The sequence below is a fragment of the Muscardinus avellanarius genome, assembly GCF_963383645.1.
Source record: "Muscardinus avellanarius genome assembly, chromosome: 1".
Taxonomy (NCBI): Eukaryota; Metazoa; Chordata; class Mammalia; order Rodentia; family Gliridae; genus Muscardinus; species Muscardinus avellanarius.
Genome location: NC_137786.1, coordinates 122,030,639 through 122,172,364, shown reverse-complemented (window position 1 = coordinate 122,172,364; position 141,726 = coordinate 122,030,639). Strand labels below are relative to the sequence as shown.

General features: G+C 46.1%; 6 protein-coding genes across 6 annotated transcripts in view; 4 read left to right on the top strand and 2 right to left on the bottom strand.

The window, feature by feature from the left end:
• The window catches only part of ABCG4 (ATP binding cassette subfamily G member 4), a gene marked incomplete at both ends in the record, with an annotated part of 20,494 nt that extends 15,376 nt beyond the window's left edge, over positions 1 to 5,118 (top strand). The window contains 6 exons of the mRNA XM_080713627.1: positions 463 to 561; positions 777 to 945; positions 1,023 to 1,123; positions 4,233 to 4,391; positions 4,568 to 4,686; positions 4,893 to 5,118. Coding sequence (XP_080569753.1) covers positions 463 to 561; positions 777 to 945; positions 1,023 to 1,123; positions 4,233 to 4,391; positions 4,568 to 4,686; positions 4,893 to 5,118 — 873 coding nt within the window. The remainder of the gene's footprint in view (positions 1 to 462; positions 562 to 776; positions 946 to 1,022; positions 1,124 to 4,232; positions 4,392 to 4,567; positions 4,687 to 4,892) is intronic.
• Positions 5,119 to 17,113: 11,995 nt separating this feature from the next.
• NLRX1 (NLR family member X1) lies at positions 17,114 to 33,644 on the top strand (the record flags this gene model as incomplete). Its single annotated transcript, XM_080716453.1, has 9 exons — positions 17,114 to 17,183; positions 17,932 to 18,001; positions 18,419 to 18,507; positions 19,981 to 20,600; positions 22,723 to 23,544; positions 30,969 to 31,564; positions 32,216 to 32,302; positions 32,692 to 32,943; positions 33,323 to 33,644. The coding sequence occupies 9 exons, from the start codon at positions 17,114 to 17,116 to the stop codon at positions 33,642 to 33,644; spliced, it is 2,928 nt and encodes a 975-aa protein (XP_080572579.1).
• A 1,949-nt stretch (positions 33,645 to 35,593) lies between these two features.
• NHERF4 (NHERF family PDZ scaffold protein 4) lies at positions 35,594 to 38,908 on the top strand (the record flags this gene model as incomplete). Its single annotated transcript, XM_080716344.1, has 10 exons — positions 35,594 to 35,658; positions 35,787 to 35,860; positions 36,137 to 36,348; positions 36,595 to 36,784; positions 37,093 to 37,229; positions 37,442 to 37,646; positions 37,859 to 38,055; positions 38,140 to 38,367; positions 38,478 to 38,696; positions 38,882 to 38,908. 10 exons carry the CDS (start codon positions 35,594 to 35,596, stop codon positions 38,906 to 38,908), a joined length of 1,554 nt encoding a protein of 517 aa, XP_080572470.1.
• Positions 38,909 to 39,657: 749 nt separating this feature from the next.
• Positions 39,658 to 44,092, bottom strand: DRC12 (dynein regulatory complex subunit 12 homolog; the record flags this gene model as incomplete). Its single annotated transcript, XM_080716217.1, has 6 exons — positions 39,658 to 39,786; positions 40,012 to 40,142; positions 42,676 to 42,768; positions 43,213 to 43,332; positions 43,812 to 43,877; positions 44,026 to 44,092. 6 exons carry the CDS (start codon positions 44,090 to 44,092, stop codon positions 39,658 to 39,660), a joined length of 606 nt encoding a protein of 201 aa, XP_080572343.1.
• Positions 44,093 to 54,460: 10,368 nt separating this feature from the next.
• CBL (Cbl proto-oncogene) lies at positions 54,461 to 128,683 on the top strand (the record flags this gene model as incomplete). The annotated part of the gene is made up of 16 exons (XM_080699923.1): positions 54,461 to 54,649; positions 72,745 to 72,992; positions 95,072 to 95,218; positions 95,628 to 95,784; positions 96,603 to 96,724; positions 97,627 to 97,764; positions 101,683 to 101,770; positions 102,452 to 102,583; positions 102,884 to 103,087; positions 109,822 to 109,953; positions 110,040 to 110,417; positions 114,200 to 114,294; positions 123,519 to 123,644; positions 124,391 to 124,488; positions 125,887 to 126,069; positions 128,406 to 128,683. The coding sequence occupies 16 exons, from the start codon at positions 54,461 to 54,463 to the stop codon at positions 128,681 to 128,683; spliced, it is 2,715 nt and encodes a 904-aa protein (XP_080556049.1).
• A 9,235-nt stretch (positions 128,684 to 137,918) lies between these two features.
• The window catches only part of MCAM (melanoma cell adhesion molecule), a gene marked incomplete at both ends in the record, with an annotated part of 7,089 nt that continues 3,281 nt past the window's right edge, over positions 137,919 to 141,726 (bottom strand). Inside the window, 11 exons of the mRNA XM_080699937.1 lie at positions 137,919 to 137,948; positions 138,343 to 138,460; positions 138,754 to 138,901; positions 139,082 to 139,177; positions 139,272 to 139,413; positions 139,496 to 139,617; positions 139,749 to 139,890; positions 139,966 to 140,084; positions 140,176 to 140,338; positions 140,434 to 140,555; positions 140,671 to 140,850. Coding sequence (XP_080556063.1) covers positions 137,919 to 137,948; positions 138,343 to 138,460; positions 138,754 to 138,901; positions 139,082 to 139,177; positions 139,272 to 139,413; positions 139,496 to 139,617; positions 139,749 to 139,890; positions 139,966 to 140,084; positions 140,176 to 140,338; positions 140,434 to 140,555; positions 140,671 to 140,850 — 1,382 coding nt within the window. The remainder of the gene's footprint in view (positions 137,949 to 138,342; positions 138,461 to 138,753; positions 138,902 to 139,081; positions 139,178 to 139,271; positions 139,414 to 139,495; positions 139,618 to 139,748; positions 139,891 to 139,965; positions 140,085 to 140,175; positions 140,339 to 140,433; positions 140,556 to 140,670; positions 140,851 to 141,726) is intronic.

Sequence of the window (141,726 nt, the reverse complement as noted above, 5' to 3'; positions counted from 1 at the left end):
CCCAAGGCTCTCAGCAACTTAGTGAGACCTTGTTGTTGTTGTGTGTATTGTGCTGGGGATTAAACTCAGGGGTATTCTACTCTGAGCTATTTTACTTTTATTTTGGAACAGGTCTTGCTACATTTTCGAGGGTTTCACTACTTGCTGAGGCTGTCCTCAAACCTCTGATCCTCCTGTCTCAGCCTCCAAAGTACTGGGTTTATAGGAATGTGTCACTATACTTGGCTTCTACCAAGTTTATCATCCTTCCTTGTCTGTCTGACTGTCTTTCTGTCTGTCTGTCTCTCTTAATCTCTTTCTCTCTCTCAATCTCTAACTTGCACCCTGAAGCCCAGCTTCCAGGTGCACGGGTTCTCCAGTAGACCTGGGCTCTTCCCTTGGGAAGGACTCAGGGATTCCTATTCCCTGAGCTGGGACAGTGGGCAGGTGCTGTAGGCTCATCTGGTCTATTCCTCTCTCCAGGAAGTGGATCCCATTGAAAGCCATACCTTTGCCACCAGCACCCTCACCCAGTTCTGCATCCTCTTCAGGAGGACCTTCTTGTCTATCCTCAGGGACACGGTGAGGCGACAAGATGGGGAACAGGAGGCATGGCCCTGGCATTTGGAGCTGGAGGACCATAGCGCCTGGGGTGGGAACTGGGGGGCGTCCTGCCCTGCAGCTCTCCGCTGCACTTTGGGTGTACGGACTGCGCAAGCAGCTCCAGGTCCCTCCCCTCCTGTGGCCTGCGCCCTGGGCTGGACACATCGCTCTCCTCTGGACGACCCCTCCCGCAGGTCCTGACCCACCTGCGGTTCGTGTCCCACGTGGTGATCGGCGTGCTCATCGGCCTTCTGTACCTGCACATCGGCGACGATGCCAGCAAGGTCTTCAACAACACCGGCTGCCTCTTCTTCTCCATGCTGTTCCTCATGTTCGCCGCCCTCATGCCCACTGTGCTCACCTGTGAGTGGAGCTGCGGGGCTGTGGGGCGCGGGGGCTGGGAGATTGGCCAGTGGTGCCTGATCTGCCTGTGTCCTCAGTCCCTTTAGAGATGGCTGTGTTCATGAGGGAGCATCTCAACTACTGGTACAGCCTCAAAGCATATTACCTGGCCAAGACCATGGCCGACGTGCCCTTTCAGGTGAGCCTCCCCCCTGCCTGCCGCCTCCCAGCCTTACCCTTCCATCCCCGCTCCCTGGCCTCCCTCAATGTCACTTTCCACCATTTCCTGTCCTTCTGTTCACTTAGCCAATCGGTGTGCACATCTGCTGAGCAACAGGCTCTCCAGCAGGCACTGGGGATGTGGCAGAGAGAGGTGGGCACTGTGCTGGCTTTAGAGGGAACAGCTGACAATCAACTGAGAATGAGGAAAATAATAACCCTCCCAATGGCTCTGTAAATCTTATTCATTTACAGGGAGTGTAGCTCAGTTGTGAAACAAACACGTGCCTAGTGCCTAGCATGTATGAGGCCTGGGTTCATCCCAGCACTGGAAAAAAAAAAAAAAAAGAAGAAGAAGAAGAGAAAAAAGAAGAAAAGAAGAACAAATTTTATTAGAGGTTATAGAGACTGGTATAGACTCAAGAGGTTTAAGCGCCCCCTGCAAGATGCAAGATGCTGGGCAAAGCTGGGCATAGTGGCACACACCTGTAATCCCAGTACTTGGGAGGCTGAGACAGGAGGGTCACAGGCTTGAGGCCAGCACACAGTAACTTTGTGAGACACTGTTTCAAATTTTAAAAATAAGCCAGGTGTGGTGGCACATGCTTGTAATCCTAGCATTTGGGAGGCTGAGACAGGAGGATCATGGTTCAAGGACAGCCTCAGCTACTCAGTGAGGCTCTTTGCAACTCAATGAGACCCTGTTTCAAAATAAAGACTAAAAAATAGGGCAGGGGGTGTAGCTCAGAGGTAGAATGCTTCTGGGTTCCATTCCTAGTACCTCAAAAAAAAAAAAAGTTAAAAAATAAAAAAGGGGCAGGGCGTGGTGGCTCACGCTTGTAATCCCCATGCTTGGGAGGTGAAGACAGGAGGATTGCGTAGGTTCGAAGCCAGCTGTGCTGGCTTAAGAGACCCTATTTCCAAATAAAAATATAAAAAATGGGTCTGGGAGTGTAGCCTGGAGGTAGAAGGGTTTCCAGGAACCCTAGTACCACCAAAATAAATAATAAATAAATAAATAAATAAGGGCTGGGATTGTAGCTCAGAGATAGAATGTCCCTAGGTTCAATACCCAGAACCACAAAATCAATCAATCAACCAATAAAATAAGCTGAGCATGGTGGCACATGCCTGTAATTCCAGCAATGTGGGAGGCAGAAACAGGAGAATCGCAAGGCCAAGGCCAACTTGAGCAACTTAATGAGACCCTGTCTCAAAATAAAAAAATAAAAAGGTGTGGATGTAGCTCAGTGCTAGAGCACTCCTGGGTTTGATGCTCTGGGTTTGATCCCTAGTGCCACAAAAAATAAAGATGATTTTTTTTTTTTTGGCAGTACTGGGGATAGAACCCAGGGGCTTTCTACCTCCATGCTATACCCCCAGCCCTATTTTAATTCTTTATTTTGAAATAGGGTCTCACTGAGTTGCAAAGGACCTCACTAAATAGCTTAGGCTGGCTGCGAACTGCAATCTTCTTTGTCTCAGCCTCCTGAATGCTGGGATTCCAAGCTTGTGCCACCACGCCCAGCTTAAAGATAAAAATTTAAAAATAATTGTCAGGGCGTGGTGGTGCATACTTGTAATCCCAGTACTTGGGAATCTGACACAGGAGAATTACAGGTTAGCTACTTAGTGAGGCTCTCTGCAACATAGTGAGACCCTGTTTCTTTCTTTCTCTCTCTCTCTCTCTCTCTCTCTCTCTCTCTCTCTCTCTCTCTCTCTCTCTCTCTCTCTCTCTCCCCTCCCTCCCTCCCCCCCTCTCTCGCTCTTTCTTTAATTTGGACACAGGGTCTCTTAAGCCAGAGGCTGGCTTCAAACCTGTGCGATCCTCCTGTCTCAGCCTCCCAAGCGCAAGGATTACAAGCATGTGCCACACGCCCGGTGAGACCCTGTTTCAAAATAAAGAATAAAAAATAGGGCTGGGGGTGTAGCTCGGAAATAGAATGCCTCTGGGTTCATCCTACAGTACTTCAAAAAATATTAGGGGGCTGAGGGTGTAGGACAGTTATAAAGTGCTTGCCTTAGCATGCATGAGACCCTGGGTTCAATCCCTAGCACTGAAAAAAAAATTCTCTTTGTGGTTTCAATGTAATGTAATGGGTTACATACACATAGTAGCACAAGACAAACTAATAGACCTTTTATAATCAGAGTAGCATTATTATTTTAGCATTTTATGCTAAAATGTATTTATTTAACAATGAAACCTGACACAAGATAATTTTATTAATAATCCCGTGTGTGTATATTAGATCTCTAGATTTGTTGATCCTACAAATCTGCTTCTTTGTGTCCACAAAGTTGATAGCCTCAAGGGGATAAAACACTCTCATGGAAAATTAATTCATTCCTAATATAAGGAATAAACCAGGTGTGGTGGTGCGCTAAACACCTGTAAACCTAGTTACCTGGGAGGCTGAGACCAGAGGATTGCAGGTTCAAGGCCAGTCTCAACAAATTAGGGAGACTCTGTTTTTCTTTTTTCTTTTTCTTTTTGGTGGTACTGGGGTTCCTGGAAGCCTTTCTACCTCCGGGCTACACTCCCAGACCTATTTTATATTTTTTATTTGGAAACAGGGTCTCTTAAGCCAGCGTGGCTGGCTTCGAACTTGCGCGAACCTCCTGTCTCAGCCTCCCAAACGTGGGGATTACAAGCGTGCGCCACCACGCCTGGCGGGAAACTCTGTTTTTAAAAATAAAAAGGCTGGGCGTGTAGCTCAGTGATAGAGCATAGAGCACCCTGGGTCCGATCGCAGCAACACACACACACATAATAATAATAATAATAATATAATAATAATAATAATGATAATAATGATATAAAATCAGCTAGTTCAGATGGGAAGGACTTCAGGTTCAGAAGAAGTCGCCAAGGCAGAGCAGGTCAGAGGTGGTGGGGAAAATGAGCGAGGTCCACACGGTCAGGGAAGAAGGGATCAGTGTGGATCATGGGCCAGTAGGCACAGGCATGGAGGCAGGCAGGCGAGGGACTCTCTGGGGATAGGTGTTCTAGGGGCTCACTCCCAGATGGGGTGAAGCCCAGGGTGGCCCTGGCTGGAAGCCCAGCCCCGCCCCATCCTGCTCCCCAGGTGGTTTGCCCGGTGGTGTACTGCAGCATCGTGTACTGGATGACAGGCCAGCCAGCTGAGACCAGCCGCTTCCTGCTTTTCTCAGCTCTGGCCACCGCCACCGCCTTAGTGGCCCAGTCTCTGGGACTGTTGATCGGAGCCGCCTCCAACTCCTTACAGGTGAGAAGAAGCTTGGCTCCTGGGATTCCCAAGGAGGCACGGGGTGTCATTGGGTCATTGGAGCTATCAGACGCTGGTCTGATTTTCTCCCCATGGCACCCACAGGACCTGGGGCCACCCTAGTTCTGGTCACCCCCTTGATGGCCTGGTTCCCTTGCTCCCATATCTCCCTCCAGGTGGCCACCTTTGTGGGCCCAGTTACGGCCATCCCCGTCCTCTTGTTCTCTGGCTTCTTCGTCAGCTTTAAGACCATCCCTACCTACCTGCAATGGAGCTCCTACCTCTCCTATGTCAGGTTGGTGCTTCTTCCCTCCTCGCAGGAGGCGCCGCCTAGTCCTTTACCTGCTTCACCATCTTGAGGGCTGGCCCCCCGGGGGCAGTGCATCATCTCCGGCTCTGGCAATGTGTGGAGGAAGCAGGGATGCGGGCGGCTCTGGCAATGTGTGGAGGAAGCAGGGATGCTGAGCTCCGTATCTCACTCTGATACCTCTGATTGTCTAGATATGGCTTTGAGGGTGTGATCCTGACCATCTATGGCATGGAGCGAGGGGACCTGACCTGCTTAGAGGAACGCTGCCCATTCCGGGAGCCGCAGAGCATCCTGCGAGCGCTGGATGTGGAGGACGCCAAGCTCTACATGGACTTCCTGGTCTTGGGCATCTTCTTCCTGGCTCTGCGGCTGCTGGCATACCTCGTCCTCCGTTACCGGGTCAAGTCCGAGAGATAGAGTCTTGCCTTGGCCTGTGCCCAGCCCCCACAACAAAGGACCCCCAGCCCTTTGGGACTGTTTTAACCTTGTAGACTTGGGTACTGGCTGCTGATACAGCTGCCCTCCCCTCCCTCGGCTGCTCCACGGGCTGGCTGTTGAACTGCACTTCCAGCCTCGGCACTGGGGCTAGGGACTCCAGCCCCCCCCCCTGTTCTGCCCAGGAGGCTCTCCAAGTTGATGACATTTGTAGCTCCCCCTCTTTCCAACCCCTGCATGCAAAGACCACTGAAAGGCTGGCGGCCTCCTTCCTGCCAACAGCATCCTTTTTTGTTGTTGGCCTGGGAGCCCCAGGCCCTCCAGGCTTCTGCTTACAACTGACCAAAGTGGCCCCCTTTGGGGGGGGTGTCCCTACCACACCAGTGTTTGTAAACCAGACTGCTGTATGGCTGGCGTCCCAGGGCTGGGCCCTGGTGGGGTACCCTGGGAGTCTCACCATGGACATTGGAATGGAGCAGCAGGGGATTCGAAGTCCCTTCTTCCTCCTCTCCTCCTCCTCACCCTTAGACCCTGGCAGATGTGGACAATCTGCTGGGACAGAAGCTGGGTTTTCTGTCTGGGTCTTCACTCCCAATCCTGGGGATTGGAGAGGCCATAGGATGTCACATCATTCCCCTCCGTGCCCACCTTTGGTGGGGAATAGGACCCTGTGGCACCTTTGCAATAATGTCTGTATTACCTCTCCACCTGCCACTGGTACTGGAGAATGCACTTTACTGGAGCAGGGGTGGGAGGAGCAGAGGAAGAGCCAGCTCTCCTTTCTTGCCGCTCCTGACGCACAGTTCACGCTCCTGGCCCTCTCCAGAGTTACAGGCATACACGGGAACAGGCAATCTCAGCCCCGCACACACACTGGCCCCTTCAGCTCGCAGGAGAGTGGCGGTGGCCTGGTGGTGATGGGCCATGGGCGGGCAGGCAGTGCCAGCCTCCTTCCTGGGATCCCACTTTGGAGACTCCTAGGTTGAGACTGGTCCTGCCCAGGATCTGCAGGTGTCTACCCAGTCTTCCTTCCCTCTCAAGCCAGGTGGCACAGGGCACTAACTTCCTGGAGTTCAGGACCCAACAAGCACAAGCCAGGCTTGAGTTGGCTTGACTGCTGCCACCCCATGGCCCTCCTTCTGTGCTCTGAGCTGGCACCCTCACTGTCCTGCCCCTTCCCCAGCAGCTTGCTGCCATCCAAACTCCTGTACACGTTTCTCCACTCCCTTCCCGCCGGCCAGTGACCACTGGTGTCAGAGCCACACGCTCAGTGCGCCAAGGTGGCAGACATGCCGGCAGCACGGCTGACTTTCTTGGGTCCAGGCTCATTCTATTTCTCATTCCCCGCCCCCACTTCTTCCCTTCTCCCTCATTCCTGTATACACACCTCTCCACCTCCCCTCCCCCGTCACAGATTCTTCTCATTACACAGAGATGCCAGTTGTATTTGTGGGATTTCACCCATTATTAATAAAACCTATATTTATACAGTAGGCAGTGTGTGAACATGGATGGGGTGCCGCCTGTGCCATGGGCTATAAGAGGTCTTCAAGGCACTTGGTGGGGCGTCAGCCTTAGGGAGCCTGTGGCAGGGAGGGGCGAGTCCTAGGTGGATGTAAGTTAGTGAATGTGTATCCTGTGAACTACTTGTATCATTTCTTAGACAAAGAAATATATATATATAATTTCTTTTGGTACTGGGGATTGAACCCAAAGGGCTACCTCTGGGCTACACCCTCAGCCCTTTTAAAAAATCATTTTATGAGCCAAGGCATGATGGCACATTCCTGTAATCCCTGTACTTGAGAAGTTGAAATGGGAGGATAATAGGTTGAGGGGTCAACCTCAGCAAGTAGTGAAACTCTTAGCCTAGCAAGACCTTATTTCAAAATAAAAATAAAAAATCATGCCGGGAGTGTAGCCTAGGCATGTAGCCTAGGTGATTTTCCCTAGTACCATACATTAAAAATTATTTTACAGAGGTTGAGTATGGGGGCACACACCTGTAATCCCAGTACTTGGGAAATTGAGATGGGAGGATCACAGGTTCAAGGACAACCTCAGCAACCTAGCAAGACTGTTTCAATACAAAACATTAAAAAAAAAAAAAAAGGTTAGGGGTATAGTTCAGAGGTAGAATGCCTCTGGGTACAATCCCCAGAAACACACACACACACACTCACTCTCTCTCTCTCTCTCTCTCTCTCTCTCTCTCTCTCCCTCCCTCCCTCCCTCCCTCCCTCCCTCCCTCCTCTCTCTCTCTCTCTCTCTCTCTCTCTCTCTCTCTCTCTCTCTCTCTGTCTCTCTCTCTCTCTCTCTGTATGTATATTTATTAATCATTTTTTTTGAGGTACTGGGGATTAAAACCAGGGGCATTCTACCTCTGAACTACACCCCCAGCCCTGTTTTTGTTTTTTATTTTGAAACAGGGTCTCGCTTAGTTGCAGAAGGCTTGTGATTCTCCTGTCTCAGCCTTTCAAGTACTGGGATTACAAGTGCGTACCACCACGCCTGGCTTATCTCTTATCTACCAGCCATCTATCTATCATCTATCCATTTATCTATCTATATGGGAACCCAGGGGTGTTCTACCTCCAAGCTACACCCCCAGCCCCTCTCTCCCTTCCTTCCTTCCTTTCTTGTTTTTCGTGTGTGTGTGTGTGTGTGTGTGTGTGTGTGTGTGTGTGTGTGTCTGTCTGTCTGGGGATGGAACCCAGAGGCATTCAACCTCCAAGCTACACCCCCTGCCCTATTTTTTATTCTTTTTTATTTATTTATTCTTATTTGTGTGTGTGTGTGTGTGTGTGTGTGTGTGTGTGTGTGTCTGGGGATGGAACCCAGGAGCATTCGACCTCCGAGCTACACTCCCAGCCCTATTTTTTATTCTTTATTTTGAAACCAGGTCTCACTGAGTTGCAGAGGGTCTCACTAAGTAGCTGAGGCTGTCCATGAACGGCGATCCTCCTGTCTCAGCCTCCTGAATACTGGGGTTATAAGCGTGCGCCACCACATCCAGCTTTTCTTTCTTGTTTTAAAACTGGGTCTTGCTAAGTTGCTGAGTTTCACTGTGTTGCTGGGGCTGGCTGGATCCTCCTATCTCAGCCTTCCAAGTACTGGGATTACAGGCATGTGTCACTGTTCCTGGCTTCATGCTTTCTATCTTACCAAACACTTCATGTTCTTTACCTCTAGGGAGGCCCAGGCCAACCTTGTACTGTCCCCTGTGACAACTCATTTTGCTGATGAGACAGCTGAGGCTTGAGTTAAGTAAACTGCCAAGGGCCCTCAGGTGGTGGAGGAGGAACCAGGCCTGGAGGTCAGATATTCTGTCTCCAGACTCCTTTTTCTTGATGGTACTGGGAATTGAAACAGGATCTTGCTAAATTGCTGAGGCTGGCTTCCAGCCTACAATCCTCCTGTCTCAGCCTCCCAAGTACTGGGATTACAGGCATGTGCCACCACACCAGGCTAGAGATTCTGTTCTCACCACAACCGTCTTCTCTGGGTCAGGTCCTGTGCAAAAGGGCCGCAGGGTGGAGCTGGTCATGTGGCTCTCAGAGCACCTGGCGTTCCATCCTGAGGTCAGATCAGACCACAGAGGACATGAATACAACATGAGTCACAGTACCTCTGTCTGCAAGAGGCCAGACAAATTATATGTTATTAATAAGACCTACATGGCTGTCATACCTTGGGGAAGGAGAACAGCTTGCTCTGAGCTACATCCATTAACGGCAGCCAGGTGACTGTCTCCTTGGGGGCTTAGCAGAGTGATACTAGAAGAGTGTCCCAGGCCCAAAAGGTCACCTGCAATACAACAGTCGCAGGGTTGCTCTACTTCCTCTCTCTCCATCCCACTCAGCTGCCTTTGAAGAATTTCTCTTAAAGAGCAAATGTAGCTGAGCGTGGTGATACGCACTTGGAACCCCAGTACTTAGGGGGCTGATATAGGAAGATCACAGGCATGAAGCCAGCCTCAGCAACTTAGCAAAGTTCTCAACAACTTAGCGAGACCCTGTTTCTAAAAGAGAAATAAAATAAAAATGGGGGAGTAGGGAGGAGGTAGAATACCCTTGGATTCAATCCCAGTACCATAAGAAAAAAAAAATAAGAGAGAGAGAGAGAGAGAGAGAGAGAGAGAGAGAGAGAGAGAGAGAATGTGTCCTTTTGTCCTGAAGTGTCTTTTTTTTTTTTTTTTTACTCCTCCCCACCTCCAGTGCTAGTATTAAACCCAGTGGCACTCTACCACTGAGCTATACTCCAACCTCTTTCTTTTCTTTTCTTTTTTTTTTTTTTTTTTTTTTTGCAATACTGGAGATGGAACCCAGGAGGATTCTAACTCTAAGCTACCCCTCTAGCCCTAGTTTTTATTCTTTATTTTATTAAAACAGGGTCTCACTGGGTTGCAGAGGGCCTCACTAAGTAGCTGAGGCTGGCCGCAAACCACAATCCTCCTGTATTAGCCTCCCAAATGCTGGAATTACAAATGTGCACCACCACGCCTGGCTCTTAAACCTTTCCTTTTTAAAAATTTTTATTCGAAGCAGGGTCTCACTGTTACCACGCATTAGTCTCAAACCTGCCATCCTCCTGTCTTGGCCTCCTAAGTGCTGGGATTATAGCACCATGCCTGGCCTTTAGTACTTATTCTATTTTATTTATTGATTGATTGTGGTACTGGGGATTGAATCCAGAGGAATTTTTCTGAGCTATACCTACAACCCTACTTTTTGATTTTTTATTTTAAAACAGGGTTTCATGCCGGGCGTGGTGGCGCACGCTTGTAATCCCCGCGCTTGGGAGGCAGAGACAGGAGGATCGCGCAGGTTCGAAGCCAGTCACGCGTGCTGGCTTAGGAGACCCTGTTTCCAAATAAAAAAATGTAAAAATAGGTCTGGGAGTGTAGCCCGGAGGTAGAAGGGCTTCCAGGAACCCCAGTACCACCAAAAAAAAAAAAAAAAAAAAAAAAAAAACAGGGTTTCACTAAGTTGCAGAGGACCTCATTCAGTAGCTGAGGCTGTCTGTGATCCTGCAGTCCTTCTGTCTCAGCCTACCAAGTACTGGAATTACAAGCATGCACCACCACACTCGGCTAGCTTGCTTATATATTTATTTATTTATTTATTTATTTATTTATTTATTTATGCTGTGGATTGAACCCAGAGGCATTCTACCTCCCAACTACACCCTCAGCCCTATTTTTATTCTTTATTTTATTTATTTATTTATTTATTTATTTTATTTGTGGTACTGCAGATTGAACCCAGGGGCATATTACCTCTGATCTATATTCCCAGCCCAATTTTATTCTTTATTTTGAAACAAGGTCTCACGAACCTATGGAGGGCCTCACTAAGTAGCTGAGACTGGCCATGAACCTGGATCCTACTGTCTCAGCCTCCCAAGTACTGGAATTACAAGTGTGTGTCACCACACCTGGGTATTCTTTATTTTTGAAGTAGGGTGTCACTAAATTGCAGCGGGCCTCACAAAGTAGCTGAAACTGGCCACAAACCTGTGATCCTCCTGTCTCAGACTCCCAAGTATTGAGATGACAAGAGTGTGCCACCACACCCGGCAGTACTTATTTTAATATGTAGATCTTTTTGGTGTGTGTGTGTGGTACTGAGGGTGGGACTCAGGGGCTTTTCTACCTCCGGGCTATACTCCCAGACCTATTTTTATACTTTGTTTGGAAACAGGGTCTCATTAAGTTGCTGAGAGCCTCACTAAGTAGTTGAGGCTGGCTTCGAACCTGCGCGATCCTTCTGTCTTAGCCTCCCAAGCACTGGGATTACAAGCGTGTGCCACCACGCCTGGTTTAATATATGTAGATCTTATTCAAATTTCACAGTTTTCTCAGCAATGTCCTTTATAACCTTTTCCTGGTCTAAGCGCCTTAAATGTCCATGTCTCCGGCTGGGCGTGATAGTGCCCACTTATCATAGTGTTACATGCTTGTAATCTGAGTATTTGGGAGGCCGAGACTGGAGGACCTTGGTTTGCAGGCAGCCTCAGCTACCTAGTGAGGCTCTTTGCAACTCAGACCCTGTTTCAAAATAAAGAATAAAAAAATAGGGCTGGGGAGCTGGGTGTGTGGCACACGCTTGTAATCCCAGTACTTGTGAGGCTGAGATTCAAAGACAGCCTTAGCTACTTAGTGATGTTCTCAGCAACATAGTGAAACCCTGTTTCCAAATAAAATATAAGTCTGGGAATGTAGCCCGGAGATAGACCCCGGATTCCATTCTCAGTACTGCAAAAATAAAAAAGGAAAGAAAGAAAAAAAAAGAAAAAAGAAAAGAATAGGGAGAATAGGGCTGCGGTGTAGCTCAATAGTAAAATGCCCCTGGGTTCTATCCCCAGTATGAAAAAAAAAAAAAAAAAAAAAGAATCCATCTGGGGGCATGGTTTGGAGGTAGAATGCCTCTAGGTTCTATCCCTAGTGCCAAAAAAAAAAAAAAATCCATGTCTCTTAGTCACCTTTCTCTCTTTTTTCTTTCATTATCTTTAATTAGAGCATTAGAGCAGTTTTCACCCTTTAACATAGTTTTTTACTTTTTTTGTGGTACTGGGAACTGAACTTAGAGGCATTCTACCTCTGAGCTACACCCACCCCCAGCCCTATTTTTTATTCTTTATTTTGAAACAGGCTCTCACTAAGTTGTGGAGAGCCTAAGTAGCCGAGGCTGGTCGTGAACCTCTGATCCTCCTGTCTCAGCCTCCCAAGTACTGGGATTACAAGTGTGCACCACCACGTTTGGCTGCAGTCTTTCATAAAATTCATTTTTTGTTTTCTTTTTGTTTTTTGTTTGTTGGGGATTGAACATGGGGCCTTGTATGTGCTCTACCACTAAGTCACATCTCTAGCCTTGTGTGTGTGTGTGTGTGTGTGTGTGTGTGTGTGTGTGTGTGTGTATTATTGGGGATTGAACGCAGGGGCATTCTACTACCTCTGAGCTACAACCCCAGCCCTATTTTTTTTTTTTTTTGGTACTGGGGGTTGAATCCAATGGCATTCTACCCCTGAACTATACCCCCAGCCCTATTTAATTTTTATTTTGAAACACAGTCTAAGTTGCAGAGGCTGTCCTTGAATCTGTGATCCTCCTGTCTCAGCCTCCTAGGTACTGAAATTACAAGCATGTGCCACCCCACCCGGCCCTATTTTTTTTTATTTTTTATTTATATATGTAATATTTATTTATTTGTTTGTTTGTTTTTGTACTACTGGGGATTAAAGCTAGGGGCATTCTACCTCTGCTCTATACCCCAACCCTATTTTTTATTCTTTATTTTGAAACAGGGTCTCACTGAGTTGCAAAGAGCCTCACTAAGTAGCTGAGGCTGTCCTTAAACTGTGATCCTCCTGTCTCAGGCTCCCAAATACTCAGATTACAAGCATGTAACACCATGCCCAGATCTTGTTTTTTATTTTGAAACAGAGCCTCACTAAGTTGTTGAGGGCCTTGCTAAGTTCCACAATCAGCATACCACCTCTTTTTTCCCCCTTTCTTTTTTGTACATTGTACTGAGGATTGAACCCAGAAGTATTTTACCTCCAAGCAACACCCCAGGCCTATTTTATTTTCATTTAGAAACAGCATCTCGCTACGTTGATGATAATCTTGCTACTTGCAGAGGCTGTTCTCAAACCTGAGATCCTCCTGCTTTAGCCTTCATGTACTGGGATTACAAATGTGCACCAACATACCCAGCTCCTATTTTATTTTCTATTTTAAAACAGGGCCAGGCCCGGCGTGGTGGCGCACACTTGTAATCCCAGCATACGGGAGGCTAAGACCGGAGGATCACGGTTCGCGGACAGCCTCAGCTACTTACTTAGTGAGGCTCTTTGCAACTCAGTGAGACCTGGTTTCAAAATAAAAAATAAAAAAATAGGATAGGGGGTGTAGCTCAGAGGTCGAATGCTTCTGGGTTCCATCCCCAAACCCACAAAATAAATAAATAAATAAATAAATAAATAAATAAATAAATAAATAAATAAATAAAAACAGGGTCTAAATTGCTAAGTTTGCTTCAAGCCTGTGATCCTCTGTATTAGCCACCCAAACACTGGTATTACAGGAGTGTGACACCATGCCTGGTTATCTATTTTTTATTTTCAGTCAGGGTATTGCTGTCCAGGTTGTTCTTAAATCTGTGATGTAATCACATCTCACAGGGCCTAATTGCACAGCTTTTTAGGAATTTACATTTTAGATAAGACTGGTTGAAAATTTAAAAAACTTTGAGCAATAACTTTAGTGCAGCCAGCAAAAGGAAAGAAGTTGGTTTCCTGGGAGGAGCTGAAATCTCCAGGTTAACTGAGAGTGGGAGAATGGAAGGTCACCCTGGATGCAGCAGGCTGAATCTTGAGTAAAGAGATGGTTCAGGGCTAGCCTGACATGCCCCCTACCCTAACTAAAGTTTTGGATCCTGGGGGGGGGGGGGAGCAACGCCTTAGTTCTCACTGTGATTGCCTAAGGCTCTTTTAGCCCTAATTCAGGTGGTGGGAGTTGGGAGGACTCACTGGGAACCTAGGTCTGGGGACCCCAGTTCCCTCCGGAACTGGGGGTGCTCAGCCATTTAATGGTCCCCCTTGGCACCGTGAGCCGGGCCTTGGAGGGCCTTTTTGGCCTCCTGGTTGAGAGCATTTACTCCAGAGATGCCCTTATTCTCCACCCCTAGAGACTTGAGCCTAGGCTTCTGTGCTCAGCCAGAATTCTTATATGGCCACTAGATCAAAACGTCCCTTGAAAATGACCGAGCACTGTCTACTGAACGCAGCTTGCGGGGTGCATTCTAATGCACCCTGCTACTAATATTACGGTGCCACTAATATTACGGTTTGAAATGGTGGGGGTTCTTTTTCTTATTCAATTAAAGTTGGTTGAATAGAAAAATTAAAACTAACAGGCAGCTTAGTGCAGCTTTAACAAATCTTTATTACAAAATTAGAAAATAGAGCAGTAAGGCCAGGTGTGGTGGCGCACGCTTGTAATCCCCGCACTTGGGAGGCTGAGACAGGAGGATTGTGCAGGTTCGAAGCCAGCCTCAGCTACTTAGTGAGGCTCTCAGCAACTTAGTGAGAGCAGGGTCTGCTCTCACTAAGTGAAACAGGGTCTCACTAAGTTGCTAAGGGCCCCACTAAGTAGCTGAGGCTATCTGTGAACCACAATCCTCCTGTCTCAGTCTCCCAAATGCTGGGATTACAAGCATGTGCTACCACACCTGGCTTCCTAATATGTGTGTGTTGTGTGTGTGTGTGTGTGTGTGTGTGTGTGTGTATATATATATATATATTTATTTATTTATTTATTTTTTTCGGCACTGGAGATTGAACCCAGGGACATTCTACTTCTGAGCTACACTGTTAGCCCCGATTTTTTATGCTTTATTTTGAAACAGGGTCTCACTAAATTGCAGAATGCCTCACTAAGTAGCTGAGGCTGTCGGCAAACCTCGATCCTCCTATCTCATCCTCCCAAATACTGGGATTACAAGCGTGAGCTACCCTGCCTGGCTCCCTCAATTATTTTTTAACATCCAGTTCAAATATTGCCCTCTCAGCCAGAAGTGGTTGGTAACTTCCTCTTTCCTAACACCTTGCCTCTGCCTCTGAAGTATGTCATAAGAGAATGACGGGGCCTAGTCCCTGCAGGCCTTCCTCTGGTTGGCAGCCCAGTGCTAGTGCTGGGCCCGGCCTCTGCAGGTGGGGTGCTCAATACTAGCCCAACACCACATTCAGTGAATGAACAACCATCTAAATGCAATGTCAACATGTCTTCTTTGGGCTCAGAGGACCACAATGCCTTCTCAGCCCTGCCCGGGAGCCTCTCCACAAGCTCCCCATTTCGCACCTCTGTTGCCCGTACATTGCACACCAAGTTTGCATCTGGGGACCTGCCCTGGCTGGGGGCGGTGGGTGGCTCCTCTGGGCTACGTAGGCCCTGGGTGTTCCTCAGTGGAAGCACGGGAATAGGGCAGGGGTTTTGAGGTTCCGGAAGCCCCAGGGCACCATGACTGCGTGTCAGACAGGAAGAGCAGGTTGGGGTGAGAACTGCCCACCTTTCTTCCTCCTTCCGGACCAAAATGACCAGAGGTGACACTTGAGGCTTGGGGCCTGAGCTTGGGGCCTGAGCGGAGCAGGTACCTAGGGGCAGAGCCGAGGCGGGCTCGGGTCTCTGCCCGAAGTAGGCTAGAGGGCGGAGAGAAGGCTGCTCGGGATTCTGGTTCCGGCCGGTCCTCTTCCCAGCCCGGCGGCTGCGAGGTCACCTCCCGCTGGCGAGCTCCTCGGGCGGCGCCCCCCCCCCCTCCGCAGGCCGGGCCGGCTCGGGGCTGAGCCCGCAGGAGGCGCCGCGCGCGATCGCGACCCCGGAGCCGCGGTAAAGGCCTGGCGGGCCCCCGGGCCGGCGGGCGAGGGCGGCGGGGAGGGCGGACGGGGCGCTGGCAGTCGGCGGCCCGGAGCGGCGGGGCAGCCTGGCCCGAGAGCCGCGAGCCTGGAGGAACTAGGACGCGGCGGGGCCGGGCAGGCGGGCCAGCTCTGCGTCCACGGGACCCCGCCCCGGCCCTTCCTGCGCGCCTCCCCTTTACTGCCTGGGGACGGCGGCCCTCTGACAACTGCCCTGGCCCCGCGCGGCCCTTCGGCCCCTGCGGCCGGGTCTGGCGCCCAGGCCGCGCTTTCCCCAGCGCCTGGGACCCCGTCCTAACCCCCCACCCCCCGGTCTGGGACCCCGTCCTAACCCCCCCTCCCCGGTCTGGGACCCCGTCCTAACACACACACACACACACACACACACACACACACACACACACACACACCGGTCTGGGACCCCGTCCTAACCCCCCCACCCCCCACCCCGCACTGGCCCAGCCAGGAAGGTCGCCCGGCAGTGTGCCCTCCCCCGCTCTGCTGTCGGGAAGGAGCCAGAGCCTGGAGGACAGAGGCTCAGGAGGACCTCCAGGAGAGGAGCCTGGGGGCACAATCTTCAGATCGGGATTCCAAGCAGAGGAAAGGATGCGAACCGAATTAAGAAAGCGGGGTCAAGAGGGAGGTGAGCCTGGAGAAGGCTGGAAGGCTGAGGCAAACCTAGAAAACTAGCTTTGTGTGGGCCAGGCTTGTTCCTGGAGGCAGAGCGCCGGTCCTTATGATGTCAGCAGGAAGTGCATCCACAGGCTCATTTATTATTTATGCAAGCCTCAAAGGAAGCTTACGTAAAGCGCAGAGGAGACAAAGTGATAAAGCTATTAAAACTCAGCCGAAAGGACCTGATGTTGAGGCAAAAAAGGCAGATGGGAGTGATCGTTATTGCTGGGAAATCTAGGCTTAGAAAAGCCACTGAAAATGAACACAGAACTTCTGTGTGAGCTTGTTGGAAGCTGAGACCACCCCCCCAAAAAATCTCAAAGCAGATGATTAGGCTAGAACCAGGGACAGAAGTGCTTGTGAAGCTGTGAAGCCTCAGGAGAGAGGCAAAAGGGTGGTAGAAGATAAAATGGGATCTCTAGACAGGTGTGGTGGCACACACCTGCAATCCCAGTACTTGGGGGGCTGAGATAAGAGGATCACAGGTTCAGGACAGCTTCAGCAAGTAGTGAGATTCTTAGCAACCTAGTGAGACCTTGTTTCCAAATAAGAAATAAAATCGGGTTTAGGGTATAGCTTGAAGGTAGAATGCCTCTGGAGTCAATCCCCAGTAAACACACACACACACACACACACACACACACACACACACACACACATATCTCAGCTGAGATTGCTGGAGAAAGGGGAGAATGACAGGGCTTCAACCAGGTGGACATCTGGGGAAGGGCTGAGCCTGTCCTGGGGGGAGGCCCCTCCTTAGTTGGCATGGGGTAGGGTGTGTGGGAGCTGTGAGGGCAGGTGGTGGTGCTACAACCCATTCACACTCTTCCTGTAGGGGAACAGGATCCAAGGTGGTACTAAAGGCCCCAAGCTCTGACGACCAGGATGAGGTGGAGCTGCCTTTGGGCCACGACCTCTTGGGGCTCTGGTTTGGGAAGAACATCTCGGCCACCAGGTGAGCAGGAAGCTGGGTTTCTGTCTGTTTCTCCCTTCCTCTTCAGCATCTGGATGGTGTCTCCAAGAGAGTGGAGACCCAGACATTAGGTGCACTGGTCCCAGCTCTATGGCCCTCCAGCGGTCGACCTTGGACATGCCACTACACCTCCCAGAGCTTCCTTGTTCTCATCCTAAAGTAAGGGAGCTTGATCAGTGACCTTCTGGGATCCCTTAGGCCACAGAAGTCCAGGAATATTTGTCTGATTTTGTTTTGCATTCAACGGATAGTGCTGGCCATGTGCTAGACACTGGGTTACGTTCTTGGTATATATAATTATGAACAAAACTAAATGTGACAGCATTTGGGAGGTTGAGACAGGAGGATCTGGGTTCGCGGGTAGCCTCAGCTACTTAGTGAGGCCCTTTGAAACTCAGTGAGACCCTGTTTCAAAATAAAGAGTAAAAAATAGGGCTGGGTTGTCACTCAGAGGTAGAATGCCCTGGGTTCCACCCCCAGTACTGCAAAAAACAAAAAACAAAAAATCTAGATGTGATTCCTGCTATCCTGGGAGTGTGTGGGGGGGCATGATGAATGTCAATCAAACCATCACATGATGCAATGTAAGGCTGCATACTAACTTCTATGAAGGGGCGGGCCATGTTGCTATGAGAGAAAATAAAGGGAGATGTAGTGTAGCTGTGGGGTCTGTGTCTTGCTGGGAAAACATGGACGGGACTTGCAGTGCATTTTTTCTTTCTTTCTGTAGATGAATATATCCCCTCTCTGATCCACTGGAGCTGGCGCCTCAAGGGAGCGTGTCCCCATGGGTCCCCTAGGTGAGGCTTGGTGCATCTGGACGCAGCCTCTGGGAAGGGGCAGGGCATGTTATTAGCTTGACCTCTTGAGAAGGGGGATTAGGTTTCTGGGAGTGGGAAGGGTACAGAGACTGCTCCCAGACCCTGGAGGAAGCTGCCTGAGGTCATCTAGGCAGGAGTCATGGGGAGGGCACCTGTGGGAAGTGGGCAGACATGGCAGTGGCCAGCCTGAGTTTCAGGCAGGCAGGCAGCAGCTGGAGGGCTGGGGGTTGAGGCTTCTGTCCCTGGGAGAAGTTTAACAAGGCCCTTAAATTGGGTGTCTGGTGTTGGGCTTGGGTCTCAGGAAGCCCAACAGTACAGACTAGCCTGGACTCAGAGCTTGTGCAGGGAATGAGCCCATTATTCAGGCCCCAACTCATCCCTTCTCCTTACTCCCAGGACACTTATACGCCACCATGGAAACTCAGCCAACAGTGCTCCCCTGTCTAGGAGGCATGGGCAGTTGTTCCGGAGCATCTCTGCCACTGGTAAAGGACTGGCTAGGATCCTGCTAGGGGGAGGGGCTTGGAAGGATTAGCAGGGTGAGGGAGGCATGGAGCATCTGCTGTCAGCATCCTTTAGTGGTCCTTCCCTCTCTGGCTCCCTCCCTCCCTCCCATCATTGTGTATCCCTTCCTGCAACAGTTGTGCAGTGCACACTTGACATGTACAAAGCACTTGGAGAGACCACTAATCCTATCTCAATCAACATTGGGTCTAGCAGGCAGGTTAAGACCCCACACAGAAGCTCGTCTGGTGGCGCATGCCTATAGTTCTAGTACTTGGGAGGCCGAGACAGGAGGATTGGTGGTTTGAGGACAGCTTCATCAAGTAGTAAGACTCTCATCAACCTAGTGAGACCACTTTTAAAAAACAGGCTGGTGCCGGGCATGGTGGCGCACGCTTGTAATCCTTGTGCTTGGGAGGCTGAGACAGGAGGATCATGCAGGTTCGAAGCCAGCCACACTGGCTTAAGAGAATAGGTCTGGGAGTGTAGCCTGGAGGTAAAAGGGCTTCCAGGAACCCCAGTACCATCACCAAAAAAAAAAAAAAAAAAAAAAAAAAAAAAAATATATATATATATATATATATATATATATATATATATATATATATGTCTGGGAGTATAGCCCAGAGGTAGAAAGCCTCTGGGTTCCACCCCAGTACCACCAAAAAAAAAAAAAAAAAAAAAAAAAAGAAAAAATAGGCTGGTGGCGTAGCTTTGAGGTATAATGCCTCTGGGTTCAATCCCCAGTACCGGTGTTGCAGGAAACTAGGTTCCCCAGAGATAAGAGACAGTGGGCAGAGTCGGCTAACAGAGTGCTTGATTTATTGGTGAAGGCTCAGTAAGCAAAGCTTCAGGTCTGAGCCCCTAACTCAGAACATTTGAGTTCTTTTAGACATGTGGTCACCTAATTTTAGAGGGGAGGAGTAATGAGAGAAATGTGGGGTTTTTTTTTTTTTGTGGTCCACTCAGAAGCAGAACAGTAATTAGTTGTTTCTCTATTAGTTCTGTGCCTTATCTCGCAGGCTGTCTATCAAGGGAGGCTCTGCTTCTTAATATCTGAGGGGCCTATGAAGTAGCTTCATTCTTCTATCTTATTTTTAGGCTTCTAGCCAAGAGTAGCTTCAAGGACCTAGCCAGCTGGGCTCCTTCCTCAAAATAGCCTCAAGTACATAGCTGGGCTCCTGCCTCACCACAAGAAAAAAATAATAATAATCACATACAGGTAAACATGAGGCCCGTCAGCCCAGGCTCTCTGCTTTCCGTCATAGGGATCCCAAACTTTCCAGACAATCTGTATTTTCTGAGGGAGTCCTGTGCACCTGGCACTAATCTGGGCCCCAGCATCGCTGGAAGCCGTGCCGCCTGCCTAGGCTGACTTACCACAACCCAGCTGGCCCTGTATTCCCACATCTCCAGCCCCTTCCTCTGGCCCACAACCCCTGTCCTTCCATCAGAAGCCATACAGCGACACCGCCAGAACCTTGTGGAGTGGTTCAGCCGGCTGCCCAGGGAAGAGCGCCAGTTTGGCCCAACCTTTGCGCTAGACACGGTCCACGTTGACCCGGTGATCCGAGAGAGCACCCCTGACCAGCTGTTTCGCCCATCTGCCGGGCTGACCCTGGAGCACCAACCGCCCCCAGCAGGGCTCCCTCCACTGGCCTTGTCTCAGCTCTTTGACCCTGATGCTTGCGGGCACCGGGTGCAGACGGTGGTGCTGTATGGGACTGTGGGCACGGGCAAGAGCACCTTGGTGCGCAAGATGGTCCTGGACTGGTGTTACGGGCGGCTGCCTGCCTTTGAGCTGCTCATCCCCTTCTCCTGTGAGGACCTGTCGTCCCTGGGCCCCACCCCAGCCTCCTTGTACCAACTCGTGGCGCAGCGGTACGCACCTCTGAAGGAGCTTCTGCCCCTGATGGCCGAGGCCGGGTCCCGGCTGCTCTTCGTGCTCCACGGCTTGGAGAGGCTCAACCTTGACTTCCGGCTGGCGGGCACAGGACTTTGTAGTGACCCCGAGGAGCCGGGGCCCTCAGCTGCCATCATGGTCAACCTGCTGCGCAAATACCTGCTCCCTGAGGTGAGTGGTCCCTGCCACTGCGGCCTTGACTTGTCCCTGAGAAGTGTCCTGGATGCACATGTTTGTTGGGAGAACATGCCCTGGGTTAGTTAAAATCCTGGTCCCCTTGTGTGACCCTGAACAAGTGTGCGTGGGGGGTGTAGAGTCTGGATTCAATCCCCACAGCCCTTTTTTTCCTGTGTGTGTGTGTGTGTGTGTGTGTGTGTGTGTGTGTGTATGTGGCATCTGGGATGGAACCCAGGGGTGTTCTACCTCTGAGCTATACCCCAGCCCTATTTTATTGTTTGTTTATTTATTTGTTTGTTTGTTTGAGGCACTGGGTATTGAACCCAGAGGCATTCTACCTCCGAGCTACACCCCCAGCCCTATTTTATTTATGTATTTATCTATTCATTTATTTGTGGTACTGGGGATGGAACCCAGGGGCATTCTACCTCTGAGCTACACCCCACCCCTATTTTTTTTTTTTATTCTTTATTTTGAAACATGGTCTCATTGAGTTGCAAAGGGCCTCACTAAGTAGCTGAGATTTCCCACTAACCACAATCCTCCTGTCTCATCCTCCCAAATGCTGGGATTATAAGTATGTGCCACCACACCTGGCTCCTATTTTATTTTTATTTGGAAACAAGGTCTTGCTAGGTTGATGAGAGTCTCACTAATTGCTGAGGCTGTCCTCGAACCTGTGACACTCCTGTCTCACCCTCCCAAGTACTAGAATTACAAGCATGCACCACCACATTTGGCTTATTTCTTATTTTGAAACAGGGTCTCATTAAATTGAAGAGAGCCTGTCTAAGTTGCTGAGGCTAGCCAAAACCTGCAATCCTCCTTTCTCAGCCCCCAAGTACTAGAATTACAAGCAAACACCATCATACCTGGCTACTATTTATTTATTTATTTTTGCAGTACTGGGGATGGAACCCAAAGGCATTCTACCTCTGAGTTATGGCCCCAGTCCTATTTTTTTTATTCTTTATTTTAAAACAGGGTCTCACTGAGTTGCAGAGGGCCTCACTAAGTAGGTGAGACTGTCTGCGAACTGCGATCCTCCTGTCTCAGCCTCCCAAATGCTGAGATTACAAGTGTGAGCCACCAGGCCTGGGTTAGTTTTTGTTTTTTTTGAAACAGGGTGTTGCTAGGTTGCTGAGAGTTTCACTAAGTTACTGAGGCTGGACTTGAATCTGTGATGCTCCTGTCTCAGCCTCCCAAGTACTGGAATTAAAGGTGTATGCCACCATGCTCGACTTTTATTGTTTATTTTGAAATAAGGTCTCACTAAATTTCTGAGGGTCTCCCTGAGTTGCTGAGGCTGGCCTGAAACTACCAATCCTCCTGTCTCAGCCTCCCAAATACTGGGAATATAGGTGTGTGCCACTATGCTGGGCTTGTCCTCAGGGGCTTGAGGTCACTGAGGGAGGACCTTGACCTTTTTTTTTTTTTTTTTTTTTTTTTTTTGCCATACTGGGGATTGAATCTAGAGGCATTCTACCTCCAAGCTACACCCTTAGTCCTATTTTTTATTTTGAAACAGGGTCTCACTAAGTTGCAAAGGGCCTCACTAAGAAGTAGCTGAGGCTAGCTGCGAACGTAGGATCCTCCTGTCTCAGCCTCCCAAGTACTGGAATTACAAGCATGTAACACCACGCCCGGCTTTTTTTTATTTTTTAACTGGGGATTGAATTTAGGGGTATCTTACCTCTAAGCTATCTCTGAGTTATACCCTAAGCCCTATATTATTTTTTATTTTATTTTTATTTTTTTATTTTTAATATTTTTGGTGGTACTGGGGATGGAACCCTTCTCCAGGCTACACTCCCAGACCTATTTTATAGTTTTATTTGGGAAAAGGGTCTCTTAATCCAGCAAGGTTGGCTTCATACCTGCGCAATCCTTCTGTCTCTGACTCCCCTGCACGGGGATTACAAGTGTGTGCCACCACGTCTGGCTATTATTTTTTATTTTAAAACAGGGTCTCCCTAAGTTGATAAGAGCCTCACTATTTGCTAAGGCTGGCCTCAAACCTTCAGTCCTTTTGTCTCGGCCTCCCAAGTACAGTGGCATGCGCCACTGTGCCTGGCTTTTTGAGGCCTTTCTTAACTCTAAATCCTGCCCTTCCCAGGCCCGCATTCTGGTGACCACCCGTCCCTCTGCGATTGGCCGCATCCCCAGCAAGTATGTGGGTCGCTATGGAGAGATCTGTGGCTTTTCTGATACCAACCTGCAGAAGCTCTACTTCCAGCTCCGCCTCAACCAGCCAGATTGTGGGCAGGGTGCTGGGGGTGCAGGTGTCTCGGCCACGATGGCTCAGCGGGACAGCCTGGTGCAGATGCTCTCTCGAAACCTGGAGGGGCACCACCAGATCGCAGCAGCCTGCTTCCTGCCCTCCTACTGCTGGCTGGTCTGTGCCACTCTGCACTTTCTGCACGCCCCCACGCCTGCTGGCCAGACTCTCACAAGCATCTATACCAGCTTCTTGCGCCTCAACTTCAGCGGGGAAACCCTAGACAGCACGGACCCCTCCAATCTGTCCCTGATGGCCTATGCAGCCCGAACCATGGGCAAGCTGGCCTATGAGGGCATGTCTTCCCGCAAGACCTACTTCTCTGAGGAGGATGTCCGTGGCTGCCTGGAGGCCGGCATCAAGACAGAAGAGGAGTTTCAGCTGCTGCACATCTTCCAGCGGGATGCCCTCCGGTTTTTCCTGGCCCCGTGCGTGGAGCCAGGGCGCCGGGGCACCTTCGTGTTCACCGTGCCCGCCATGCAGGAGTACCTGGCTGCGCTCTACATTGTGCTGGGTTTGCGCAAGACCACCCTGCAGCGGGTGGGCAAGGAAGTGGCCGAGGTCGTGGGCCGCGTCGGGGAGGACGTCAGCCTGGTGCTGGGCATCGTGGCCAAGCTGCTGCCTCTGCGAATCCTGCCTCTGCTCTTCAACTTGCTCAAGGTAACAGTCCTGGGACTCTCGCCCTTGCTGCTTTCCTGCTGGGACCCCAGGCTTTCTCCCTGATGGCTTCCTGTCAGACCCCTTACCCTTCTCCTGGTAGGAAGGCGCTGCCTCTTGCAGAGGAATCAATCCCCTCCTGGGCTCTGGTTCCAGTTTGGGCATTTTGTTTTATAGAGGGATTGAGGCCTAAGGAATGGGGAGAGAGATGTAGGCCAGGAAGGCTTGAGGCAGGGAGGGGAAATGTTTCTTTTTGCAACTCTCCTCCTTAGTCTGTCCCCTGCTTTGCAGGCCCAGAAACTCAATTGCATCCCTTCCGCAGAGGTGATTAGGCTCTCAGGAAGCAGTGACTCATCCTAACTATATCACCAGAGACAGGTTGCAAAGCAGATGCCCTGTTATTCATTTATACTGAGATGACAAATGGTGTTGGTGATTGGCTTAGGACAGTCCATCCTGGCTTCAGGCCAGGCTGCAGGCTGCAGGCTGTGCTGTGGAAAGGGTGGGTGCACACAGTGCTTGGGGGTGGAGGAGCTGCTCTGTGCTCCTGTCTACCAGGCTTTTTCCATTTATTTATTTATTTATTTATTTATATTAGTGGTATTGGGGTTCCTGGAAACCCTTCTATCTTCGGGCTACACTCCCAGACACCTATCTTTTTATATTTTTTTAATTTTGGAAACAGGGTCTCTTAAGCCAGTGAGGCTGGCATCAAACCTGCGCGGTCCTCCTGTCTCCGCCTCCCAAGCGCGGGGATTACAAGCGTGCGCCACCATGCCCGGCTCCTTGTATTTTTTATATCAGTTCCGGAGATGAAATACTATTATGAAGCTGAGCGTGGTGGTGCACGCCTGTAATCCCAGTATTGGGGAGGCTGAAACAGAAGGATTGCAGGTTCAAAACTAGCCTCATCAGCCAGGCGTGGTGGCGCACGCTTGTAATCCCTGCACTTGGGAGGCTGAGACAGGAGGATCACACAGGTTCGAAGCCAGCCTCAGCTACTTAGTGAGGCTCTCAGCAACTTAGTGAGACCCTGTTTCCAAATAAAATATAAAATAGGTCTGGCAGTGTAGCCTGGAGGTGGAAAGCCCCTGGGTTCCACCCCTAGTACCACCAAAACAAACAAAGAAACAAGCAAACAAACAAAAAACTAGCCTCACCAAGTAGAGAGACTCAGCAACCTAGCAAGACCCTGTTTCAGAAAAAGGGGCAGGGGCTGAGGGTGTAACTCAGAAGAATTTACCGAGACTGTAAGCAACCTAGCAAGACCCTGTTTCAAAATTTAAAAAATAAAAATTAAGTGGATTGGGTGTGTAGTTCAGAGGTAGACCAGCCCTATTTTAGTTTTATTTTAAAACAGGGTCTGGCTAAGTTGATGAGAGTCTCACTACTTGCTGAGGAGATCCTCAAATCTGGGATCCTCCTGTCTCAGCCTCCCAAGTATTGGTTTTCCAGATGTGTGCCACCACGCCCAGCTTTCATTTTCCTTTTATTTTGTGGGTCTTGGGATGGAACCTGGGGGCATTCTACCTCTGAGCTACACCCCCAGCCCGATTTTTTATTCTTTAATTTGAAACAGGGCCTCACTAAGTTGCAGAAGGCCTCACTAAGGAGCTGAGGCTGTCTGTGAATCGGGATCCTCCTGTCTCAGCCTCCCAAATGCTGGGATTATAAACCTGCACCACCACGCCCATTTTTCTTTTTATTAGTAACAAAGCACAGAGTTTAAGAACAGAGATCCAGGAAGCCAGCCACCTGGTTCAAATCCCACACTCTGCCATTTATCTCTTTGTGCCTCAGATCTTCAATTTTTGTCATTGACTTAACAATCAAGTAAATTAATTCTCAGGGCCTGGCACACAGTAAGTGCTACTTAGTTGCTTGTCTAACAGATTCAGGCTCACAGACACACCACTGCCTCAGGGGAGGAGGTCTCAGCCACTGCCAAGGCACCCCACCCCTTGGAGGCAATAAGGAGCTGTGGCCCACGCTTGTACTTAGGAGGCTGAGACAGGAGGACTACAGGTTCATGGCCAGCCTCAGCTACTGAGTGACAAGTTAGTGAGACTCTGTTTCAAAATAAAGAATGAAAAGAGAGGGTGTGGCTTGGAGGTAGAATGCTCTTGGGTGTAACCCCCAGTACTGCAACAAACAAACAAAAAACAAAAAAACAAAAAAAGAATTGTGGCTTCCTGAAGGGACTGAGGGCTCCTTAATTATCTTTTGTGTGTGTGTGTGTGTGTGTGTGTGTGTGTGTGTGTGTGTGTGGTCTGGGGATGGGACCCAGGGGCATTCGACCTCTGAGCTACACCCCCTGCCCTGTTTTTTATTCTTTATTTTGAAACAGGGCCTCACTAAGTAGCTGAGGCTGTCAGGTTAGGAGGATTGATCCTGTCTGTTTCTTCATGATACTAGTTTTTTTTTTTTTTAAATTTACCTTCCTTCCTTCCCTCTTTCTCTCGTTCTCTTCTTTCCTTCCTTGCTAATCAGGATTGAACCCAGGGGCATTCTATCTCTGAGCTACATCCCTAGCCCTTTTATTTTTTATTTTATTTTTTAACTTTTTTTGTAGCCGGGCGTAGTGGCACACGCTTGTAATCCCCGCGCTTGGGAGGCTGAGACAGGAGGATCGTGCAGGTTCGAAGCCAGCCTCAGCTACTTAGTGAGGCTCTCAGCAACTTAGTGAGACCCTGTTTCCAAATAAAATATAAAATGGGCCTGGGAGTATAGCCCAGAGGTAGAAAGCCTCTGGGTTCCACCCCAGTACCACCAAAAAATAAAAAATAAATAAATAAAACTTCTTTTGTGGCCGGGCATGGTGGCACACCCTTGTAAATCCCAGTACTTGGGGAGGCTGAGACAGGAGGATTTTGGGTTTGCAGCCAGCTTCGGCTACTTAGTGAGGCCTTCCTAAACTTAATAAGACCTTGTTTAAAAATAAAGAGTTAAAAATAGCTGCGGCTGGGGCTGTAGCTTGGGTAGAACGTCCCTGGGTTCAATCCCTAGACATCTTCTTTAATTTTTTTCTTTTTTTGTATTGGGGGTTGAACCCAGGGGCATTCTACTTCTGATCTACACCCCTAGCCCTTTTAATTTTTATTCTACCTTCATGCTATGCCCCCAACCCCCGAGTGTGTGTGTGTGTGTGTGTGTGTGTGTGTGTGTGTGTTTTACTGGGGATGGAACTCTGGGGCCTTCTACCTCTGGGCTATACCCCTAGACCAGTTTTATTTTTTTTATTTAGAAACAGGGTCTCACTAAGTTGCTGAGGCTGGCTTCAAACCTGCAATCCTCCTGTCTCAGCTTCCCAAGTACTAGGATTACAAGTGTCAGGCACCATGCTCTTCTCTCTATTTTTATTTTTATTTGGAAACAGGGTTTCACTATGTTGATGAGGGTCTCACTACTTGCTGAGGCTGTCCTCCAACATGCGATCCTCCTGTCTCAGCCTCCCAAGTACTGGGAGTACAAGTGTGCACCACCATGCCTGGCTTATTTTTAATTTTGAAACAGGGTCTCTCTAGCCAGGTATAGTGGTGCATGCCTGTAATATCAGTACTTGGGAGGCTGAGACAGGAGGATTGCAGCTCAAGGCCAGCCTTAGCTACTTAGTGAAGCCCTTTACAACTCAGCGAGACTCTGTTTCAAAATAAAGAATAAAAAATAGGGCTGGGGGTGTAGCTCAGAGGTAGAATGCCCCTAGGTTCCATCCCTAGTACCACACACACACACACACACACACACACACACACACACACACACACGGATCACAGGTTCAAAGCCAGACTTGGCAGAGTGTGTGTGTGTGTGTGTGTGTGTGGTTGGTACTGGGGATTGAACACAGAAGCATTCTACCTCCAAGCTACATCCCCATTATCTGGAAACAGGTTCTTATTAAGTTGCTGACAGCCTCACTAAGTTGCTGAGGCTGGCTTCGAACCTGTGATCCTCCTGTCTCAGCCTCCCAAAAACTGGGATTACAAGCATGCACTACCATGCCTGGCTACAGCCTCAGCAATTTAGTGAGGCTTTCAGCAACCTAGTGAGACCCTGTTTCAAATAAGAAATAAAATTAGGCTGGAAGTGTAGCTTGGAAGTAGAATGCCTTGGGTTCAATCCCCAGTCCTCCCCTCCAAAAAAAAAAAAAAAAAAAAAAAAAGGAACAGGGTTTCGCTACATCCCTGAGTCTGTTCTTGAATCTGTAGTGCTCAAATTCAAGGGCAGATGGGCTGAGACTCCCAAGCGCTGGAAGCACAGGCGTGCGCCACCATGACCAGCTCCTTCTTGATCCTATTGATTCAGCTTTAGAGGATGATATATATTTTCTGGTCCTCCAGATCAGTTGTTGGAGGAGTGGCATTATCACTTCCATGGCAAGAACCTCTCATATAAAAAGTGAAAAACAAAAACTCCAGACATTAGAGGAGGTGCCACAAAGCAATCTCATGGTTTATGGCCCCCCTGCCCTTCCTAACCGTCTCCAGGGGCCTGAGAAAGTGGCTCCGTGGTAGAGTGCTCGCCCAGCATGTGCAAGGTTTGATCCCCAGTGCCACAAACACACACACAAAAACAACAACTCCAGAACAGTTGTAAGGGAGGGCTGGGCGTGGTGGTGCACACTCGTAATCCCGGTACTTGGGAGGCTGAGATGGGAGGATCGCAGGTTCATAGCCAGCCTCAGCTACTTAGGCCCTCCACAACTTAGTGAGACCCTGTTTCAAAATAAAGAATAAAAAATAGGACTGGGGTTGTAACTCAGAGGTAGAATGCCCCTGGGTTCCATCCCCTGTACCACAAAGAAAGAAAAAAAAATGTAAGGGAGGGAGACAACATTATAAACCTCCTCCCCCGGCATTCATGTCTTGATCAAATCTTTGCATGCCTCTTGTACACCAGGCAATGTGTTAGATTCTGACGAAAAGTCAGTTCACAAAACTGTAGGTTTCTGCCATTTCTGACCTCACAGTCTGGACACAGCATGTCAAAATAACTATATAATGAAAAATTATGATAAATGCCTAGAAAGAAAAGTTCCAGGTGCTGTGGGAGCCTGGGATAGGGGAACCTGGTTTGGGGCAGAAGAGCATCTGTGGATGAACATTTAATGTGATCCCTGTAGGATTAGCCAAGGGAAGAATTAGCCAAGAGAAAACCCCCAGGAAGAGGCAGTGTCCTGGGATCTCTGCAGGAGTGGAAACTGGCCCTGTGGACAGGATGAGCAAAGTGGCTGGACGCAGCTCGTGGGCGGGGCCGAGGGCTTCTTTTTCGTGTGTATGGTACTGAGATTGAACCCCCACCTCTACCTTCATAACTCTACCTCTGAATTAGGGCCCCAGCCATATTTTATTTTATATTTGGAAACAGTTGCTGTTTTTGAACCTAGGCTGGCTTTGAACCTATGATTCTCCTATCTCAGCCTCCCAAGTACTGGGACTCTAGACATGCGCCACCATGCCCGGCTCAGTTGTCTTTTTTTTTTTTTTTTCAGTACTCTGGAATGAACCCAGAGTGGTGCTGTACCACTGAGTTACACTGCCAGTCCGTCCGTCCTTCCTTCCTTCTTTCCTTGCTTGCTTCCTTCCTTTCTTCCTTTTTAATTTTTTCTCTGTATTCTGAGTCAGGGTCTTGCTAAGTGGCCTAGGATGGCCTCAAACCTGTGACCCTCCTATCTCAGCCTCCCAAGTACTAGAATTCTAGGTATGCACCACCGTGCCCAGCTGGTTTTTCTCTTTTTGCAATACTCTGGATTGAACCCAGTGGTACTCTACCACTGAAATACACTCCCAGTTCTTTTTATTTTTTGTAGTCTGGGACAGGGTCTTGCTAAATTGCCCAGGATGGCCTTAAACCTGAGATCCTCCTGTCTCATCCTCCCAAATTCTGGGATTACAAGCTTGTGTCACAGCGACACTGATTGGCAGGCCATTGGCAGGGCCTTGAAGCAGTAGGGCTACATCAGTCGTAGCTGCTGTGATAATGAGGATGTTGAAGAGAGAGGCATGTTGGTGGCACACACCTGTAATCCCAGTACTTAGGAGGCTGAGACAGGGGGATTGCAGGTTTAAGGCCTTAGCAATTTAGTGCGACTCTCAGAAACCTAATGAGACCCTGTTCCCAAACAAAAAATTAAAAAAGGGACTGGCCTGGTAGAGCACACAGCTCTAATCCCAGTACTTGGGAAGTTGAGACAGAATTGCAGGTTTGAGAATAGATTCAGCAATGCAGTGAGACTCTCTGCAACCTAGTGAGACTCTGTTTCAAAACAAAAACAAAACCAAGAACAACATAGGGCTGGGAGTATAGCTCAAAGGTAGAATGCATTTGGGTTCAATCCCTAGTACTACACACAAAGAAAGAAGGAAGGAAGGAAAGAAAGAAAGACAGACAGAAGAGGGAGGGAAGGAGGAAGGAGGGAAGGAAGGAAGAAGAAAGAGGAAGAAAGGAAGAAAGAAAGACAGACAGACAGACAGACAGACAGGGTGTACCTCAGAGGTAGAATACCTCTGGGCTCAATCCCCAGAAGCACCCATGCATGGAAACGTGTGATATCCATGTATTGTTAACACCTCGCTCAGTCTCCAACTAAGTGCATAATATAGTACTCTGAATCCACTGGTTCCTCATCTGTGAACTCAGCCAACTTCAGACTGAAAATATTTGAGAAAGAATAGGGCTGGAGCTGGGCGTGGTGGCGCACGCTTGTAATCCCAGCATTTGGGAGGCTGAGACAGGAGGATTGCGGTTCGTGGCCAGCCTCGGCTACTTAGTGAGGCCCTCCACAACTCAGTGAGATCCTTTTTCAAAATAAAGAATAAAAAGCCGGGCGTAGTGGCACACGCTTGTAATCCCCGCGCTTGGGAGGCTGAGACAGGAGGATCGCACGGGTTCGAAGCCAGCCTCAGCTACTTAGTGAGGCTCTCAGCAACTAGTGAGACCCTGTTTCCAAATAAAAAAATATAAAAAAAGGTCTGGGAGTATAACCCGGAGGTAGAAAGCCTCTGGGTTCCACCCCCAGTACCACCAAAAAAATAAAAAAATAAAAAATAAAGAATAAAAAATAGGACTGGGGGTGTAGCTCGGAGGTAGAATGTCCCTGGGTTCCATCCCCAGTACTGAACAAAAAAAAAAAAAAAAAACAGTTCTGAATGTTGAGAACATATGAGAAACGTGTTTGAGAGATGGCCTGGAAAGGTCACACTGGGGCCAGGTTATGAAAAGTTCCACAGTCTCCGCTAAATGTTTGGAGTTTGCCACAACGGTAATGAGAAGCCACAGGAGAAGGGGAAGCATACAGTCAGTGCTGTGAGTTCAAGAGTGGTCACAAGGCTGGGACAGCATGTGGGTGGGGGATTGTCTCTTAAGCTGAGCCTTGAAGGATGAGCAGGCACACTGGAAGCTACAGTGACTGTCCCCGGCTACCTTTCCAGGTGGTTCCGCGAGTGTTTGGGCGCGTGATGGGTAAGAGCCGGGAGGCAGTAGCCCAGGCCATGGTGCTGGAGATGTTCCGAGAGGAGGACTACTACAACGATGACGTTCTGGACCAGATGGGCGCCAGCATCCTGGGTGTGGAGGGCCCGCGGCGCCACCCCGATGAGCCCCCTGAGGATGAAGTCTTTGAGCTCTTCCCCATGTTCATGGGGGGGCTTCTCTCTGCCCACAACCGGGCTGTATTGGCGCAGCTCGGCTGCTCCATCAAGAACCTGGATGCCTTGGAAAATGCCCAGGCCATCAAGAAGAAGCTGGGCAAGCTGGGCCGGCAGATGCTACCCCCGTCGGAGCTCCTCGACCACCTCTTCTTCCACTATGAGTTCCAGAACCAGCGCTTCTCTGCCGAGGTGCTCAGCTCCCTGCGCCAGCTCAACTTGGCGGGAGTGCGAATGACACCCCTCAAGTGCACAGTGGTGGCGGCTGTCCTGGGTAGTGGAAGACATGCCCTGGATGAGGTGAACTTAGCCTCCTGCCAGCTGGATCCCTCTGGATTGCACACACTGATGCCTGTGTTCCTGCGTGCCCGGAAGCTGGGGTGAGGACCCATCTGTGTACACTGGCACAAAGAGAGGAGAGGATTGGAGGTTAAATGGGGAAGAAAAAGTGCTAGGGAAACCAAAGAGACTGAGGAAAGACCAGGATGCGCATATTAGCCTGTTTCTGCTGTTATAACAAAATCCTGGAGGCTGGGTGAAGAAAAGCGGCTTCTTTCACATACAGTTCTGGAAGCTGAAAGTCTAAAATCAGGCAGCTGCATCAGTTTAGCCTGCAGTGCGCCCTTTTGGCCCTTATATAACATGGCAGAAGAGCAGAAAAGGAAACACCTACAAGTAGGGGAGGCCAGGTGTGTGTAGTGGCCTTGCTTTATAACAACCCAGTCTCATGAATACTCACTTTTCTAATCCAGTATTCATATTCTCCACAGGCAATACCAGCTTACACCAGACCCCATGTTTCAAAGTTTCTATTCTCCCAATTCCCCATCTTGAGAACCAAGCTTCCAGCTCCTAAACCCTTGGGGCACAACAGCCCCCCAGACCATACACAGCAGGGTGGGTGAAGAAGCCTGGTGTGGGCGGAGGTGACAGGAACAAGAGAAGGATGGAGAACAGCTGTTGAGGAAGACACTGTGCTGACCTTCCCTGTTTTCTTTTCTCCTCTCCCATCTGGCCACCTTCTCTTCCAGCTTGCAGCTCAACAGCCTGGGCCCGGAGGCCTGCAGGGACCTTCGAGACCTGCTCCTGCATGAACAGTGCCAGGTCACCACCCTGAGGTGAGTGCCAGGAAGGGCTGGAGGGAGGTTCTGGTCGCACGGTGAGAACCCTGCCTCACAGCAAACCTGGCCCAGGCTTACCTGTACCGAAAAAGGGCTGGGAGTCTAGACCATCCTGCCCCTGATCCAGGTCCATGACAAGCCGCGGAACAGGGGATGGGTACCAGCAATTACAAATGCTGAAAAATCTGCCCACGTGGCTGGTAGCCTGGGGGCCAGCAAGGAGGCTTCAGTAATCCCTGGATGGCTGCCCTGTTTCTGTCACCTCCTGGGTCTGCACTTCTGTCCAGGCTCATCTCTACTCCTTATGACCCTTGACCCAAGTCCCCCTGCCCATCACGAGGTGTCTGCAATGGGCCCCCATAACTTTGAGCTGCTTGCGGTACTAGGCTGTCCAACAATCCACTGACCGCGGAGGGTGTCGCCCTGCTGGCAGAAGGGCTAGCAGGAAACACCTCGCTGACACACCTGTCCCTGCTTCACACGGGCCTTGGGGACAAGGGACTGGAACTTTTGGCTGCCCGGCTGGACAGCAACCAACAGCTGCAGGAGCTGAACGTGGCCTACAATGGTGCTGGTGATGCGGCAGCGCTGACTCTGGCCAAGGCGGCCCAGGAGCACCCTTCCCTGGAGCTGCTGCAGTGAGTCCTGTCCCTGACCCCAGAGCTTTGATCCTCCTTCTGGGGGTGCCTGGCATCTGTTATTTTTTCCTGAGTTCTCACTCCTCCTGTAACACAGTTCCGAGCAGGCCACCTCCGCTATGACTAGCCTTTCCCCTGCCCCAGCTCTCCTCCACCATCTCTACTAGGAATCCACTGTCCCTGGTCCCACATCAGTCCCCGCCTCCTGTTGGCCACCACCCTTCATTTCTGGCTGTGACCCTTGACCTGGTCCACGGCAGACTCCTGCCCCGTAGCGCTTCGCAGGAGATGGGCCTTGAGACCTCCTCCTTGTCTCTGTGCCCTGGGAACCTCTTTTCCCTGAGCCCTGATGAGTGCTTTCCCTTCTCTTTCCTGCCAGCCTCTACTTCAATGAGCTCAGCTCAGAGGGCCGCCAGGTCCTACGGGATCTGGGAGGAACTGCTGAAGGTAGAGTCCGGGTCGTGGCCTCGCTGACAGAGGGAACGGCAGTGTCTGAGTACTGGTCGGTGATCCTCAGTGAGGTCCAGCGAAACCTTAACAGCTGGGACCGGGCCCGGGTCCGGCGCCACCTTGAGCTGCTGCTGCGGGACCTGGAGGATAGCCGTGGGGCCACCCTCAATCCTTGGCGCAAGGCCCAGCTGCTGAGGGTGGAGGGCGAGGTCAGGGCCCTGCTGGAGCAGCTGGGAGGCTCTGGAGGCTGAGCTGGCCGCAGCAGCGACCTAGCTGTGGACCACTGGCCCCAAGCCCCTTCCTTCTGTGGCTTTCTGGCTTGCACTGCTCCTTCTAGAAAGATCCCTTTGGCTCTGAAGGCAGAGCATTGGGCAGAGTTGTGCTAGTTGCCCTGGGCATGTATAATCAGGGCCCTTAGGTCTTCGGTTTCCAGGGACAGATACAGTGGACCGAAGCCAAGGTCTTGGAGCATGTCTCCTGTCCCTTTGGCTAAAAGGACTAAAGATGTGGCATTTGGTGGCCAAATTACCCTGTAGTACTGTCACCACTTTACTTCTCCCTCTGCTCAAGGAGCCTCTGATCCGGCACACATCTCACATCTGCCCTGATGGGGTGTTGCCATCCAGAGGTGCTGAAGGAGGTCCCCCCTCCTGCCATACTCGTGTCTGTGGACATCGGGGATGCCTTGTATTGGTGCTTTCCCTCGCCCTCATGTTCCTGGTACCCGTGGCTTGGTCGCTTCTCGCAACACATGCACCAACTTGCTGCTATTAAGAAGATCTGTGTCGCCAGGCGTGGTGGCACATGTTTCTAATCCCAGTACTTGGGAGGCTGAGACAGGAGGATCGCGATTCGCAGACAGCCTCAGCTACTTAGTGAGGCCCTCCACAAATTAGTGAGACCCTGTTTCAAAATAAAGAATAAAAAATAGGGCTGGGGGTGTAGCTCAGAGGTCGAATGCCCTGGGTTTGATCCCCAGTACTGAAAAATAAAAAAATAAAATAAAAAGATTTGTGTCTTTCACCTCCTGTGGCCTTCTTTTCCTAGTCTAGTGCTTTTGAGAAAGGATGCTTTGGTTAGGTAGGGTGGCTGAGACAGGAGGATTGCAGGTTTGAGGCCAGCCTCAGCAACTTGGTGAGACCTTGCTTCAAAATTAAAAAAAAAAAAAAAAAGGGGTGGGAGCTGGGAGTATAGGTCCAAGATAGAATGCCCCTGAATTCAATTCCCAGTACCTAAAAGAAAAGGAAAGAAGAAAAAGAAGACACTGTTCTTGGTCATCCCACCTTCAACAGGTTGTCCAAAAACTTGCTGACCACAGTGGGTATTGTCCTGCTGGTAGAGCTGGCAGGAAGCTCTCACTGGCTCACCCAGTGCCCATGGGCCTTGGGGATGAGGGCTGGAGGAGCTGCTGGCTGCCCAGGTGGACCACACCAGCCGCTAGGGAAGCTGAACCTGGCTGATGGTGGAGCTGGTGTCATGGCGCCTGGCTCTGCAGCCATGTGGTCTGGAGAAGCCACAAATAAGATGCGGGGCTGGTGTTGGCTGTGCTGGGTCAGGGAGCTGCTCACACCCTTTTCACACTTACCCCTCCCCCAGGCTGGGAATTCCAGCGACCAGCAATCTGCCTTTCTTTGTGCTCAAGGGCAACTGGGTCAGCTGTAGGACCTCTGAAGAAAGTTGCAGTGGGGACAGGAGGAACACCGCACATTCCGAGGCTAAGATTCGCTTGGCTGTTAACCATTACCCTGTAGAGTCCGAGAGGCGTCTTCAAGGAGGCGGGACTGGGAGGGGAGGTGGAGGGTCAGTGGTTTCTGTGGACCTTGTCCCTACTCTGGGCACTGGTTTCTGATCCAGCTATGGAAGCAGCTGCAGGTAGGAGGTTGGGAGATAGCCTCCCGAGGGGACATGGAGGCCATCGGGGGCCAGATGTGGGGCCTGTGGGATGAGGGCATGCTTGATGTTGGGGCCCGGAGCCCTGGGGCAAATAGGTGGAAGTCAGAGGTAAGAGGTGAGTCGCCAATCTGTCTTCCCAGTCCACGCCCTGTAATGATAGGCTCAGATTTAATGCCACAGGTGGGGGAGGGGCAGGGCAACAATGCTGTATGTATGACGTGAGTAAGAAGAGCTAACCGTGGAGAAGGGAGGGCATGAAGACCTGAGTGTGTCCTTTCAATCAATGACCACGATGTGCGGGGGAAGAATGTGCCTCTCCTCTTGCCCATTTCTTTGTCCAGTAGATCTTCGGGACACAGCTTCATTAGCTCTGTAAGTAGCCTGCGGGTCGGGGTGAGGGGAGGAAGAAACTAAAGGTGGGAAGCAACTAGGAGCAACTAGAGAGAGCCTGGTCCCAGGCCAGGGCTGGCTTCACCCACAGCTTCTCTGCCTCTTTGCAGGAAGTTTCAGTTTAACCCCAAACTGGGCATTGATAATCCTGTCCTCTCCCTGGCTGAAGACCACGACTGCTCCGGTAACCCCCTTGCTCCCCACCACCATTGCCTTTCCCTGGACCCCACCCCTCCTAGAGGCCTCCTGTCTCCTTGGTAACCACTCCACAGAACCATGTGGGGGTGGGAGGGGCAGGGCTTCCTCTGTCTTGGTCCCTCTGCCCATGCAGCGCTCAACCTCCCCAGGAAGAAGCCTGCTCAGTTCCCTTGTGGGAGGCAAGGGCTGCCGGTTTTGTGATGGACCTGTCCTTGGGCCATACCCCCTCTGCTCCCTGTTTTCTGATGCCCACCCCCCTCAGGTCCCTGGAGCTTGGAGCGGCCTCGCTTCTGTCTACTGAACAAAGAGGAGGGCAAGAGTTTTGGTTTTCACCTGCAGCGGCAGCTGGGCAGGGCTGGGAATGTGGTGAGCAAGGTGGAGCCCGGCTCCTCTGCCCAGCGCCAGGGTCTCCGCGTAGGGGACCGGATCCTGGCAGTGAACAAGGATGTTGTGGAACATGAGGACTCCGCAGCGGTAATGCTGGGCCCGGTCTCCTTGTGGTTTGAGAGAGCACCCCACAGCATCTCAGGGAGGAGAGCCATTGCCACAATGGTGGCGGGCCATAAATCCCTCCACTCCAGGACTTAAGGGTGCCCAGGTAGGGAGGGTTGGATGCAGCACCTAGTGAGGTGGCTCTCCAGTTAAAAACAGGTTCTTGGGAAGTGCTTGGAGTCTCCAAGAGGGACCAGCTCCCCTTTGCCCCCCATACCCTCTGTTTAGGTGGTGCGTTACATCCGGGCCAGTGGTCCCCGGGTGTTGCTGACAGTCTTGGCAAGACACGTTCATGATGCAGCCCAAGCTCAGCAGGGGAGCGATGCCCACCTCTGTCCTGTCCTAGGCTCGGGGGTCCGGCCCCGGCTGTGCCACATAGTGAAAGACAATGGTGGCTTTGGCTTCAGTGTCACCCATGGTGAGCTCAGTGGCTGGTAGGGGGTGGTCAGGAGGGCATCTTTTTTTTTTTTTTTGGTGGTGGTACTGGGGTTCCTGGAAACCCTTCTACTTCTGGGCTACACTCCCAGATCTATTTTTATATTTTTGTTTGGAAACAAGGTCTCTTAAGCCAGTGAGGCTGGCTTAGGACCTGTGCAATCCTCTTGTCTCCACCTCCCAAGCGCAGGAATTATGAGAGTGGGCCACCACGCCCAGCCAGGAGGGCATCTGTGCTCCTGTTCTGAGCAGGCAGCAAAATGGAACTTGCTTTTGTGTTTGTCCTTCCAGGGACTCAGGGTCCTTTCTGGCTGGTGTTGAGTGCAGGGGGTGCAGCTGAGCGGGCAGGGGTGCCCCCGGGGGCCCGGCTACTAGAAGTGAACGGGGTCAGTGTGGAGAAGTTCACTCATAACCAGCTCAGCAGGAAGGTATGCTGTCCGTCCCCTTGCCGTTCAGCCCTCTGGGCTGGGGTCCACCGCAAGAAGCAGGCTCCTTCCTTCATACCCAATCTCCTGGCCTGATGTGCCAGGCCCCCTAAGTGCCTTGTTCCCATGCCTGGGCGGAGGGGTTCCGATGAGGTGCCTGCCTCTTTTCCTTCTACCCAGATGGGTGATGCCAACACCCTGCTGGGTCCCCACAGCTTTGCCAGAGTGGAGAGCAGGTAACCCTGCTGGTGGCAGGGCCAGAAGTGGAGGAACAGTGTCGCCAGCTGGGAATGCCCTTAGCTGCCCCCCTGGCAGAGGGCTGGGCACTGCCTGCCAAGCCTCGCCGTCTGGACCTAAAGAAAGGGCCCCAGGGCTTCGGGTTCCTGCTCCGGGAGGAGAAGGGTCCTGAAGGTCACCCCGGTGAGTGGGAGCCCTGGGGATGGACAGGGAAGGTGGGCCTTGGTGTGGGTGCACAGGTGCACAGCTCTCTGTGAGTGAGGGCTTCCTGTCTGTGTCCCAGCCCTGTGTCTCTGCCTCCAGTGTATCCCCGGGGTTAGTCCCCCAGTGTGCATGTGGTGACCTGGGGTAGGGCTGGGGGACCTGGGGGAGCAGTGCGGGTGTCTGTGTCCCAGGGCAGTTCCTGTGGGAGGTGGACCCAGGACTACCAGCTGAGAAGGCTGGGATGCAGGCTGGAGACCGGCTGGTAGCTGTGGCTGGGGAGAGCGTGGAGGGGCTGGGCCACGAGGAGACAGTGTCTAGGATCCGGGCACAGGGCTCATTTGTGTCCCTCATCGTTGTCGACCGCGAGGCTGACCGCTTCTTCAGCATGGTGCGCACTGAGGGATGGGGCTGGGGAGGTGGCAGAGCACAGTGCAGCTCAGGTGCAACAGGCTGGCTCTGTCTGTCCGTCCAGGTCCGCCTGTCCCCGCTCCTCTTCTTGGAGAGCACAGAGACGTCAGCCTCCCCCAAGGATACCTGTTCCGCCTCTCTAGTGGAGACGGAGAACGTTCTGGTTGAAGACACAGACGTGACTTCGGGCTCGCTCAGCTCCTGCCAGTGCCTCCTGTACCCAGGGCCTGGCGGTGGCTACGGTTTCCGACTCAGCTGTGTGGCGAGTAGGCCTTGTCTATTCGTCTCCCAGGTGACCAACACCCCATCATCTGCCTCCCGATCAGCCTTCCTCTGCCTCCCTCCCAGAACCTTAGTATACCCTGCAAACTTATCCATGATCTCTGTGACCCACTCCACCAGGTGACCCCAGGAGGCTCGGCTGCCCGGGCTGGGCTGCAAATTGGAGATGTGATTCTGGAGGTCAATGGGTGTCCTGTGGGTGGAGACATTGACCCTGAAAGGCTTCAGCAACTGGCCGACGCTGAGCCACCGCTCTGCCTGAAGTTGGCGGTCAGGTCTCAGCAGAGCTTGGAAGCCTGGATTCCCCCAGGGATAGGAGAGGTGAGGAAGAAGATACAGGTGAGACCATAAGCAGCCAGAGGACAGATGGCGAGGGCCTCTGGGTGCAGCAGTGGGACTTCAGGTCATAGGAGGTGGGGACAGAAGTCCCATGGAACTAGTCCCACTCCTGGGCATTCCAGAACAGGTGGGGAAAGGAATGCTTCTGGTCCTGGATTGGCTTTCTCCCGCCTCTCCCTGTGCAGGAGACTCTGGCCTCAGATCTGCTGTAGAATACTCCACTTGCTCGGCGTGGATCTATCACATCTACCAGAGGCCCTCCTGTCTTTACTCTGCGGCCTGACGGGGCAGGAGCAGGAACAGTCTCTCTGAGCCAGAAGTGGGAGCTGGAGGACCAGGACCCCCTGACCTCAGGACTGCCCAGGACTCCCTCCTTCCTCCCTATGGGCCTCTGTCCTGGAAGAAGTTGTGGTCAGAAACCCCAGGCAGGCCCATCAGGGAGCCCGAGTTGGAGAATGTCATGAAGGAGCTTTGAAGAACTGTGTCCCAAGAATGAGGGGATGTGTGGGGCTGGTGGATTGAAGGCCATCTGGGACTTGCCCCAGGTATGATTCCAGTGTAATGCAGAGCAAGAATTTGGAGACCAATGACACCCTCCATCTGTGGGCACCGTAGGACTGTGGGGGCTGGTGCCTGGTCACCACTGGGTCCTATTATAGAAATGGCCTCTTCCTATGAATCTGGCTGCCTGTGCTTTTGTTGGTGAGGATAAGAGGAGGTGGTTTGAAGGGACCCAAAAGGCCCTGTCTCCAGGTGTGGGACCCAGGTTCTGCAGGAGAGCAGTTGAGGCCCTGTCAAATTTTTCTTCTGTCCCTTAGTCTTGGGGATAATGGGTTAACTTGGAGCCAAGATGTCCCCATGAAGGCCACTACTCTCTGCTAGAAGCCATAGCTTTCAGCTCTATTGAGTTCTACATCAAGATGCTTTATTGCTGGGCCTCAGAGAGTAGAGGCCAGCAGCCTCAAAGATCCAGGGGGTTGAGACCAAACTGGCGCAGCAGTTCCTTGTGCTTGGTGTGAAGTTTCAGCACAGCCCTGTCCCACTGGGGCTGGACATTTCTCAGCTTGGCCAGGAGCGCATCCAGGATTCCCTGCACACACCAGGCAGTCAGCTCCCAGGAAGAGAGAAGGCAGGGGCAAGGGTGGGCCCAGATCAGCATGTAAGCCCTCCCTGCTGGCCTGCACAGCTGTGTCAGCTCTATCCAGCCTCAGGATAGAGCAGAGCCCCTTGGGAGACACTCGTCCTTTCCCCTGGGCTCTCAGTTACCGCTTTAGTTGTGGGGATGGGGATGGAGCAACTGGGCTCCAGACCTTACCTGTAAGACTTCTTCATACTTGGCCTCCATGTCTGTTACATGGGTCCTAAGCTGAGCCAGGGCCCGGTCCCGCTCTTCGAGGGCCTGCTCAGCCTCTCTCCTTGCAGTCTCAGCCTCCCTCTGGCATGTGGCTGGGGACAGGCAGAAAGATGAAAGAAGCCTGGATGTTGACAATCTGCCCCTAATCAATCTTCCAAGCTACCTAAAAAAGGGCACCTTGAGAGGGGCCACTCCAAAGTACCCCCGAGCCAGTAGCTTTCCTGTGGTCCCGGTAATGAGCTTGAGACCCACTGAGGTGTGACAGAGGGAAAAGGGCTTGGCCAGAAGACAGACAGGCCCTCTGTCTGGCCATTACTACAGTGTGTGTGTGTGTGTGTGTGTGTGTGTGTGTGTGTGTGTAAGTGCTGGGAATGGAGTTCAGAGGCATTCTACCTCAGAGCTATACCCCCAGCACTATTTTATTTGAAAACAGTGTCTCCGTAAGTTGCTGAGAGCTTGCTAAGTTGCTGAGGCTGGCTTTGAACCTGCAATCCTGTCTCAGCCTTCCAAGTACTGTGATTACAGGTGTGCATCACCATGCCCAGCTAGTCATTACTACTTATATAATACAGGTCAAGTCTCTTTCCGAGTTTCAGTTTCTTCACTTATATTTATTTGTTTATTTATTTAATTTGTTATTGGGGGTTGAACACAAGGGCAGTTTATCTTTGAGCTACACCTCTTGCCTTTTATTTTATTTTATTTTTTGCTGTACTGGAGATGGAACCCAGGGGCATTCTATCTCTGAGCTATACTCCCCATTCTATTTTTTAGTCTTTCTTTTTTTTTTTTTTTGGTGGTACTGGGAGTGGAACCCAGGGGCTTTTCTACCTCCGGGCTATACTCCCAGACCTATTTTATACTTTATTTGGAAACAGGGTCTCACTACGTTGCTGAGAGCCTCACTAATTGAACCTGTGCGATCCTTCTGTCTCAGCCTCCCAAGGGCTGGGATTACAAGCGTGCGCCACCACGCCCAGCAAGTCTTTTTTATTTTTTGAAACAGGGTCTCACTGAGTTGCGAAGGGCTTTGCTAAGTAGCCGAGACTGTCCGCGAACTGCGATCCTCTGGTCTCAGCCTCCTAAATGCTGGGATTACAAGTGTGCTCCACCACGCCCAGCTACCTCCTGCCCTATTTATTTATTTATTTATCTATCTATTTATTTGTTAATTTATTTTGGTACTGGGGATTGAACCCAGAGGGCATTCTACATTTGAGCTATACCCCCAGCCATATTTTATTCTTTTATCTTACTCACTAAGTTGTGGAGGGCCTCACTAAGTTGCTGAGGCTAGTCACAAACCATAATCCACCTTGTCTCAGTTTCCCAGTTACTGGGATTACAAAACATGCGTCACCATGCCTGACTCTTATTTTTATTTTTGTGGTAGTAGAGATTGAACTCAGGGGCATTCTCCACCCCCAGCCCTATTTTATTTTTATTTTGAAACAGGGTCTTGCTAGGTTGATGAGCATCTCACAACTTGCTGAAGCTGCCTACAAACCTGTGATCCTCTTGTCTCAGCCTCCCAAGTGCTGGGATTCAGGCATGAGCCACCATGCCTGGCTCCTCACTCTTTCTTTCTTTCTTTCTTTCTTTCTTTCTTTCTTTCTTTCTCTCTCTCTCTCTCTCTCTCTCTCTCTCTCTTCTTTCTTTCTTTCTTTCTTTCTTTCTTTCTTTCTTTCTTTCTTTCTTTCTTCTGTGTGTGTTACTGGGGATCGAATACAGGGGCATTCTACCTCCGAGCCACACCCCCAGCCCTATTTTTTATTCTTTATTTTGAAACAGGGTCTCACTAAGTTGCAGAGGGCCTCACTACGAGTTGAGGCTGTCCATGAACCTGTGGTCCTCCTGTCTCTGCCTCACAAGTACTGGGATTACAAGCATGTACCACCATGCCCAGCCCTTATTTTTTGTTTTGAAACAGTCCCGGCTAAGTTGTTGAGGTTGGCCTCAAACCCGAAATCTTTCTGCCTCAGCCTCCCAAATACTGGAATTACAAGTGTGTAATTGCTTTTTTTTTCTTTTTCTTTTTTGGTACTGGTATTGAACTCAGGGCATTCTACCTCTGAGCTATAATCCCGACCCTATTTTTATTTTATTTTGAAAGGGGGTCTCCCTAGGTGGCTGAGAGTTACTTACTACTTCCTGAGGCTGTCCTTGAACCTTCCATCCTCCTGTCTCAGCCTCTCAAGTACTGGGATTACAACTGTGCACCACCACACCTAGCTTCCTATTTTATTTTTATTTTGAAATAAGGTCTCACTAGGTTTATAAGTCTCACTATTTGCTGAGGCTGCTCCTGAGCCTGAGATCCTCCTTATATCTTTTTTTTGTGTGTGTGGTACTAAGTAGTTGAGGGTATCCTCAAACTACGATCCTCTTGTCTCAGCCTCCTAAATGTTGGGGTTACAAGCATGCGCCACCACGCCTGGCTTAATGTACATTCTAGAGTTTTTTGTCATCCTGAACTCTCTGCTCAGAGGAGGAGAGTCAGGGGAGAAAGTGGCCCAAGTTCAAATTCAACCCACAGATTGCAGCCTTGTAGAGAGGGCTTTCTAAGTCCACCCTCTTTATGCTGGACCTTGTCAGTGACCCTTGGGAGAAAGGGCTGGGGGGTACCGAGCTGCTTCCGAAGGCCTCTCATTTCCTCTGCCAGCTGTGTGCTGCAGCGCTCCATCTCTTCCTGCAGGGCCTGGCGCTGGCAGCTCATCTCTGAAGTGGGCAGAGGCATGCAGAAAGGAGATGAGTTGTGCACTGGGAACTTGCTTGGTCCACAGGAGCAGGAGCACAAAGACCTTCTTTTTCTTTCTAGTGGTGATGCTGAGAAGCTGGGGGCTCTTGGGGATCTGGAGTGGGAATGGAAAACCTGGCCCCTCCCCCAAATAGCTCAGGATGGGGCCCCCACCTCCCTCCTCATTCCTCTGAGAGGGATGAGGTGATGGCTCTGACTGTGTCTCACACCCACAACGCACCAAGCACCAGGCATTTTAGAAGGCCCTGCCTGGGAGGCCAGAGATCACCCGTGGGTTCTCAGGATCCAAAGACCAGATCTGAGACCAGGCCTGGCAGTCGGATGCCCTCCTCCTTCTCTTTTCTTGCATCTCCAGCCCTCTCTAAGCCCCAGCCTCCTGCTCACCTGCTCAGCCAGCCACACACCTGCATAGACGGCCCTCCCTTCATTCCGGGCCCCTGCGAGCTCAGCTTCCAGCCCTCGCAACCTTTGCTTTAGCTGCTCCTCAGAAGCCTTGGCTCGGCGGGTCTCCTCCGTCCGCAGAGCTGCCAACGGTGCCCGACCTGCGTCAGGGCCGTGCGGGGGGAAGAGCGGGGCAGGGGAGGGCACAGGACCAGCCTCCCATGGCTCTTGAACTCTACCCACCTTTGCAAAGTGGTAGCAGGGCACCCAGCCTCTTATTCTATTTGTTTGTTTCCCTTGACTCTCACAGACTCTATTACTAAGAAGTCAAATCTCTCCTTCCCCCCATCTCCCGGGGATGATAAACAGCTCTCCTGGGCTGTGGGTGGAGCGCAGCGGTAGAGTGTTTGCCAAGAGTGCTCCGCAGTTCATCTCCAGCCAGGGTGGGTCAAAGATGCTCCCTCATCAGTTCTCATGCCCACCCCTCCCTCAGTCTCTTTACATGAGGGGATGGTTAGCATTTGGCTTAACCCAGCCCCGCAGCTCCAACCCTCCAACCCCCCAGGACGCAGAGGTGCCCATGTGTCTCCTCTGCAGCCCCCAGAGCCTTCACCCCTCTCACCCAAGTGGTCCTGGAGCAGCTCCTTCTCCAGCAGCACCCGCCTGTGCCGGGCCTCGGCCTCCACACCTGCCCTGCCAAGGTGCAGAGCTGAGCTGACCACGGCCTCAGCCGTACCGTCTAAGACTTCCTCCTGGAGGTCAGAGGACCGCCAAATGGGGGCCCTCCGAGACAGGCCACAGAGACACAGGGCGCCCCTCCACCCGCCGTGACTCACCAGCACCTGAGTTCTTTGTCTTCTGTGCTCCAGCTTTCCTCCCTTTCTGTTTGGTTTTAGGTGGCATGTTCTTACTGTCCTGGTGGGGCAGGGTGGAGGGAGAAGGACATTTTATGTTGGTTTGGACACCGGAATTCTCTCGTGACCCCTAGACTGAACTAGGGTGCTCAGAGAGTTAGTTAGCATTCTGGTCTCTAAGCCTGTCTTGAGTGTTCTCTGTGCCCTGGGCAGAGCTGGAGTCAGTGGGGAGGATGCTCTATGCACCAAGATAATTCCTCCTGCATCTGCTATCTTCTTTCCCCAGCATCCTCATCCCATTTCTCCCTACCTGTAGGATCCTCTCTTGCCTGAGTGGGGTCTTCCTGTGGAGATCAAGCCTGAGGAGGAGCCGTGTCCTGGGGACCAATCCAGGGTGGCAGGCTGCCTTGGGGGCAGGACAAAAACTGGAAGGTTGGGTTTCTAGACGCTGCTGTTGTCCGGGCAACTAGAAAACACAGGGTTGATAGGAAGGTGTGACAGGCTTAATCTGCTCACAAAGACCCAAATATAAAGGTCCCAGAGGATCAGTTCTTCCCTGATCTCCCAATCCTAAGTATAGTTTGAAGAGAAAGGGCTTTGGGGCTGATTAACTGTGCTTCATTTCCGGGCAGGCACTGCCTGCCATTTGGAGAGGAAGAAATTACAGAAGTGCACATCTGAGATAATGTTGTACTGAGAGAGGAAGGGGACGGGCAGTGCCCATCTTGACAGCTTACCTCCCCAAGGCCCGGACGTAAAGTGACTTTATTAGGCTGACAAGTGAAGCTTTTCCTTCTGAAAGGCATGTACAGTGTATGAAGGAAATAAATGCAGGAGCAGGTAGAGAGTTTCCCACTTCTGTATAATGAGAACGGAGGAGCGGTAGGCTCATGGACTCCTGAGTGCTGACCTGGGAAATGCAAATGCCAACAAAAGTCACTGGTTAGAGACAAAAGACACTCTGGGTTCTGCTCCTCTCTCTGGATACGTAAACTTGGACAAGCTAACTTTTTTCAGCCTCTTCAAATCTTTGATTTTGTAACCCCTGAAAGTCCTATTTTTTTTTTCTTGAACTGGGAATTGTTTGTTTGTGGTACTGGGGATGGAACCTTTCTACCTCCGGGCTACACTCCCAGACCTATTTTATATTCTTTTTATTTGGAAACAGGGTCTCTTAAGCCAGCTAGGCTAGCTTCGAACCTGCACGATCCTCCTGTCTCAGCCTCCCAAGCGCGGGGATTACAAGTGTGCACCACCACGCCTGGCTTGAACTGGGAATCGAACCCAGGAGTATTCTACCTTTGAACTACCTCCACCCCAGCCCAATTTTATTGTTTGGAAACAGGGTCTTGCTAGGTTGATGAGAGTCTCACTACTTGCGGATGCTGTCCTCAAACCTGTGATCCTCCTGTTTCAGCCTCCCAAATACTGAGATTACAGACATGCACCACCATGCCCAGTTTAGCTGGGTTCTTACAGGACCGTTTTCTTTCTTAGTGATTTAATCTATCTCCTTCCTTCCCCTATTGCCTTCTCTGGTGGATCTGTAGACAGGAGTCAGGAAACAACTCTCAGGACTCTGGCTGCGGAGTTGGTTGGGCGCCACCTAGTGGACATGTCTGGCCTCATATGTCTCCTCGAATTGTGCTTTTAAATGATTTATTGGACAATGTTGGGGTGAGTCTGTTTTAAGAATACTCCCTGGCATCTTGTTCCAGTCACAAGTGGTTGGAAAAATAAATGTAGGGCAGTAAGTATGGCAAGTAGCTTGCCTGAAACATCCCCCAACTTCCCTCTAGCAAGGGGCTATTGGGCAGCCTTGCCACCTGGATCTTTGGGCACCATGCTGGCTAGAATGAAATAGCAGAAATTTCAGGACTTTTGCCCATGTGGGTTAAGGGCACCTGGAATCCTTCCTTTTTTCTTTTCTTTGTGGCACTAGGGTTTGAACCCGGGGATCCTCCTGTCTCGGCCTGTTGAATGCTGGGATTACTAGCATGTGCCACCACGCCCGGCTGTATTTGTTTTTTCTTTTTGAAACAGGGTCTTGCTAGGTTTCTGGGAGTCTCCTTACATTGCTGAGGCTGTCCTCAAACCTTCGATCCTACTGTCTTAGTCTCCCAAGTACTGGGATTACAGGTGGGTACCCCCCCCCCCACGGACTCTTCCTATAGGTTCTTCTCTCCATCCTTTTCCCTCTCAGTATTTTGGACAATTGCCTATTGTCAGACACAGATCTGCAGAAACACACAAGATTTGGGAATGAAAGTCCTGCTCTGGGAGCAGGCAGATCTAAGTAGAAGCTGAGGCCTGTTTATTTGGCCACTAGGTAGCTGCAACGTACTTCTCTGACCCTTCAGACATTTTATAGAGCTAAGAGAAAAGCCAGCTTGTTCTTCCAATGCTTACAGCTCCTGTAGCTCAGGGTAATCTGTGTGCATCTCCCAAATCTGGAGAATGCTTCTCTTTCTCTCTCTGTCTCTGTCTTTGTCTTTCTCTCTGGTCTTGGGATTGAACCCAGGGGAATTCTACCTCTGAGCTATGCCCAGCCATATTTTATTTTTTTGTTTTGATACAGCATCTCACTAGGTTGATAAGTCTCACTACATGCTGGGGCTGTCCTCAAACCTGCAATCCTCCTGTCTCACCCTCCCAAGTACTAGGATTATAGGTGCACACCACCATGCCTATCTAATTTATTAAAAATTATTTAAAAAAATTTGTGGTGCTGGGGATTCAACCCTGAGCCCCACACATGTTAGGCAAGCCCTCTACCACTGAACCTTGTCCCCAGCCCACCTTTTTTTTTTAAAATTTGTAGTACTGGGGATTGAACTCAGGAACATTTTACCTCTGAGCTACACTCCCAGTCCTTTTCTTTTTTCTTCTGCAGTATTGGGGATGGAACCCAGGGGCATTCTATCTCTGAGCCACACCCTCAGCCCTATTTTTTATTCTTTATTTTGAAACAGGGTCTCACTGAGTCGCAAAGGGCCTCACTATGTTGCTGAGGCTGTCTGCAAACCCAGATCCTCCTGTGTCAGCCTCTCAAATGCTGGGATTACAAGTGTGCGCCACCACATTCGGCTTTTATTCTTCATTTTGAAACAGGGTCTCACTAAGTTGCCGAGGACCTCATTAAGTTGCTGAGGCTGGCCTCAAACCTAGATCCTCCTGTCTTGGCCTCCCAAGTACTGGGATTATAAATATGTGCCACCATGCCTGGCCAGCCCACCCTTTTTAATCTTTTATTTTTTTGGTACTGGAAAGTGAACCCAGGGGCATTCTATCTCTGAGATACATCTCCAGCCCTTTTCATGTTATTATTTTTTTTTTGAAACAGGGTGTCACTAAGTTGCTAAGTCTGTTTTTGAACCTGCAATTCTCCTGTCTTTGTTTCCCAAGCATGGGGATTACAGGCCTGTGCCACCCCATTCTCTCTCATTTGAACAAAGGATCCTTCTTTCCTCTATATCTCTTCAAAACTCCCAGATGGGTGGGATCTTATTCAAAAAAAAAGACAAAGTTCTGAAAAGATCTTTCCTCTTATCACTTCTAAAATGAAGTTAATGAAAAAAGAAAGACAGATTGACCTTTTTCTCACAATTGGCTTGTCTTTTAAAATCTGCTGGAGGTGGGACGGGCTCGCTGACTGCAGTGTGATTCCGGTTCATCTTGAATCACATCACGTGACGTGTAGCCCTTTTCTCATTCTACTTCACCTTCATCCCAAACCACATCCTCATTCTGCACCTGAAAGTCAGTCGACTGAACGTATTTGCACAGTCAATGCTCTTCAGAGGCTCGGGAGGCTGAGACGGGAGGATCACAAGTTTATGGCCAGCCTCAGCATCTTTGCAAGGCCCTTAGCAACCTAGTGAGACCCTGTTTCAAAATAAAAATAAAAGCTAGGCATGGTGGTGCATCCCTGTAATCCGAGCACTTGGGAAGGTGAGACAGGAGGATCTCAGGCTCACTGCCAGCCTCAACAATTTTGTGAGGCCCTCCACAGCTTAGTGAGACCCGGTTTCAAAACCAAAAAATAAAATAGGGCTGGGGGTATAGCTCAGAGGTAGGATGTCCCTAGGCTCGATCCTCAGTACTGAAATAAAAGTGTGCATGATATAATTCCATGTTAAGCAGACCTTACTGGAGATAATACAGACTGGAAACATTACATCGAGCTGGAGGTACACTTACAGAGCTCCACAGGCTAACGTCTTACATATATCCGTGAATTCTAGGATCCAACTATGAAAAATATCTGACTGTACCTACACTGCGCTGGGAACTGTGATGGTTCAACTATGATAAGATAGTGTGGTGCTATTTCTTCTTTTCTTCTTCTTCTTCTTTTTTTTGTGGTACTGGGAGTTAAGTCAGGGGCATCTACCTCTGTGTTATATTCCCAGCCGCCGCCGCCGCCTCCTCCTCCTCCTCCTCTCCTCCTCCTTCCTCCTCCTCCTCTCCTCCTCTTCCTCCTCCTCCTCCTCCTCCTCTCTTCCTCCTTCCTCCTCCTCTCCTCCTCCTCCTCTCCCTCCTCCTCTTCTCCTCCTCTCCTCCTCCTCTCCTCCTCCTCCTCCTCTCCTCCTCCTCCTTCTTCTCCTCCTTCCTCCTCCTTCTCCTCCTCCTCCTCCTCCTCCTCCTCATCATCATCATCATCATCATCATTATTTGCGGCACTGGGATGGAACCCAGGGGCATTGTACCTCCAAGCTACAACCCCAGCCCTATTTTTTAGTTTAGTTTTTTTTTTTTTTTTTAACAAGGTCTCACTGAGTTGCAAAGGGCCTGAGTAGCTGAGGCTGTCTGTGAACAAACCGCAATCCTCTGGTTTCCACCTCCTGAAATCTGGGATTACAAGCATGGACCACCACTCCTGGCTTTTTATATTTATTTATCTATTTACTTATTTATTTATTTGCGGTACTGAGGATGAAACCCAGAGGCATTCTACCTCCGAGCCACACCCCCACCCCTATTTTTTATTCTTTATTTTGAAACAGGGTCTCATTGAGTTGTAAAGGGCTAAATAGCTGAGGCTGTATAAGAACCTGCAACCCTCCTGTCTCAGGCTCCCAAATGCTGGGATTACAAGGGTGCGCCACCATTCCTGGCTTATTCTTTATTTTGAAACAAGGTCTCACTAAATTGCAGAGGGCCTCACTAAGTAGTTGAGGCTGGCCTCAAACCTGCGATCCTCATGTCTCAGCCTCCCAAGTGCTGGGATTACAAAAGCAAGTACCACCATCCCTGGCTACTTGTTTTTCATTTTTGAAACAGGGTCTCACTAAGCTGCAGAGGGCCTCATTAAGTAGCTGAGGATGGCTGAAAACCTGTGGTTCTCCTGTCTCAACCTCTCAAGCATTGGAATTACAAGTGTGTGCCACCATGCCTGGTTTTATGGTATAAGAAATAAATGGTAGCTGGACATGGTTCCCACTCATAATCCCAAGACTTGGGAGGCTGAGACAGGAGGCTCATAGTTTGGAGGCTACCTTAGTAATTTAATGAGACCTTCAGCAATTTAGTAAGATCCTGTTTCAAAATAAAAAATAAAAAGGAGCTAGGCATACCGGGTGTGGTGGTGCACATTTGTAATCCCAGCATTTGGGAGGCTGAGACAGGAGGATCGTGGTTTACGGACAGCCTCAGCTACTTAGCAAGGCCTTTTGCAACTTAGTGAGACCCTATTTAAAAATAAAGAATAATAGCCGGGCGTGGTGGCGCACGCTTATAATCCCTGCGCTTGGGAGGCTGAGACAGGAGGATCATGCAGGTTTGTAGCCAGCTGTGCTGGCTAAAGAGACCCTGTTTCAAAAAATATAAAATAGGTCTGGGAGTGTGGCCCGGAGGTAGAAGGGCTTCCAGGAACCCCAGTACCACCAAAAAATAAAAAAATAAAAATAATTTAAAAAAAAACCAGGGCTGGGGGTGTAGCTTGGAGATAGAATACCCCTGGATTCCATCTCTAGTACCACAAGGAAAAAAAAAAAAAAAGGTCTGGGGGTGTAGCTTGCAGGTAGAATGCCCCTGGGTTTAATCCTCAGGACCCCTCCCCCACATCCACATACATATACAGACACAGCCAGGTGTTGGTGACACACACCTGTAATCCCAGTATCTGAGGGTGGACACAGGAGGATCGCAGGTTTGAGACTAGCCTTAGCAATTTAGCCAGACTCTCAGCAACCTAGCAAGATCCTGTTTCAAAGCAAAAAATAAAATAGGGTTTAGGATGTAGCTTGGAGGTGGAACACTGCTGGGTTCAATCTTCAGTATCAAAAAATAAAAATAAAAAAGAAGGCAGGCATATGCTTGTAATCCTGGGATTACAATCCTGGGAGGCTGAGACAGGAGGATCGCAGATTTGCAACCGGCTTCAGCAATTTGTGAGGCCCCCCAAAACATAGCAAGACCCTGTTTAAAATAAAGAATAAAATAGCCAGGCATGGTGGTGCACGCTTGTAATCCCAGCATTTGGGAGGCTGAGAAAGGAGGATCGAAGTTCACAGACAAAGAATAAAAAATAGGCCTGGGGATATAGCTTGGAGGTAGAATTCCCCTGAGTTCCATCCCTAGTACTACTAAAAATAAAATAAAATAAAATAAAATAAATAAAAAATAAAGAATAAAATAGGTCTGGGGGTATAGCTCGGAGGTAGACTGCCCCTAGGTTCCATCCCCATTATCACAGAAAAAATAAAAATTTAAAAGATAAAAAGATAAAAAAAAATACATGGTTATAGAAATTTAGAGGAATGATTACTCCTAGCTAGAGGGCAATATTTGAGCTGAGTTGTGAAGAATAGATTGGATTTTATTTTATTTTTATTTATTCTATTTGTGTGTGTGTGTGTGGTATTAGGGATTGAACCCAGGGGCATTTTACCTCCAAGCTACACCCTCAGTCCTATTTTACTTTTATTTTTAAACAGGGTCTTGCTAGGTTGATGAAAGTCTCACTACTTGCTGAGGCTGTCCTTCAATCTGTGATCCACCTGTCTCAGCCTCCCAAGTCTTTTTGGCAGAGGAAATACTCTCAGTAGAGAAAGAATTGTGGTATTTTGTGACTTGGTGAGTCATTCAACAGAGGATGTATATATCAGGAAGTAGTATAAATGACAAGGTTTAGTTTGGAGTTAGAACATGACTGTTATTTTTATTCCTGAGGCAATGGAGAGTGTTTAATGTGTGTGTGTGTGTGTGTGTGTGTGTGTGATGTTGTCAGAGATGTTGTCAGAAATATATTTTAGGCCGGGTGTGTTGGTGCATGCTTATAATCCCAGTACTTGGGAGGCTGAGGCAGGAGGATCACTGGTTCTCGGCCAGCCTCAGCAACTCAGGCCCTCAGAAACTTAATAAGACCCTGTTTTAAAATAAAAAGAACAAGCCAGGCGTGGTGGCGCACGCTTGTAATCCCTGCGCTTGGGAGGCGGAGACAGGAGGATTGCACGGGTTCGAAGCCAGCCTCAGCTACTTAGTGAGGCTCTCAGCAATTTAGCAAGACCCTGTTTCCAAATAAAATATAAAAAAGGTCTGGGAGTATAGCCTGGAGGTAGAAAGCCTCTGGGTTCCACCCCTAGTACCACCAAAAATAAATAAATAAATAAATAAAAAATAAAAGGAACAAAAAATAGGGCTGGGGATGTATGTCAGAGGTAATATGTCCCTGGATTCAATAAAAAAAAATATATTTTAGGAAGTATATATAGTGGTAGGATGTATCAAAGGTGGTAGGGAAAAGAAGGGTGAAAAGATTTGAATATTCTGAGGAAAAGAAAGGACAGCCTGCCAGCAGGGTGGTGATGCTAAGGAGACACTCCTGTGTGTGGGCGCGCACAGCACTGGGTATTGAACTCAGGGGCATTCTACTTCAGAGCTACGAACTCCAGCCCTGAGTTACTTATTTATTTATTTTTAAACAGGGTCTTGCTAGGTTAATGAGAGTCCTGCCACTTGCTGAGGCTGATCTCCAACCTGGGAGCCTCCTGTCTCAGCCTGTTGGAACCTTTTGACATTTATTTAAGAGCTTTGCCTAGATTTTTTTTTTTTTTTTTTTTTTTTACAGATTGTCCTATTTCCAGGAACTGATAAAAGAACATTCTACTAATAGAAAATGATAATGAAGACTCCAAAATTGGTTTCAGATAAAAGCCATAGATTTCCAGACTCAGGATGTCTCTGGAGTTCAGTGATATTTTCCTCTCCAGCAGGAGAACCTGATAAGCTCCAGTCCAGGGTCTTCTGGAAGAGCCAGGAGGGAGATCTAGGGGGGAACTAAATACTTATGACTGGGCTTGCAAACTCGCAAAGCTGAAACTCAGAATTAGCAAATTGCTGGGCGTGGTGGTACAAATTGTAAAACCAGTGCTTGGGAGGCTGAGACAGGAGGATCACAGTTCACTGCCAGCCTCAGCTACTTAGTGAGGTCCTCCACTACTTAGCGAGAACTTGCTTCCAAATGAAAAATAAAAAAGAGGGCTGGGGGTATGCTTGGAGGTAGAATACCCTGGGTTCAATTCCCATTTCCTCAAAAAAAAAAAAAAAAAAAAAAGCTAACAAATTAGGGCAGGGCACTTCCTTCTTTGGAAAGGAAGTTCCTATTTTTATAGTCCTTCCAACTCAACTTTCAGATTAGAAAAGTGGAAGTAACTAGGAGTTGCATTTCTGTTCTCTGGGCAGAGCCAGAACCCCTTGGGCCAGCGCTCACTGCGGTCTCCTGGCTGGTGTGGGCGGGCCCTTATGCTGCGGTGCAAAGAGCGAAGCCAGAGAATCTGACCTATGCATTAAATGCCCGGAAAAGGAACCATTTTCCCGAAGCCAAAAGGAGAGCGCTTCATTTCCAAGAGGTATAAGCGCATGGGAGAAGAGCTGGAGGCCCGAGGGTCCAAGAACAATCCACAACCTTCATATTCCAGTCATTGGTCCTGGTTTTTTGTGGCATTGGGAATTGAACCTAAGGACATCCTCCCTCCGAGATATACTCCCAGCCCTCTTTAGTTTTGAAACAGAGTCTGGCTAGGTTGCTGAGAATCTCGCTACTTGTTAGGTTGCCTTTCAACCTGTGGTCCTCTTGTCTTACACTCCCAAATACTGATATTACAGGTGTGCGCCACCATGCCCAGCCTCTCAGTCGTGTTTTAATGAAGACTTCAAAGATCATTGTCTTAATGGAGGACTCTTGCAATCCCAATACTTGGGAGGCCAAGACTGGAAGATTGCGGGATTGAGGCCAGCCTCAGCAATTTAACGAGACTGTTTTAAAATAAAAATAAAACGGGCTGGGGGTGTAGCTAGGAGATAGAATGCCCCTGGTTTCAAAGACCAGCAGGTCCCCCCCACAGACGGGGGAGTGAGTGGAGGACAAAATAATTTTCTCCTATTTCCCACATCAGGAGGCAAATAACACTAAAGTCAGCGGGGCGTGGTGTCGAACGCTTGCAGTCCCAGTACTAGCGGCGAGGCTGAGACAGGAGGATCTGTTTCGTTGCCAGCCTCAGGAACTTAAAGAGGCCCTCCTCAACTTAGTGAGACCCTAAATAGAGAATAAAATAGGGCTAAGAGTGTAGCTAGGAGGCAGAAACCTCTGGGTTCAATCCCCAGTGCCGTGGAAAAAAAAAAAAACCTTGTACACTCAATTCCTACATTAGTCGCGCGCCGGGCAAGCCTGGAGGTTAAGAATCTGGGTTAGGAGTTTCTCCTTCGCAACCCGGCTCAACCACTCACCGAGCGCCGCTCCAGCCCACCAGAAGCCTGGGCGGGGCTCGGCCCAGTGCGCAGACTCCACGCTGGCCCCGCCCCCGCCCCGCCCGCGCGCCTCCAGCAGAGGGCGCAGGCGCCGCGGTTCCCGCCCGGCCCCGCCCCTGCCGGCCCCGCCCCTGCCGGCCCCGCCCCTGCCGGCCCCTGCCGGCCCCGCCCCTGCCGGCCCCGCCCCTGCCGGCCCCTGCCGGCCCCGCCCCTGCCGGCCCCTGCCGGCCCCGCCCCTGCCGGCCCCTGCCGGCCCCGCCCCTGCCGGCCCCTGCCGGCCCCGCCCCTGCCGGCCCCTGCCGGCCCCGCCCCTGCCGGCCCCGCCCCCAGGGCGGGCGCGGGAACTTGGCCGCGGCTTTCCGCGTTCGGGGGCTCGCCGGCGCTACAGAGGGCCGGCGTTGGGGGGCCGCTGCCCGGCCGGACGCCGCCGCCCGCCCCCGTGTCGCCGTCCGCCGCCCGCCCCCGGCGCGCGCCCCCGCGCTCCCGGCGCGCGCTCGCCGGAGGGGCGCGCCTCGCGTCCCCGGCGCCGCCCCCTCCGCTGCCGCGGCCGCTCCTCCCTCGGCCTCGGAGCCGGCGGCGGTGGCCGCTCGAGGCTCCTCCTTCCCGGCCTCGATCCCTCGCGGGCGGGCGGGCGAGCGGCGCAGCGCGGCGGGCCCGACCCTCCGGCATGGCCGGCAACGTGAAGAAGGGCTCGGGCGCCGGGGGCGGCGGCTCGGGGGGCTCGGGCGCGGGCGGCCTGATCGGGCTCATGAAGGACGCCTTCCAGCCGCACCACCACCACCACCACCTCAGCCCGCACCCGCCGGGCACGGTGGACAAGAAGATGGTGGAGAAGTGCTGGAAGCTCATGGACAAGGTGGGGGCGGCGGGGACGAGGCCGGGCCGGGCGCGCGCCGGCTCCGCGCGCGAACAAAGGTGGGGCGGGGGCGGGGGCGCGCGGCGGCGGAAGTGCGGCGGCCCGGGGCTCGGCGGGGCGGGCGGGGACCCGGCGGGACCGCGCGGGAGCCGCCGCCGACCCGTCTTCCTCACGATGTTTCGCCAAGATAAAGGAAAGAGGGGGTTTAAATAGGGCCAGGGGAGAACTTTCTTTCACATCCAGCGCCGGCCCAGTGTTCGGTTATAGGATGTGATCGATTGGTGGTGCGGAGATAGGCACTGATTAAACCACAAGGTCTGATTAGAATCATAATCTTCTGGAAGGTAGACGGAGCGTGCTAAGTAGCAGGTTCTGACTTCGGAACTTCCTCCCAATGCTCATCTCTTTTAACTGGGCTCTACTTTTTTTTTTTTTAAACAGGCCAAACTCCCTATTATTACAGGACCTGCCTTTGAGTTTGTTCCATAAGCCTCTTTGATTACCCTTTTTTTGGAGCAAGTGCAAAAAATTATATATTTAGCTTGCTTGCTTTCTTAACTGGGATATGAACCCAGGGGCATTCTACCTCTGAGTTAGACCCCAGCACTTTTGAAACAGGGTGACCGTAAATTGTCGAGACTAGTCTCCAATCTCCAATTCTCCTGTCTCAGCCTACCAACTACTGAAATTACAGGCCTGTGCCATGACACCCTGCTTTTATTTAGGTCTTTTACGTTTGTCATTTGGGAGAATTACTTCCTTACAGTTGTGTCTATATAGTTAGCACCACGTACCTAAAAGTGTATAAGCAGTCTGATGTTCTGTTAGAAATCAATGTTTCAAGCCGGGCCTGGTGGCGCACACTTGTAATCCCAGCATTCCGGAGGCTGAGACCAGAGGATAGCGGTTCTCCGACAGCCTCAGCTACTTAGTGAGGCTCTTTGCAACTCACTGAGACCCTGTTTCAAAATAAAAGAATAAAATAGGGCAAGGGGTGAAGCTCGAGGTCGAATGCCCCTGGGTTCCAGCCCCAGCCCTGAAAAAAAAAAAAAAAAAAAGAAAAAGAAATCAATGTTTCTTTGATATCACATTCATTACTAATTTATTTTGACAGAATTTGTATCGCAGATGAACAGTGATTAGGAGGATCTGGTGTGTTAGAGAATGGTGTTATTTCCTCTAGGGTAAATTGTTTTTTTTTGGTTCCTCTCTGGGACTAGGTTCCTCTTCTAAAGTTCTTCATGGGTTGTTTTGGACTAGGAACAGCTAATAAAGTGATTGTGAAGCACTTGGCAAGTGTAAATGAGCCATAAAAATGCTTAACAAGTCTTGTGTGAGAATTAACACTACTATAATATAGGCTAGTGGTTTCAGAGCCACTTTTTCAGGACTGATCTTTTTTCTATGTTAAATAATGAGAATTGTGCTGGGTGAGGTGGCACACACTTGTAATCCCAGCATTCTGAAGGCGGAGATCAGAGGATTGAGGTTCATGGGTGGCCTCAGCTACTTAGGGAGGGTTTTTGCAATTCAGTGAGACCCTGTTTCAGAAACATGAAAAGATTTAAAAAATAATAATGAGAATTGCATTGCAGGAGCCTCGAGGTCCCATCCAGGCACTACATACAAAAGGAAAATTGGTATTGTAATTAATGATACAAGTATTTGTTGATTATATTGGTGGTGTGGTACTGGGGATTGAATCCCGGAGGCCTCATCTGAGATACACCCTCAGTCCTTTTATTTTTTTTTCCTTTTTAAAATAGGATCTCCCTAAATTGTGGAGGGCCTCACTAAGTTGCTAAAGCTAGCTGTGAACCTGAGATTCTCCTGTCTCAGCCTCCTAAGTACTAGGATTACAAGCGTGCACCCCGACAGATGGCTTGGTAGTAATTTTAATTTTAGAAAATATTATAAGACTATTATAGAAAGTTAGACATGTAAGGGAAACTAAATATGTTGACTTATTATTTATTTTGGGGTGCTGGTTATTGAACCCAAGTGGATTCTACCTCCAGATTACATCCCTGGTCTTTCTTAATTTATTTAGTACTCGGGCATTCTATCTTGGAGCTATGCCCCCAGCCCTGTTTTGTTTTGTTTTGTTGGTGGTACTAGGGGTGGAACCCAGGAGCTTTCTACCTCTAGCTATACTCCCAGACCTATTTTATATTTTATTTGGAAACAGGGTCTAAGTTGCTGAGATCCTCACTAAGTAGCTGAGGCTGGCTTTGAACCTGTGCTATCCTCCTGTCTCACCCTCCCAAGCGGGGAGATTACAAGCATGCGCCACCATGCCTGGCATATCAGCCCTGTTTTTTATTCTTTATTTTGAAACAAGGTCTCACTAAGTTGCAGAGGGCCTCATTAAGTAGCTGAGACTGTGACCCTCCTGTCTCAGCCTCCCAAATGCTAGGATTATAAACTCTCTCCACCACGCCTGGCTTCCTGTTTGTTTGTTTGTTTGTTTGTTTATTGGAGTTACTGGGGATGGGACCCAGGGGCATTCTACCTTCAAGCTACACCCCCAGACCTATGGGGGGTGGAACTCAGGGGCTTTTCTACCACTAGGCTAATACTCCAAGACCCATTTTATACTTAATTTGGAAACAGGGTCTCATTAACTTGCTGAGGCTAGCTTTGAACTTGTGTGATCCTCCTGTCTCAGCCTCCTAAGTGCTGGGATTACAAGTGTGCACCAGCACGCCCGGCCCAGACCTATTTTTTATTACTTATTTTGAAACAGGGTCTCACTGAGTTGCAAAGTGCCTCACTAAGTAGCTGAGACTGTCTGCGAACCTTGATCCTCCTAACTCAGCCTCACGAATGCTGGAATTACAAGTGTGGGCCACCACACTGCTTATTTTTTTACTTTTGAAACAGGGTCTCACTATGTTTCTGAGAACTGTCCTCGAATTTGCTGAGAGTCCTAGAACCTGTGATCTTCCTGTTTCAGACTCTTTAAGTACTGGGATTACAAGCATGTACTACTGTGCCCAGATTATTTTTATTTTGGTGGTACTGGGGTGCCTGGAAGCCCTTCTACCTCTGGGCTACACTCTCAGACCTCTCTCCCTCCCTCCCTCCCTCTCCCTCCCTCCTCCCCTCTCTCTATATATACATATATATTTTTTTTTTAATTTTTTTTTTAATTTGGAAACAGGGTCTCTTAAACCAGTGTGGCTGGCTTCGAACCAGCACAATCCTCCTGTCTCTGTCTCCCAAGCGTGGGATTACAAACGCGTTCGCCACCACGCCCGGCAAATTATTTTTATTTTGAAACAGGGTTTTGCTAAATTGCTGAGTTGACCTCCTACCTGCAATCCTCCCAAGTACTGGTGTTACAGTTTGGGTAAGAATGCTTTTAGGTTTTGTTAGTTTCAAAGACAGCAGACTTCTTGTTTTTCTGTGTCTGGGGAGAGCGTTGTTTGATTCTTGTACTGGTTATCTTTGGAGATGACTTCCGTATTGTGTCCCATATCACATATTACTAATTGTAATGCAATGAAAATTTAGTGCTTCTTTTTCTTTTGTGGTACTGGGGATTGAACTCAGGGGTATTCTACCTACAAGGGTCTCACTAAGTTGTGAAGGGCCTCACAAGTTGCCGAGGCTGGCTGCAAACCTGAGATCCTCCTGTTTTAACCTCCCAAGTACTGGGGTTACAAATGTGTGCCACCATGCCTTTGCAAATATAGTGCTTTCTGTTGTGTTAATCCTGGAAAGTAGGTTCATACTACTTTCCAGGTTTTTTGAATACTGCTGTAATGTGGCCAGATTGTACCAACTCTTTAAGTCTTGATATTTTGAGCATGGGGGTTCTTTTGTTGTTGAAAGTCTTTAATGGGTTACTACACCTCCATGACTGCATGTGGTGTTAGAAAAGTAGTGAGAACTTGCTATCACATCTACAGATTCCTCCCTTGCTTATGGAATTTAGTTGTAAGTCACTGTTTCATACTTGTTTTGTCCTTGTTATTGAAGCTAGATGAATACTGTTATAGTCTACTAATTGTCAGTTAGCTCTGGGAACTGTTAGTCCTCTCCCCCATGGTAGATGTACACAGATGGAGAAGTTGGCTTAAGTCATGGGGTTCTTGTTAGCACAGACCCAGTTCAGTAATTTACTAACCCATTGTAGAGCCTAAACCCATTGTTGGGAAAATGCTTATGCTAGAATGCTTTTTATAAAACAAAAGGCATAGCCTCGAGGTTATTCTTTTTAAAATTTTTTTGTCTTTAAAGAGTATTATAATTATTTACATAAATATTTATATGTGAAGAAAATTCAAAATCAAAATTATAAAGATAATTTAGAGAGAGATGTAAAATTCAATTGTGAGGCGGGCGTGGTGGCGCACACTTGTAATCCCCGCGCTTGCGAAGTGGAGACAGGAGGATCGCGCAGGTTTGAAGCCAGCCTCTCTGGCTTAAAAGACCCTGTTTCCAAATAAAAGTATAAAATAGGTCTGGGAGTGTAGCCCGGAGGTAGAAGGGTTTCCAGGAACCCCAGTACCACACACACACAAAATTCAATTGTGAAATTGAGCAGAGGTTGGCAAACTATTTATTTATTTACTTTTTGCAGTACAGGGGCATTCTACCTCAGAGCTACACCTCTAGCCCTATTTTTTTATTCTTTATTTTGAAATGGTCTCACTGAGTTGCAAAGGGGCTAAGTAGCTGGGGCTGTGCAAGAACCTGGATCATCCTGTCTCACCCACCCCAAATGCTGGCGGCTATTTTGAAACAAATTCTCACTAAGTTGCAGAGGGCCTAAGTTGCTGAGGCTGGCCCCAAACCTGTGATCCTCCTGTCTCCGCCTCCCAAGCTCAGGGATAAGCATGTGCCACCACACCCGGCTACAAACTTTTTATGTAAAGGTAGGAATAGTGAATATTGTAGGCTTTTCTTGTCACATGCTTAATCTGTTGTCTTTGTTACAATTTTACAAACTGTAAGAGCCATTTTTAGCTTTCTGGTTTGTGTGTGGGGGACAGGACTTCAGCTCACAATTTGCCTACCTTTGAAATAGAGAATTATGCTGGCAGTACTTTAGATGTGTAGATAGATGTGTTTTTATTCTGTGTGTGTGTGTGTGTGTGTGGTGTGCTAGGCTTCACAAATGCTAGGCAGGCATACTATCACTGAGCTACACTCCCAACCCTCTGTTTTTCTTTGACATAAACTGGCATCCTTAAAATATTGAGGTTTTGCCAGGTGTGCTGGAGCACACTTGTAATCCCAGTATTTGGGAGGCTGAGACATGAGAATCGCAGGTTTGGGGTCAGCCTCAGCAACTTAGGCCCTCTGCAACTTAGTAAGAATTTGTTTCAAAATAAAGAATAGGTTTGTCAGGCTTGGTGGCGCACTTTGTAATCCCTGTGCTTGGGAGGCGGAGACAGGAGGATATTGCTGGTTCAGAGCCAGTCTCGTTGGCTTAAGAGACCCTGTTTCCAAATTTAAAAAAATATATAAAATAGGTCTGGGAGTGTAGCCCGGAGAAGGGTTTCCAGGAACCCCAGTACCACCACCCCCCAAAAAAAAATTAAGGTATAGATGATTGTGTATGTGTGTGTGTGTGTGTGTGTGTGTGTGTGTTTCTGGGAATTGAATCTACGAGCATTTTATTTCTGAGCTATTCCTCAGCTGTATTTTATTTTTTATTTTGAAATAGGGTCTCACCAAGTAGTAGAGGGCCTCACTAAATTGCCAGGGCTGGCTGTGGACCTGGCATCTGGTCTTAGCCTCACAAGTACTGGGATTACAAATGCATACCACTATGCCCAGCTGATGATTTTTCTTTTATTCTTTTTTCTTCTTTTGTGTTTTTGTGTTAATAGGGATTGAATGCCGGGACATTGTACCTCTGAGCTACACCCCCAGACTGCCCTTTTTATTTCATTTTATTTTTTGTGGCACTGGGGATTGAACCCAAGGGCATTTTACCTCTGAGCTACATTCTGAGTCATATTTTATTTTTATTTGGAAACAGGGTCTTGCTAGGTTGATGAGAGTTTCACTCCTAGCTGAGACTGTCATTAACCCTGAGATCCTCCTGTCTCAGCCTCCTAAGTACTAGGATTACAAAAGTGCACCTCCATGCCCAGTTTAACTTTATGTTTTGTTTTTGAAACAGGCTCTTGCTAGGTTCTTGAGATTTGAGAGTCTTGCCAAACGAGTCTCATTTCAGCCTCCTAGTACTGGGATTATAGGCATGTGCCATCACACCTTTATCTCATGACTTTTTTTGTGTGTGTGTACTGGGGATTGAACCCAGGGTATTCTACCTTCAAACTATACTGGGGATGGAACTCAGGGGCATTCTACCTTTGAGCTACACCCCAGCTGTATTTTTTATTCTTTATTTTGAAATAGGGTCTTACTGAGTTGCAAAGTGCCTCACTAAGTAGTTTCTGAGGCTGTCGGAATCCTCCTGTCTCAGCCTCCCAAATGCTGGGATTACAAGTGTTCACCAATCTCTGATTGATTTTATCTCTTATTTGGAAACAGTCTCACTAAATTGCTGAGGCTGTCCTTGTACCTACCATCCTCCAGTCTCAGCCTCCAAGTAGAATTACAAACAAGCATGCGCCACCACGCCCGGCTTTCTCATGATTTTTTAACGGGATATAATTTATTAGAAAAAATTTCTCTGCTAAGCATTGTGGTGAAAGCTTGTAATCCAAGTACTTGGGATGGTGAAACAGAGGATCACAGGTTTGCGGCCACCCTCAGTTACTTACTGAGGCCGTCTGCAACTTAGTGAGATTCTGTTTCAAAAATAAAGAATTTAGGGCTGGAGTATAGCTCAAAGGTAGAAGGCCTCTAGGTTCAACCCCCAGTATTGCTGAAAAAAAGAAAAAATGTTTCCCTTTATGCCTGGGTTAAAAAGCATTTTCAGCTAGGAATGGTGGCACACACCCCTGGTCCCAGCTCTTAGAAGGCTGAGCTAAGAGTGCTTGAGCATAGGAGTTTGAGGCCAGCCTGGGGAGCAGAGCCAGGCCGGGTGGATGGTACATACCTGTGATCCCAGTACTTGGGAGGCAGGAGGATTGCAGGTTCAAAAATAGCCTCAGCAACATAATGAGATCCTGTTTCAAAATAGAAAAATAAAGGGGGCTGGGGGGTGTAGGTTGGAGGTAGAATGTCTCTGGGTTCAATCCCCAGTACCCCCCAAAAGAGCCAAATGTAGTGGCACATGCCTATAGAGGTAGAGACAGGAGAATCATTGGTTCAAAGCCACTTGGGTGGTAACTCAGCGAGAACCTGTTTTAAACAAACAAAAAAGGGTTGGTATAACTCAGAAGTATAACACTCATGAGTTCAAACCTCAGAATCTCATACACACACACACACACACACACACACACACACACACACACACTTTCATTGTTTAAATTTGCTTATTGCTGGGCGTGATGGCGCACGCTTGTATTCCCCGTCCTTGGGAGGTGGAGACAGGAGGATCGCGCTGGTTCGGAGCCAGCCTCGCTGGCTTAAGAGACCCTGTTTCCAAATAAAAAAATATAAAATAGGTCTGGGAGTGTAGCCTGGAGGTAGAAGGGCTTCCAGGAACCCCAGTACCACCAAAATAATTAATAATAATAATAATAATAATAATAATAAAAATACAGTACGGCAAAAAAATTTTGCTTATTAATTTTTGTGTGTGTGTGGTACTGGGGGTGGAACCCAGGGGCCTTCTACCTCTGGGCTGTATCCCCAGGCCTGTTTTACTTTTTATTTAGAAACAGGATCTCACTAAGGTCCTGAGGCTGGCTTCAAACCTGCCATCCTCCTGTCTCAGCAGCCTGCTAAGTACTGGGATTTCAAACATGGGCTTATTGTTTGAATTTTAAAAACCAGAGTCTTTCTTCCTTTTTCTTTCCTCCCTACTTTCCTTTTCCTCTTCTTTTGCAGGGCTGGGGGATCAAACCCGTGGCTTTTTGCATATGGGCCAAGCACTCAACTATTGAGCTACATTCTCAATGCCTAAAAAGCATATTTTCAGAAGATGGCTCTAATCCCATTACTTGGGAAGTGGAGAGGAGGATTGGAGGATCACAGGTTCAAGACCAGTCTGCCTTGAACCTGCAACTCTAAGTAACCTAGCAAGACCCTTTTTAAAAACAAGCAATAAAATAAAATTAAAAGGGCTTTCTGGGCATGGTGGCTCACACTTGTAATCCCAGCACTTGGAAGGCTGGGACAGCCTTGGCTACTCAGTGAGACCCTGTTCCAAATTAAAGAATAAGAAAAAAGTAGGGCTGGGGATGTAGTTCTGAGGTAGAATGCCCCTGAGTTCCATCTACAGTACCGCAAAATAAATAAATAAATAAATAAATAAATAAATAAATGGACTAGGGGTGTAGCTTGGAGATAGAACAACCCTTGTTCAATTCCTAGCACGAAATTTCTTTTAACCAGCTGATTATTTTACTCTTCTACCTCTTTTGCATTTGCCCTACCTACTTCCTGCCCCAAAAAACCTTTGGTAAGCGTACTCTTGTAATCCCAGCATTTGGGAGGCTGAGACTGGATGGAGGATCGCGGCTCGCGGACAGCCTCAGCTACTTAGTGAGGCCCTCTGCAACTCAGTGAGACCCTGTTTCAAAATAAAGAATAAAAAATAGGGCAGGGTATGTAGCTTGGATGTCAAATGCCCCGGGGTTCCATCCCCAGACCCCCCAAAAAAAGAAAAAAAAAAAAAACCTTAGGTAAATCCTATATTTTGGAAGAGGTACTTAGTTGAGTTTATAAACATACATTTTATCAGAGAGTGATTCCAGTCATTCTACCTCTAAGCTATACCCCAATTTTTTATTTTATTTTATTTTATTTATTTATTTGTTTTGGTGGTACTGGGGGTTCCTGGAAGCCCTTCTACTTCTGGGCTACACTCCCAGACCTGTTTTATTTTTCGAAACAGGGTCTCTTAAGCCAGCATGGCTGGCTTCGAACCTGTGCTATCCTCCTGTCTCCGCCTCCCAAGCGCGGGGATTACAAGTGTGCGCCACCACGCTCAGCTCCCCAATTTTTTATTTTGAAATAGTGTCTCACTAGGTTAAAGAGTCTCACTTCTTCCTGAGACTGTCCTTGAAACTATGAGCCTCCTGTCTCAGCCTCTCGAGTACTGGGATTATAGGCATCACTACCATGCAGGGAGTGTCTTCACTCTGCAGTTTGTAAACCCCTTGAGGGCTGTTACTACCTTATCTTCTGTTGTATCTAATCATGGGGTCTTCCACAATACTAGGTACCTTGAAAGTATTTGTTAAATTAACTTGCTTTGTATGCTTCAAGGAAATTCACTGAAAGGAAAAGTGATAGGTGTGGGAATTAATTTTAATCTAAATGTATTTATTGCAGTTACTCATCATCGCTGTCATCCTTGTTTTATAGACGGAGATTCTTAGGCTCAGAGAGACCAAGTCATTGGGTCAGTAGTGGATCCTGAATCTGGTAGTTCCTACCTTAGAAGATTAGTAAGCTCTCCATGCTTCCTTCTGGGTGCACAATAAGGCCTGATCACAAAAGCTGTTTGCAGCTGTGTGTCCTGTAAAGGATGGTTCAGTCAGACACAGACCACACATCATGCTTGTCCTGTAAGATTATTTATTTATTTTTGAAGATTTAAAGAAGTTTATTAGAGAGAGAGAAATACAGAAAATAGAAATACAGCCCCATGCCAGAATGGCATGGGGGGTGACTCGAAATGATTACACCCCTGTAAGATTATTTAAGGAGCCAAAATAATTCCCATCACATAGTGATATCATAGCAAAGCATTCACTCCATGTTCATGGTGATGCTGGTGTAAGCAAACCTGAGCTGCCAGTTGCATAGGAGTGTACCACATATAATTACTGCAGTGCGTGATATATGATAAAGGTAATAAATGACTATGTTACTGGTTTGTGTATTTACTTTTTCTTTTTAGAGTTACTCCTTATAAAAAGTTAGCTCCAAACCGTACGTCCTGTTATGTGGGCAGTGTGCAGGCAGCAGCCTCATAGACCTTGTGTTTACAGGTCTCTTTTTATTTATTTTTATTTTTTGTGGGTCTGGGGATGGAACCCAGGGGCATTTGACTTCCAAGCTACACCCTCTGCCCTATTTTTTATTGTTTATTTTGAAACAGGATCTCACTAAGTTGCAGAGGGCCTTACTTAAGTAGCTGAGGCTGTCTGTGAACAGTAATCTTCTGGTCTCAGCCTCCTGAATGCTGGGATTACAAGCGTGCGCCACCAGGCCCGGCTACAGAGTCTCTGGATTGCATCAAGAGACCTTGAGGAGTGACTGACCTGTACCATATCGGTCTGTGCAAGTACATGCGATGTTTGTATAGCAGCGACATTGTGTGAAGTAAATGTCTTCTACCTTTGGAGAAGGTAGCCCCATTAAGTGACGCACAGTTGTACTTAGAAGGTGACCTGTGCAGGTGAACAAGAGCATTCCTCACTCTATTTATCCATTTAAGCAAAGTAGACAGTTTCTTGATATTTTAAGATGTTTAGTAATGTTCAATGAAATAATTATTATATACTTCTAAGTTAAGGATTAGTGTTTCTTCAAGTATGTGTGTTGGAGTTGGTATAATGGCCTCTAATCCCAGTCCTTGGGAGGCTGAGACAGGAAGATCGCAGGTTTGCCGCCAGCCCCAGCTACTTAGTGAGGCTCTTCAAAACTTAGTGAGACCCTATTTCAAAATAAAGAATAAGCTGGGTGTGGTGGTGCACGTTTGTAATCCCCACGCTTGGGAGGCTGAGACAGGAGGATTGCACAGGTTCAGAGCCAGCCTCAGCTACTTAGTGAAGCTCTCAGCAACTTAGTGAGAGCCTGTTTCCAAATGAAATATAAAATAGGTTGGGGATGTAGCCCGAGGTAGAGGCCCCTGGGTTCCACCCCTAGTACCACCAAAAATAAATAAATAAATAAATGAAGGAAGGAAGGAGGGAAGGAAGGAAGGAAGGAAGAAAAAAAATAGTGCTGGGTGTGTAGCTTGGAGGTGGAATGCCCCTGGGTTTAATCCCCAGTAACACACACACATACACAGACACACAGACACACACACACACACACACACACACACAACCTCCTGTAGCTGGGCGTGGTAGCTCACACTTGTATTCCCAGTACTTGGGAGGCAATACAGGAGGATCGTAGGTTCACAGCCAGCCTCAGCTACTCAGTGAGGCCCTCCACAATTTAGTGAGACCCTGTTTCAAAAATGAATACAAAATAGGACTGAGCTTGTAGCTCAGAGGTTAATGCCCATGGGTTCAATCCCCAGTACTGGAAAAAAAAAAAAAAAAAAAAAAACCTTCCCTAAAGCATATACAATTCCTGTGTGTGTGTGTGTGTGTGTGTGTGTGTGTGTGTGTGTATTTGTATGTGTGTGGTAATGGGGATAGAATCCAGGGGCATTCTACCTTAGAGCTACAACCCTAGCCCAATTTTTTTATTCTTTATTTTGAAACAGGGTCTCCCTGAGTTGCAAAGGGCCTCACTAAGTGACTGAAGCTGGACCCAAACCACGATCCTCCTGTCTCAGCCTCCCAAATGCTGAGATTACAAGCGTGTGCGACCACACCCGGCTTATTATAATTTCTTAGTGTGTATGAAACATGAGTTAGTTGAGTATTTCATATGGTTAGGGACAAAATCTGAAAGGTATGCCAAGTAAATTGTAGGGTTAGCCCAGCAAAGATGATGATCTGCTCTGTTTATTTGATGACTTAGAAGTTTTTGGTTACTTCTAAAACCTGCTTTTAATATGTTGCTAGCTATTAGTAATTATAATGAGCTGACAAATCATGATCAGATTGGCCCCTGAACTTTCCCCTCAGCAGAGTTCACTTATATTCAAACACACCATAACATTTATACTGACGTCATTTCCATGATGAGAAACTAGGGCATTAAAGGACTATCACATTAAAAATTGAAGGTGGCCATGGTGGTACTCACCTGTAATCCTTGCACTTGGGAGGCTGAGACAGGAAGATCACAGGTTCAAGGACAGCCTCAGAAAGCAGTGAGATGCTCATCAACCTGTTTCCAAATAAGGAATAAAAATTGGCTGGAGGTGTAGCTCGAAGGTAGAATGCCTTTGGGTTCAATCCCCAGTACCACACACATACAAAAATAAAAATAAATAAAAATTGAGCCTGAATTTCAGTTGTATTTTCCAATGTAGTTAATTGTGATCTGCATTAGGGTTGTTAGGAGAAAGGGATTGTAACAAGCAAGTCATTGTGAAATGTTTTCATGATTAGCACATTTTATGCTGGGAGGAAATAGGTGGGAGTAGTCACCCAGGAGCCCTGGAAGCCAGCCTCAGCTGTGTCCCACAATGCTGCTTCCTGCAGTAGCTTCCAAAAGGAGGAGAAAAGGATGCTAATGGTGACATCGGTGGCGCATATCCACTGGGGATCCGAGCACTGTTGCCACTTCATGACATAGCCATCAAGAATCAGTAATGATGCTGAGTCTTCTGCAGCTTGTGGAATTGGCAGTGAGTCCTGCTTAGCTGACTGTTGCCTGAGGACCTTCCATACCACCACTGGCTCTGCTGCCTCCCATCTGCCTTGGCTCTGGCATGGAGGAGGGAGGGCCTAAGGAGGCCAAGTGGGATGGGAATTGGGTGTGGTGTGTATTCTTATAATCCCAGCATTTGGGAGGCTGAGACAGGAGGATCTAGGTTCGTGGATAGCCTCAGCTACTTAGTGAGGCCCTTTGCAACTCCGTGAGACTCTGTTTCAAAATAAAGAATTAAAAAAAAAAATAGGGCAGGAGGTGTAGCAAGGAAGGACAGATGCCCCTGGGTTCCATCCCCAGACCCGTTTAAAAAAAAAATCTGTTATAGCTGGGCATGGTAGCACATGTTTGTAATCCCACTACTTAGAGGCTGAGACAGGAAGATTTCAGATTTGAGGACATCCTCAGTAAGTAGTGAAGCTCTCATCATCCTAGTGAGACACTGTTTCAAAATAAAAATAATGTAGGTCTGGGGGTATAGCTCACAGGTACAATGCCCCTGGGTTCAATCCCTAGTACCACACATACCCACACACACAAATATGTGTGATACAGCTAAAGTGTGTAAAGGACTCTGGGGACCTTCTGTGGGGATCATGATTCAAACCATTACTTAATCTCCGAGAAGTTAAGAAAGAGGATTAGAGAATGGGGAAGGACTTCAGACCAAGCAGGCGCCTCTGAGGCACCCAAGAATGATGCTTGCTTATTTATTTATTTATTTATTTATTTATTTATTTATTTATTTATTTTGGTATTGCCTCTGAGCTGTACCCTCAGCCCCAATTATTTTTTACTTGGAAGTAGGGTTTCACTAAATTGTGGAGGTCCTCACTAAATTGTTGAGGCTGGCAGGGAACCTGCAATCCTGTCTCAGTTTCCTGAGATTACATGCATGTGTCACCACCATGTCTGGCTGATGCTAAATAATTTCCGGTTCATGTTTCATATTGAGTTTAAAGTTGCATTGACAACTCTTGATGAAGAATTATTTTTTCCAGCCAGGTGTGGCACATGCTTGTAATCTCAGTACTTGGGAGCTGAGACAGGAGGATCACAGGTTTGCGGCCTCAGCTACTTAATTAGGTCCTCTGCAACTTAGACCCTGTTTCAAAATATAAAGAATAAAAAATAGGGCTCAGGGTGTAGCTTGGAGGTAGACTTCCCCTGGGTTACATCTCCAGTACCTCAAAAACAAAACAAAAACGAAGAATTAGTTATTTATTTTGGAAATAGAATCTGTATAAGCCAGAGGTGGAGTGGCCTATGCCTGTAATGCACTTTGGAGGCTGAAACAGGAGGATCACAGATTTATGGACAGCCTCAGCAAGTAGTGAGACGTAACCTAGCTAGACCCTGTTTCAAAATAAAATAGGGTTGAAGGTGTAGGCTGGATGTAGGAGGTCCCTCTATTTCATCCCCAGTAACACACACACACACACACACACACACACACACACACACACGAAGAAATAGAAGTAGAATTTATGTATAAAAACGATATCGTTAAGCTGTCAGAACACATTGATTTTTTAATTTCATACGTTGTATTGAATGTATTTTTTCTACAGTTGATGTGCTAAATGAAGTTATGGTATTGGTAATGAGTTATAAGTGGCATGGAGTTTTTAACAAATGCCATTGGGTGGTATTTGAGAAGTTTTATGTAGTAATTATAATTCAAAACTGAATGGAGTTTTTTTTTCTTCTTTGTTTTGTTTTGTTTTGGTGGTAATGGGGTTCCTGGAAGCCCTTCTACCTCTGGGCTACACTCCCAGACCTATTTTTTTTTTTTTTTTTTTTTTTGGAAACGGTCTCTTAAGCCAGCACGGCTGGCTTCAAACCTGTGTGATCCTCCTGTCTTTGCTTCCCAAGAACAGGGATTACAAGCGTGCGCCTGGCGCATTCTTATTACTTTTCATTATTGATTTATTAAAACTCCATTCAGGCTGGGTGTGGTGGCGCATGCTTGTAATCCCCGCGCTTGGGAGGTGGAGACAGGAGGATCGTGCTGGTTTGGAGCCAGCCGCGCTGGCTTAGGAGACCCTGTTTTCAAAATAAAAAATATAAAATAGGTCTGGGAGTGTAGCCCAGAGGTAGAAGGGTTTCCAGGAACCCCAGTACCACCAAAAACAGAACGAAACAAAAAAAAGTAATAAGAAGTAAAAGTATTCTTTTTTGAGGTCATTATCTAGTGATAATATACTTCTTTTAAAAGGTGTAGTTTTCTGATTAGTCTTTGAAAAACAGTTGAGTTTTTGCTTTAAAGGTTTCTCTAAATATTTATATTTTGAAGACTTAAATCTCTATAAATAGGTTTCTGAGATGGTGGAACTTTTAAATTTGATGCTTTAATATGTGTGCTGCCGAAGCCATCACAATTTGATTCTTTAAAAGACTTTAGAAATCAATGGATCTAATGTTTTCTTTAGCCAGATAGAAATTGAGAGCCTGGGAGGCAAATATTGTGCCTGAGGTCACGCAGCCCAGGGCTCCCTCTGGATGCTGCTCTGCTCTCCTTCCCACTGCCCTTTTTTCCTGAGCTAAGCTGATTCTTTCAGAGCCATAACAAAAATTTTGCATTTGTTTTCAGTGTAGCTCCATGTAACAATACTTGTGTTTGTAATGAAAACAAAATATATATGTATTTGTGTTTTCACACACATTTTTTATACTGGGGATTGAACTCGGGCATTCTACTTCTGAGGCCTGATTTTAGGTTGATGAGTCTCACTACTTGATGAAGCTGTCTTGGAACCTGGGATCCTCCTGTCTCAGCCTCTTAAGTACTGAGGTTACAGTTGGGTCACTACTCCTGGATTGTAATGAGTATTTGTAATGTACTACTTAGTTTATTTATTTTCAGACATAAGAAAAAGGTTTTGTTTTGTTTTTTGCTGTACTGGGGATTGAACCCAGGGACATTCTACCTCCCTGCAACATCCCCAGCCTATTTTAATTTTAATTTTAATTTAATTTTTTTGGTGTGTGTGTTACTGGGGGTGGAACCCTATTTTTTTTTTATTTTTTATTTTGCAACAAGGTCTCAGTTGCAGAAGGCCTCACTAAGTAGCTGAGGCTGTCTGCAAACCATGATCCTCCTGTCTAAAGCTCTCAAATGCTAGGATTACAAGCATGGGCCAACATGCCCAGCCCCAGCCCTATTTTAATTCTTTTATCTTGAAACAGAGTCTCATTGAGTTTCAAAGGGCCTCACTAAGTAGCTGAGGCTGTCTGCGAACCTCGATCTTTCTGTCTCAGCCTCCCAAATGCTGGGATTACAAGTGTGCACCACCATGCCCGGCTTTATTTTTATTTTGAAACCGGGTCTCATCAGGTTGCAAAGGGCCTCCACTAAGTAGCTGAGGCTGGCTGTCAATCTGCAGATCCTTGTCTCAGCCTCCCAAGGAGTGGGATTACAAGAATGTGTCACCACACCCAGCTTTATTTTTTATTTTGAAACAGGGTCTCACTAAATTGTGAAGGGCTTCACTAAGTTGCGGAGGCTGTCCTCAAACCTGTGATCCTCTTGTTGCAGCCTCCCAAGTATTGGGATTATAAAAATATGCTGCCATGCCCAGCTAAGAAAATGTTTATTTTTTCTTACAATTTTCCTCTATAAAGTAGTACAATTTAATTAATATTTTTCTTTATGGTTAGTGCTTTTTTATTTTTATTTTTTGGTGGTGGTGGTACTGGGGTTCATGAAAGCCCTTCTGCTACCTCCGGGCTACACTCCCAGACCTATTTTTATATTTTTATTATTTGGAAACAGGCTCTCTTAAGCCAGCAAGACTGGCTTTGAACCTGTGCAATCCTCCTGTCTCCGCCTCCCAAGCGCGGGGATTACAAGCATGAGCCACCACGCCTGGCTGGTTAGTGCTTTTTATTGTCCTGTTTAAGAAAAATTTTTGTCTTGAAATAATTTTGATAGTATTCTTGTGTTGTAAAGTTTCCTAGATTTGGCTTTTACATTTAAGTTTCTAATCTCCATGGAATGTGGAATGTATGTGTTATGTATAGATGTATGTACAAATGAATATATGGTATGAAGTAAATGTTTAGTCTGATCTTTGTTTTTTTCCTCTAGGGATACTCAAAGAATTTTTCTGCTGCTTTTTTTTTTTTTTTTTTTCTGTGGCACTGGGGATGGGACCCAGGGGCATTCTACTTCCTAACTACACTCCCAGCCCTACTTTTTATTCTTTATTTTGAAACAGGGTCTCAGTGAGTTGCAAAGGGCCTCACTAAGTAGTTGGGGCTAGCTGAGAACCGCCATCTGATCCTCCTGTCTCAGCCTCCTGAAAGCTGGGATTACAAGTGTGTGTCAGCACGCCTGGCTTCCTGCATTTATTTCTAAAGTAATGGTTGTGTCAGCTCAATTCCAACTGAGTTCAGGGCTTTTTTTTTTCTTTTTCTTTTTTTTTTTTTTCTTTGTGGTACTGGGGATGGAACCCAGGGGCATTTTACCTCCAAGCTACACTCCCAGCCCTGTTTTTATTCTTTATTTTGAAACAGTCTCACTGAGTTGCAAAGAACCTCACTAAGAGCTGAGGCTGTCTGCGAACTGCGATCCTCATGTCTCAGCCTCCCAAATGCTGGGATTATAAATGTGCGCCACCATGCCCAGCTCTCTCTCTCTTTTCTTTTTGTTGATCCTGGGGGTTAAACCCAGAAGTGTTCTACCTCTGAGCTACACCTTCAGCCTTTTCTTTCTTTTTTTTGAAAGAGAGCCTCACAAAATTATTGTGCTGTCTTCAAACCTGTCATCTTCCTGTCTCAGTCTCTAAAGTACTGGGGTTATAGGGTTCACCAGTATCCCTTGCTATATTTCTGTCCCTGGGAATTTTCTTTATTGTGGGGTCAGTCATATGCTTTAAAAGCAGTTTGCCCTGTTTCATTTCATCCAGCATGTTTCCTGCATGTGTGGAATGTTCCTCCCAGTTGTTTACTCAGCTCTCTGTTGTTTATACCATTAATCTTTCATTGAGTTTTGTTGTGTTTTTTTTTCTTTTTCTTTTGCCCCCAGTGCTGGGGATCAAACCCAGGGCCTTATGTATGGTAGCCAAGTGCTCTACCCGTGAGCTGTACCCTCAGTCCTCTCAGAGCTTTAAGAAACCACCCTTCTAAGGAGACAATTAGAAATGAAAATGATCTGGGCGCGGTGGCGCACGCTTGTAATCCCCGCGCTTGGGAGGCTGAGACAGGAGAATCGCGCTGGTTCGAAGCCAGCCTCAGCTACTTAGTGAGGCTCTCAGCAACTTAGTGAGACCCTGTTTCCAAATAAAATATAAAATAGGTCTGGGAGTATAGCCTGGAGGTAGAATGCCCCTGGGTTCCACCCCCAGTACCACCAAAAGAAAAAAAAAACAAAAAAACAAAGAAATGAAAATGGATTGCTGTGGGCAGTGGGTTTTGGATTGTTTCCTATATTATGCATTTTTTATATTTATCTTTAAGACCATGTACTTATAGTTTTTTTTTTTAACTTAAAATAGGAAATTATCCTTAAGATCTTCCAAGTAATAGCCCTTCTTTTCCATTTGTTGCAGGTGGTACGATTGTGTCAGAACCCAAAGCTGGCATTAAAGAATAGCCCACCTTATATCTTAGACCTGCTGCCTGACACCTACCAGCATCTCCGTACTATCTTGTCAAGATATGAGGGGAAGATGGAGACACTTGGAGAGAATGAATATTTTAGGGTGTTCATGGAGAATTTGATGAAGAAAACTAAGCAGACCATAAGCCTCTTCAAGGAGGGGAAAGAAAGAATGTATGAGGAGAATTCCCAGCCTAGGTAATGAATAACTACACAAATACTAACTAATTTAGGTCTCTGAATGCCTGAGTGGATAACACATAATAGTTGAGTTGGTTTTAACTTTATGTTAATAGGAATGGTAAGTTGTCATTTCATTTAAAGGTATGCTTTAAGCCGGGTGTGGTGGTGCACACTTGTAATCCCAGTACTTAGGAGGCTGAGACAAGAGGATCGCAGTTCTTAGTCAACCCCAGCTACTTAGTGAGATCGCTGAAACTTAGTGAGACGCTGTTTCATAATTAAGAATAAAGCCGGGCGTGGTGGCGCACGCTTGTAATCCCCACGCTAGGGAGGCTGAGACAGGAGGATCGCACAGGTTCGAAGCCAGCCTCAGCTACTTAGTGAGGCTCTCAGCAACTTAGACCCTGTTTAGACATAAAATATAAAATAGGTCTGGGAGTATAGCCCGGAGGTAGAAAGCCCCTGGATTCCAACCCCAGTACCACCAAAAAAAAAAAAAAATAATAATAATAATAATTAAGAATAAAAAAGGGGGGGCTGGGAATGTAGCTCAGGAGTAGAATGTCCCTGGGTTCCATCCCCAGTACTGCAAAAATAAATAAATAAATAAAGGTGTGTTTTATGTAAAAGGTTCTCTTGGAGGACACTGGACCATCCTTAGATCTTGATTTTTTTTTTTTTATTTTAAAACAGTGACAGTTATGAAAATGATTTTAGACAGTACATGTACTGGAGACTGTGAATCATGATAGTTGATGGGTAGGCAGGTCTGGTGGCATATGCTTGTTACCCCAGTACTTGAGAGGCTAAGACAGGAGGATCACAGGTTTGCAGCCCACCTCATCAGTTTGAGTCTCTCTGCAACTTAGTGAGATGCTATTTCAGAAAATAAAGAAAGAATATAATAGGGCTGGAGTGTAGCTTTGAGATAGAATGCCCTCGGCAGTCAATCTTTAATACCACCCAAAAAAAAGAAAAAAGAGGCCAGACGTAGGCTGGGCGTGGTGGCGCACGCTTGTAATCCCCGCGCTTGGAAGGCAGAGACAGGAGGATCGCACAGGTCCGAAGCCAGCCGTGTGTGCTGGCTTAGGAGACCCTGTTTCCAAATAAAAAATGTAAAAATAGGTCTGGGAGTGTAGCCCGGAGGTAGAAGGGCTTCCAGGAACCCTAGTACCACAAAAAAAAAAAAAAAAAAAGAGGCCAGGCGTGATGGGTGGTGCATGCTTGTTAATCCCAGCATTTAGGAGGCAGAGAGCAGAGGATCCCTGTTCACGGACAGCTTCGCTACTTAGTGAGGCCCCTTGCAACTCAGTGAGACCCTGTTTCAAAAATAAAGAATAGCCGGGCATGGTGGCACATGCTTGTAATCCCCGCGCATGGGAGGTAGAGACAGGAGGATCGCTCAGGTTCGGAGCCAGCCTCACTGTCTTAAGAGACCCTGTTTCCAAATAAAAAAGTATAAAAAAATAGGTCTGGGAGTGTAACCCGGATGTAGAGGGGTTTCTAGGAATCCCAGTACCACCAAAAAAAAAGAAAAAAAATTAGGACTGGCGGTGTTGCTCAGAGGTAGAATGTCCCTGGGTTCCATCCCCAGTACCGCCAAACAAAAAAAAAAAAAAAAAAAGAGAGAGAGAGAGAGGAAAAAAGTTAATGGGTATGTGAGAGAGTTTGAATTTGAAAGAAAGAAGATTGAAGTTAATCTGAGGTTCGGAGTAAATGATAGGTAAAATATTATCAGAAACTATAAGCTGGGTGTGGTGGCACACGCTTGTAATCCCAGCTCTTGGGAGACTGAGACAGGAGGATCGCACAGGTTCGAAGCCAGCCTCAGCTATTTAGTGAGGCTCTCAGCAACTTAGTGAAACCCTGTTTCCAAATAAAGTATAAACTAGGTCTGAGAGTATAGCCCGAAGGTAGAAAGCCCCTGGGATCTACCCCCAGTACCACCAAAAAAAAAAAAAAACCACCTATATTAGGTAAATTATAAGTAAGGGATAATAGAAGAAATAAGCCAAGCCAGGCATGGTGGCACATGCTTGTAATCCCAGCATTTGAGAGGGTGAGACAGGAGGATCATGGTTCGCAGACAGCTTCAGCTACTTAGGCTCTTTGCAACTCAGTGAGACCCTGTTAATAAAGACTAAAAAATAGTGCTGGAGGTATATCTTGAGGGAGGAGGGAGCAATAAGCCAGTAATTTAGGCAACTTATTTTTTTTAAAATAAAGCAAAATGAAATGACATTTCTTTTATAGGTAATTTTTTTGTGTGTATGGTACTGGGGGTGGATTCCAGAGGCTTTCTACCTTCAGGTTATACTCACAGACCTATTTTATACTTTATTTGAAAACAAGTTCTCACTAAGTTGCCGAGAGCCTCACTAAGTAGCCGAGGCTGGCTTCAAACCTGTGGGATCAGCCTCCCAAGCGTGGAGATTACAAGCATGCGCCACTACGCCTGGCAGTAAGAGTAATTTTTTTCACTAGAAAAAGTATAGGCAAATGCAGTCAATCCAGTAACTATTTGAGGGACCATGATTTTTTTTTTTTTTTTTTTTTTTGTGGTACTAGGAGTGGAACCTAAGGGCTTCCTAGCTCAGGGCTATACTCCCAGACCTATTTTATATTTTATTTGGAAACAGGGTCTCACTAAGTTGCTGAGAGCCTCACTAAGTAGCTGAGGCTGGTTTTAAACCTGTGCGATTCACCTGTCTCAGCCTTCCAAGTGCAGGGATTACAAGGGTGCGCCACCATGCCTGGCATGATGTATTCTTTTGTACTAATTAAGTAATAGAAATTATAGGCTTGTTGCTAGTTTGGTTGATATAAATTATATATGAGGGGAAAAAGTTTGTATATGTGGGTGTAATTGTGTTCTGGTCCTGTTGGAAATAAATATCAAATCATCTAGAACAAATAATAAAATATAATTCCCACTAGGATGTCTTAGTAATTTACTCTTGAGTGATGAATGGGAAGGAGTAGCCACTTCTGAGGCCTGAGGTTACTATGCAGGACTCTAGCATAATCTCCTAACTGGTAGCCTTGTAGTCTACTACTACTTGTGTCCATTGGCTTGGGTTTTGGCAACTCTGGTCTCAGTTTTCTGCACATCATAACTCACAGTACCTTTACTGAAGCAAATTACTCAGGTTTGAAAAGGTGTCTGGTGACTAAAATCAGACCTTTAACTTCTGGTTTACATGCAAATGAACTTTACTCCTATTAAGTATTTAAAGGGCTGATGTTATACCTCAGTGGTAAAGTGCTTGCATCGGCCTTATTTCCCACAAAACGGAAGAAAAAAATTTTTATTATATTCAACTTACTAGACATTTCATATTGCAGGGTTTTTGTTTTGTTTTTGCTTTTGCTTTTCAGTGCTAGAAGTGTTGCTGAGTTTTTTTTTTGTTTGTTTGTTTCTAAATACCAAGGAGTCAACCTAGGACATAGCACATACTAGGCAATGGCTTTACTACTCTGACCTATATCCTCAACCCTTTTTAATTTTGAGACAAGGTTGCTAAGTCTGGCCCTGAACTTGGAAACCTTTTGTCTCAGCCTCCCAAAAACTGGGATTAGAAGCCTGAACCACCATACCCAGTACTTTTGTATGTGTGTGTGTGTATGTGTGTGTGTGTGTTACTGGGGCTGGAACCCTGAAACCCCATGGCATTCTATCTCTGAGCTACACCCCTAGCCCTATTTTTTATTCTTTATTTTGAAACAAGGTCTTACTAAATTGCAGAGGGCCTCACTAAATAGCTGGGGTTGGCCAGGAACCTGTGATCCTCCTGTCTCAGCCTCCCAAGTGCAGGGATTACAAACGTGCACCACCACGCCTGGCTAAAACAGTTTTTTAAAGAACAGTTAAAAATATTTTTCAGCCAGGTGTGGTGGCACGTTCTTGTAATCCCAGTACTTGTGAGGCTGAGACAGTATCACAGGTTCGTGGTCAGCCTCAGCTGACCACTAATGAGGCCATCTGCAACTTAGTGAGACCCTGTTTCAAAAATAAAAAATACAAGATAGGGCTGGGGTGTAGCTCAGAGGTTGAATGCCCCTGGGTATAATCCCCAGTACCGCAAAACAAAACAGGAGGTAGAATGTTCCTGGGTTCAATCTCACACACACATGACACTGTCCCCAAATGACAGAATTATCAGTCACACACACACACACATCATAGATGATTATATCAGGTTGTGTATCAGTGGTTCTGCCAGAACCTAGTGAAGTATCAGTTCACATTTGATAAGTATATATTTTATATATATTTGCCCTTTTCAAATGTAAACACATAGGAAATATAAGTATAGAATTTACTCTTATTGAAATAACTTTGTTTATAACTTCTTCTGATTCTATTTAAACCTCATTGTCATTTTATCTGTCTCCATCAACTTTATTTTCCCTAATATGAGGCTGTGTGTGTGTGTGTGTGTGTGTGTGTGTGAGAGAGAGTGTGTGTGTGTGTGCCCGCGCGCACGTGTGTGTGTGTGACTAATACTTCTGTCATTTGGGGACAGTTTCTTCTAGTCTCTTAAAAAGGAGTAGCTGAGTGTGGTGTTGGATGCTTGTAATCCAGGACTTGGAAGGCTGAGACAGGAGGATCGGGGCCAGCCTCAGCTACTTTGTGAGGCCTTCTGCAACTTAGTGAGATCCTGTTTCCAAATAAAAATAAAATAGGACTGGGAATATGGCTCAGAGGTAGAATGTCCCTGGGTTTATTCTCCAGTACAACAAAAGGAAAAAGAAAAAAAAAAAGATTAGCTGTTTTGTTGTTGGGCTTGGTGGCATACACCTGTAATTCCAGTACTTGGAAGGCTGAGATAGGAAGATCTCAAGTTTGAGGCCAGCCTCAGCAGTTTAGGGAGATTTTCAGCAACTTAGTGAGACCCTTTTTCTTTTTCTTTTTCTTTTTTTTTTTGTGGAACTGGGGATGGTACTGGTAGATGGCCTTCTACCTCCGGACTACATTCCCAGACCTATTTTATATTTTTTATTTGGAAACAGGGTCTCTTAAACCAGCTGAGGCTTGCTTCGAACCTGAGCAATCCTCCTGTCTCAGCCTCCCAAGCGCAGGGATTACAAGCGTGCGCCACCATGCCCGGCTAGTGAGCCCTTTTTCTTTCTTTCTTTTTTATTTTTGGTTTTACTGGGGGTGGAACCCAGGGGCTTTTCTACCTCTGGGGTATAATCCCAGACCTATTTTATACTTTATTTGAAAACAGGGTCTCACTAAGCTGAGAGCCTCACTAAGTAGCTGAAGCTGGCTTTGAACCTGTGGAATCCTCCTGTCTCAGCCTCCCAAGCGCTGGGATTACAAGCGTGCACCACCACGCCTGGCTAGTGAGACCCTTTAAAAAAAAAAAAAGTGTTAGAGGTATACCTTAGAGGTAGCATACCCCTTAGGTATAATCCCTAGTACCTACCCATCCCTGATTTTTTTTTTTTCCCCCCTGTGGGTTTGTAAAAGAAATGAGAAGATCATAATTTATGCCCTGTCCTTCCCATCTCTCCTGCAGGAGACTGCTTACATATAGATTTGGGCTCTTGATGTTGTTCCCCTGGCCACTGATAACTCTTCTCATTTCTTCCCCAGGGTTTGTTTTGAGTAGTTTCTATTACTCTGTCTTGAAGTTATTGTTCCTTTTCTTCACTGTTTAGTCTGCTTTTAATTCTTTCCATTGAAGTTTTCATCTCTACACGTTGGATTTGGACTTTTTCATACCTGTCATGTACTTAATATCTCTAAGTATTTCTCAACCCTTTTGTACAGAAGTATAGTTATCTGTGTCCTTCATAGATTTAATTCTACTGATTTTATTTTCTTAAAAGTCATTTCCCTGCTTCCTTGAGTCTTTGGTAATTTTTTTGGATATCACACAGGTGTTAATTGTACCTTATTGTGTGCCAAATGCTTTTGTATTCTTTTTTGGGGGGGAAGGTTTATACCCACGGACTGTTTATCTTGAGCTATACCCCAAGCCCTGTTTTATTTTTTATTTTGAAACAGGGTCTCACAAAATTGCTAAGGGCCTGTTGAGTTGCTGAGGCTATCCTCTTGTCTCAGCCTTCCAAATCCTGGGATGATAAATGTGTACCACTGGGCCTGGTGTATTTTTTTTTTTTTTTTATGGTACTAGGGATTGAACCCTGGGGTACTCTACCTCTAAGCTATACTCTGTCTTTTCATCTTTTTTTCTTTTTTTTTAATTTTTTGTAGTACTGGGGATGGAACTCTCAGGGGCATTCTACCTCTGAGCTATACTGCCAGCTCTATTTTTATTTATTTTGAAACAAAATCTCACTGAGTTGCAGAGGGTCTCACTAAGTAGGTGAGGCTGACCTTGAATCTGCCTCTCACCCTCCCAAGTACTGGGATTACAAAAGTGGGCAACTGCGCCCAGCACCCCTCAGTCTATTTATGTATTTATTTATTTTATTTAAGGGTCTCACTGAGTTGCTGAAGGTCTTTGCTGGCCTCGATCCTCCTGTCTCAGCCTCCCAAGTGCTAGGATTACAGGCGTGTACCACCACGCCAAGCCTTTTGTTTTGTTTTGTTTTGGTGGTACTGGGGGTGGAACCCAGAGGCTTCTACCTCCGGGTTATACTCCCAGACCTTTTTTATATTTTATTTGGAAACAGGGTCTCAACTAAGTTGCTGGAAGCCTCACTGAGTAGCTGAGGCTGGCTTCGAACCCGAGCGATCCTCCTGTTTCAGCCTCCCAAGCGTGGGGATTACAAGCGTGTGCCACCACACCCGGCCTTGTTTTTTATCTTGAAGCAGGGACTTACTAAGTTGCAGAGCTGCTGAGGGTGGCTTTCAACCTGCAATCCTAAAGTAGAGCTGTTATCACTTAGAATACTTGGATCCCAAAGCCAGGTGTGGTGGGGCACACTTGTAATCCCAGTATAGGAGAAGATGATATAGGAGGATTATAGGTAGGCCAGCTTCAGGTACTTAGGCCCTCCACAAATTCATGAGACCCTGTTTCAAAATAAAAAGTAAAACAGGTCTGGGTGTAGCTCAGAGGTAGAATGCCCCTAGGTTCCATCCCCAGACCCACAAAAACAAACAAACAAACAAACAACAAAAAACACCTTGTTAGGCGGAACCAGAATAGTTTTTAATATAGGACAAATTATCCCCAATGCCCACTGAATTATAAAATGTTTTCTTCTTAGCCAAGGGCAGTGAGGCTGAGACAGGAAGATCCATAAGTTCAAGGCCAACCTTGTCAACTTATCCTCTCTCAAAATTAAAAGAAATGTTGGGATGCAGCTCAGTGGTAGAATGCCCCTGGGTTTAATCCCTAATACTGCTAGAGATTTATTTTATTTTTTGACACTGAGGTTTGAACCTAGGGCCATTCTACCTCTAAGCTATACCCCCAGACCTATTATTTATTTATTTATTTATTTATTTATTTATTTATTTATTTTTATTTAATTTTTGTAGTTTTGAGGATGGAACCCAGGTGCATTCAACCTCTGAGCTACACCCCCTGCCCTATTTTTTATTCTTTATTTTATTTTGTGTGGTACTGGGGGTGGAACCAAGGGGCTCTTTTACCTTTGGACTATACTCCCAGACCTATCTTATACTTTATTTGGAAACAGAGTCTCACTAAGTTGCTGAGAGCCTCACTAAGTAGCCGAGGCTGGCTTCAAACCTGTGCGATCCTCCTGTCTCAGCCTCCCAAGCGCGGGGATTACAAGCGTGTGCCACCGCGCCTGGCTTTTTTAGTCTTTATTTTGAAACAGGGTCTCACTAAGTGTGGAGGGCCTCACTAAGTAGCTGAGGCTATCTAGGAACTGCGATCCTTCAGTCTCGGCCTCCCAAATGCTGAAATTACAAGTGTGTTCCACCACACCCGGCGTTAATTTTTCTTTTTATTTGGAAACTTACTAGGTTGATGAGAGTCTCACTACTTGCTGAGACTATTTTTGAACCTATGATCCTCCTGTCTCACCTTCCAAAGTACTTGGATTATAGGCTTGTACCATCATGCCTGGCTAAACAATTTTTTTTTTTTTTTTTTGCAGTACTAGGGGTGGAACCCAGGGGCATTCTACCTCTGAGCTACATCTCCAGCCCTATTTTTTATTCTTTATTTTGAAACAGGGTCTCACTGAGTTGCAAAGGGCCTCACGAAGTAGCTGAGGCTGTCTGCGAACCACGATCCTTCTGTCCCAGCCTCCCAAATGCTGAGATTACAAGTAAACAATTTTTTTAAAGTTTCCTTTTTTCCTTATGTAGTGACACAGGCTTGCAATCTCAATACTTGGATTCTCATCTCAGCCTCCTAAGCACTGGGATTACAAGTGTGTGCCACCACACCTGGCTCATACTTAGATTTCACGTTTCTTGTGTCATTTTTATTTTTATAGTGTTCTCTAATATTTTCTCTGTGAAGTTGAATCAGGTAGTAGTGATCCTTTTCTCTTGTTCTGCTACTTTCACTTCAGTCAGCTGATTAAAAGGCACTTAGAGAAAATCTTCCATTGCCTTTTCTCTTGACATGACCTTTGGAGCCCATTATGACTAAAATATCTTTTTTTTTTTTTTTTTTTGGTGGTACTGGGGGTGGAACCCAGAGGCTTTCTACCTCCGGGCTATACTCCCAGACCTATTTTATACTTTATTTGAAAACAGGGTCTCAATAAGTTGCTGAGAGCCTCACTAAGTAGCTGAGGCTGGCTTTGAACCTGTGCAGTCCTCCTGTCTCAGCCTCCCAAGCGCAGGGATTACAAGTATGCACCACCACGCCCGGCTTCTTTTTTTTTTTTTTTTTTTTTTTTTTTTGGTGGTACTGGGGTTCCTGGAAGCCTTTCTACCTCCGGGCTACACTCCCAGACCTATTTTTACATTTTTATTTGGAAACAGGGTCTCCTAAGCCAGCGTGCGCGGCTGGCTTCGAACCTGCGCGATCCTCCTGTCTCTGCCTCCCAAGCGCGGGGATTACAAGCGTGCGCCACCAGGCCCGGCCAATTTTGTTTTTTAAATGACTTAGATAAAAGTTTTATAGATTCTCTTTCTTACAGACCCTCAATGATTAAGGTACTGCTTCATAGCAGTTTCTTATTTATTTATTTTTACTGAAAGGCACACTTAAGAATATCAGAAAATATGTAGTATGGGGCAGTTCAGTAGAGGAAGTACATGATTGTGAAACTGAATTGCCTGGATTTGACTCTTCTGCCATTTAGTATCTATTTGACCTTAAAGATTTTTGTTTTGTTTTGTTATGTGGTACTGTGGATTGAACCCAGGGACATTTAACCTCTAAGCTACACCCTTAGCCTTATTTTTATTTTTTGTTTTGAAACAAAAAATTACTAGGTTGCTCAGAGTCTCGCTACATTGTGGCTGAGCTTGTCCTTGAAATTGGGATCCTCCTGCCTGGGCCTCCCCTGTATTGAGTTTACCTAAGATTGAGGCACAGCTGGATATAGCGAGAGACAGGAAGGGACTCTTGACTCTCCTGCCCAGGCCCAAACTGCTGCTTTGATTCTATAGGGCTGAGTGTAGTAAGTGAGATCAGAGTATGAGTTTGGGTGCCAGTTGTCCGCAGGAATTGCTGAGAACCAGCTGTCTGGTACGTAGAGTCTCTGGGGACGCATGGGAAGATGCTTAGGGGATACTCCTCCCTTCCTCCTGCAACCCAGAAAGAACAAGGTCAGTTTGTCAAAAAGGGACTACAGGTGAGATAATGGTGAGTTTGGCAGTAAGGTGAGCGTATGTCCCCCTATTCTGTTATGCAGTGAATTATGTTAATAGGTTTATAAAGTTAAGCTGAGCTTGGAGGGCTGAGAGTATAGCAAAGAATAAGTTAATATTATTGGAATAGAATTTATTGTATTTTTTTAATTAAAGCACCATGTATATTTTGAGTTATGTCTCTTATGTTTTAGTTGTTTATACATTCTTTTTTTGTGTGTGTGGTACTGGGGGTGGAACCCAGAGGCTTTCTACCTCCAGGCTATACTCCCAGACCTATTTTATATTTTATTTGGAAACAGATTCTCACTAAGTTGCCGAGAGCCTCACTAAGTAGCTGAGGCTGGCTTTGAACCTGTGTGATCCTCCTGTCTCAGCTTCCCAAGTGTGGGGATTACAAGTGTGCGCCACCACGCCCGGCTGTTGTTTATACATTCTGAAGATTTTATTTTTATTTTTATTTTTTGGTGGTACTGGGGTTCCTGGAAGCCCTTCTACCTCTGGGCTACACTCCCAGACCTATTTTTTATATTTTTATTTGGAAACAGGGTCTCCTAAGCCAGCGCGGCTGGTATCGAACCTGCACAATCCTCCTGTCTCCGCCTCCCAAGCGTGGGGATTACAAGCGTGCGCCACCACGCCCAGCTACATTCTGAAGACTTTTACTTATTTATCATAATAGATTTAACTTGGCGTTCTTATTGTAGCTTTTAAATCTCTTATATTCGGTTCAAGATATATTTGTAATTTCTCCCACATATTATTCTCAAGCTCTCCCATGCATCGAATTTAGCTTGCTTCATTGACAGTATTACACTTCTGTATGTGTTTACTTCATTGAATTAGTGAGCATAGTAAATACCGTGGCTTTAATGTGCAGGTTCTATGCGTTTTCTATGTGAGAAGCATGTCACTGAGTGGTTATTAAAACTCCTAAAATTTGAGAACCTATGAAGAAGTTCTACAGTACTAAACATGTTTTCATCAGTTGTGTATAAAAGATAGCAAGAAACAAAGATTGATCTCAGAGGTGGCATTAATTTCTACCTTAGGCAAGAATAACTAAGAGAATAGATTTCTTCTTTTTAGGGGGATACTGAATTGAACCCAGGGGTGTTCTACCTCTGAGCTACATCCCCAGCCCTGTTTCATTTTTTATTTGGAAACAGGGACTCAGTACGTTTTTGAGGGCCTCACCAAGTTGCTGACTGAGGTCTCAAACCTGTGATCCTTCCATCTCACCTCCCAAGTACAGGTGTGTGATAGCACGCCTGAGTGAGTTTTCTTATAAAGCTAAGTATGGTTCATTTGGAACATTGATTGTTCAGTTCCTATTTGGAAAGTCAGTGCTTCCTTTAGCTTTATGTGTCTGGTCTGTGTAACTTGGAGGCCATAAAAGCAGGACAATGAATATAGTATCAAATACACTTAATTTGTACTTAGTTAAAAAAAAAAAAGTCATCGGTATTTTTAGATATGTTGGCTGAGAGCTGCTTTTGTAGGTGATACTTTTCATTTTTCTTTTCTTTTAACAGCTTCAGTAGATAAGATTCAAACAGTCCTACACTGACTTCCTGTGAAGCTCTGTTGAAAGAAGTTCCGTTTTATCTATTTTTAAAGCTGGTTACTATGAGCAGAGGATGCTGCTACCAGTTCTAAATGTCATTTCAGTGTGTTCTCACTCAGCATTCTTTGGATGACACTAATGTTTGTATGTCAGCTTTTGGAGTTTAACAGATAGGAAAAACAGCAGTTGTTTCTGAAATTGCCCCAGTAAATGAAGCACTTAAAAGCATTGGTCACTTGGCCTTTTGGCAGCACAGTGAACCATCAGCTACCCGGGTCTCGGCAGAGTGGTTACATCAGACCTCATCTGGGAAGTACTTCTCAACCCAAGATGGCCTACTGTTTTCCAACCTTTGTGTGTGTGTGTGTGGTACTGGGGATAGAACCCAGGGGCATCATTCTACCTCCAAGTGACACACTCAGCCGGAATTTTTTTTTTTTTTTTTTTTTTAGTCTTTTTATTTTTTGAGAGAGGGTCTCACTGAGTTGCAAAGGGCTTCACTAAGTAGCTGAGGCTGTCCTTGAACCGTGATCCTCCTGTCTCAGCCTCCCGAATGCTGGAATTATAAGCATGCGTCACCACTCCCAGCTTCAGACCTCATCTCTTAATATTCATTCTCAGTCAGTTTTTTCTTCCTGAAACTGTTACTGGGACTTTTAAGGGATGAAGCATTCTCATTGGCACAAAACAGAATGATACTATTCTCAGTACTTCCCTTAAGCATTAAATAATAAATGCATCTTTACTATAAGTTGTTAGTTTGTTTCCTAATTTTTTTCTCTTTTCTGTGCAAAGCACTTCATAGTCAAGAGTTACAAGATACCTTTTTAACTATTTTATATATAGGAGTAAGTATACTAATTGAAATAATTTGAGGATTTTGGGGGGTATTGTTTTTGTTTTTGCTTTTTTTTTTTTTTTTTTTGGTTACTGAGGATTGAACCCAGTGGCATTCTACCTCCAAGCTCTACCCTAGACCCTTTTTATTTATTTATTTTTATTTTATTTTATTTTATTTTTGGTGGTACTGGGGTTCCTGGAAGCCCTTCTACCTCTGGGCTACACTCCCAGACCTATTTTTACATTTATATTTGGAAACTGGGTCTCCTAAGGTGCGGCTGGCTTTGAACCTACCTGTGTGATCCTCCTGTCTCTGCCTCCCAAGTGCGGGGATTACAAGCTTGCGCCACCACGCCCGGCAATATTTATTTATGTTTTTAAACAGGGTCTTGCTATATTCTGGAGACTCTTGCTTTGTTGCTGAAGCTGTCCTTGAACTTGCTATCCTCCTGTCTCAGCCTCCCAGATTATAGGTGTGTACAACCATGCATGGCCATTTGGGGAGTTTTTATTATCTCATTATAATAAAAAGGCTATTATTCATATAAAGGCTATTTTTCTTTTCTTTTCTTTCTTTCTTTCTTTTTTCTTTTTTTTCTTTTTATAGTACTGGGGCTAAAACCCAGGAGCATTCTACCTCTGAGCTACACTCCCAGCCCCCCCCCCCTTTTTTTTCCAGTACTGGGGATGGAACCTAGATTCAACCTCTGAGCTACACCCCCTGTCCTATTTTGTATTCTTTATTTTTACTTATTTATTTATTTGTTTGTTTATTTATTTATTTTGGTGGTACTGGGGTTCCTGGAAGCCCTTCTACCTCCGGGATACACTCCCACGGGCTACACTTCCAGACCTATTTTTTAACTTTTTTATGTGGAAACAGGGTCTCTTAAGCCAGCGCGGCTGGCTCCAAACCAGCGCGATCCTCCTGCCTCTGCCTCCCAGGTACCAGGATGACAAATGTGCACCACCATGCCCGGCCTTCTTTATTTTTAAACCGGGTCTCACTGAGTGGGAAAGGGCCTCACTAAGTAGCTGAGGCTGTCCGCAAACCATGATCCTCTGGTCTTAGCCTCCCAAATGCTAGGATTACAAGCGTGAGCTACCACGCCTGGCTTTTTTTTTTTTTTTTTTTTTTTTTTTGAAACAGGGTCTCACTAAGACATTGAGGACCTCACTGCATTAACCTGTGATTCTGCTGTTTCAGCCTCCTGAGTACTGGCATTACAAGTGTATACCACCATGGCCAGCTTAAATCTTAGGTCCTTGATGGGCGTGTGTGTGTGTGTGTGTGTGTGTGTGTTAGTTACTAGAAATTGAATCCAGAGGCATTCTACCTCTGAGCAAACCCCAACCCCTTGAAACAGTGTCTCACTAGGTTGAAAGTCTCACTACTTGCTGAAGCTGGCCTCAAACTTGTGATCCTCCTGTCTCAGCCTCTCAAGTACTGGGATTACATGCATGTGAAACACACCCGGCTTCTATTAGCCCATATTACATGTAGAATATGTGTAACATTACTTTAGGTCTGAGTTAAAATAAAAAGGTAAAATTGCCTTGTAGAGTAGCTCTTGAAGTAGGTGGAAAAGAACGGACACCAGTCTTTACCTTTAAAAGAACCGATACTGTATACTGAATAAGCAGGTGATCGTGAGGAAGCTGTGAAAAGAGAAGAGAAAGGTGAGGGTGTATAGTAGAATTTCATTTGCTTAGCTGTGGGTGGCCAGCATTGAAGACGGCAGAATGACACTTCCTCAAGTGCTGTGCTACAGAAAAACCTGCAGTACTTGTCACTAGAACTTAGTAAAGTTCGGGCATTTGCAAAAAGAACAAGACGAAATAGTTGTGCTTCTTTGGGGCTCTTAGAAGAATTGTTACAATACTTTGTATGAATTGAAGTGACTGCTGACAGAATCTTGAAATGTATTCCTTACCTCATAACAGTAAAATATACATCATGCCAGCCAGGCGTGGTGGCGCACGCTTGTAATCCCAGCGCTTGGGAGACTGAGACAGGAGGATCACACAGGTTTGAAGTCAGCCTCAGCTACTGAGAGAGGCTCTCAGCAGCATAGACCCTGTTTCCAAATAAAGTATAAAACAGGTCTGGGAGTATAGCCTAGAGGTAGAAGGCCCCTGGGTTCTATCCTCAATACCACACACACACACACACACACACACACACACACACACAAAAAAAGTGTGTGTGTGTGTGTGATGCCTTATTGGTCTGTTTACATGTTAAGACAGATTCTACTGCTAAGTTCTGCCTTATACACTGGACATTAAACCACAACCCTAAGCCTTAAAATGTTATTAAGCCAAATTCTAACATAGGTCAGCATTATAGATGCTTTGACCTGGGACATTTATGGGTTCATTTTTTTCCTGTTAAGAAGAGTGATGTTCATGATGGACATTGCTGATGGTTTTAAGAAATGTATGTTGGCTTTGGGGTTGTGCATCATTGAGCAGGAAAATGTCTTAAATTGATTTTCAGTAGCTATTTCAGTCAGCACTTTGAACAGTTCTTAGGTACCCCATACATCCTTGTGGTCAATAACTTTCCCTTTTTTGTGGCTTACTTCACAGATTTAAAAAAGCTTTCTGTCGTTATTTTTTGGTATATATATTTGTCTCTGGTGATCTAGTGTAACACTAGAGACCTGGTAGATTTTCACTGGAAAATACTTTGAAGAACAAAAAATATGGACTTGGCCTTGTCATTCCAAGACTTACTCCCTGTGTTTACTTCAAACTCAGCTTACACATCACTCACAGAGAGGCAGCTAAGACTGCCCTTGGTGACCAGCAGCTTGAAACAGGATCTCGGAAAGTTGCTGAGGCTGGCTGCAAACCTGCAGTCCTCCCGTGTCAGCCTCCCAAATACTGGGATTACACCACGCATGGTTTGGAGTAGTTTTATTATGACTGACTAGCTTCTTAAATGACATTTAAAGCTAGATATGGTGATGCACATTCTAATCCTGGAACTGGGAAGGCTACGATTGAAGGATCTCATGATAGAAGCCAGCATGCAGTAACTTAGCATGACCCTCTTTCAAAATAAAAAACAGGGCTAGGGATATAACTCCAAAGGTAGAATGCCCCTGGGTCTAATTCCTAGTACCAACATACACACGCTAATGGCATTTAAACCTTTTTTTTTTTTTTTTTGTGGTACTGGGGATGGAACCCAGGGACATTCTATCTCCAAGTGACACACCCAGCCTTGTTTAAAAAAATAAAAATATAGGACTGGAGGTATAGATCAGAGGTAGAATGCCCCTGGGTTCCATCCCCAGTACTGTCCCCCCAAAAAAAAATTTGTGGCAGAAAAAGCTATCATAGAATTTGTATTAGAATAATACTATAATTCAGCTGGGCATGGTGGTGCATGCTTGTAATCCCCGCACTTGGGAGGTGGAGACAGGAGGATTGCACAGGTTCAAAGCCAGCTTCCCTGGCTTAAGAGACCCTTTTTCCAAATAAAATATAAAATATTTCTGGGAGTGTAGCCCGGAGGTTCCGGTTTTGAATTTGTGGGAAGTAAGACACGCTGTCTTTTTTTTTTTTTTTTTTTGTACTTTGGATGGACCTCAGGGACCTTCTACTCCTGGGGTACAACCCCAGCCCTGTTTTATTTGTGATTTGGAAACAGAGTCTCATGAAGCTTCGAACCTATAATCTCTCTGTCTCAGCCTCCCAAGTACTGAGATTATAAGTGTGTGCCACCATGCCCAGCTGACATGCTGTCATTAAATACAGAAGTAGGGAACATGGAGAAAGCAGATTGGAGAGGGAAGATGAGTTTAACTCTGAACATGTTGCTTAGAGTTGCTGGCAGTGTAATGGGCAAGTATGGTAAGCAGGTGGGAATCTGCCAAGGCCCAAGATTTGGAAGTTATTTGAAGTCCTAAGACTGCAGAGAACATATGTGAAGAAAAAACAACAGGTGTGTTGGGGCACACTTGTAATCCCTGCGCTTGGGAAGCTGAGACAGGAGATTCGCACAGGTTCGAAGCCAGCCTCAGCTACTTAGTGAGGCTCTTGGCAACTTCGTGAGACCCTGTTTCCAAATAAAATATAAAATAGGTCTGGGAGTCTAGCCGGAGGTGGAAAGCCTCTGGGTTCCACCCCCAGTACCCCCCGCCCCACACACACGAAAAAGAAAAAACAGAAAATAGCATAGAGCACATTCTTGTAAAGCACTTCCTGTGAGGAGAGGAGAAAGACCAAAGAAGCAGCCAGAGAAGACAGTGTAAAACCAAGCACTGTGGTTTTCAGGAAGAAGTCAAATTTAACCCTGTTTTTTGCAGAAAGAATCTTTTTGTAACCTTCAAGTGTGACACAGTTGTTGCTCAGTATCATAGTAGTGCTGGGAATTGGTTTCAGGACCCATAGTAATACCAAATCCACAGAAACTCAGTTCTCTTATGGAAAATGGCCTAGTATTTGCATATAACCTGTGCATGTTCTCCTATGTACTTCTTGAAGATTGCCTGTAGATTACTTGTACCTAACACAGTGTAAATAGGTGCACTGTATTGTCTAGAGCAATGACAAAAACGTGTGCATATGCTCAATACAAAATTTTCCTTTTGAATATTTTCTATCCTCTCCTGGTTGGATCTTGGTGTGTGGGACCCATAGATATGGCGGGTTGCTTATATTCTGTCATGTAATATTCACTGTTTAGCTGTTCTGTACTTATTGTGGGCTCTTAGGAATTTACTGTATATTTAGGAGTTGCAGCTCTCCCTCCCCTGTCTTTGAGTATTAACCTTGGCAGAATGTTATGTAGATATCCCAGATCCAAGCCCAGTTGTGCAGTTTATTGTCCTGCTGCAGACTTGAACGTAAGCTCACTGGGAGTAAGTGCTTTGCAGGTTTTCTATCAAGTTAGCTGTTTATTATACCATTTTTGATGCTTGTTTGCTTGCTTCTCATGCACACATACCTGCCCCTTTCTGTCTTTCTCTATTTTTTATACTTTGTTTTCGAGACCCTGCTTTGGATTGAACCCAGAGCCTCCTACATGCTAGGCAAGCACTACCACTGAGGTAGATACCAGCTTTATAATTTATTCTTTTTTTTTTTTTTGGTGGTGGTACTGGAGTTGAGCCCAGGGGCATTCTACTGCCAAGCTACACCCCAGTCCTATTTTATTTATTTATTTTTGTGACACTGGGGGTGGAACCCAGAGGCCTTCTACCTCTGGGATATACTCCCAGACCTATTTTATATTTTATTTGGAAACAGAGCCTCACTAAGTTGCTGAGTGCCTCACTAAGTAGCTGAGGCTGGCTTCGAACCTGTGCGATCCTCCTGTCTCAGCCTCCCAAGTGCTGGGATTACAAGTGTGGGCCAACATGCTCGGCTAGTTTATTTTGTAACAGGGTCTTGCTAGATTGTGAGAATCTTACTACTTACTGAGGCTGTCCTTGATTCTGTGATCCTTTCTTTCTCAGCCTCCCAAGAACTGGGATTATAGGTGTGCATTACAGGCCCAACTATGATGTATTTTTTGTCTTTTTTTTTTTCCCCCTTGGCACTGGGAATTGAACATTGAACCCAGGGACATTCTGTGTCTGAGACACATCTCCAGCCCTTTTAATTTTTTCTTTTGACACAGAGTCTTAAGTTGCTGAGACTAGCCTTAGACCTACGATCCTCCTGTCTCAGCCTCCCAAGTACAGGGATTACAGGCATGCACCATCATGCCTGGTTTTTTATTTTGAATATGGTCTTTCTAAGTTGCTGGGATTCAGCTTAACCCTACAATCCTACTGTCTCAGGCTCTCAAGTATTGGGATTGCAGGTATGCACCATTACACCTGTCTTTGATCTTGTCTATTTTGTTTTTTCTTTGGTTAATGATAGAAACCTGAGACAGAAGGATCCCAGTTTCAAGACTAGCCTTAGCAGTTTAGCCAGACTAGCAACCTAGTGAAACCTTGTTTCAAAGCAAAAAGTAAGAAGGGCTAGAGTAAAAATTTGGAGGTAAAATGCCTCTGGGTTCAACTCCCAACACCCCCCCAACAAAAAAAAAATCCTAACAATAATCAGAGTATCTCAAAGTGCAAGGAGGAAAAAACAGGTGATGGGATTTAGGGATTAGATAGTATATATGTTCTTATCTTACACTTACTGTTTGGTATATGAATAATTTTAGAATATCTTTAAACAATACTATTTTTTTTCCACTACTGGGGGTGAAGCTATACCCTCAGCCCTATTTTTTATTCATTATTTTACAAGTCTCACTAAGTTGTAGAGGACCTCACTAAGTAGCTGAGGCTGTCCAGGAACCTGCGATCTTCCAGTCTCAACCTCCCAAGTACAAGTATGCACCACCATTCCTGGCTAAACAATACTCTTTTTAACCAGTTTTGTAGGTGTTGTCAGAAATCAAACTGGAACCTAGAAAAGACATCACTTTCTATAAATGAAAAAAGACAAAGACCAAAAACATCTAGTCAGGCATGGTGGCTCACGCTTGTAATCCTAGTACTTGAGAGGCAAAAACAGGAGGTATAAAGGAGTTAGGTTTAGTTAATCTTGGGCTGCATTTTATCTAGAAAAGACAAAGATAGTAGTGGTGGTGACCCTCCAATATAGCATATAAAAAGAAAAATCCATCTTTATTTGTTTTTTTATTTTTTGTGGTACTGAGGGTGGAACCCAGGGGCTTTTCTACCTCTGGGCTATATACTCCCAGACATATTTTATACTTTATTTGGAAACAGAGTCTCACTAAGTTGCTGAGAGTCTCACTATGGTTTTATACCTGTGCAATCCTCATGTCTCAGCCTCCCAAGCGCTGGGATTATAAGCATGCGCCACCACACCTGGCTAAAATCCATCTTTATTAGAGAGGAATTTTAGGCCATCAATAATTGATAATGGGCTGGGCATGGTGATGCACGCTTGTAATCCCAGCATTCAGGAGGCTGAGATCAGAGGATCATGGTTTGCAGACAGCCTCAGCTATTTAGTGAGGCCCATTCGCAACTCAGTGAGACCTGTTTCAAAATAAAGAGACTAAAAAACAGGGCTAGGGGTGTAGCACGGAGGTACAGTGCTCCTAGGTTTCATCCCCAGTACTGCCAAAAAAAAAAAAAAAATTGATCATGATTTGGCCTGAAATTTTATAAGTTAGCCTGTTTATATGACAAGAATATTTTTTGAACACATATATTATTGGTCAAAGGGAAACTAATCAAGTCATCAGTTGCTGGTTTAGTGTATAACAGTATCTAAAGCAACTATAGCCAGTTCTGTGTCACCAAGATGATCTGACCAAAGTAGAGGCGTCATCTTTTACATTGGCATTGGGCAGCATCTTTATAATCATATCTATTAAATAGGGGTTATCAGGACAAACTCAACAAATTGTTAAAAACAAAGATAGCATTATGCACATATATGGAGTTAGCATTTGAGTGTTAGCATTTTATTTTTGGTAAAGTAAGAGGAAAGAGTTTTGATAAAGTTTGTCTTTAAAGCCGGGCGTGGTGGTGCACACTTATAATCCCAGTATTTGGGAGGCTGAGACAGGAGGATCATGATTCCCAGACAGCCTCAGCTACTTAGTGAGGCCCTTTGCAATTCAGTGAAACCCTGTTTCAAAATAAAGAATAAAAAATAAGGCTGGGTTGTAGCTTGGAGGTAGAATGTGGGTTTCATTCCCAGTACTGGAAAAAAAAAAAAGGCCTCTTTAAAGTCTGATTTAATAAATTTTACAGGTCTGCATATTTAAAGTTACTTTGATTGTCAATTTCAAATTTATCTTTAATTGGGTGAGTCAACCTGATTGAGTATATATAATTTTTTGTGGGTCTGGGTATGGAACCCAGAGGCATTCAACCTCTGAGCTACACCTCCTGCCCTATTTTTTATTCTTTATTTTGAAACAGGGTCTCACTGTGTTGCAAAGGGCCTCACTAAGTAGCTGTCCGCGAACTGCGATCCTCTGGTCTCAGCCTCCTAAATGCTGGGATTACAAGCGTGTGCCATCACACCCAGCGATTGAGTATATTTTTTAAAAATCAATTTATACCAAGAAGGAAATAATATATTTGCCTTTTTTTTTTTTTTTTTTTGAGGTATTGGGTATGGAACCCAGGGGCATTCTACCTCCAAGCTACATCACCAGCCCTATTTTTTATTCTTTATTTTGAAACAGGGCCTCACTGAGTTGCAAAGGGCCTCACTAAGTAGCTGAGGCTGGCTGTGAACCTGGATTCTCCTATCTCAGCCTCTCAAATGCTGGGATTACAAGTGTAAGCCACATATTTGCTTTTTGTGTATGTGTAGGACTGGGGATTGAACCCAGAGGCATTCTACCTCAAAGCTATACCCCCAGCCCAATTTTATTTCTTATTTGGAAATAAGATCTTGCTAGGTTGCTGAGAGCTTCACTAAGTTGCTGAGGCTGGCTTCGAACCTGTGATCTACCTTTCTCAGTCTCCCAGGTACTGAGATCACAGGCGTGCACCACTGAGGCCAGTTTATATTTGTAATTGCACAAGTTCTGACACGTCAAAGTTTTCATCTGTCATCCTAAAACATAAGTTTGTGCCGGGCGTGGTGGTGCACGCTTGTAATCCCCATGTTTGGGAGGCGGAGACAGGAGGATCGCACAGGTTCAAAGCCAGCCTCACTTACTTAAGAGACCCTGTTTCCAAATAAAAATATAAAATAGGTCTGGGAGTGTAGCCTGGAGGTAAAAGAGTTTCCAGGAACCCCAGTACCACCAGAAAATAAAAAAATAAAAATAAGTTTGTTTACGTTAGTTTATGCTTACTTATTAGGTCCCAGGGCTTTGTACATGCTAGGCAAGTACTCCACCACTGAGGTAAACACCCAGACAGACAGTCACACATATATTCATTTATTGTACTGGTGGGGACATTCACTTATGTATTAAAATTATTTATTTGTTTATTTATTATGGTACTGGTCGGGATTGAACCTAGGGGCATTTTACCTCTGATTTACACCCCTAACCCTATTTTATTTTTTATTTTGGAATGGTGTAAGTTGCAGAGGGACTTGTTAAGTTGATGGGCTGTCCTCCAACCCCAATCTTTCTGTCTCATTCTCCCAAGTACTGGGTTTACAGATATATACCACCATGCCCCACTCCTAAATTTATTTTAATGTTATATTAATTAGATATCTCACTGGCATGGTGGTGCATGCCAGTGACCCAATTGCTTTGGAGGAGACAAGAGGATTGCACATTGAAGACCAACCGCAGCAATGCGATAAGACCCTGTTTCTGTGCTTTTTTTTTTTTTTTTTCCTTTTCCTTTTTTCCCTTTTTTTTTTTTTTTTTTTTTTTTGGTATAACTGGTGATTGGACCTATGAGTATTTTACCTCTTAGCTACACTTCCAGCCCTATTTTATTTTCCATTTTGAAATAGGTTCATGAGAGTCATTACTACTTGCTAAATAAGACTGTCCTCAAACCTGAGATCCTCCTGTACTGGGATTACAAGCCTCCCAAGTACTGGGATTACAAGCATGTGTCACCACGCCCAGTTTGAAAACCCTGTTTCAAATTAAAAAGATCTAAGGGTATACTTGGAGGTAGAATGTTCCTGGGTTCAGTCCCAAGTACCACACACATGTGTATACACATACACACACAATATCTTATATGGTAAATCCAGTGCATTTAAAATAAAAGTAATTTAATGCCGGGCGTGGTGGCGCACGCTTGTAATCCTCGCACTTGGGAGGCAGAGACAGGAGGATCATGTAGGTTCGAAGCCAGCCGCGCGCTCTGGCTTAGGAGACCCTGTTTCCAAATAAAAAAGTATAAAAACAGGTCTGGGAGTGTAGCCCAGATGTAGAAGGGCTTCCAGGAACCCCAGTACCACCAAAAAATTAAAAAAGTAAAAAAAATAAAAGTAATTTATGTGTTTGATTATTCTACTTCTGATCATTTCTAGGCGAAACCTAACCAAACTGTCCCTGATCTTCAGCCATATGCTGGCAGAACTAAAAGGTATCTTCCCAAGTGGACTCTTCCAAGGAGACACGTTCCGGATTACTAAAGCAGATGCTGCAGAATTTTGGAGAAAAGCTTTTGGGGAAAAGTAAGTCTCAGAGTGATGAATTTGAATTATGAAAAATTGACACTTATCTGGGCATGGAGGTACATTCCTGTAATCCTAGTACTTGGGAGACTGAGACAGGAGGATCTCAGGTTTGAGGACAGCCTCACCAACCTAGCTGTTTCAAATTAAAAAATAAAATGGGCTGGGGGCATAGTTCAGAGGTAAGATACTGTTCAATATGATTCCTAGTACCAAAAAAAAGTTTATAAATATATCCTTATTCCCATCTTTCTTTCTATTTGTTATTCCAAAATACAGCCCAGTTCCTTTAAGAGAATTGATACTGATATTGAAAGTGTAATGTGGCTTGTTTTCTTTGATTATACAATTCCTGCAGTTATCGCTGTTCTCATTTTTGCTCTCTTTCACCCCACCCCGTCTATCCCAGGACAATAGTCCCTTGGAGGAGCTTTCGACAGGCCCTGCATGAAGTACATCCCATCAGTTCTGGGCTGGAAGCCATGGCTCTAAAATCCACTATTGATCTGACCTGCAATGATTATATTTCAGTTTTTGAGTTTGACATCTTTACACGGCTCTTTCAGGTAGGACACTAAATATAGACTAATCTGGCTACCCTTTCTTTCCTGAAGAGGTTTTTTTTTTAATTTTTTTTCTTGTTTTTGTTTTTGGTTCTGGGGTTTGAACTGAGAGTCTTTGTACTTCTGAGCCGTACCCTAAGCCCCTTTTTATTTGGAAGCAGGGTCTTGCTAAGTGACTGTGCTGGCGTTGGATCAGTACTGGTCATGCTCACAAAGCCTGGCTACACAGGGTCTCACTAAGTTGCCGAGAGCCTCACTAAGTAGCTGAGTCTGGCTTCAAACCTGTGCCATCCTCCTGTTTCAGCCTCCCAAGTGCTGGGATTACAAGTGTGCACCACCACGCCCGGTTTAAGGAGGTTTTTTTTTTTTTTTTTTCAGTACTGAGGATGGAACCCAGGAGCATTCTACCTCTGAGCTACACCCCCAGTCCTATATTTTATTCTTCATTTTTAAAACAGGTTCTCACTGAGTTACAAAGGGCCTCACTAAGTAGTAGCTGAGGCTGACCGCGAACCTGAATCCTCCTGTCTCAGCTTCCCAAATGCTGGGATTACAAGCGTGTGCCACCACACCTAGCTTTGGTCTTTATTTTTTATGAACATCTCTACTAGTAGTTAGAGATGATTTATAGTTTATTGAGTTTCATTCTGTATAGTGAAGTTCCCCCTTTAAGCATATCTTCTTAGCTTTTCAAGGTCTTAATCTTCCAAACATACTTGTCTTCCTTCACAGTGACAATGTAATTGAGAATGACAGCTTCTGTCCTTTGCTCTGAGGATGACTGTATGTTTGAATACTCTGTTCATCTCTTGTTTCTTTAGCCCTGGTCCTCTTTGCTCAGGAATTGGAACAGTCTTGCTGTAACTCATCCTGGGTACATGGCTTTCCTGACATACGACGAAGTGAAAGCTCGGCTTCAGAAGTTCATCCACAAACCTGGCAGGTCAGTGTTTGAAGCAAAGACATTGCTTCGAATGAGAAAGAGAGAGAAAGGAGAGAGGAGAGAGAGAGATCTGCTAAAATAGAAGAAACAAGATCATGAATTAGCTTTCCAGTGGCCAAGATTCTGCATAAGGTTTCTGTCTTTTTATCACAAGAATTGACTTATTCAATTCTGTGATTTGATAAGTGCTTTCACATCACTTAAAAATGGTATTTAGGAGCTGGGCGTGGTGGCACATGCTTTTAATCCCAGCTTGGGAGACTGAGATTGTAGGATCCCAGTTTGAGGACAGCCTCAACTACTACTTAGTGAGGCCCTTTGAAACTCAGTGAGACCGTGTTTCAAATTAAAGAATAAGCCGGGCGTGGTGGCGCACGCTTGTAATCCCCGCGCTTGGGAGGCAGAGACAGGAGGATCGCGCAGGTTTGAAGCTAGCCGCGCGCGCTGGCTTAGGAGACCCTGTTTCCAAATAAAAATGTAAAAATAGGTCTGGGAGTGTAGCCCGGAGATAGAAGGGCTTCCAGGAACCCCAGTACCACCAAAAAAAAAAAAAAAAAAAAAAAAAAAAATTAAAGAATAAAAAATAGGGCTAGGGGTATAGCTCGAAGGTAGAATACCCCTGGCTTCCATCCCCAGTACTGCAAAAAAAAAAAGGGGGGGGGGTGTTTAGATGGCCTTTGCTTCTGATCTAGGTTCCTTCAAAATGGTACTACCTTTTTTGGGCTTGGGGGAGAGGGGAGCTAGGGATTGAACCCAAGGCCTCAGGCATGTTAAATATATAGTCTCCCATTGGGCTACATCTCCAACCCCTTGAACATGGTCCTTTTGGTGTTTGTCTCTATTGTGCTTTCTACCTTAATTCCAGAAAATATATGAAAACTTCTATTAACCTCTGTTCTCAGTTACATCTTCCGACTGAGCTGTACTCGTCTGGGTCAGTGGGCTATTGGCTATGTCACTGCTGATGGGAACATTCTCCAGACAATCCCTCACAATAAGCCCCTCTTCCAAGCACTGATTGATGGCTTCAGGGAAGGCTTGTGAGTACCCACTGATTTAATTTGCTAAAGTCTTGAAATTGAAGGACTGTAACATGCCGCCACTAATTATTTATTCTGTGTTTTTCCTACAGATTAAGATTCAGGAAGCCGGGTGTGGTGGCGCACACTTGTAATCCCAGCATTTGGGAGGCTGAGACTGGAGGATCGCGGTTTGCGGACAGCCTCAGCTACTTAGTGAGGCCCTCTGCAACTTAGTGAGACCCTGTTTCAAAATAAAGAATAAAAAATAGGGCAGGGGGTGGTCAAATGCCCCTGGGTTTCATCCCCAGACCCTCAAAAAAAAAAAAAAAAAAGATTCAGGAAATACATTAGTAGGTTGTATTGATTTGACCTTCAGATTCTGTAGGATTTTTTTTTTTTTTTTTTGTACTGGGGGTTGAACCCAGGGGCATTCTACCTCTAAGCTATACCCTCAGCCCAATTTTTCATTCTTTATTTTGAAACAGGGTCTTACTAGGTTACTGATAGTCTCACTAAGTAGCTAAGGCTGGCCTTGAACCTGTGATTCTCCTGTCTCAGCCTTCCAAATGCTAAGATTACAAGCATGTGCCGTCACACCTGGCTATTTTATTTATTTATTTATTTGTGGTATTGAGGATGGAACTCAGGCATTCTACTTCCGAGCTATACCCCCAGCCCTATTTTTTATTCTGTATTTTGAAACAGGGTCTCACTGAGTTGCAAAGGGCTTCACTAAGTAGCTGAGGCTGGCCACAAACCGCGATCTGCTCGTCTCAGCCTCCCGAATGCTGGGATTACATGCGTGCGCCACCATGCCCGGCTAGCTATTCATTTATTTTGAAACAGGGTCTCACTAAGTTGCGATGGCCTCACTAAGTAGCTGGGGCTGGTCACTAACCTGTGATATTTCTATCTCAGCCTCCTAAATACTGTGATTACAAGCATGTGCCACCATACCTGGCTAGGACTTTTGTTCTTAATTGATAGAGATTTGATAATTAATTTTTTTCTGCGGCTTAAATATTACCATCAGTAAATTTTCTATTTTTCCTTTTCTAAATATTAATTTACTTTTAAGTCTGTATTAGATTTGAAAATATATAAGGTCAGGTATGGTGATGCATGCCCAACATTTGAGAGGCTGAGACAAGAGGATCTCAGGTTCAAGGCCAGGCTTAGCAACTTAGGGAATCTTTCAGTAACCTAGGGAGACCCTGTTTCCAAATAAAAAATAGGACTTGGGGTATAGCTTGGAGGTAGAATGCCCCTGGGTTCAATCCTTAATACCAAAAAGAAAATATATAACTAGCTGGATTTTGGGGGGGGGGGGATTTTGAAGGGGGTGAACTCCAAGGGCATTCAACCTCCTCTAAGCTATGGCTCTCTCTCTCTCTGTTTTTGTTTTGTTTTGTTTTTGTGGTACTAGGGATGGAACCCAGGGGCATTCTACTTCTTTTTTTTTGCGGGTCTGGGGATGAAACTCAGGGGCATTTGACCTCCGAGCTACACCCCCTGCCCTATTTTTTGTTCTTTATTTTGAAACCGGGTCTCACTGGGTTGCAGAGGGCCTCACTAAGTAGCTGAGGCTGTCCGCGAACCGTGATCCTCCAGTCTCAGCCTCCCGAATGCTGGGATTACAAGTGTGCGCCACCACGCCCAGCTGGCATTCTACTTCTGAGCTGCACCCCAGCCCTATTTTTTATTCTTTATTTTATTTTATTTTATTAATATTTTTGTGTGTGGCACTGGGGGTGGAACCCAGAGGCTTTCTACCTCCGGGCTATACTCCAAGCCCTATTTTTTTTTTTTTTTTTTTTTTTTTTTTTTTGGTGGTACTGGGGTTCCTGGAAGCCATTCTACCTCCGGGCTACACTCCCAGACCTATTTTATATTTTTGAAACAGAGTCTCTTACGCCAGCGCGGCTGGCTTCGAACCTGCGCGATCCTCCTGTCTCCGCCTCCCAAGCGCAGGGATTACAAGCGTGCGCCACCACGCCCGGCTATATTTTATTTTTGAAATAGGGTCTCACTAAGTTGCTGAGAGCCTCACTAGCTAGCTGAGGCTGGCTTCGAGCCTGCGCTATCCTCCTGTCTCAGCCTCCCAAGCGCGCACCACCACGCCCCGCTTATTCTTTTATTTTTTGAAACAAGGTCTCACTAAGTTGCAGAGAGTCTTACTAAATAGCTAAGGCTGGCCACAAACCCTCGATCCTCCTGTCTTAGCCTCCTGAGTATTGGGATTACAAACATGTGCCACTGGCCCTGGCTAGCCCCATCCCTTAAAATTAAAAATGTTTAAAAATGTTTTTGCCTGGCATGGTGGTGCACACTTGTATTCCCAGTACTTGGGAGGTTGAGACAGGAGGATTGAGAATTCTCAGCGAGCCTCAGCTACTTTGTGAGGACTCTGCAACTTAGACCCTGTTTCAAAAAAAAGAATAAAAGCCAGGCATGAGCTGGGTGTGATAGCACATGCTTGTAATCCCAGTACTTGGGAGGCTGAGACAGGAGGATCACACAGGTTCAAAGCCAGTGTCAGCGACTTAGTGAGGTTCTCAGCAACTTAGTGAGACTGTTTCAAAATAAAATAAAAATAGTTCGGGGGTGTAGCCCAGAGGTAGAGGCCCCTAGGTTCCATCCCTAGGACTACCAAAAAAAAAAAAAAAAAAAAAGAAAGAAAAAGAAAAAAAAAAAAAATCCAGGCATGGTGGTGCATGCTTGTATCACAGACAGCCTCAGTTACTTATTGAGGCCCTTTGTAACTCAGTGAGACCTGTTTCAAAATAAAGAATAAAAAAATAGGGCTGGGGTGTCACTCAGAGGTAGAATGCCCCTGAGTTCCACTGCCCCCCCCCCAAAAAAAAAGAATAAAAAATAGGACTGGAGGAGGTTAGCATGCCTCCTGGGTTCAATCTCCAGTACTGCAAAAAAAAAAAAAATTTTTTTTTGAACTGAGCTGGATGTGGTGATGTACAACTGTAATCCCAGTCCTTGGGAAGCTGAGACAGGATCACAGGTTTGAGGAGGACAATCTCAACAAATAGTTGGATTCTCATCAACTGAGCTATACCCTGTTTCAAAATAAAAATAGGGCTGAGGATATGACTTGAAAGTCATACCACACATACAAAGGTTTTGTTGTCATTTTGAAAAACGTCTCACTGAATTGCTGTGACTGTCCTTCAACCTGCCACCCTCCTTTCTCAACCTTCCAAGTACTGGGATTACAGTCATGTACCACCACAGCTGGGAATTTTACCACTTATTTTTACTAACCATGATTAGAGTGATTAATTGTTCCTAATAGCAAGCAGGCTTCAGTGGCCTTTATCTGTTTTTGTTCTAACTTTATTTTAGTTTAACAGCTTTTCTTCAGGCTTGTCTTATAATGTATGCTATTATTTATGACTAAGTTCTTATTCATTCCAGAACTGCTATTCCTCTGGAAATTCAAATTAATTATTAGTGAGTAAGCTCTAAAAATCCTAATTGTTGGCCATGTACCAGAAAACTAGCTTGTGTTTTAAAAGTGATTAGGAAAATCCTTTTCCCATTGTGATTATCTTCTGGAGTAGCAGTTAAGTTAAATGAGGCACTGTCCCAAATGTCAGAGCAGCCTGATACTAGGGGCTTCCTGGTACCTGATCATAGTAAATCTTAATTTGCCTTTTGTTACATTATTTTCAAATTGCTGTCTTTCGGTTTGTTCAACCTGTAAACAAAAGTGTTTCAGGGGTCAAAAGCAAATGTAGTTGAGGCCACCGATTGATAAAAATAGGGTTGGCAAACTATGACCCTTTATCCAGCCGTTTTGACAAGTCTGCAAGCCAAGATAATTATTATTTTTTAACATGTGCTAGATATCATTTGTCCACAATAGCAAGCCCTGAAAAATTGACTTCAGTACAACCCCATGGTTGGTTCCTCCTTTTACAGCTATTTATTTCCTGATGGACGGAATCAGAACCCTGACCTGACAGGCTTGTGTGAACCAACTCCCCAGGATCACATCAAAGTGACCCAGGTGAGTTTTATTTTCCATTCATTATATATCAGTGGAGCCAAGTGTATGGATATACTTTATAGAACTGACAGTGTAATTTTAGTGATTAGAACTTTATTTTTTTTCCATAATATTGGGGCTAGAACCCAGAGGCATTTTAACCTTCAAGCTACACCTTCAGCTCTCTTTTTTATTTTTATTTTTTCCCCCCAGTGCTGGGGATGGAACTCAGGGGCATTCTACCTCTGAGTTGTACCCCCAGCCCTATTTTTTATTTCTTGTTTTGAAACAGGGTCTCACTGAGTTGCAAAGGGCCTCACTAAGTCGTAGCTGAGGCTATCTACAAACCTCCAGTCTCAGCCTCCCAAATGCTGGAATTATGAACGCACACCACCACACCCAGCTATCTTATTTTTTATTCCTTACTTTGAAACAGGGTCTTACTCAGTTGCAGAAGGCCTCACTAAGTAGCTGAGGCTGGCTGAGAACCTGTGGTCATCCTTCTTTCTCAGCATCCCAAATGCATGTGCCACCACACCCAGCTAGAACATTTAAATTTTAAACCATTGACTACGTTAGGAAATTTGTAAATGTGTGGTTTCTCTTTAAACTGTATAACTTAAAATGAGACCAAGATTAGATGCTGAGCATTTATGGTTACTGACATTGATTCAACAAATAATTTCTTAATTTTTACCAAAGGAACAATATGAATTATACTGTGAGATGGGCTCTACATTCCAACTGTGTAAAATATGTGCTGAAAATGATAAGGATGTGAAGATAGAGCCCTGTGGACACCTCATGTGCACATCCTGTCTTACATCCTGGCAGGTATGGATACAGGGCACATAATCTCTCTGCTGTGAAAGCAATCTGAAGAATCAGGTATCATGTATCCTTACAGATATAAAAGGCAGTATGGCCTGTGGAGTAGATTTACATTTTTAATTTCTTTCTTCTTTGTTTCCTATGCTGAGGATTAAACACATGGCCTCATACATATTAAATGTATGCTCTCTCACTGAGCTGTAACCTTACCCCTTTAATTTTATCTCTAGGAAATATGTTTATTAGTAGAGGAATATTTTAAATTCTTTCAGATATATTTGTTATTCTCTTCTTTCTTTGCAGGAATCAGAAGGGCAGGGCTGTCCTTTCTGCCGATGTGAAATCAAAGGTACTGAGCCCATTGTGGTAGATCCATTTGATCCTAGAGGAAGTGGCAGCCTATTGAGGCAAGGAGCAGAAGGAGCTCCTTCTCCAAATTATGATGATGATGATGATGAACGAGCTGATGATTCTCTGTTCATAATGAAGGAGTTGGCAGGGGCCAAGGTAAGACTGCCATTCAGAAGACTGGCAGAAGTCACGAGTTGGGTTCTAACGCCATGGAACACTAATGACATCCAACCGACAGAGCGTACTGAGAGCTGGTACTCACGGAGCATTTACCATAAAACAGATACTCAGTTAAGCACTTTATATAGTTTAACTCATATAATCTACTACAACTTTTTGTGTAGGTACTTTTTTTGGGGGGGTGATACTGGGGATGGAACTCGTCTACCTCCTGGCTACACTCCCAGACCTATTTTATATTTTATTTGGAAACAGGGTCTCTTAAGCCAGCAATGCTGGCTTTGAACCAGCGCGATCCTCCTGTCTCTGCCTCCCAAGCGCAGGGATTACAAGTGTGCGCCACCACGCCCGGCGTGTAGGTACTTTTATTATTCTCATTTAACAATTGAACCAGCTGAGCCATGGAAAAGCTAAAGAATTTGCTGAGGATCACAATGCTGGTAAGCTGAACTGAGGAGCTGTTGTCTGGCAGTCTAGCTTTAAGGCCCATGTTTTTATTGTGGATAGTGTGTATCCTAGAACCCAAGGGCATTGTACCTCCGAGATACACCCCAATTCCTGTTTTTTAGTCTTTAATTTAATTAATTAATTTATTTATTTATTTATTTGGAGGTACTGGGGTTCCTGGAAGTCCTTCTACTTCCAGGCTACACTCTCAGACCTATTTTATACTTTTTTTTTTTTTTTTACTTTATTTGGAAACAGGGTCTCACTAAGTTGCTGAGAGCCTCACTAAGTAGCTGAGGCTGGCTTCGAACCTGTGTGATCCTCCCCTCTCAGCCTCCCAAGCACAGGGATTACAAGCGTGCGCCTCCACGTCCGGCCAGTCTTTTATTTTTGAAACAGGGTCTCACTGAGTTGCGAAAGATCTCATTAAGGATCTGAGGCTGTCCGCGAACCGCAATCCTCTGGTCTCAGCCTCCCAAATGCAGGGATGTCAAGCATGCACCACCCCCTACCCCCGGCTTCTAGCCTTTTCTTCTCTTTTCTCTTTATTTATTTATTTGTTTATTTATTTATTTATTTATTTTGTGTGTGTGTGTGTGTGTGTGTGTGTGTGTGTGTGTGTGTGTGTGTGTGTTTTGCTGGGGATGGAACCCAGGGGCTTTCTACCTTCAGGCTACACTCCTAGACCTATTTTCTATTTTATTTGGAAACAAGGTCTCACTGAGTTGCTGAGAGCCTCATTAAGTAGCTGCGGCTGGGTTCGAACCTGCATAATCTTCCTTCCTGTCTCAGCCTCCTAGGTACTGGGATTACAAGCGTGCGCTACCGCACCTGGCTAGCCTTTTAGTTTAAAACAGGATTTTGCTAGGTAATTGAGAGTCTTACTAGTTGTTGAGGCTGTCCTTGAACTTGCAGTTTTCTTGTCTTAGCCTTCCAAGAACTGATATTACAAGAGGGTAGCACCACACTTGGCTGAATTTTTTATTTTGAAACAGGGTCTTGCTAGGTTGCTAGAAGTCTCACTAAGTTGCTGAAGTTGGCCTCATGGAATCCATGATTCTTCTTTCTCAATCTTGCAAATCCTAGGATTACACACATGTGCCACCACACCCAACTTAGTATTTGAGTTTTTTTTTACAATTACCACATTACTTTTGCAATGTTTATTGCTGAAGCGGGTCCCAAATCTACAGTCCTCTTGTCACAGATTCCTAAGTGCTGGGATTACAGGTCTGGGCCACTGTGCCTGGCTTTATTATCTAGATAAGTTAGCATAGTATGGAGTGCTGAACAGGACCAGAAAACTCAGGCAAAGTTCTCAAGGAGTAGTAGTTTTATTTGTGAAGAGAATATAGATGTAGGTAAAACACTAATCAACCCAAGGGAGATAGTGAACATTGTTTGAAAATTGTTGGGTATATACTCTTTAGGTGATACAGACATTTAGAAGAAAGAAGATGATGAACATTTTCCTTCTAGCTGTATAGAAATTCAAATAAGAGGAAAAATGACTTTGTGTGTTGTCATATGGCTATTTCATTAGTTAGTCTCTCTCTCTTGTTTTGTTTTGTTTTTTGTAATGGGGATTTAACCCAGGGATGTATTTCTGAGCTCAACTGCCCCCCGCCCTATTTTATTTTGAAACAGTGTCTCTCCAAGTTGCTAAGCCCGACCTCAGACTTATTTCACCTCACTAGTACTGGTATTACAGGTATGCACTGCCACACCCGGCTTGCTTTCTTTTTTCTTTCAGCACTGGAGATTGAACCCAGGGCTCTCTACCACTGAGGTACATCCCAGATCTTTTAATTTTTTTATTTTGAGACAAGGTCTCACAAAGTTGTTGAGGCTGACCTCAAATGTTATGATCATCCTAATCGTAGCCTCCCAAGTACTGGGATTATAGGCACCATGCCCACAACTTGAAAGTGTTCTTATTTTTTTTATAATTTCTTTTCCACATTTTTTCCTTTCCTGGAACTTTATTATGTGTTGCAATAAAAGAACATTTCAAGAATCAGTTATGTTATTGACCCATGAATTAGGAATAAAATTATTTCAACCCTCTGCATTTAGGAATAAGACAGACAGAATGAAGTGGGTGATGAGTAGAGAGGGCTTTCCAGATCAAGGAAAGAACTGGAGGTTGGAAGAAACCATAGCACATGCAGGAAATCATAAGAAGACAGCCTGATTAGACCAGCAGTAACACCTGCTAGGGATTTGTGAGAAACTGAAGTAAGCTATGAAATCCAACTTTGGGTTTGCTTTCCCAATAGAATGAACACTCTTGGAAGGCAAATATGTATGATAGACACTTACACAAGCCAGGAGCAACAGTGTACATCTGTAACCTCACTACTTGGGAGACTGAGGCAGTAGGACTGCAAGTTCAAGGCCAGCCTAGGCAACTTAGTGACACCCTGTCTCAAAAATTAATAGAATTCAGATGTGGTGATACATGTAGTTAAGAGGCTGAGACAGGAGGATTACAGGTTCACGGTTAGCCTCAGCAACTTAGCAAGGCCCTCTGCAACTTACGCCCTGTTTCCAAATAAACAATATAATAGGACATTCCTCAATACCACAAAATAAATAAGGCTTCAGGTGTAGCACTCCTGTGTTCCATCTCCTATACCATAGGAGAAAAAAAAAGAAAGCAAATTGTCAGGAAATACTTATCCCTAGAAATGATTCAATTCCTTAGAAAGACTCAGATACTTTTTAAGGATTTTTTTTTTTTTTTTTTTTTTTTTTTTTTTTTTGGTGGTACTGGGGATGGAACCCAGGGGCCTTCTACCTATGGTCTACACTCCCAGACCTATTTTATATTTTATTTGGAAACAGGGTCTCTTAAACCAGCTGAGGCTGGCTTTGAACCTGTGAGATCCTCCTTTCTCAGCCTCCCATGCGTGGGGATTACAAGTGGGTGCCACCACACCCGGCCTTTCTTTCCTTCCTTCCCTCCCTCCCTCCCTCCCTCCCTCCCTCCCTCCCTCCCTCCCTCCCTTCCTCCTTCTTTCTTTCTTTCTTTCTTTCTTTCTTTCTTTCTTTCTTTCTTTCGTGGTACTGGGGTTCCTGGAAGCCCTTTTACCTCTGGGCTACACTCCCAGACCTATTTTAATTTTGGAAACAGTCTCTTAAGCCAGTGTGGCTGGCTTCGAACCTGCGCAATCCTTCTGTCTCCGCCTCCCAAGTGCGGGGATTACAAGCGTGCACCACCACGCCTGGCTATTCTTTATTTTGAAACAGGGTCTCACTGAGTTGCAAAGGGCCTCACTAAGGTAGTAGCTCAGGCTGTCTGCAAATCACGATCCTTCTGTCTCAGCCTTCTAAATGCTTGGATTACAAGCATGTGCCACCCATCCGGCTACTATCTAAGCATTATTCTCCTATAGATTTATTTTCTTATCATCTTTTCTCTCTTATTCCACTTCTTAAACATTACTATCCCAGGTAACAGTGTGAAAGTTTAATGTCTGGTGTGTGTGTGTGTGTGTGTGTGTGTGTGTGTGTGTGTGCGTGTGTACATGTTTTCCTGGGAATTAAACTTGGTCTCCTACATCTGCGGCAAGCAGTCTACCTCTGAACTACATCCCCAGCCCTATCCCTTTCTTAATATATGTGTTCCTGTTTTTAATCGTTTTTTGGGGGGTGTGGCACTAGGGACTGAGCCCATGGGCATTCTACCTCCCAGCTAAGGCCCTAACCCATTTGTTTTGTTTGTATATGTATATGTATGAGCAGTTATTGGTGATTGAACCCAGGAGAATTCTACCTCTGAGCGACACTACAAGCCCAATTTTTTTAATATATATTTATTATTTTTGTGGTACTGGGGATGGAACCCGAGGGCATTCTACCTTTGAGCTATACTACCCCAGCCCTATTTTTTTATTATTTATTTTGAATAAGGGTCTTACTGAGTTTCAAAGGGCCTCACTAAGTAGCTGAGTCTGGCTGTGAAACACAATCCTTCTGTCTTAGCGACCCGAATGCTGGGATTACAAACATGTGCCACCACGCCCACCTTTTATTTTTTATTTTATTTATTATTTTGTGGGTCTGGAGATGGAACCCAGGGGCATTTGACCTCCGAGCTATACCCCCTGCCCTATTTTTGAACTCTGAATCAAAATATTCTTTATATTGATTCAGAGTTCCACTAAGTTGTGAGGGCCTCACTAATTAGCTGAGGTCTCAAACTCCCGAATGCTGGGATTACAAGTGTGTGCCACCATGCCCAGCTTATTTATTTTGAAACAGGGTCTCAATAGGTTGATGACAGTCTCGATATTTGTTGAGTCTGTCCTTGAATCTGTGATTCTACTGTCTCAGCTGCCCATGTGCTTGGGATTACAGGGAGGTGCTACCACACCCAGCACCCCAGCCCTTTTACATTTTTTTGTTTGAAACAAGGTCTTGTGTTGGGCTTGGTGGAGCACGGTTATAATTCTAATACTTGGGAGGCTGAGACAAGAGGATTATAAGTTTGCAGCCAGCCTCAGCCACTTAGTGAAGCCCTCTACAACTTAATGAGACCCTGTTTCAAAGTAAAGAATAAAAAGTAGGGTTGGGGGTATAGCTCAGATCAGAAGTGGAATGCCCAAGGGTTCAATTTCCAGTACCACAAAAAAAAAAAAAAAAAAAAACAAGGTCTTCTAGGTTACTGGAGGTTTCATTACGTTCCTGAGACTGTCCCGGAACCTGCAATCCTCTTGTCTCAGTCTCCCATGCACCAGGATTATAGGTGTGTGCCACCATGCCAGGTGCACAAGTGTGTGTGTTTTACTGGGAATTGAGCCCATGAGTATTCTACTTCTTAGCTATACCCCCAGCCCCATTTTATGTTTTATTTTGAAACAGGGTCTCGCTATATTGTGGAGGGCCATGCTAACTTGCTAAGGCTGGCCATGAACTTGTGATCCTTCTGTCTCAGCCTTCCAAGTACAAGGATTACTGGTATATGTCACCATACTTGATTGCTTGGCCTATTTTTTTTTTTTTTTTTTTTTGGTGGTACTGGGGTTCCTGGAAGCCCTTCTACCTCCGGGCTACACTCCCAAACCTATTTTATATTTTTTGAAACAGGGTCTCTTAAGCCAGCATGGCTGGCTTCGAACCTGCACAATCCTCCTGTCTCCGCCTCCCAAGTGCGGGGATTACAAGCGTGCGCCACCACGCCCGGCGCTTGGCCTATTTTTAACCTTGAAATAGATTTTTTCTTTCTCCAAAGGTAAAGAAATAGAAAATTGTAATTTTAGCTGAGCCTAGTGGTTCGTTCCTATATTTCTAATACTCAGGAGGCTAAGACAGGAGGGGGTTACAAGGTTCGAGCCCTGCCTCAGCAACTTAGTGAAGCCCTCCACAACTTAGTGAATCAAAATAAGAAATAAAATAGGGCTGGGGGTGTAACTCAGATATAGAAGGTAATCACTTCCCATTACTGCAAGAAAGGAAGAAAGGAAGGAATTATTTTTTGGTATTGGAGATTGATTACAATCACCAGTATGCCCAGCTTTGTAATAATTTTTAAAATTATAATTACAGTACTCAGAGAAGAACACACTTGTAATCCCATTACTATGATACAGAAGGAACGTGAATGCCAGATTAGCTTCAGCAATTTAGCAAGAACCTATTTCAAAGTAAATGGTATCCTGAGCCAGGCATGGTGGCGCACGCTTGTAATCCCAGCGCTTGGGAGGCTGAGACAGGAGGATCGCACAGGTTCGAAGCCAGCCTCAGCTACTTATTGCAGCTCTCAGCAACTTAGTGAGATCCTGTTTACAAATAAGGTATAAAATAGGTCTGAGAGTATAGCGCCGAGGTAGAAAGCCCCTGGGTTTCACCCTTAGTACCAAAAAAAAAAAAAAAAGGTAAAAATAAATAAATAAATGGTATCTTGGAGGTAGATTGCCTCTGGGTTCAATCTCCAGTACAAGAAAGGCAAGAAGGAGGAGGGACAGAGGAAGACAAGTGTAAATTGTAAGCTAGGAAGCTTTCTGTGGCACTGACCTCCTTGATGTATTTGCTTTATAACTTAGAGTTTGCACCACGTTTCTGTGATTGAGAGTGCTGTCATGGTGACACAAAAAAGACTTGGAAGAAACTCTCGGGGTTTCTGAGTTTTTAGAGAAGTGTGTGATCCCCAAGCCTAAATCTGGCCCATTGATCTTAATTTTCAGCATTCACAAGCATTTGCTCTCTAGAGCTAGGATGAGTTGGAAGTTGCTAGTCTGAACAAATTTCACTGGTTCTAGGTGGAAAGGCCGCCTTCTCCATTCTCCGTGGCCCCACAGGCATCCCTTCCCCCAGTGCCACCACGACTTGACCTTCTACAGCAGCGCGTATCTGTCCCTTCCAGTACTTCTGGTCTGGGAACTGCTTCTAAGGTAAAGCATTCTCCATTTCTGCAGTTTCCTGACTCTGTAATGCTTTAATGGGTCTTGATTGATGTGCTTCCTTCTCGCTTCCACAGGCTGCTTCTGGCTCCCTTCACAAGGACAAACCATTGCCAATACCTCCCACATTTCGAGACCTTCCACCACCGCCGCCCCCAGACCGGCCGTACTCTGCTGGGGCGGAAGCCCGGCCTCAGAGGCGCCCCTTGCCTTGCACACCAGGCGATTGTGCATCCAGGGACAAATTGCCCCCTGTCCCCTCTAGCCGCCTTGGGGACTCCTGGCTGCCTCGGCCAATTCCCAAAGTACCAGTAGCTGCTCCGAGCTCTAATGATCCCTGGACAGGAAGAGAATTAACCAACCGACATTCGCTGCCGTTTTCATTACCCTCACAAATGGAGCCCAGAGCAGACACACCCAGGCTTGGGAGCACAGTCAGTCTGGACACCTCCATGGTGGGTCTGAATTTTGAAATTATTTAACCTATTAAATATTTGTGGGTGGCATTTTATGGGTCCATGTTTTATGGTGGGTTATGTATAGAATTCAGGGGTAATACAACACAACCCCTAAGTTCAAGGAATGGATATGTTAGAGTAAGCAAGATGGTTTGCAGATATGACAGCAAATGTCCTATGATCATAAATGCTGTGGGTGATGGGACTAGAAACCTTATTTTTTGTTTCTTGTGTGTGTGGGGGGGTACTAGGAATTGAACCTGGGGCATTCTACCCCTGAGCCCTATTCTTTTTTTAATTTTTTATTTATTTTTTATTATTTATTTATTTATTTATTTATTTTTGCGGGTCTGGGGATGGAACCCAGAGACATTTGACCTCTGAGATATACCCCCTGCCCAATTTTTTTATTCTTTATTTTGAAACCGGGTCTCACTGAGTTGCGGAGGGCCTCACTAAGTAGCTGAGGTTGTCCACGAACCGTGATCCTCTGGTCTCAGCCTCCCAAATGCTGGGATTACAAGCAGCGCCACCATGCCCGGCACTATTTTTGATTTTGAAACAGGGTGTCATAAGTTGTTGAGGGCCTCACTAAGTTGCTAAGGCATATTCACTGTGATCCTTATGTCTTAGCCTCCCAAGTACAGGCACGCACCACTCTGGCAGGGTTTTAAGGAAAGGGTGGCACCTGAATCTGTAATGTTTTTTTGGAGAATATGTACATTTTTTTTTTTTGAAACAGAGTCTCACTAGGTTGATGAGAGTCTCACTACTTCGAGAGTCTCACTACTTCTGAGACTGTCCTCAAACCTGCAGTCCTCCTGTCTCAACCTCCCAATCACTGGGATTGTAGGTGAGCCACCATGTCTGACTTTTTTTTTTTTTTTTTTTTTTTTGTGGTACTGAAGATTGAATCTAAGGCATTCTACCTCTGACCTATACCCCAGCCTTATTTATTTATTTATTTATTTATTTATTTATTTATTTATTTTTGTGTGTGGTATTGTGGATGGAACCCGGGGCATTCTACTTCCAAGCTACACCCCCAGCCTTGTTTTATTTTTATTTTGAAACAGGGTCTTGCTATGTTGAGAGCGTCACTACTTGCTGAGGCTGTCCTCGAATCTCCGATCCTCCTGTCTCAGCCTCCCAAGTATTGGGGTTACAAACATGTACCAACATGACTAGCTTTATATTTTTATTTTGAAGCAGGGTTTCAGTCAGTTGCTGCATGTCTTGAATCTGTGATACTTCTGTCTCAACCTCCCAAGTACTGGGTACAAGTATGCACCACTAGGCCCGACTTTTTGTTTGTTTTGTATAGGGAAAAAAAAAACACGCAAAATTTATTACCGGCATAAGGCATGGGAATAGTAGAGCTTGGATATGGTTTGAAGTTATAGCTGAGCCGCAATAGCAGAAATGCTTAAGGTGCACTGTGGAATGGTAGGTAGAGGAGAGAGCGTGCATCACAGCAACAGGAAAGGCTGTGAGGGGCCGCAGCACTCGATTACAGGGCCTTGGGCTTCTCCCACAATAGTTTGCATTTGTTTGGTAGGAAATGAAGATTTGAGGGTTTGAAATTAGCAGACTAACATGGCCAAAATGATGGATTACAGAGATTAATCTAGTAGTGGTGTGCAAGATAGACTGGAAAGAGAATGGATCGAAACACTGGACGTGTTGATGCAAGTGTGTAATTCCTGTACTTGCGTGGCTGAGACAGGGAAATCACAGATTTAAAGCCAGTCTCAGCACCTTAGCAAGACCTTTAGCAATTTAATGAAAACCTGTTTCAACATAAAATAATAAAGCTGGATATGATGGCTCATGTCTGTAATCCCAGTACTTTGGGAGGCTGAGACAGGAGACTCTCGGGTTTGAAGTCAGCCTCAACAACTTAGTGAGGCTGTCAGCAACTTAGCAAAATCCTGTTTCCAAATAATAAATAAAATAGGTCTCGGGTGTAGCCTGGAGGTAGAAGCCCCTGTATTCTACCCCCAATACTATAATATGTAACTATGCACAAAATATGTATGTACATACATACATACATACATACGTACATACATACATACATACATACATACATAAAATTTTAAAAAGGGCTGGGGGTGTAGCATCCTGGGTTTAACCTCTGGTACCAGACGAAGAAAAAGACAGTGTTCCTTTGTCTAAGCATATAATAAGTTGTTCAGAACTGAGGAGTGGGAGATAAGGAATATTTGTAATTTGTTGATTCATTTGAGCACCCAAAAACAAAACAACCTTCTCAAGTGTATATACTCATGAGAGGAAGATGGCAAATAAACAAATTAATAAAATGTATATTATGTCCACATTGATGGGAGCAGTATAGAACAGCTCAAAGGAGAGTACAGGGAGAGCTGGAGTTGAAGTTGGCGGTACAGGAAGGGACTAGACGTGACTCTCGGCAAAGATCTGCAGCGGTAGGAAGGGGAAGGCATGGGTAACTGGGCAAGACCATTCCAGGATGAAGGGGAAGGAGTGAGTTTGAGCGAGCAAGAAATAACAAAAGGGATGTAGCAAGCAAGCAGGATAGTCATCGTCTCTGAGCAGAAGCGGGCAATCAGGTGTGTTGGAGCCTTTAGAGACCATGACACAGACTTAAGGTTCAGAAGTGGACAGTAGGTAGAAAAGACAATAAATCACATATGCAAACACTGAGGGTTTGAACCTGGCTAACTTAGGATGTGCTGGAGTTGAGGTGAGCCTTTGATGGAGAAATTGACAAATAGGTAGTTAGAAAACTGAGGAGGAAATGAACGTGAAAGGTGAAGTTGACAAGTGTCATGGCATGTGAATGAATATTTTCTGGTTGCAAGGGGAGCGGAGTGGTAATACTTTAAGTGGCACCTGTGTGATAGTCTAAGTAGTGAGAATGACCATTTTGAGTTTGGGCATACTTTTTTTGTTGTTGTTGTTGTTACTGAGGATAGAACCCAGGGGCATTCTACCTCTAAGCTACACCTCCAGGCCTATTTTTTTAGTCGTTATTTTTTGAAACAGGGTCTCACTGAGTTGCAAAGAGCCTCGCTAAGTAGCTAAGGCTGGCTGCGAACCGCAATCCTCCTGTCCCAGTTTCCCAAATGCTGGGATTACAAGCGTGAGCCATCACGGCCAGCTTGTGTTTGTTTGTTTGTTTGTTTGTTTGTTTGTTTGTTTTTTGGTGGTCCTGGGGGTGGAACCCAGAGGCCTTCTATCTCTGGGCTATATACTCCCAGACCTACTTTATATTTTTATTTGGAAACAGGGTCTCACTAAGTTGCTGAGAGCCTCACTAAGTAGCTGAGGCTGGCTTTGAACCTGTTTGATCCACCTGTCTCAGTCTCCCAAGCGTGGGATTTACAAGCGTGTGCCACCACGCACGGCTCCAGCTTGTATTTTTTATTCTTTATTTTGAAACAGGGCCTCGCTAAGGAGCTGAGGCTGGCCATAAACATCTGATCCTTTTGTCTCAGCCTTTCTGGTTTAGCCATACATTATTTAACTGAGAAGTACTATTTGTTTAGATAGCCAGTTTATCTGAATCATTCTAGAACTAAAGCAACCCATTTATCTGTCTCCCCCACCCTTTGAAAGTTCTCCAGAGTCTGAGAGTAACTCTGCTTCTGTCAGAGGTGGTGACCCGTAGGCCTGGCACTGACAGGGAGGCCATGTCTGTGTTAATGCTCTTGTGGTTCTGAATGGGTTCAATAAGAGGAGATACTTAACTGTCCCTAAGGAGGTTTTTTTCTCAACACTTTTTTACTTTCTAGAATATGAATAGCAACCTGTTAGCAGGTCCAGAGTGCGAACACCCTAAAATCAAGCCTTCCTCATCTGCCAATGCCATTTATTTGCTGGCTGCCAGGTAAGTTTAATAAAGCTTCACTTCATTCACTGAAGTTGGTACTTTTAAACTATTGATTTATAGAAAATTTAGAAAACCCAGAAAAATATAAAGCAGAATTTTTTTTCCTGTGGACACATATATAGTTTGTCAGTTTTATTAATCTTTTTTTTTTTTTTTTTTTTTTTTTGCGGTACTGGGGGTAGAACCCAGGGACATTCTACCTCTGAGCTACACCCCCAGCCCTATTTTTTTATTCTTTATTTTGAAACAGGGTCTCACGGAGTTGCAAAGGGCCTCACTAAAGTAGCTGAGACTGTCCGCGAACTGCGATCCTCTGGTCTCAGCCTCTCAAATACTGGGATTATTAAGTATGTGCCACCACGCTTGGCTTTTTATTAACCTCTGAGCAATACCCCTAGCCCTATTTTTCTTTTTTAATTCTTTATTTTGAAACAGGGTCTTACTGAGTTGCAAAGGGCTTCTCTGAGGCTGTCCTCGAACCGCAATCCTCCTGTCTCAGCCTCCTAAATGCTGGGATTATTTTTTATTTATTTATTTATTTTTTTTTTGGTGGTGGTACTGGGGTTCCTGGAAGCCCTTCTACCTCTGGGCTACACTCCCAGACCTATTTTTTATACTTTTTTATTTGGAAACAGGGTCTCATAAGCCAGCGCGCACGGCTGGCTTTGAACCTGCGTGATCCTCCTGTCTCTGCCTCCCAAGCGCGGGGATTACAAGCGTGCGCCACCACGCCCGGCTAAATGCTGGGATTATAAGCGTGCACTACCACATTTGGCTTCATTGATTTGGGGGGGGGTGTCTGGGGGTGGAATCCAGGGGCATTCGACCTCTGAGCTATACCCTCTGCCCTATTTTATTTTTTTTATTTTGAAACAGGGTCTCACTAAGTTACAGAGGGCCTCACTAAGTAGCTGAGGCTGTCCGCAAACCATCATCCTCCAGTCTCAGCCTCCTGAATGCTGGGATTACAAGCGTGCACCACCACACCTGGCTCTGATTTTTTATTATTATTATTATTCTTGTTGGGTATTTTTAAGTATGATGAATTGAACCCAGGCCTTTATGTATTGAGATTACAGCCTCAGACCCCCACTCTCTTTTAATTTTGGGATAGGGTCTTACTAAGTTGCTCAGGTTTGCCTCACATATGCTACCCTCCTGCCTTCTAAGTAGCTGGAACTACAGGTATGCACCACCATATCTGTGTGTGGGGGGTTACTGGGGGTGGAACCCAAGGGCTTTCTACCTCCAGGCTATTCTCCCAGACCTATTTTATATTTTTATTTGGAAACAAGGTCTGACTAAGTTCCTGAGGGCCTCACTAAGTAGCTGAGGCTGGCTTTGATCCTGTCTCAGCCTCCCAAGCACGGGGATTACAAGCGTGTGCCATCACGCCCAGCCAGCAACAAATATTTGTTGGGACTTTTTTATTCCTTAAATTCAGTACAACATTTTATGTCTTGAAGTAATTGAAATATCCGTTCCCATTCTTTCCCCCATTTTGCCACATTTATTTATTTATTTATTTATTTATTTATTTATTTATTTATTTATTTTACTGTGGATGGAACCCAGGGGCATTCTACCTCCGAGCTACATCCCCAAGCCCTATTTTTATTTTGAGATAGGGTCTCACTGAGTTGCAAAGGGCCTCACTAAGTAGCTGAGGTTGTCCTTGAACTGTGATCTTCCTGTCTCAGCCTCCCAAAAGCTGGAATTGCAAGCATGTGCTACCCTGCCCAGCTTCAGTCTTTTGTTTTTATGTGTGTGTGGCACCGGGAATTGAACCCAGGGGCATTCTACCTCTAGCTATGCCCCTAGACCTATTTTATCTTTATTTGGAAACAAGGTCTTGCTAGGTTTGATAAGAGTCTCACTGCTTGCTGAGACTCTCCTCCAACCTTCAACCCTCCTGTCTCAGCTTCTCAAGTAATGGGATTACAGGTTTGTGCTACCCTCCTGGCTGTGAGACCATGTTTCAAAATAAAAAATGAAAAGGACTTAGGGTGTAGCTCAGAGGTAGAATGCCTCTGGACTCCAACCCCCAGTAAAAAACTCTCATGCATGCACACAGTCATTCCACCATCTGGTGGCTTTCATTGTTCCTGCTGAAAGATTTGCTTAGTTTTAATGTTCCTTTAGTGGAAAAAATATATACCCTCCTTATTTGTGATTCCCAGAATGTTTTTACTATAATATATATTTCTCTTTTTTTTTTCTTTTTTTAGTACTGGGTATAGAACCCAGGGGCATTCTACCTCCAAGCTACACTTCAACTCTATTTTTTTTTTTTCTTTATTTTGAAACAGAGTCTCATTGAGTTGCAAAGGGTCTTGCTAAGTAGCTGAAGCTATTCATGAACCATGATCCTCCTGTCTCAGCCTCCCGAATGCTGGGATTGGAAGTGTTCATCAGCACACCCAGGTGGTTTTCTTTATATTTATTCTTCTTAAAGGTTTGTAGCATTTAAAACTAAATTTGAGCCTTGATTCCCCCCCCCCTGCCCCATGGTAGTGGGGGTGGAACCCAGGGGCTTTTCTACCTCCGGGCTATACACCCAGACCTATTTTATACTTTATTTGGAAACAGGGTCTCACTAAGTTGCTGAGAGCCTCACTAAGTAGCTGAGGCTGGCTTCAAACCTGTGCGATCCTCCTGTCTCAGCTTCCCAAGCGCAGGGATTACAAATGTGCACCACCATTCCCAGCAGTTGTTTTTATTTAGTGTTTTTATTTAGTGTTTTATCTCAGCAGTTGTTTTTATGTAGTGTTAGAAAATTCTCAGCCAATATTTCTTAAAATAAATTGAATAATACAGTCTTTCTTCTTCTGCTTCTGCTTCTGCTTCTCTGCTTCTTCTTCTGGGACTTCATTTCCTAATATTAGGCCTTTTCACTGTGTCTCTTACAGTTCATATACTTGTGTCTGTTCTTTTCATTCTTTTTATTATTATTATTTTGTCTTTAATCTGAACAATTTTTACTACATCTCATTTCCCTAATCTTTTTTTGCTGTTTCTAATCTGCCCTAAACCCATCTATTCTGTTTTTATTTTTAGGTATTGTATCTTGTAAGTTCATCAGTGTCCATGTGGTTTTTATTTATTTCAGTTCTCTGTAAAATTTTTTATTTTTTATTTTTTGCCTGTCTGGGGATGGAACCCAGGAGCATTCAACCTCTGAGCTACAACCCTGCCCTAGTTTATTTTTTATTTATTTATTTATTTTGGTGGTACTGGAGTTCCTGGAAACCTTTCTACCTCCAGGCTACACTCCGAGACCCATTTTATACTTTTATTTGGAAACAGGGTCTCTTAAGCCAGCGAGGCTGGCTTCGAATTTACACAATCCTCCTGTCTCCGCCTCCCAAGCGCAGGGATTACAAGCGTGCGCCACCACGCCCAGCCCCCTGCCCTATTTTTTATTCTTTATTTTGAAACAGGATCTCACTAAGTAGCTGAGGCTGTCGGTGAACCGCAATCCTCCTGTCTCAGCCTCCCAAGTGCGGGGATTACAAGTGTGCGCCACCATGCCTGGCTTTTCCTTTTTCTTGAACATATGAAATATATTTATTTCAAAGGACAGAGCTGATACTTTAAGCTTGGTCTCTTCAGCTTGTGAAGACACCACCGTATCTACTCACTTCATCGGTTGTTCAGAACCCAGCCCCACTCACAAACAGTTTTGGGATAACAGTAGCACTCAGCAGTTGCAACCTGAATTCTAGGCCTACTTCTCCTTTGTTTCCTTCCCTAAGATTTTTGGCCCCCACATCTTGGTTGTTGTGGTACCTCAAAATTTTAATCTTTTTTCCTAGTCAATTGAGAATGCTTCAGATCTCAACTTTAAAATTCCTGGTACCACACACACACACACACAAAAATATTCCTATGACAGCCAGGCAAGGTGGTGCACACCTGTAATACCAATACTTGGTAGGCTGAGACAGGAGGATCACAGGTTTGAGGATAGCCTCAGCAAGCAGTGAGACTCTCATCAACCTAGCAAGACCCTATTTCAGAATTATAAAAAAAAAAGAAGCTGGGCATGAGGGTACATGCTTGCAATCCCAGTACTTGGAAGGCTAAGACAGGAGGATCACAGTTCAAGGACAGACTCAGCAAATAGTGAGACTTGCATCAATGTAGTGAGATCCTGCTTCCAAATAAGAAATAAAATCAGGCTGGGGGTGTAGCTCAAAGGTAGAATGCTCCTGGGTTCAATCCCCAGGCCACCTCAGACACACTCACACCAAAAAAAAAAGTCTATGATTGGACTTAATTTAGTATATCTCCTTTCTTGAACCTGGCTTTCTGGTTGTGCTCCAAGTATATATTGCCAAAATGCTTTGTGACAAGTTACAATTTTATATTTTTATGGACTTCTTCAACAAAGAATTGTATTTGTTGGGTGTGGTGGTGCACACTTGCAATCCCAGTACTTAGGAGGCTGAGACAGGAGGATTGCACAGGTTCAGAGCCAATCTCAGTTACTTAGTGAGGCTCTCAGCAACTTAGCGAAACCCTGTTTTCAAATAAAATATAAAGTAGGTCTGGGAGTGTATCCCAGAGGTAGAAGACTCCTGGATTCCATCCCCTATACCACACACACACACACACACACAAAAATTGTTTTTTTGTTTTGGTGCTGGGGATTCCTACCCAGGGCCTTGCTAGGCAAGTGTTCTACCACTGAGCTCTGTACCTCAAGCCCTGCATTTTTTTTTTTTTATTGTACTTTTAGTGACCCCTATTTTTTAAAGTAATGCATGCTAACTTAGAAAATGTAGATAAACACTGAAGGAAATAAAGATTCTTTGTAATCCTATTACTTAGAGTCAAATGGCAGTTGTTAAACCAGGAGTGGCGGCACATACCTATAAATTCTAGTACTTGGGAGGCTGAGACAGGAAGATCAAAGATTCGAGGCCAGCCTCAGCAACTTAGTGAGACCCTATTTCAAATATAAAAATTAAGCCAGGTATGGTGGTGCATTCTTGTAATCCAAGTACCTGGAAGGGTGAGACAGAGAATTGCAGTCAAGGACAGTGTCAGCAAGTAGTCAGACTCATCAACCAAGGAAGACCCTGTTTTAAAATAAGAATAAAAAAAAAAAAACAAGACTAGGGGTGTAGCTTGGAGGTAGAATGCCTCTGAGTTCAATCTCCATTACCAAGAAATAAAATAAAATAGGAATGGAGATACAGCTTAGAAGTAGAAAACCCCGAGTTCAATCCCCAGTACCACAAAAAAATATAAAATAAAAATTAAGCTGTGTGTGGTGGTACGGGCTTGAAATCCCAGTACTCGGGAGCCTGAGATAGGAAAATTACAGGTTCCAGGCCATCCTCAGCAATTTAGTGAGACTCTCAGGAACCTAGCAAGACCCGGTTTCAAATGACAAATAATAGGGCTGAGGGTATATCTCAGAGGTAGAATACCCCTGGGTTCAGTCTCTAGTAGTAGTAATACACACACACACACACACACACACACACACACACACACACACACAATTAGAAGAGGGGGTTGGGAGTGTAGCCTTAGATAGAATGCCCCTGGGTTTAATCATACTGAAACAGGTAGTAGTTGTTAACAACATGGCTTATATGCATTGTTGTTCTTGTATGTGTGGAATTATATTTTTGATATTTTTCACTAGGAATATTCAAGCATTTTTGCAAGCCATTACATTCTGTTACAGTGTTTTTCAGGTTATTTCAGGGGATTGTAAAGCAGTGTGACTTAACTCAAGGGGAACCTCATTTTTAACATCGGTAAGAGGCGCTGTAAGGGAGTAGATGCAGAAGTAGGCTGCAGCCTCTGAGGTTCTGATCAGAACCTGAGGCGCTGGGAGACAGTTGGCTCCAGGTCTGTTACAGTCTGTGTGGGTCAGAGTTTATGCAGAACGCTATTATTTGATATTTAGGTTATTGCTTATTTTTTCAGTATAATACTATATTGAGTATTCTTCATTTTATTCCCATAGGAAAAATTCTTAGAAATGGAATTTCTGAGACTAAAGGTATACATATATGATTAGATGTTTTTATTGAATTACACTCCAGAAAAGTTCTATAGTTATATAAGGAAATACCGATCCAAGTGAGTGACTCACACCTGTAATCCAGTGTTTGGGAGGCTGAGACAGAAAGATTGCGGGGTTTTTGTTTGTTTGGTTGGTTGGATTTTGTTTTTTTTTTTTTTTGTTGTTTGTTTTTTTTTTTTTTTTTAGATATTGGAGATTGACTCCAGAGGCATTCTACCTCCAAGCTATACCCTTAGCCCTGTTTTTTTTTTTTTTTTTTTTTTTTTTGTGGTACTAGGGATGGAAACCAGGGGCCCTCTACCTCTGGGCTACACTCCCAGACCTATTTTATATTTTATTTGGAGACAGGGTCTCTTAAGCCAGCTGAGGCTGGCTTTGAACCTGTGCGATCCTCCTGTCGCAGCCTCCCAAGCACAGGGATTACAAGCGTGCACCACCACGCCCGGCTATTTTTTATTTTGAAACAGAGCCTCACTAAATAGCTGAGGCTGGCCGTGAACCTGTACTGAGATTACAAGTGTGTACCACCACACCCAGTTAAGATTGTGAATTTGAGACCAGCGTTAGCAGTTTAGTGAGACCTTACTTGAAAATGAAAACTTGCCGGGCATGGTGGCGCATGCTTGTAATCCCTGCACTTGGGAGGCGGAGACAGGAGGATCTTGCTGGTTCGGAGCCAGCCATGCGCGCTGGCTTAAGAGACCCTGTTTTCACATAAAAAGGTTAAAAAATAGGTTTGGGAGTGTAGGCCGTGGGAGTGTATCCCGGAGGTAGAAGGGCTTCCAGGAACCCCAGTACCACCAAAAAAAAAAAAAAAAAAGAAAATGAAAACTTAAAAAAAGGGGCCTGGGGTATAGTGTAGCTCAGAGGTAGAATGAATTTAATCCATAGTACAAAAAAGGAAGGAAGGGAGAAAGGAAGGATGGAAGGGAGGGAAGTACCCATTTATTTCATTGTACCATCTCTGACACTTGGTGTTCTCCCCCTGTAAAACCCAGACAGCCAGGCATGGTGGTGCATACTTGTAATCCCAGTACTGGGGAGGCTAAGACAGGAGGATCACAGGTTTGAGGCCAGCCTCAGTAGCTTAGCAAGACGCTATAAAAGGACTAGGGGGGTATAGCTCAAAGGTGGAACACTCCTGGCTTTCAGTCTCTAATATCCCCCTGCCCAGGAGAAACCCAGAGTAAGGGTGAAAGGATCCTACAGTCCACAGCCACATGTCACTGCCACCTTCTCGTGCTTTCTTAAACTTGTGTCATCACACACTCTGCATTTCGTCCATCGGTCTGTCTTGCTTATTTGTGTATTTGAGAGCAAACCAGTACTCTGCCGCCTCAGACCTTCACCACGCAGTGCACAAACAACAAATACATGCTGAATTTTAGCAGGGCAGACATAAGGGTAATTTTTCAGTGATATGATATGTACACATAAATTAGAAATCTTGTATTTTATGTTTATGATCTCAAAACTAAATGTTAATTACAGAGGGGCAATTATAAGAGGTACACTTTGTAGAATATTTAGAATATGCCAAAAGTATACAGGGAGGGGGAGAGAAATATTAAGAAATTCACACTCCAAGAAGCAGGGGTGTGTGTGTGTGTGTGTGTGTGTGTGTGTGTGTGTGTGTGTCTTATGCAGTTTGTTGGTGTTCTGTCTTGGTCTCCTTTAGAGGCTGAGGGTGGTATAAGTTAGGTTTCAGAAGCTGCTTTGTGGCCGGCGCGGTGGCGCACACTTGTAATCCCAGGTTTGGGAGGCTGAGACGGGGATCGCAGTTCAGAGACAGCGTCAGCCACTTAGTGAGGCCCTTTGCAACTCAGACCCTGTTTTAAAACCAAGAATAAAAAATAGGGCTAAGGGTGTAGCTCGGAGGTAGAGTGCCTTTGGGTTTCATTTCTAGTTCTACCAAAAAAAAAAAAAAGAGAAGCTTCTGTGTGAGAATTGCATATGGATCTAGCAGCAAGTAGGAGTCGGAGACCCAAGGTCTAGTCCCAGAGTTGGTGAACTTCCTAGTTACCTTTTTTCTTTTAGTTTTTTCTTTTTTTTTTTTATTACTTACTTACTTACTTACTTATCTATTTATTTATTTTTGGTGCTAGGGATTGAACCCAGACACATATTACCGCCACGCTATACCCCCAACCCTATTTTATTTCTTATTTGGTAGAGGGTCTCACTAGATTACTGAGAACCTCGCTAAATTGCCAACGCTAGCTTTCAACCTACAATTCTTCTGTCTCAGCCTCTCAAGTACTGGGATTACGAGCATGTGTCACCATACCCAGCTAGATTTTTCTTTTATGAAATAGCGAGGAGAAAAAGCATTTATACTCTAGGGAAATATGTGAGAAAGCTTTTGATGAACTATGTAGTCTTTGAAACCATAGGTAGGCTTTAGTATTGGGATTTGGTATACATTCCTAACATCTAGTCAGAAAACGACCTGCTATTTCTTATCTCATATCTAGTGAAAGAAAAACTATGGGCATAACTATAGAACTGGGATGCTGTAATAATGAAGCTTATTTGGAGGTTGAGATTAACTAGAAGCAGCTACCTGTCCCCATGTAACACATTTCAGATATAATAGGCACACATTTGGGCACCTGGAAGTGGACTTGTTAGTTCGTCTGCTTTTTTTTCCTAATTACCTACGTTGGTCAGTAGAAATAATAGTTCCCTAGGTGATATGTGCTTTTGTCAAATTTGGATTGTGTCTGTTTTGAAACTGCTTATTTTATACTTGAAAGTTTTACAGCTTGTTTATTCTTCTACCTTTGACCTACACCCTCGGCCTCATTTCATTTTTTAGTTTGCAACAGGGTCTCACTAACTTGCAGAGGGCTTCGCTAAGTTGCTGAGGCTGGCTGCGAATCTGTGATCTTCCTGTCTCAGGTCTCCCAATGGGATTACAGATATCCACGATCAGGCCCAGCTGTTTTGTTGTCATGTTTTGGTAGTGGTACTGGGGATTGAACCCAAGGATGTTCAAACTAAATCCCCAGCCCAACTCATGTTTATTTTTGAAACTGTCTCCCTAGGTTTCTGAGAGTCCCATTACTTGCGACCCTCCTGTGACCCTCCTGTCTCAGCCTCCCAAGTAGTGGGACTACCAACGTGTGCCACCACGCCTGGCTCTGGCTTCTATTTTTTATTCTTTGTCTTCCAGACCTCTTCCTGTGCCAAAGCCGCCACCAGGGGAGCAAGGTGAGAGTGAGGAGGACACAGAGTACATGACTCCTTCCTCAAGGCCTCTAACGCTCCAGAGGCCTTCAGAAACAGCCCAGAGCTCACGGTAAGCTCACAGCAACTCTTTTTGGGACCACATGCCTCTGTGGTTAGTTCAGCTGATGTCCCTTACCTACTGGGCTTGCTGCTTACACATACTGTTACCCAGCCAGTACTAACAGCAGAAAGATAACTCGAGCCCCAGTGTTGAGCCTCTTGTAGCTGCAAGCAGCTTACTTATGACCTCTCAAGGTCTCACTACCTTTCAGAATATATACATCTGTAACTTGCCACAGAGTCAGTCTCACAGCATTTATTAGTGATACTGTGGCACAAGGAGAATGGTTTGTCCTGAGAGGACCAGGAGCTAGGGTAGTTGCAAATAAGCCTTACTAAGCCGGGTGTGGTGGCACATGTTCCTAATCCCAGCATTTGGGGGGCTGAGACAGAAGGATCACGGTTCACGGACAGCCTCAGCTACTTAGTGAGGCCCTTTGCAACTCAGTGAGGCCCTGTTTCAAAATAAAGAATAAGCCAGGCGTGGTGGTGGCTCATGCTTGTAATTCCAGTACTTGAGAGGCTGAGACAGGAGGATCACAGGTTCAAGGGAAGCCTCAGCTACTTAGTGAGACCCTCTTTCAAAGTAAAGAATAAAAAATAGGACTAGCGGTGTTGCTCAGAGGTAGAATGCCCCTGGGTTTCATTCCCAGTATTAAAAAAAAAAAAAAAAAAAAAAAAAGCCTTACCACGTTTGCAAGTAACACAGTTCTGTATCCAAAGATCATAGTGCCTGCCTCTTTCCTTCTGGTTCAGAGCATGTGACTGTGACCAGCAGATTGATGGCTGTACTTATGAAGCAATGTATACGATCCAGTCCCAGGCACCATCTGCCACTGAGAACAGCACCCTTGGTGAGTAGCCTCTCTGTCATTTAAAAATTATTGATGTGAAGCCAGGCATGGTGTTGCACGCTTGTAATTCTAGTACTTAGGAGGCTGAGAAAGGAGGATTGCGGGTTCGCAGACAGCCTCAGCTACTTAGTGAGGTCCTCTGTAACTTAGTGAGACACTATAATTATTGATGTGAGCTGGGCGTGGTGGTACATACCTTTAATCCTAAGTACTTGGTGGAGATAGCCTCAGCATTATAGGGAAGTTCTCAGCAACCTAGCAACACCCTGTTTCAGAACAAAAAATAAAAAGGGATGAGCCGGGCGTGGTGGCGCACGCTTGTAATCCCAGCATTTGGGAGGCTGAGACCGGAGGATCGTGGTTCGCAGCAGCCTCAGCTACTTAGTGAGGCCCTCTGCTACTCAGTGAGACCCGGTTTCAAAATAATAAAAAATAGGGCAGGGGGTGTAGCTCGGAGGTCAAATGCACCTGGGATTCATCCCCAGACCTGGAAAAAAAAAAAAAAAAAAAAGGGCCAAGGGTGTAGCTCAGAGGTAGAACACCCTGGATTTGACCTCCAGTACCACCAAAAATAAAAATGATGTGCTAAAGGAATGAGCCCAGACATTTGGCTAGTGAGAAACCTTATTTTCAGTAATCTTGTTTGGAAAAAGGTCTTTGATTCATGGGTGAGATGCTCGTTCCCCTCTTAATTCCTTTTGCTTTTCCATCCTCTTGTGGCCTGGAGACATTTGTGTTCTAAGGCCTGGACTTGTGATGCTGGCAGCTCTTTGATTCCCACGGCATTGGTGAAATTCTTTTGTGTATGGGTGGTGACTGCTGTGTTCCCCTGTTCTGTGTTAACTAGCTTACCAGTTGAAAGTTGAAGAAACTTACGTGGTAGGGCCCTTTGGCTGATCCCCTGCTATGAGATGCTGTAAAATACCGCAATGCCTGCTCATCTTGGCAAGAGTTACCTTGCAGCCGGGTGTGGTGACTGCACACTTAGAAACCCCAGTACTTGGGAGGCTGAGACAGGAGGATCAGGGTTCACAGTCAGCCTCAGCTACTTGTGAGGCCTGCTGCAACTTAGTGAGACCCTGTTTCAAATGAAAGAATAAAAAATGGGTTTGGGGTGTAGGTCAGAGGTAGGATACCCCTGAGAATCCCCAATACTGCCCCCCCCCAAAAAAAAAAATTACCTTGTGCAGTCTCAAAAGGAGAGTTGTGGGATTGGGGCAGATTTTATTTTCTGTTTGTTTTAGCCTCATCCACTGGGCCTTAGGTGGTGTTGACCCACCGTAGATATTACGTAGCTGTCAGATGTAGTAAATTTATGAGTGAATATATACTCTTAGACCGAAATGTGTTAGATAAGGTATGTCAGAGAAGAAGATAACTTTACCAACTTTCCCCCAGGAGACGGGAGTATGGCTGCAGCCCACACCAACACTGGGCCTGAGGAGTCAGAAAATGAGGATGATGGGTATGATGTCCCTAAGCCACCAGTCCCAGTGGTACTGGCCCGCAGAACTCTTTCAGACATCTCTAATGCCAGCTCTGCCTTTGGCTGGTTGTCTCTGGATGGCGATCCCTCAACAAGTAAGTCTCCAAGCCGCTCTGGGCTTGTCCTGGATTGCTATCTGGCTCCTAATTGATAGTGAAACACAGAGGACCTCCTCTGGTGGCAGGAAGTCAGGAGGTAGAAGCAGTAGACTAAACACTGTCTAGATGGGAGGAAAGTTGTCCCTGGGTCCATATTAGGAAGTGAAATTGTAGTCATAATCTTTAGAGCTTTGCCAGACTTAGAAATGAGCTTGTTCCTAGCCAGGTGTGGTGGCGCAGGCCTGTAATCCTACTTGGGAGGCTGAGGCAGGAAGATTGAAGTTTGGAAATCAACCATAGCAACTTAGCAAGGCCCTCAGCAACCTAGCAAGACCCTATTTCAAAATAAGAAAAATAAAAAGGGCTAGGCATGTAGCTCAGAAATAGAATGCCCCTGGGTTCAATCCCCAGTATCACACAAAAAAAGGAAGGAGGAGGAGGGGGGAAGAGGAATGACAGCTGTAAACTATGGCTCCTTGTGTGCTGGGAGTAGGTGGAGTTGCTAGCTCTCTTTGAGTATGCTGAGTGACAGTAAACTTAATGGTTCAGCAGGATATGATAGCACATGCCTATAATCCCAATATTTGGGAAGCTGAGACAGGAAGATTTTAGGTTCAAGGTCAGTGTCAGCAAATTAGTGCAACTCTGATTCAAAATAATTAAAGGGAACTGGGCTTGGTGGCACATGCTTGTAATCCCAGCATTCGGGAGGCTGAAACCAGGGGACAATGGTTCACGGACAGCCTCAGCTACTTAGTGAGGCCTTCCGCAACTTAGTGAGACCATGTTTCAAAATAAAAAATAAAAATGGGCGAAGTATACATATATGTCCACACAAGTTTGCTACCCCAGTATGATGTATGAGTACAATGCCTCAAGAGAAAAAATTTTAAAAGTAAAAATAAAAAAAATAGAGCAGGAGGTGTAGCTTGGAGGTTGAATGTCCCTTGGTTCCATCCCCAGACCCGCACAAATAAATAAGTAAATAAATAAATAGAAGTATAGCTTGGAGGTAGAATGCCACTGGGTTTAATCTCCAGCACTACAAAAACAAAACAAAACCTTGATGGTTCAGACCACATATTTCTTTTTCCTGGCCTCTTTCTCAACTAGAAAGAGGTGTACTGGTCTGTAACACACACAAAATGGGCTGGGAGCCAGCCTGTGTTGGGCCTTGATTATAAAGGGCTGCTCTTCTTGCACTTGTGACCCCCTGGTAGGGCAGTGGCCAGAGTTGCTGTCACTTTGGAAATTGAAGAGAACCTTTAGGACAACTGGTGAAAAGATGTTTAGGGTACAACAGGTGGAGGTCACCACCCCACCTGACTTACTGTGCCTACATTGACACTTGGGCTGATTTCTGTCTCCTTATTTGTAGAGGTAGAATTCAGTATCTTCTCAGGTTTGCTCAGAATTTAGCTTTCTTTTGGGGACTAGAGGATGAACTCGAGATATTTTACTCAAAGCCATACTCCCAGCCTATATGAATGTATGTATGTACGTACGTACTGGTGCTGGGAATTGAACCAGAAGCATTCTACCTCCTAGCTACACCCCCAGCCCTATTTTATTTTGAAACAGGGTCTTTTTTGGGGGGGTGGTGGTATTGGGGGTGGAACCCAGAGACTTTCTAACTCCGAGCTATACTCCCAGACCTATTTTTTTTTCTTTTATTTGGAAACAGGGTCTCACTAAGTTGCTGAGAGCCTCATTAAGTAGCTGAGGCTGGCTTTGAACCTGTGCGATCCTCCTGTCTCAGCCTCCCCAGTGCAGGGATTACAAGCATGTGCCACCACGCCCAGCTAAAAGAGGGTCTTACTTAGTTGCTGAGGATAGCCTTGAACCTGCAATCCTCCTGTCTCAGCCTCCCAAGTACTGAGATTACAGCCATGTGTCACCATGCCCTGCTTTGTTTTGTTTTGAAACAGGGTCTCACTACTTGCCCAGCTGGCCTCAAACCTGTGATCCTTGTGTCTCAGCCATCCAAGTACTGGGATAACAGGCATGTACCACCACACCCAGCTGCCACACAGAATTAAAAATAAATAACCTAGATGACTGTGCCTGTGAGAAGGTTGCCAGGGATAAAGCATGACACAGATGTTATATGCTCATCATTTCAGCGGTATTCTGAATAGCACAGGTGTGTGATATGTTTAGAAGGTGGCCCCTATTATGTAAGGAGGAGGCTAGAACCACTAAAACTCAGTCTCGTGAAGAAGACTGCATGCCCTCGTTGACAGGAAGCCAGTTGATACTAGCATGTTGTAAATACTGCGTAAGATATAGATTTTGCCAGATTTGCACATTTTTTTTTTCCCTATTTCTTCTAGATTTCAACGAGAGTTCCCAAGTTCCAGAGCGGCCTCCCAAACCATTTCCACGGAGAATCAACTCTGAGCGAAAAGCGGGTAGCTGTCAGCAAGGCGGTGGCTCTGCAGTGGCCCCCTCACCACAGCTATCCAGTGAGATCGAGAGCCTCCTGAGTCAGGGCTACTCCTACCAGGACATCCAGAAGGCGCTGGTCATTGCCCACAACAACGTCGAGATGGCCAAGGACATCCTTCGGGAGTTCGCTTCTGTTTCCCCTCCTGCCCACGTGGCCACCTAGCACCTGCTCTGTGCCGCGGTGTCGGGAGGACTCAGGAGCCCAACTCTTAGTGGAGGCGCGTCCGTGGGGCTTCAAGTAAGGCCCTGCCCTCTCTGTGGGCATCCCACCCGTGGTTCCAAGATTTCAAAGCAGTGGAATGAAAATGGGGCAGCTAGTGTGCTTTATTATTATATTGGTCTTGAGAGTGCATTTAATGATGTTCTTCAGTCCCCGTTTGGAGAGAGCGTGGCTTTTTATTACGTGGTAGCTTGCCTGGGGAAAAGTCCAGAAAGCAGTAGAATAAGTATTATGCTGTAAACCCTAATTGAGGACTTGAGACTTGCCCGGGATAAAGATGTGACTGTGTGTGTATGTGTTTGTCTGTGGTTGTATGTGTCCTGTGATTCTAAGATTATCCTGCTGTATGTGTTAATTCCAGGTGGGGAGTTAACACCAGAGGTTCAGGAAGGAATCTTTTAAAGACTCCCATCTACTGTGGTATTGTACCCAGCCCTAGTGTGTGTTACAGCTTCAACACTCCCTTTGGCTTAGATTATCATGTGCATAGCTCAAGTCTTACATTTTTAGACACCCTCTCTCTATCCTTTCCCCTGTTGACTCCTTCCTTCTCCTCGGTTTTGGCAGTGGCTTGCTGTGACCAGCCTTACTGAGGCCAGGCAGCTTATAGGATGTTCTTTCTTATGTATGATGGTGTTGGTTCCTGTGGGAGAGTACTATTGCTATGTTATTATAGTCATATTTGATAGTAGCAGCTAACACTGATCACTCCAAAGTGCTGTTTCTGTAGGACCATTGAAATGTTAAACTAAGATGTTCGAATTATCCTAATTACATAATGGCTGATTTGAGATAGAGGCCTTCAGATACATTCCATGTCCTCCCCAGAAGACAGTGCGGGGGTCCGTTGCCTTGGTGCTGGGTGTGTGTTCTGGTGTAGGTCATGAGTTTTTCCACTTAACAGGAAGAGCATTTGTTTCCAGAATGGCTTTCCAGCCCAAACACCATGAAGCTTGTAAAAAGCTGTGTTCACATGCTATCTAGATGCACAAAATAGATGATAAGGATTTATCTATTCTGATTTTCTTCCCAGTGAGTTAATTTCAATTTTATGACTGTCTCCCTTTGAGCCTGAGCCAGGTTAGACTTTGAAAAATGGTTTTTCTCATGCTTGTAATCCCAGCATTTGGGAGGCTGAGACAGGAGGATCATGGTTCGCAGACAGCCTCAGCTACTTAGTGAGGCCATTTGCAAACTCAGTGAGACCCTGTTTCAAAATAAAGAATAAAAATAGGGCTGGGGGTATAGCTCAGAGTTTGAAATGCCTCTGGGTCCTATCCCCAGTACCACACACACCAAAAAAAAAAAAAAAAAATTTTTTTTTTTCTTGCCCTTTGTGGAGTGGGATACCTATGATGGCACAGTGTTTTGCTGATAATGAGCACCTTTCTTGCCTTGGTGCTCCCAATGACTTGGCTTCTCTCATGCCTAGGGTTTGGGGAATGGAATGTTTCTTTATTCCTTGCTCTTTGCTTTTCCCTTTAGATCTTATATATAATAACTAAGTTCTCCACAGTAATTAGACATCATTCATTACAATAAATTATTCTAATCACAGGCTAAGACAGGATGATCATAGGTTTGTAGGCAACCTCACCAACTTAGTGAGGCCTTCTGCAATTTAGTGAGATCCTGTTTCAAAATAAATAAAAATGAGCAGGGGTGTCGCTTAGAGATAGATTGCTCCTGTGTTCCATCCCCAGAACTCCCTTCCCCCCAAAAAATTAGTCACATATGAACAAAGAGCTTGTCTAATTGCAAGTCCAGCCGGGAGCCCACTTGTCGGTTTACTCAGTTCTTTGTTCAGAAGGGTTCTTTCACGACCTCCCTAGCAGTGTGCACTCTTCCTCCTTGTCAGAAACAAGCCTGCTCATCCACACATTCCCTTTCTTGGGATCTGAATCATGGTTTTGTCTTCGTGTCCAAACAGAAATGACCCTTCCTAAGTCAGCTTTCTTTCTAGTCTTGGTGTCCTCGGAACTGAAGCCTTTTCTTCTCTTGGCATGCCGCTACTCCTAGATCTTTTAGTTTAACCCCTTAACTTAGAGCTGTTTATATTCCCAAAGCAGGTATTGCAGGGCCTCATGTTGACTTGCCATGGTTACCAGTGGCTCCTGTGCATGGCAGGTGCAGGAGAAACCTGCATGGGGCAGAAGTGAATAGCAAGCAGTAGCCTGCTGTCCACCCCTGAAAGCTACTGACATCCATGTTGCATTATGTTTCAGTATTGAAGGTCTAGGCAGAAAACTAGAAAAAAAATGACAGCAGCAGTTTCCTGGCCTGCCCATATTGTAATTTTTTTTCTTTCTCTGCAAATACTATCTAAAGATAGATCAAGAAAACCAAGCACTGAGCAGTGTTGTGTTGGCACACGCCTATAACCCCAGTACTTGGGAGGCTGAAACAGGAGAATTGCAGGTTCACGGCTAGCCCCAGCAACTTAGCAAGGTCCTCCGCAACTTAATGTGACTGTTTCAAACTAAAAGATAAAATAGGGCTAGGGATGTAGCTCAGCGGTAGAATGTCCATGGGTTCAATCCCCAGTACCGCGAAGAAAAAGGAAAATGAAAACAAAGCATTGGCTGCTTCTCTTGTCTGTCTGGTGCGTCCACATCTTCTTGGAGGTTTTGTCCACCCTGGCTAGGCCAAGGGCGTCTCATCTGTTCCTTACTGAGCACCCTTGTGGCTCTTGGAGTTGTCGGCCCCTAAGCTGTGGGACCAGGTTCATGTGTTGAGCACGCGTGTCACTGATGGGTTCGGTATTAGCTTGTCTTGTTTGTATCGACAGCGTTTAAGATTTTTGACCATTTCATGAGGGTCTGTTCTTTGGGTGCTCTGCAGACACACCTGGCCCATGCCTGAAACCGCTGGGCAAACCTTAGGAGCATTTTCACACAGCTCTTGTTTTTGTTATAGTCTCAGAACTTGAATTTACTTTTAGTCTCTTGCTCTGAATTTAATTAAATTGCCCTATCATAAACAGGCTTTGGGTTTTGCCATTTTGGACAAGCCCATCTATTTTGTCCCTCCTAATTGCATATGGCTAAGAAAACCATTTTAATGTTTCCCTCCCCCCCTCAAATTCATTAGGCTGTTCATGCCAGTTTCCTGCTTTCTCCTTGTCTTCCTGGGTTGCTTTGCATAGCTTGTCTGCTTGCTGGGTCACTATCTTGTAGCCACCAGGACCGGACTTTGCCAGCTGCCCCTTCCATACTTCTATTAAAGTGGAAGACTTTTAAAGTGTAAAAACCAGTGGGCTGTATTATATACCTCCCTTTAGTTAAGACGGGGCAGTTGTCTTCTCATACTTGTAATCTTTACCTGTGGATGCCCGTTTTCCTCTGACCCCTTTTCCTATCCCCACTGTGCATATTTTGCTATTCTCATTGCAGGACTGAAGTTATGGGATAGTACTAATACAGTTATGGGATAGTACTAATACAGTTTAGCTGTTCTCTGGGTTAAAGAAAGCTAATTTTTTTTTTGAGGGGGAGTTATGGATATTCATACTTAAAATAGCTATTTCCTGTATGAGAAAGTAAAATGTATCTGGGCGTGGTGGCAAATTCTTGTAATCCCAGTACCTGGGAGGCTGAGGCAGGAGGATCACAGGTTCACAGCTAGCCTCAGCTACTTGGTGAGACCCTGTTTCAAAATAAAGAATAAAAAATAGGATTGGGAGTATATCTCAGAGGTAGAATTCCCCTGGATTCAAACCCCAGTATCACACACACACAAAATGGCAACTTAAAAACTGGATTTTTTTTTTTTTTTTTTTTTTTGGTAGAATAACTTATTTGCAAACTATGTTCCCTTTAAGATACCATAGCAAGATCTAGGTTTTTTGTTTTTCTTCTTTTTTTGTAGGTGATCAGCAATGGTGTTAATGCAGAATATTCTACCTCACATCACAAAAGTCAAGGTTACTTGTCTTCTCATTTTTCAACTCTGAAATGCCAAACATCTACTGAGTAACTGTTCTGACCACTAGCCTGACTTTAGTAGGTCAAGTGTTCATTCAGCAACTGTTTGTGTGATTACCATGTGCCAGAAATGTCAGCTCTGTGTTCTCCCCTGCTACCATGTGGTGATTTACTGATATTGGGAGGTTGTACTTGGGTTGTCTAGCATGTGGATTTTGACCCTAAGTATCTTTCCCATAAGATTTTGTAATCTTATTCCTCATTCTTAACCTTTCCTTATGGAGCTGCCCTGATGAAGTTGGTCCAAGACTGTCCTGTTAACTAGCTCCTGTCATCTTTCTAAGCTTTGATTGTGTTGGGGAGGTTCCTTGGTGGCAGTCTCATTGGTTCCTGCCTGTTAACGTATTTCAGTGGAGTCTCTGGTGGGTTGAGAGTTTTGTGGGTAGCACACAGGCATCAGTGTTTAAGTGTCCCCTTTCCAGTCAGTGCCTTCCTTCATGCTTTTACTGAGCTGCTTGACTCCCTCATCCCCCTTGTTAGGAAGGTTTCCTCTTTACCCTTCTGGGACCTCTTGCTCTCTCTTACTGTTTGGAATTTGTTTTCTGATCCTTCTGTAGCCGTGGTAGCTAATTCTGTTTCCTAAAAGAGCTGGTGGATGGGAACACCTGTCTTTGGGCCTGACCCATGGTTGACTGTTTGGTCTCCAGAGAGCTGGTCAGTATTACAAACGGCCTTGTGCTCTGCATGTCAGCCTTTCTTTCCAGAACAGGGAGCTCAGAGCTATCAGAGCATACCCTGTTCTCCTAGGCCTCAGAATTCAACGTGAGTAATTCTGGCACAGCCTAAAGCATTGCCATTGCTACTTTGATCTCTCTCTGCATTCCAGTCTCTCTTTAGGAATGCAAGGAGGCCTCGATGTGTGGATGGTGGAACTGAGTCGAGATCGCGTTTTTAACTCTCCTTTGGATACAAGGAATATTCGAGCTCAAGAAAGGAGGGCGTGAGTCAGTGTAAGGATGTCGGGACTTTGTTGGGCCCAAAACAGGAGGTGCAGTTGCTCCTTGCATGGGCTGGGACTGGGAAGCTGCACTCACCTCCTGCTTTACACCTTCTTTCATGTGTGGCCCTGGAATAGTCACCCTAGTCTTCGAGTCCACACACGCTTCCTTCCTGAAGGTTTGCCAAGTTCCCGGGTTCGTGGGATGGGGTCAGCTGGGCATCCCTCCCTGACACTTGGCCTCCAGAGAGAACAAGGAGATGGGCAGGCAGGGTGGCAGCATGGGCCCTGGGTACTTCTTCAGAGAAGAGTGTGGACTCAATAGATGCCCTGAAGGACTTCTGTTCCAGTGGTGAGGCTGCGATCATCCTGCCTCTCTGAGAGTGGAAAGGTTGGCACAAGAATGTATCGGGGCCATCTTCTTAGATTCAGCTTAATTCTGGCTATGGTCATCTTTGTTTCTTATTTTTCTTTTCCTTTTGGGTCTTGGCATCCAAGATTTCTTTCCTCCCTCTTGAGGGCACACTAGTCTGTTTCTAGGTGGCTTTTCTTAGCCTCCCTTCAGCCTCAGGTCTTTAGCCTTTTCTATCACGTAGAGAGCAAATCACAGGTTCTATTGTAGTTATTGCCTTTGGGCTTCTGGACTCTTCGGGTTTTAGTGCTGAGTACTGTTCATCCTGTGGGCTCCTTGCCTGTCTCCTGCATCTCTCCCTCCCGGTCTCTGTCTGTGTGAAGGAGCTCTGCAGTAATGTTCCAGGCACGCCTTCCAAGGCACCTCAGAAACTGCTGTGCTGGGGCCATTGGGAACAGGTGAGATTGGGACAGTTGCCAGGAAATAGAGATTCCATGTACAACATAGAGCTTTTACTGCAAGCTCTTTAGACAGGATACCTGTCTTCACTGTCCAATTGCTTTCCATTTAGTCCTGTATTAAAGTTTTTAGTTTAGTTTTTTTTTTTTTAACTATGTTTCTGCTTGCCTGGATATCTGCATCTTACTTTTCCCCACCCTTGAGCCTGTTCTGAGTTGTAAGGCATTTTACACTGCCTTGCTTAGAAATTTTTTAAGCTACTAGTCCTTTGATATACATAGAAGTAACCTAATAATCCAAAGATACACATCAAGGCACATAAGAAGAGTGGGGTCATCAGACAAAGTCTCATCTAGGCCCCCAAATTAAGGATCAGAGGAACAGTAGTGCCATGTGCCTTCACAGTGTCCCAGGAAATCTGGGTTGGTTCTAAGGGGAAGGGCCAGTATTTCTTGATTCTAGAAAGTAGCACAAGAGTAAGGGATGGGGCAAGAGGGCAGGGAGATCAAACACTGCGTGTTCACTCTGAGTTGGATGGAAAGCACCACGTGGCATGGCATCCGTGACTAACAGGCCGGCAGCTGTTGGGAGATCTCGCTGCCCCTTTCCCTAGTACAGTGCTTGAGAAAAATGTGGCTGACTGCTCCCTGTGTTTGTACAGAGCCAAGGTCAAAAGCTAACCTCAGATCTCCTCTGCCTCCGACAGCCAGACAAGGCAGAGTTCCGATCACCTAGCCCTGTGTAGTCCTGACTCAGTCCCCAAAACGAGTGTGAAGTAACTGTCCGTGCTCCCTCTGCACAGCCTCTCATTCCCCTGAACCAATGAGAGGCCAGAGAAGAGGGCTGCTCAGTACTTGCTGTGGGTGGCAGCTTCTAGGGCCAGGCACAGAGGTCCGGCCTGTGTCACTTCCCACCTCCCTGCTTCTGACTTGAATGGTGAGCTTGGCCGTCTTAAGAATTCAGGAGGCAAAGAACCACTTGGTCTGTAGAGCAGAGTCCTCTTCCCTGGCCTCTCCTACTCTCGGAGTAATTTGCAGGTGGTGCCCCAAGGGTAGAGGTCCTCAGCAGCCTGAGTGTCCTGGCCTTGAGTAAGAGGCCCAGCTTCTTGTGAGATACGGGTGGGGCTTTCTGACTGTGACGACTTGGGATTTTTAACCTTATATATCTTTTTCCTTTATTCAAAACAAAACAATTTTTAGCACACTGGGAAAAAAAAAGCCAAACATTTTGTGCCTTTCTAAGGCAGCACTGTATCCCAGGCTGCACTTTAGGACTTAATATGGAAATACCGGAGTCTGAGTGCCCTGCCTCGGAGGATCCTTACCAGGAGTCTAGGGGACAGGAAGAGTCTCTGTGACTGGAGAGGAGGCACACAGATGTCCGCACTGGGCTCCCTTTCCCTGCCGTGAGGCTTCCGGGAAGAGAGCTGCATCTGTGCCCTGGGGTCATTTGCTTGGTTCCAATCAGCAGCTTAGCAGATTAAATGCTGTCTCTTCCCAGAGACAGAATGTTCCAGTCTTCAGGTATACTCTGGACCATTCCAAGTGCCCTGATCATGTTAACGGCTCTGCTGCAGAGAAATGTAGGATGGACCCTCCCAAGAAGGGAGGCAGTTCATTTTTTACTTTTTTTTTTTTTTTTTTTTTTTTTTTACTTTTTACTTTTTTCTTTTTTCTTTTTTCTGCTGGATCCTGAGCCAGCATGGACCTGCCTCTTTCTCAGACTTGGCTTTTCTTTTATTTGAAGACTTCAGACTTAAGCATTAAGCAGCTAGTGCCCTCTACAGGGTCTTCCCTTCCCTATGGAAGGACAGCAAAGAACTTGTACCAGAAACATGGTTTCAGGAAAAAAGTTTTCTATAGTGACATTTTACTTATCTCTTACCTTTTCTCAATTGCTCCCTGCTTTTAACTAATAAATATTTGGGAGACAGAAACAATTCTCTTTATGGTCCTCCTCATTCAAGATTTTGAAATTCTTGGCCTGGGTGGGGCTGGAGAGAACTTGGTGTTTTCTCCAGAATGAAGAGTCCCAATTTGTATATCAGTGTTAAAACAAAACAGACACTTAGATAAGATTTTCATGGACTATTTTAAAAATGTGTCATTAATATAAAAAAAAGTTTATATTAGCACTATTTAATCTCCTCACCTGTAAAGAATAAAAGAGACAGAAGGTAAATATTCTTACAGAGAATAGCAGAGCTTTTAAGATTCATTTTCATTTTAAGTCCATTGTTTTGCCAATGTATTAATGTTTAGAGGTCTGTTATACTAATGTTATTTATTAATTTTTTCATTTCCATACAGTTACCTAAAGAGCTTTTTCAAGCACCTATGTCTGTAAAAAATATTTTTAAATAAAGTTTCTTTTGTTGTAGCAGACTCGCGTTCTCTTGCTCAATAGGGAGGCCACTGGGGAGAGCAGCAGGGGTGAGGTGGGACCTGGGTGCTCTGGGGGGACTCAGGTACAGGAGGCATGCTTAGAAGGATGGGACAGTTGTAGTGCACCAGGCCCCCAGGTTTCTCTGGTACCCATGATGAGTAGTAGAAAGCAACATATTTTGGGGACAATTAAGCTTTATTTTTCTTATATATATTTATATATATATATATAAAAAAGGAAACTTTGCAAATGTACACACAACCTAACAAAACCATGTACACACACATACACACGCACACGCACACACCAAAGCTCGGGCCAGGCCCCCCTTTTCATCCCTAAGTACCATTTCCCCTCTGGGCCCTTGTGGGGTCTGGGCTCATTAGCTTGGTTTGTGGAAATTTGGTGCTAATATGACTACACCCTTAATCCCCATAAAGGACAGTGGCCCTCATCTTTGTCCCATCTCCCACCTCTCAGTTTCACGTGGCCCCTTGAGAGGGCACTGGAAGTTGAGTGAGTGCAGGAGCTCTGGCTCAGCTTCCTGCCTGCAGGGACAGCCTTGCAGGAGCAACACCAAAGAAAAATACCACCGAAGACTCCAGTGGCTGCCTCTGCTCCTGGGTCCTTACAGGGTGCTCTCCAGGTCAGTGTGAGCCCTGCACTGGGACAGTGAGCCAGCAACTGGGCCCTAACGCATCCTCACGTCTGGACGTCTGGGGCACAACTCAAATTATTGAAGCCAGCCTGGGGGGCAGGAAGGCAGCTCAGAGAAGGCCCCTACTGGCTACTGGTAGTAGACAGGTGTTTATAGCTAAGCATGTGCCGGGAGAAAATTCCAACCCACTCAGAGATGGAGGTGAGCCTGTCCTTGAAAGGGGGCTTCCAGGGTCAAGCGAAGTCCTAAGGTCGCTCTGATCCTGGCCCCTCAGCCCTGGAATGCATCTGCAGGTGAGCTGGAGCAGGGTTCTGCAGCTTCTTCGGGGGTTCTGGCTAGGGAGAAGAGTGAGCAGGGAGCCGGGAACTGCCTGGGCAGGGAGGGAGCCGCATGTGATCCCATGGCTAATGCCTCAGGTCGATGTATTTCTCTCCCTGAAACAGGAGAGGGGAACAAGACAGTGAGCAGGGCTCTAGCGGGAAGGACCCGGGGGAAGGAGGGACTGAGCAGAAGCAGTCTGGAGGCTGAGTATGGTGCAGGGGAGGACAGACAGCCCCAGGCCTGCCACTGCACTGGGGAGATGTGGGCACGCCTTGTGGCCAGAGCCACAGATTCACTCAGGACGAGGTGGTGGTGATGGGATTGTTTCTCCAGGTTCCCTCCGCCACCTGCCTTGCCTGCCATCTGTGAGTAGTGTTAAAGGCAAGATGGGCCTGCTCCCTGTCTACAACCAAGAAAGGTGAAGGGTGGAAAGAGTTAGCACAGTTAGCCCCTGTCACCCCCTCCGTGGCAATGTGCCGGGCACTGACCACAGGAGCTGCCTCCTACCTGGTCTCCAGGAGCCCTCTTGTCACCGCAGCTGCCCTGTAGGAGGCCCATCTCTTCTGGGAGCTTATCTGACTTAACTTCAACTACAAATTCACTCTTACGAGACGGGGGCAGCGTGCTGGGAGGAGGGAGGCGAAAGGTTGGCAACTAGGGGGGAGGGGCAGGGAGAGCCCATTGGGAAGGACATCAGATGGACGATGGGCTCTTTGGTGTCCTGGGGCCAGCGTGGGAAGGGCAGGGAAGCAGGTCATGAAAGAAAGCATGGTTGATGGAAGCTGGGTGGCGGGAGGTATGGCAGTAATTGCTCCAACCCAGTGTCCCACTCTTGATCCTAAGGGACAGGTGGGCATGGAGGCAGCAAGCTGGGCAGGGGTCAGGGGAAGGGGAGGAAGGGGCCAGGTTCTTGCTCACATCTCTTGTTTGCCTGAGCGCCCACACAGCAGCTTGCCCTTCTTGTAGAAGAAATAGAGGACCGCGCCCAGGACAGCCAGGACCAGGATGCACACAATGACAGCCACGATGACCACGCCCTTGCTCTCGGGCTCTGGCAGCTTTTTCTCTGTGGCACAGACACTCCATTCACTCCCTGCCCTGGCTGCCCCCGTTGCTCTTGCTGCACCACCCAGCCCCACGCTGAGGGAAAATGAGCGCTACGCATCTTTTCCACTCCGTTCCTCACCGGAGACAGAGGGCACAAAAGGTCCCTGGCATAGCCTTGCTTTTGCCAGACCTGGCTTACCTGTGGAGGTGCTGTTGGCTCTGGCATGAGGACTGGCCGTGGAAGTACCGGGGCCAGCAGTTTGGCTGGACTCTGGTGTGAGGGTGGTTAAACTGACTAGGAGGCAGAGGGGAGGGTTAGGAGAAGCGCTCGTTAGTGCCCGTGCCGGGGGGCATGCCCCTGCCGTCCTCTGCATGGACGCAGCCCTCACCCAGCTCCAGGATGATGGTGGTGGTGTTTCTGCCCAGGGAGTTGGAGGCTGTGCATTCTGCGCCTGTCTCCAACAGCTCTGGGGTCACGAGGACATTTAGGGTGCTTAGAACCCTCTGTGGATCTTGGCCTTGTTCACTTGCCTAGGAGGAAGACTGCGGCTCAGCAAGTGGGGATCATCTGCCACCGCTACCAAGTTGGGGTGGGACTCGTCCTAGAGTTTACCGTGCCGTTGATGTTCCAGGAAATGGTGGGCCGAGGATACCCGGATGCTTCACAGGATAGATTCAGCCATGTGCTCTCCTTCACCCACAGTTTCCTTTTCTTTGATGCCATCCAGGGAGGCCCTTGGGGAGGAAAGCGGGGTGAGGCAGCAAGCTTAGCTAGCCTGTCTCCAGGGCAGCAGGTGGGATTTGGACCTCAAAAAGCTCAGGACACCCAACTCTGGGAAACCTGGTCTCTGCTTACAGGAACTCACCAAAAACGGCCACAGTGACCAGCTGGGTACGGTTCAGGCCAGGAACGCTGGGCACAGACGCCACGCACAGGTAGCCTCCCCCTGCCTCCCGCTGCAGGCTGTGTAACTGGAGCACAGGCCCCTTTTCTAGCACCTGCCCTGTCTGGGGGGAGAAGGGGATCAGGTGGTCTGGGATAAAGTGTGCTGTGGGTGTTCTCTGCCTCAGCCCTGCCAGTACCTCTTCTCTCTGCCACTGGAACTCGAGGGTCCGGTTACTTTGTGCCTCGCAGGTCAGTGTGAGGCTGCTGCCTTCCTGGCCCTCCGGGGCTGGAGGACTCACGCGAATGTCAGACACATCTGGGGGCACAGCAAGAGTGTCAGCCTGGGCAGAGCAGGGCCACTTCCCTCTTGCTGCAGCTTGGCCTGGCCTGGGCCCCCAGTGCCTCACAGTTCACCAGCAGCTCCTGGAGGTCACTCTTGAGCGGATTCATGGATTCCAAATCTAGGCCCTGACATTCATAGAACCCGCTGTGCTGCTTCTGCGCCGGATCCAGGAGCAGGAGGCCGTTGTCAGTGGTCCCCTCTTCTTCCATCTCCCTAGTGCTGGGGTTCTGGAGAGGATGAAGGGGTGAGTGGAGCACCCCTCCAGACCCCCCATCTGCAGCTTTCCATTATCCAGTCTGCACCCAGCATGGGCCTTGCGTACCTGCTTGTAGATACTGAAGTGGGGTGGGGGGTTGCCATCAGCCAAACACCTGATTTCCACTCGGTCTCCTTCCTTTAGCAATCCCACAGGCTCCACTTCCAACCACACCTTTCCTGCTGGGTCTGTGTAGGCAACGGGATTGTTCTCAGCCCAAGACTTGTCGGGCTGGACAGAGAGGGGCTAGTAAGAGCCTGTGCCAGCCCACTCCAGGGAGCAGAAGGCCCGGTTGGTACTCACAGAAAACAGGGACAGTGACTTCCCTAGACTCCTTCATGTGGTTCCCACTTGGCAGCCGGTAGCTAAGCTCACAGTAGAACTGGGCATCTTTGTCTTCCTTAACCAGTTGTGCCTTGAGGATGCTCCTCAGGGTGTACAAGCCACTTGACTCCACGATCTGTGAGGACTGGATGTGGACGCCTGGGCAGAAAGACAAGAGACTCGAGGCGCCAGCAGGGACCATCTAAATGCTTCTGCCAGGTGTGCACAGCGGTGCAGCCTGTGGTCCCAGCTGTTTGGGAAGCTGAGGCAAGAGGATAGCAAGTTCAAGGCCAGCCTGGGCAATTTAAGAGAGACCCTATCTCTTGCCAGGCATGATGGCACACGCTTGTAATCCCAGTACTTGGGAGGCTGAAAGAGGTTTAGCTACTTAGGCCCTCTGCAACTTAGTGAGACGTTGTTTCAAAATGAAGAATAAAATAGGGCTGGGGTGTAGTTTAGCTTAGGTAGAATGCCTCTGGATTCAGCCTCCAGTACTCTGCAGAGAGAGAGAGAGAGAGAGAGAGAGAGAGAGAGAGAGAGAGAGAGAGAGAGAGAAAGACCCTGTCTCAAGATAAAAAAAAATGGAGATTCCACCAGGTGTGGTACATGCCTATAATCCCAGCAATTTAGTACAACTCTACTTTGAAATTAAAAAATAACATCAGGGTGGAGGTTAGCTCAAGAGGTAGAATGTCTCTGGGTTCAATCCTATACTAACAAATAAAATGGGGACCTGAGGTCCTGGGTTCAATCCCCAGTGGCCCCCACACACAAACACAAAATAATAATAACAAAGAAAATATTTTAAGTATTACATGTTTAATTAATTTCTTCTCATTTTTAAGTAAAAGTTAAAAGAAAATGTGAGGTAGAAACAGGTATGGTGATGAAACAGGTACCTGTGATCCCAGTACTTGAGCTGAGACAGGATGCTCGCAGGTTCATGACCAGCCTCAGCAACTTCGGCCCTTAGCAACTTAGGGAGACCCTGTTTCTTTTTTTGTGTGTGTTGGGCTGGGGCTGGGGGTTGGGGTG